General features: G+C 34.8%; 12 protein-coding genes and 1 long non-coding RNA gene across 19 annotated transcripts in view; 5 read left to right on the forward strand and 8 right to left on the reverse strand.

Annotated features, from left to right (window-relative positions):
- LOC121263227 overlaps positions 1-1792 on the forward strand; it is a 2356-nt gene extending 564 nt beyond the window's left edge. Inside the window, exon 3 of the long non-coding RNA XR_005940195.1 lies at positions 1617-1792. This is a non-coding gene — a long non-coding RNA (uncharacterized LOC121263227). The remainder of the gene's footprint in view (positions 1-1616) is intronic.
- Positions 1793-3882: 2090 nt separating this feature from the next.
- On the reverse strand, positions 3883-13243 carry LOC121262829 (putative inactive cadmium/zinc-transporting ATPase HMA3). 2 transcript variants are annotated; one of them, XM_041165462.1, is made up of 10 exons: positions 13083-13243; positions 12383-12732; positions 10587-10844; positions 8304-8401; positions 7910-8165; positions 7646-7783; positions 7200-7527; positions 6624-6829; positions 6233-6432; positions 3883-5422 (listed from the first exon to the last, which is right to left on the reverse strand). In XM_041165462.1, the coding sequence occupies exons 2-10, from the start codon at positions 12588-12590 to the stop codon at positions 4541-4543; spliced, it is 2574 nt and encodes an 857-aa protein (XP_041021396.1). In that variant the 5' UTR covers positions 12591-12732; positions 13083-13243; the 3' UTR covers positions 3883-4540. The 2 variants fall into 2 exon arrangements, with proteins under 2 accessions (XP_041021396.1, XP_041021395.1); XM_041165461.1 differs by having other exon boundaries at positions 12383-13243.
- An 11474-nt stretch (positions 13244-24717) lies between these two features.
- On the forward strand, positions 24718-29739 carry LOC121262850 (protein ALTERED PHOSPHATE STARVATION RESPONSE 1-like). The gene is made up of 5 exons (XM_041165506.1): positions 24718-24851; positions 26345-27576; positions 27993-28204; positions 28315-28538; positions 28936-29739. Exons 2-5 carry the CDS (start codon positions 26457-26459, stop codon positions 29660-29662), a joined length of 2283 nt encoding a protein of 760 aa, XP_041021440.1. The 5' UTR covers positions 24718-24851; positions 26345-26456; the 3' UTR covers positions 29663-29739.
- Positions 29740-30699: 960 nt separating this feature from the next.
- On the reverse strand, positions 30700-34784 carry LOC121263031 (mitochondrial outer membrane import complex protein METAXIN-like). Its single transcript, XM_041165803.1, is given in 7 exon segments — positions 30700-31220; positions 32539-32716; positions 33053-33113; positions 33239-33315; positions 33526-33794; positions 33797-33853; positions 34489-34784. Coding segments are annotated over 7 exon segments (990 nt in total). The 5' UTR covers positions 34655-34784; the 3' UTR covers positions 30700-31038.
- Positions 34785-37252: 2468 nt separating this feature from the next.
- Positions 37253-45981, forward strand: LOC121262820 (pumilio homolog 6, chloroplastic-like). Its single transcript, XM_041165442.1, is given in 11 exon segments — positions 37253-37502; positions 38341-39027; positions 39305-39920; positions 39923-40691; positions 40780-40921; positions 41064-41171; positions 41802-42014; positions 42111-42221; positions 42904-43098; positions 43705-43876; positions 45588-45981. Coding segments are annotated over 10 exon segments (2973 nt in total). The 5' UTR covers positions 37253-37502; positions 38341-38403; the 3' UTR covers positions 45611-45981.
- A 496-nt stretch (positions 45982-46477) lies between these two features.
- On the reverse strand, positions 46478-50284 carry LOC121263066 (18S rRNA (guanine-N(7))-methyltransferase RID2). The gene is given in 10 exon segments (XM_041165849.1): positions 46478-46893; positions 47025-47160; positions 48168-48320; positions 48511-48560; positions 48661-48717; positions 48955-49010; positions 49118-49201; positions 49670-49745; positions 50027-50097; positions 50100-50284. Coding segments are annotated over 10 exon segments (873 nt in total). The 5' UTR covers positions 50125-50284; the 3' UTR covers positions 46478-46728.
- A 3561-nt stretch (positions 50285-53845) lies between these two features.
- Positions 53846-55084, reverse strand: LOC121263190 (60S acidic ribosomal protein P3). 2 transcript variants are annotated; one of them, XM_041166017.1, is made up of 2 exons: positions 54736-55084; positions 53846-54210 (listed from the first exon to the last, which is right to left on the reverse strand). In XM_041166017.1, the coding sequence occupies exons 1-2, from the start codon at positions 54931-54933 to the stop codon at positions 54043-54045; spliced, it is 366 nt and encodes a 121-aa protein (XP_041021951.1). In that variant the 5' UTR covers positions 54934-55084; the 3' UTR covers positions 53846-54042. The 2 variants fall into 2 exon arrangements, with proteins under 2 accessions (XP_041021951.1, XP_041021952.1); XM_041166018.1 differs by having other exon boundaries at positions 54113-54210; positions 54608-55083.
- A 3674-nt stretch (positions 55085-58758) lies between these two features.
- LOC121263067 (2-methoxy-6-polyprenyl-1,4-benzoquinol methylase, mitochondrial) lies at positions 58759-70396 on the reverse strand. Of its 4 annotated transcripts, none has more exons than XM_041165851.1 (10): positions 70376-70396; positions 70119-70285; positions 69177-69269; positions 68856-68982; positions 68698-68759; positions 68195-68353; positions 67928-68072; positions 66597-66668; positions 59962-60070; positions 58759-59017 (listed from the first exon to the last, which is right to left on the reverse strand). In XM_041165851.1, exons 3-10 carry the CDS (start codon positions 69265-69267, stop codon positions 58916-58918), a joined length of 867 nt encoding a protein of 288 aa, XP_041021785.1. In that variant the 5' UTR covers positions 69268-69269; positions 70119-70285; positions 70376-70396; the 3' UTR covers positions 58759-58915. The 4 variants fall into 4 exon arrangements, with proteins under 4 accessions (XP_041021785.1, XP_041021784.1, XP_041021788.1 ...); XM_041165850.1 differs by lacking the exon at positions 70376-70396 and having other exon boundaries at positions 70119-70183; positions 70216-70301; XM_041165854.1 differs by lacking the exons at positions 68195-68353; positions 70376-70396 and having other exon boundaries at positions 70119-70183; positions 70216-70303.
- Positions 70397-71822: 1426 nt separating this feature from the next.
- Positions 71823-73427, forward strand: LOC121262938 (spermidine hydroxycinnamoyl transferase). Its single transcript, XM_041165646.1, has one exon. The coding sequence runs from the start codon at positions 71892-71894 to the stop codon at positions 73272-73274; it is 1383 nt and encodes a 460-aa protein (XP_041021580.1). The 5' UTR covers positions 71823-71891; the 3' UTR covers positions 73275-73427.
- A 6077-nt stretch (positions 73428-79504) lies between these two features.
- LOC121262998 (GDSL esterase/lipase At1g29670-like) lies at positions 79505-106161 on the reverse strand. 2 transcript variants are annotated; one of them, XM_041165754.1, is made up of 6 exons: positions 106099-106161; positions 83290-83591; positions 80882-81018; positions 80441-80683; positions 80020-80263; positions 79505-79894 (listed from the first exon to the last, which is right to left on the reverse strand). In XM_041165754.1, the coding sequence occupies exons 2-6, from the start codon at positions 83543-83545 to the stop codon at positions 79668-79670; spliced, it is 1107 nt and encodes a 368-aa protein (XP_041021688.1). In that variant the 5' UTR covers positions 83546-83591; positions 106099-106161; the 3' UTR covers positions 79505-79667. The 2 variants fall into 2 exon arrangements, with proteins under 2 accessions (XP_041021688.1, XP_041021687.1); XM_041165753.1 differs by lacking the exon at positions 106099-106161 and having other exon boundaries at positions 83290-83648.
- Positions 96833-98171, reverse strand: LOC121262716 (GDSL esterase/lipase At5g45670-like). The gene is made up of 4 exons (XM_041165308.1): positions 98112-98171; positions 97897-98068; positions 97244-97380; positions 96833-96976 (listed from the first exon to the last, which is right to left on the reverse strand). The coding sequence occupies exons 1-4, from the start codon at positions 98169-98171 to the stop codon at positions 96833-96835; spliced, it is 513 nt and encodes a 170-aa protein (XP_041021242.1).
- Positions 102363-106151, reverse strand: LOC121262994 (GDSL esterase/lipase At1g29670-like). The gene is made up of 5 exons (XM_041165748.1): positions 105752-106151; positions 103938-104074; positions 103435-103677; positions 102987-103230; positions 102363-102860 (listed from the first exon to the last, which is right to left on the reverse strand). The coding sequence occupies exons 1-5, from the start codon at positions 106020-106022 to the stop codon at positions 102637-102639; spliced, it is 1119 nt and encodes a 372-aa protein (XP_041021682.1). The 5' UTR covers positions 106023-106151; the 3' UTR covers positions 102363-102636.
- A 7848-nt stretch (positions 106162-114009) lies between the features above and the next one.
- Positions 114010-114432, forward strand: LOC121262717 (TVP38/TMEM64 family membrane protein slr0305-like). The gene has a single exon (XM_041165309.1). It carries the CDS (start codon positions 114010-114012, stop codon positions 114430-114432), a length of 423 nt encoding a protein of 140 aa, XP_041021243.1.
- The last annotated feature ends 15725 nt before the right edge of the window (positions 114433-130157 follow it).

The raw sequence follows: 130157 nt of genomic DNA on the forward strand, positions 1-130157 counted from the left end.
TTTTTTTTTGTGTTTTTAAAATACTTCAAAATCTATGTTCTGGTTGATGATATTATGTAATTGTTTTATTGGGATTTTTAATTTAAGATTTTTGTTATTGTGTCAGCATCTATTAGGGTTTTATAATTATTTATATGTTGTTAACTGGTGAAATCTGTATATATAGCCATTAATAGAAGAATATCCATGAACATACAAATACAGCAAAAGCAGCACGAATTTGTGTAATACCCTAACATTTAAAAATTGCACTTTGTAATTTTTTTCAAAACTTGGCAACAATTTGGTAGTTGTACAAATATAATAAAGTTCAGTAAACAATCTAGGTTGCTAAGTGAAGTGTATAAGAATTCATGATGCTGAGGAGAGACAACTACAAATTCAAAAATATATAAGCAGCAACTACCAAAAAATAAAATGAAAAAAAAAACTAATATATTTAAATAAATTGTTTATAAACTGCATGACAAATGAATTAAGTACAAAAAGAAAAGGCCTTATGAGAAGTCGCAAACTCACCTTTGCAGTACTGGCAGCTCACAATCTCCCTGCCAATATTAAAAACAAAAAATTCATAAGTAATAAATATTTTTTAAAATTAAAAAAAGACGTATCCCAAATATATAGAAAGAAATAAATAATACCATACACTTACTAAGATAAGAGCTACAAATGTGCAGTTGATCCTCACCCAAGAACACCTCACAGAACTGGGAAATCAGCTGAAAACAAATCATCACCAGTAAAAACCAGCAGTAAACATAAAAAAACAGTAAAAGGAAAAAATGGAAGAGAAGAGAAGACCAGAATCTGCTTGATCCTTATTCACCTATATGACAATTTGCTTGATCCTTAGTAAAGATCAGAATTTGTGTAGTTGGAAGTGAAGTTGTATGTTTTGCAAAGATCAAAATTTGGTTAGTTGGAAGTGAGGTTCCATATATGTGGTTGGGTTTGGTTTATATATAAACTGCAATGTCTCGCCTCCTCCCATACGACCACTCCAAGACCAAGTAAAAACTGCAAAACCAACCAAGCCAGACACAAGGAAAAAAAACTCTCAAACCATAAATGGAAAAAACTATCAAATATGGATGGATATTTTCTTTTGTTTTCAGCAAGAGTACAGTTTTTGTGTACATGTTTATTTTATCTTTCTCCTCAACTATTCTGCCTGATAACAACACAAAATCACAACGTGCAATTTTTTTCCTATTGGCAGTGTTGTTTTTGGCAGCTTTTGTTTGGCAGCTTCTTTCTTGTATGCGTACTTTTTCTTATCTTTTAATCCAGAGTATTAAGTTAATTTGTTTTCTTTGACAGCTTCTTTGGCAGCTTTTGTTTTCTTATCCACTGAGTATTAGGTTATTTTAAGTTTATTATTTTTCACCTTTATGTTTTTACAGTAATGTCAGTCCACCACTTTCATGTTTTTCATATCCTTTAGTCAATTTTGCAGTTCTCCTTTAGGTTTTGACAGTTATACCAGTTGACTATTTTCATGTTTTTTCGTTGTATGTTTTTTATTTGGGTTTACTGTTTTTATCCTTTATAATTTGGCAGATATGTCAGCACAACATTTTTATCTTTTTCTGTCTACTTTTTCTGATCAGCAGGTTGAACCTGCTTTCTCAGTAAACAGGCACCAGCAAATTGGATGACAGAAAAGCAGCAAATTTGACAAGTCCCTTTCAAATGCATAAACTGCAGTGCAGTTGGGTTCCATGCATTTTTATCAAAGGTAAAGCATGATCATGAGGACACGACCTCAATCATACTATATGTACATACTCATGATCATGATCATGCAAAGAAACTACTCATATACTCATATTAGCTAGAAAAAAGATTCCATATCAGTAGTGTATTTGAGGTGCCAATAAACTGACTTCAAATAAATTATTTTTTAGAAAGCATTGTTTATGATGGTTATTTGATTTAGTTAAGCTTAGTTTTGCAATTTCTCACATTATCCATTGAGTATTAGATTATTTTGAGTTTATTATTTTTTTGCTTTCAGTTATGCAGTGCAGCACTTTCATGTATTTTCGTTGCATGCTTTTTAATTGGGTTGAACAACTTTTTTTATGTTTTCCTGTTGGTTATTTGATTTAGATAAGCTTAGTAGTTTAAAATATGTTGATTATCTTGAAACTACTGTGACATATGAAAGTGGTGAAAGTGATTTACAAACTACTCATATACTCATGTTAGCTAGGAAAAAATTCCATATTATGCACAGACCAAACAAATTCTGCTTTTCTTTATTGGCGTGCCACACTGCCAACAAACAGACTTCAAAGATGTGAAAGCTCAATTTGGCAGTTTTCCACATTATCCATTGAGTATTAGATTATTTTGAGTTTATTATTTTCCTGCTTTCAGTTATGCAGTGCAGCACTTTCATGTATTTTCATTGCATGCTTTTTATGCAGGTGTTGCTCTGCAAATTCAATCAGTGGAATCAGCTGAGATGATTTAACAGAGCACCAACGATGATTTAACAGAGCACTAACGGAAAACAAGAATTTCCGTTAGGCTCTGTTAAATAGCCACTTATATATATAGAAGATATATATATATATGTATATATATATAATTAAGTACTACAAGTCTATATATATATATATATATACGCACAAAACCTATTGTTATTTTTTTTTTTTTATGGTGGTAATTAAGAGCAATGCTACCTACAATTTTTAAATAAAGATTGAATTATAAATCTAGTTAATTTTATCTTTAAATTTTTTTAAAATTATAATAATATCTTTATTAAAATTATACTTTTTTTTTATTTAATGAAAAGTTTACATAGACAATCCATACAATCTCAATAGACATTGCAAATAGAATTTTTCGATAATTAAACCCATAGTCATATTTACCAAAGAAAAATGCTAGAGAGCCGGGCTCCCGTTTGTACTTCCCGTCTGAGGTGTAAAGACCAAATGAACGTACTTTATATTTTTTTATTTTTGTTTTCCGCCCCTCCCCTCTTCTTTTCTTTCTTTTCTTTCTTTCTTCCCCTCACCTGTTGAATCCAGTGGAGCTGCATCAGCAACAGAAAATAAGGAAGTAGCCAGCAATACTGGTGAAACCAATAAACAAACTACTGTTAACAGTGGAAGTGGAAGAGAATATGAAAATCTTCAGTATCCGAAAGGAATTTTCACTGAGCATATTCCAAGCTCAAGAAAACAAACACTTTGACGAAAGTCAAAAAGTCTTCGCAAGAAGCTTCAACAAGCTTATTTCCAAGCTTGAACAAGGAAATACCTTCTACAGGATTTAACGCTGAAGAAAGGATTTATAAATATTAATTTGTTTTTAATGGTGTTGGATTTCTCCAAAGCTCTAAACTTGAACTTAGCTAGAAGTAGCTTCTGGCTAATTGTCTCAGCTTCTTCTTGTTTAATCCTGAGTTCAAACTCAAGAATTGCTATTTCCTCTTTGAGGGTTTCCATCAAGAGAGACTTGCAATTTAAACATTAGCAAGTTCTCTAGTTAGTGAATCAGCAGTATAGTTCTTTTTACCTTCTATATGCTGTACCTCAAAGTCGAAATAAATAAAGTATTTTTGTCGAACGGATTAATCTTCCTTGGTTATATCCTCCACCTGCAATGTTAGTTCAGAGGAAGAAACAATGTATGGGTGAGGGGAGGAAAGAAAGGAAAGGAAAGAAGAGGGGAGGGGAGGGGCAGGTGAGAGAAATAAAAAAGAAAAAAAATAAAAAAGACAAAAAGTGGAAGGGGAGGGGCCACGGGTGAGAGAGAAAACAAAAACAAAAAAAGATAAAGTAAGTTCATTTGTCTTTACACCTCATACGGGAAGGATAAACGGGAGCCCAGAACGGGCTCCCTAGCATTTCCCTCTACCAAATGCCAATACTTTTTCATCAAAACCCTGAATCTATTGAAAACGTGTAACAATCTACGTACGTACATACGTTATATATATGATCGAATCTAATTAGCCTAATTCAAAGCTGCATGGTTTATTCAGTGATGATTTCTGATAATCCACCAAAGTCGGTCAGGCCAATATGTCCATGCCTGCCATGACAACATTCCTTCATGTAACTCTTGCAACACCCACCAATTTCTCTATTCTCCAAACTGATGCAGGCCTGCATAGCCAATTCCATGCAATCCTTGCTATGGCCCAGCTTGCAACACCGGCCACCCATTTCTCTCTTCACCAAAGCATGCACAGTGTTCGATTCCACGGTATTGTCATTACATGCAAGCACAATCTCAACGGTGGTGTGAAGTGGTGCATTGTAATCTTTACCGCTCTTATCCAAGTGATCTAGATCATGAACGTCCCCTGGAATTTGGTGCTGATCATCATGGTTATAACTAGACACCACCAATATCTTTCCTTCTTCATTGGCAGTCTGGTTCTCAACATTAATATGGTTCTTTCCACAATTTTTTGAGTGGCAATGGTCATCATGATGATTTGTCACTTTTTGTGATCTTCCTTCTGAAGGGATGAAGTCGCTGCACAGTTTAGTCTCATGGAGCCCATCACCTTCTACAGAATCATCTTTCCTTCCATCGAATTTGAGCATTTATCTTCTGTACATGATCCCAAGTTGTGAGGGCGAGAACTACCTTCGTTGTGCATTTTCTGAGAGTCCAAACAATGAATGGCCGTATTATTGCTTCCATGATCGCAGTGTTTTTCCTCGAGAGTAAAGGCCTCACTGGTTTGACATCCATCAATATTCTGGCTGTTTAAATCCATTTGCTTCTTATTTCCACATGAATTTGAGTTTAAAGGGCGAGACTGACACTTCGCAGCACACATCTTGGAAGGAAGATTTTGAGCCTGAGAAACCATTTTAGCTTTGGTGTCAGTGCAGCAATGGTTGTTGGTATCTTGTTGATGATGGTCATGATGATGAGAAGAGTTGTCATTACTGGCATTGCCTCCATGTTTGTGCGTATGCTGTGCACGGTAACATTTGCTTGATGTCCCTGATCTGGGTTTCTGGGTACCTCGCAAAAGCAGCATACTATTGAGGATGACTAGCAAACATGTCCCAACATCGGCAAGAACTGCAGCCCAAACAAGTGGATGGCCAGCGAAGGCCAAAGCAAGGATGGCGGACTTCGTAGCGATTGACAAAAAAATGTTCACAATGACTTTCCTGTGAGCTTGTCTTGCCAATTGAATGGCTTCCGGTATCTTTCTAGTGTCGTTCGACATAAGAATCACTTGCCCAGTTTCAGTTGCTAGAGCTGATCCTGAAATCCCCATTGAGATACCGATATCAGCTGTGGCCAATGCAGGGGCGTCATTAACACCATCTCCAATCATTGCTGTTGGGCCGCCTTCTTTAAGTTCTCTGATTATTCTTGCCTTATCTTCAGGTAGAAGTTCTGCATGAACTATTTCTAGAGGATGATCCAGCTGCTCAAAAAAGCATGTTACATGCCATTATTTATAGCTCTTTTCCATCAAATTTTCAAAAAGCCTGATTAGCCTAGGCAGATGGCAAACGCATCTATTAGAGTAGGTAAGATAAATATTTGATGATCTCCTGAATGAAAAAACCGTACGTTCTGCTTTTCAAAGAATCTAAATTTAGTTCATTTTCATTTCTCGCAGCATTTGACTGTGTTTCAATTGGATACCATTGCTAAAATTTATAGGAAAAATTGAGAGGAAGAGGTTGAAAGCCCAAATCCATCAGGGTACTGACACTACAAGAAAAGTGCTTATTAGTTTGTGGCTAGCTATTTCATGTGAAAATTATTATTTTTTATTAAAATGATAATATTTTTATTACAAATAGTCATTTTCGTCGTAAATTATTTATCACAAATACTTTTTAAATCCATTTTAAATCCTAAGTTGTCTTCAAGGTACCTGCATGGCTAAGAAATGATTTGATCTTTGACCCGGGAATAAACTTGCCTTTTGGGGTTCCGTAAACCCAGAATGAGTCACTGAATTACTGTATTAAAACCTCAACAAATACGGCCAAACAGAAATGCCGGTCCAGATTGGACCAATTAGGGCGCTTTTTTTAACCCCCGGGATATATCATTCAATGACTGATGCTCGAATCATAATTAATAGATTAATCCATGCAATCAGAAAGAAAGCGTGGAGTTGTTTCTCTAAAAACAGTAGACCCTCTAAAACTTAGGCGGATGAAGTATATATGGCAACCAGAGAAAATATATGCAGATTTATAATTAGAGGTAGAAAGTGCACCTGTTCTTGTACATGCATGGCTGCTGCAAGCCTGTCTCCTGTAAGCATAGCAGTTTTAATGCCCAACAAATTCAGCTCCCTTATTGTCTCTGACACCCCAGATCGACAAGCATCGGAGAGGCAAAAAGTTCCAGCTAGGGTCGCGCCAGAGTATACGTACCCAATCGTCTTTCCTTCGTTCATACGGCCACCTTCAAGGGCTGGAACCAGAAAGTTGAATATCGGAGGATCAGAAATGAAATGAATGTTTGGAGACAGATAAGCACTGTCTATGTCTTTAAAAAGAATATGAGTGCAATTTTTGCTCAAAAGCTACGCAGACCGTCTAGCTTACACTAGTGTATATACATGAAACTTATAAGATGTCCCGGCATATAGTTTTGAAGATCACCTGCTGTTCCACACCCAGCTTTCAGAGCTATTTTTTTGTTTCCAATGTAAATATCATCCCCATCAATTTTTCCGTGGATGCCTTCTCCGGGAAAATTTTGAAACTCAACCACATTTTCAGGCAGTGGCAGAATCGCCAGTGACCTTGCATGGTCAACGAGTGCATTTGCCATTGGATGACTGGACTTGCTCTCAATACTCGAAACCCTTTAGGAAGTTGAAATAGTACCAAATTATGTTAATCTCTCACGAGGTAAACATTTCCATATCATAAAGTACTGCAGATTCTCAAAATGAAGAATTTGGGCCCAATAAAAATTGAATCAACACAGTGCATTCTGTAGCTAGTTCAGACATGATCAGTCTGGTATTTTAAAAAAGAAAGTTTAATTCCCTGGGGTTTCTCTAATAGAAACTTTAGATAGTGCTCTAAATCCATCGGGCTGCTGCCGCCTTTATATTGGATGGTACAAGAAAATTACTAATTCGCGCGACTTAAATATGATATCAAATAATAGTACTCTTGAAGGTTCTGAAAAAGATAAAGTGGGGAGGGAAAGAAAGCAGTCATAATTACCAGTAAAGCAATGTGTTCAAGCTAATATCATCACGAAGAGACTGAAAGTCAGTCACCACAAATTCTCCTCTTGTTATTGTGCCAGTTTTGTCAAATGCCACTATCTTCATTTTGGCAAGAGTTTCAAGATGGTCACCCCCTTTGATTAGAAGACCAGAGGTTGCAGCCTTGGTAAGCGCACAGAAAGTTGCAACTGGTGTAGACAGGATAAGTGCGCATGGACAGGCACTTACGAGAACAACCAATGCTAAATGAAACCAATGGTTACGATCTTTTACTTCTAATGCAGTTGGTACAACCGCAAAACATGTTGATATGATCAGAACCGCTGCAAAAAATCCATTACCAGGTGGTTTCAATTATGATAAACATGTTCTCTTCATCAAGTTGTTTCTATAATATGAAGTCGACATATATATGCCATATGGACCGGAAATTTAATTTACCTGGGGTATAAAACTTGGCACATTTGTCAATGATTCTCTGAGTTCTGGATTTACTATTCTGAGCCTCTTCTACAAGCTTTGCCATTTTGGCCACCGCACATTCTTCAGCTAGAGCAGACGTTTTGACGCTAATATAACCTGGAAAGAACCAAAAAAATTGATGATCATGACGATACAGATAAATATAATCATGCAACAGACAAAAGTATAATCATGCAAGAGATCGGGGGGGGGGGGGTGCTGGGGAGGAGAGGGGGGTGGTACCATTTATATTGATGGTACCAGCCCAGACTGTAGAGTCCTGTTGTTTGAAAACAGGGAATGACTCTCCAGTTAGAGCTTTTTCATCGACTTCGCATTGGCCTTCAACAACAATTCCATCAATGGGAATAACTTCACCGGCCTTAACCGCGAGAACAGTGTTCAACTTCACCTCATCAGCGTCCACCTCTTCTCCAGTTTCAGCTATAACTGCCTTCTGAGGGGCTAGGCTCATCAAGGACGACATTACTGCATTCGCCTGAGTACATACATACAGGAGATTATAAAAATAGAGTAGCAGAAGTTGTTTTAGATTGCTGGGAATCTTATGCAAGTTATTAATTATGATATTAGACTCTAAATAAGGACATGGCGGACAGAGATGGAAAAGGGTGACCTTGTGGCTTGCCCTTGACTCGAGCCATTCTGCGATGGTAAAAAGAAAGACAATAGTGGCGGCTTCCAAATAATCTTCCATAGCAAGTGTCCCTGTCACTGTCCAAAAATAAAACCTTTTTGAATTAGATAGCATCTTACAACAACAACAAGAAGAACAGCACCAATTAGCTAGAAAACTGTATCATATTATTTATCAAGATTAATCAGGCCAATGCATAATGCATGATTTCGCTAATTTCTTTGCATGATATTCTGTCGACTATGTCTCTTAATTCGACGTTGAAGCCCACAGCTTAATTCATCCTTTCAGTAATTAGTTGTCTCTCCGAGAATATCAGACCGGTTCCTTCAAGGCGCGCATTCTGCATTTTTCTTAGTTCTCTTTTGTTTTGTGATCTCCATTACCAAATAAGTATGTTCGGTTCTTCGGTCCACCGCCTTCGAGATGTTCCCATACATGCGCCGTACGTCTGATCTCGTGACAAACAGCAACCATTGTCTACATATCTGATTTTTTTGTCATCACTCACTTTTGGAGACTAGCACCGATGATAGCAAGCAATAACACTTGATGATATATATGTTGCTGACATGGATTAATGAAACTTCTCACCACCAATGAGCAGCATCCTTGCTTTATGCAATAATAATATCCAAGTACGGTTCGCATCGTTCTTTGTTCACATGCATCATGCATGATAATCACATGTTTGCAGTGCTCGGACTCCATGATGAAAAACCCTAATTTAAGATAATTTAGATCATTTATTTTACTGTTGATTGGTACTGAGATGCACTCTGCTGCAGGCTATACTAATTTAATTCCTTGTTAAGAGCAAGAAAGACTGATGGCCGTTTGAATGTTTGAATACTTAAATATTTAGAAGAATATCTCTAAATTAAGATATTTTATTAAATTTTAAAAAATTAGATAGAAAAAATTAAATAAAATTATTATAAAATTATAAAATTATTTAAATTTAAATTTTATTTCAAAACTTAAAAAAGTAATAATTTTTTTAACTGTTTGAAAGTTTAAAAAAATTATAATAATTAAATAAAAGAATAAAAATTTAAAATTTAAAATATGTTATATTCTGACAATAAAATATTTAAAAATAAGAAAATACTAGTATGTCGCTTGAGTTTACCTCTCATTTTGATCCCTCATATATTTATTTTTATTTTTTAATTAATAATTAAGAAAGTAAATATTACTATATTGATATATTTTTTTATTTTTTTAAAATATTAAAAAAAATAAAATAAAATAATTTTGTGCGCCACGCCCAGCGGTCAACAACGCTGGGCGGCACGCTAGTCTAAACCCCAGGGACAACAGTGCAAAAACTGTCGGTGTGCAAAGCATAGTTAATGCCTTGCCTTTTATATGTCGAGGAATCTTTACTTACGTGGCAAGGGAAACTAGGTAGAATATTGGCTTCCAAGTTCCATCCGTACGCAGAAACGCAAGTGTAATCGATCCAATCATCCAAGAATGGTGAGTCACCGATCAAAAATTTTAGTTCACAAATTTTATCGGACGGACAGTTAGTTATCGATCCAATTCACTTCATGAGTATTTTTTTTTATTGTATATATATAACTAAGAAAATTAAGTAATTTTTTTAATATTTTATATATGGCTAATAAATATTAAATAATTTAATTATATATATAGTCAATAGTGATCTATAATTAAATAAAAATTATATAATTAACTTATATAACTATTATTAAAAAAATATTTAAATGCATATATCTATATATACACATTCGGTCAGTCTTGATCCGGTTTAAAAAAATATATTTTGAGATTGACTAATAAGACTATTAGTCCAAACCGAAGTACCATTCAATCCGATCAATTTTTTCAGTCTAGTCTGGTACTCCTCTTACAACTCAAGTCTTATGGTTCCTAACGTTCATGTATTTTATTTATTTTTAATTCTTTTTACTTTGGTTAAAAAATGACTATCACAATCAAAGTAATTTACAATCTAATATAATGTACTCATCACTTGTAGATTTACATATTTTTGTGTGAGTTCTTTATGGTTAAAGCATTTATCTTTTACATTAATACGTCATCACTAGCACATTATATTCACGACTTCTCTTTATTTTTTATTTTATAAAGAAAAGAATAATTGTGAAGATTAATTATGCATGCCCTCAGAAATACACACATATATAGAAAGCAGTTCATTAATAATATCAAAAAAAAAAAAAAAACAGTCACTTATATATATATATATATATATATATATATATTACGTACCTGCGATCAAAACAAGAATGTTGATGTCAAGCCTAAGATTGCGGATGGCCACCACCCCTTTCAACAGAATTGGAAATATGCCAACAGCCACAGCTCCAACAGCCAGCCATTGGAGTGGTTGATAAACATATTTGAATAATGATAACAGAAGCAATGAACCACTGGCCACTGCATATGGACTTGGCCATTTTTTCTTGTAATTCTCCTCCCCATATACCCTGACGTTTGCTTCCAGCCTTGCTTGGTTTAGAGCTTTAACTGATATATATATATATATATATATATATATATATATATATATTAATTAATCATTCAATATTCTTAATTACAACAAACATGTCTAATAATTATATACAATCTGTTATAATATACATGCATGACGTAAAGAAATTAAAACCCAATAATTAAAATAGAATAAAATAGCTATATATGATTAATTAGTTCAAAAATTAAAAAGAATTATAGCTAGGCGCTGGTTGATCTAATTCTCTATATATCGAATTATTTAACGTGGAACATAAAGCGTGCCTTTCACTATATATCTTATTAATTAGTTAGTTCACTCTCCAAAGTTATATATTATTTTTAAATTTATCATGAGAACGGAAAGCCTTTGATTTAAAAAAAAAAAAAAGTACTCACTAAATATAATTTAGCCACAAATTCTGTCGGATTTGGAGGAAATTAATTAAGAAAATATTGTTAAAAGAATATACAGAGAGATATATAATCCCTAAATATCCATCAAAAAGTCATATATAAAAAAGATATTTTTTATTATATATGGCTTTTGTAAAGAATATATATCTTTGTTATGGCTAATTTAATTTGTAGTTTAAACTTAAAAAAAGGGTATATCAATGATCTAGAAGGCCGATAAGTTAAAGTAGCCCTTCTAGCTTTTTGCATATTAAAAAAATTGCACTATCTTTTCATTCAACAAAGTAAAAAGTACCGGACCAGGTGCGGAGGAGTCATAATTAGCTAGGTGGCCCAAGAAATGATTATAAAACTGATTATTTGTGTTTAGTTATATCTTACAAAAATAATTATTATTTTTATTAAAATTAACCTATTTTTGTTATAAATAGTCATTATGACTATAAATAACCTATCGTAAATATTTATTTTTCTAATAGTACATCAATTAACTCAAGTGGACCAAAACTTTCTCCTAAGAAAGTTAATTTTTCATTGTAGAGGAATTTGGAAGTTTGCATCTCTGGGAGGACATAGATTTAATTTATAACAAAATTGAAAGAATAATTATTCTAGAGTTTATGACTATGAAACCAATGGTTTTTTAATACTTTTAAATATTTTAAAAAAATAAAATAAATTTAGAACTTCATTAAAAAAACACTTCCTTAATCAGAAAGTAAAAAAAAAAAATTAAAAAATACTTCCTTAATCACGAAGTAAAATAAAAAATCATAAAAAAATATTTTTTTGATTTTTTATTTTACTTTGTGATTAAGAAAATATTTTTTAATAATATTATGATTTTTTTAAAATATTTAAAATTGTTAAAAAAATTTATATAAAAAAACTTAAAAAAATACATAAAAATACACTTACTATACCTCAGCGAGAGCTCCTAGCGGGAAATCTAACATTTTCCTTTTTATTATTATTTACTGAAGACTTTATTTGTAAGTCTATTTTTCAATACACTCAATATATAATTGAAATGCGTCCTATAATAATGTTGATTTTTTTTTTTTTTATAACTATAATAGATCTTAAAAAAAAAATGATATGTCGATACAATATATTAACTGCAAAAGTACTCTTACCAATTTGAAGCTGGGAAATGAGGAGATTGTCATGAACCACGATGACTGTTCTTGATGGCACGATGACCGATACCTCCATGACACCTTCAAGAGGCTTGAGTATGTTCTCAATTAAAGGCACCTCCGACGAGCAGCACAGACCCAACACCTCAAAGTAGCTTTTCTGCAGCCTTTTCTGATCTGTCATGTTTTTTTCCAGGGAAGCCATGGTTTTCTCTCTGAAGCTCTGCCAATGTACCGCGTACACAAAGAAAAGTCTCTTTAAACTAATTAATCCGCTACTTCAATAACAGAATATATCACGTATTTCTTCTCCTTCTTTCAGGGTTATGAATCCAAACTTGCCATCTCTGCGCCCGCGCGCGGGTGTGAGATATAATAGAGAGGTGCAAGTTAGCAAAGAAGCAGAGTACGAAAACAAATAAAGCTGGTAACCAAAATCAACAGGTAGGGAAAAGTAAGGGGAAAATTACTATGTAAAGAGCTACCTGTATATGCAAGTTCTAGGATTTAATTAATACAATCTAAAACATGATGACCCAGATCGAGAAGAGCTTTAGAGAAAAAGCTAGAAAATATTATGGAGATCAGATGCTTCTGGGAGTAGTAATAGAACTAAAGCGTGGATCGCATCATGAAGAAGATCAGTCTCCAGGCCGTTTTAAGTAGAAGAGAAGGCAGGGTTAAGAAAGGAATTTACATGATCATGCAAAGTGATTGAAAATGGACCGGAAACGAAAATATATATACTTTGAACTTTCAAGTACTATAAAGGATGATTTTCAGAGCACTAATTTTCATGGGGATATATAGATAGTGGGTGTCGACGAGGACGAGGCCGGGGCCGGGGCAGGCATAATGGAATCCATATCTGAGACCATATGGAAATCAGTAAATGCAGCTTGTTGTTTATTATAGAAAAGTCGAGCACTTTAGCAGGCATATGTTCCGTTCATGCTAAAGCGTATGGGAATATTATATTTACATTTTCTTTTATCTCCATTAGCATGCATGCACTTACTCTTCTTAATTAATCTCCATTTCTTTTTACTCCCTCTAGTTCTCTATCTGAATTCATTATTGTCCACATTTTTTCTTTCTCTTTTGTATTATTTTTTTTTCTCGTTTCATTGGCTTAATTTCACTCTCTACTCTCTTTTTTTTTTTTTTTTTATCAATATTATTATTTTAGTCATTTAGGAGTTAAAAAGAATATATATGCAATAAATTATCAAAATGGCTGTCAAAGAAAATACGGATTTTTGTATAGTGAGGCTAAACTATATATAAAAATTAACATAGAATTAGAATTAAGACTATACCATCAAGATTTAAAAAAAAAAAAAAAACTTAATAATATTAATAATACTAATTGAATTCGACGTGTGGGCTACCAATTAATCTATATATAAGAAAGTTATCTTCTATATCTTTATTGAACATGGTCATGAACATCATCTGCATTTGAACTAAATTATTGAACTTTGTGTAATATCAATATATATATATATATATACATATATATATATATATACACACAACAATTTTCGGTTATAATACTACGTACGTACTTAACCAAAATATATAGTTTCAGAAAAGAAAATTAAAAACTTCTATTGATTAAGTTACTAATTATTATTCATGTTTCGTTTGTAATTAAATCCCACGCATGAATGGTCATGATGATCATCAACTAGTTTTTTTCATTCTGAGTTGCGGCCACCACGTAATTATTTTACGCGAAGTTGTTATTGTAATAGCTAGCTAGTATTAATTGATCCTCATGAAATTGGCCATGACACTAGAAAAAAATTATTTATTTACGATTAGTTAATTCTAATAAAATAATTATTTGTAATTAAAATTAATTGTGAATAATTTTTTAATTATAATAAATAAATTACTAAAATCTATTTTTCTTGTAATGTGACTGTCGATCGGGACAGTTGATCTGGCATACATTTTAAAATGCTGATGAGTTTTGTGCCTTTATTGAATTAAACAATAATATTAGATGTAAAGACATCGATCTTTGTTGCCCATATGCATGCCATCTACTAATTATTATTTAGCAGAAAAGTTCATATTTGTTCCCCGGCCTGCCTTCGAGAAAAGCGACCGACCAGCTTGGCCAATTTCGGGAACATTACGTCAGCACTTATAATCTTGTTATTTTTTTATATTTTTTATATTTTTATGTAACGATAAAAGTAAACATACAAACTGACATGAGTCATGACTTCATATGATACATTAAATTTACTTTAGTATAGTTATATATTAGTATTAATTATAAACTATATATTAGTATTAATTATAAACTTTTAATGATTTAATATAATTATATTAATTATAAGTATAATTATAGTCTATATTAAACAATTAGTATTAGTTAAATAGTTGTAGACTTATATATTGGTATAGCTATATAATATATTAGACTATATAATAGTATTAATATTAGACTATTAGTGTAGTTATGTATTAGTATTAGTTATAAACTATATATTAGTATTAGTTATAAACTTTTAGTGATAAACCCGTTTGAACTGGAATTAACAAATTATGACACTCAAATTATATGATTCTAGAAGATTACTACTTTCTCAATTAGTCAGCATGACAGATGGAAGTTGTCAGGAATATTATCTACCCAGAAGATTATTATTCATATCAGATTATTGTTCAGAAAAATAACAAATGACTGGTGGTCGTGCGTGTGAAGATTTGGACTTTACTTTTGATTTTAAAGTTGACATGATTTTTCCTGTAAGAATTCTCGGGATAGAAAATCAGGAAGAGAATTAAATTCTCCTCTAATATGTTCAAAATCAAAACTAAAAATAATTAATATAGCTTGTCATCTAGCAAATATTTGCTTAGCAGCCAGGTTTTTCATATTTTTAATCAAAACTTTCTTGGCTGATTTACAATCTATTTTAAGTAAAAACTTTTAATTCAACAAATCATCTTGAAATTTAGAAATATATAATAGAATAGCTAAAATTTCTTTTTTAATAGTACTATAATTTTTTTGTAATACCTTATTTAAAAGTTTATAATTGATGACTATATTAGTATACCTTATATATTAGTATTAGTGATAGTGATTTAGTATAACTATTGTCTATATTAAACTATTAGTATTAGTTAAATAGTTGTAGACTTATATATTAGTATAGCTATATAATATATTAGACTAAATATAGTATTATTATTAGACTATTAGTGTAGTTATATATTAGTATTAGTTATAAACTATATATTAGTATTAGTTATAAACTTTTAGTGATTTAGTATAACTATATTAATTATAAGTATAACTATAGTTTATATTAGACAATTAGTATTAGTTCTAAGCTTATATATTAGTATAACTATATAATATATTAGACTATATAATAGTATTAATATTAGACTATTAGTGTAGTTATATATTAGTATTAGTTATAAACTTTTAGTGATTTATATAACTATATTAATTATAAGTATAGCTATAGTCTATATTAGACTATTAGTATTAGTTATAAACTTATATATTAGTATAGCTATATAAATTATTAGACTATATAATAATATTAATATTAGACTATTAGTATAGTTATATATTAGTATTAGTTATAAACTATATATTAGTATTAGTTATAAACTTTTGGTGATTTAGTATAACTATATTAGTTATAACTATAGTCTATATTAGACTATTAGTATTAGTTATAAACTTATATATTAGTATAGCTATATAAATTATTAGACTATATAATAGTATTAATATTAGATTATTAGCATAGTTATATATTAGTATTAGTTATAAACTTTTAGTGATTTAGTATAACTATATTAATTATTAGTATAACTATAGTCTATATTATATTTGCAATATATATATATAGACTATAAATATATATTGAATCATTGATATATATATATATATTTGTAATACATTTAATATACTATAGTCTAAAATATTAGATTATATAATAGTATTAATATTAGACTATTAGTATAGTTATATATTAGTATTAGTGATAGTGATTTAGTATAATTATAGTCTATATTAAACTATTAGTATTAGTTAAATAGTTGTAGACTTATATATTAGTGCGTGAGCTGGGTGCTCTTGCCCTTAGGGTTCGAGATGCCGATGCTTGCTGTAGGCATGACGTTTGGGGTCACACCAGTGCTTGTGGTTCTGTAGTTTAGTTGTTAGTTAGTAGTTGTTTAGTTGTTAATGTGTTTTATTTGTAGTTTTTTGTTTATTTTAGTTTTTAATAAAATAGAAATAGGCTATTGGGGTGTCCACAGCTATGTCCCATACTCTTCCTCCATGGGAGGACAGAGGTGGCCTTCAAGTTTTGTTTTATAGAGCGCTTTCTCTTTTATGAGAGAGTTTGTTGAGAAGTTCAGACAAAGTCTGCCATAAAGAAATTTGTGTGTGGGGAAGCCACAAAGTTGATGCGTAATTTGGCTTATATTCTGAATTTTTTCATGTATTGATAAGTCACATTTGTAACTTCGAATCATTAATGAAACGAGTATGTATTAGTGATAATGATTTAGTATAACTATAGTCTATATTAAATTATTAGTATTAGTTAAATAATTGTAAACTTATATATTAGTGCGTGAGCTTGGTGCTCCCGCCCTCAGGGCTCGAGATGCCAATGCTTGCGGTAGGCGTGACGTCTAGGGTCACACCAGTGCTTTTGGTTCTGTAGTTTAGTTGTTAGTTAGTAGTTGTTTAGTTGTTAATGGGTTTTATTTGTAGTTTTTTGTTTATTTTAGTTTTTAATAAAATAGAAATAGGCTATTGGATTTAGTGTCCATAACTATGACCCATACTCTTCCTCCGTGGGAGGACAGAGGTGGCATTCAAGTTCTGTTTTACAGAGCGCTTTCTCTTTTAGGAGAGAGTTTGTTAAGAAGTTAAGACAAAGTCAGCCACAAAGAAATTTGTATATGGGGAAGCCACAGAGCTGATGCGTAGTTTGGCTTATATTTTGGATTTTTCCATGTATTAATAAGTCACATTTGTAACTTCAGATCATTAATGAAATGAGTATGTTTCCTTCGAAAAAAAAATATATATATATATATATTAGTATAGCTACATAATATATTAGACTATATAATAGTATTAATATTAGACTATTAGTATAGTTATATATTAGTATTAGTTATAAACTATATATTAGTATTAGTTATAATTTTTTAGTGATTTAGTATAACTATATTAATTATAAGTATGACTATAGTCTATATTATATTTGTAATATATATATATATAGACTATATAATATATACATATTGAATCATTGATATATATATATATTTGTAATACATTTAATATACTATAGTCTATTAGACTATATAATAGTATTAATATTAGACTATTATTATACTTATATATTAGTATCAGTGATAGTGATTTAGTATAACTATAGTCTATATTAAACTATTAGTATTAGTTATAAACTATATATTAGTATTAGTTATAAACTTTTAGTGATTTAGTATAACTATATTAATTATAACTATAGACTATATTATATTTTAATATATATATATAGACTATATAATATATATATATTGAATCATTGATATATAAATATATATTTGTAATACATTTAATATACTATAGTCTAAAATATTAGACTATATAATAGTATTAATATTAGACTATTAGTATAGTTATATATTAGTATTAGTGATAGTGATTTAGTATAACTATAATCTATATTAAACTGTTAGTATTAGTTAAATGGTTGTAGACTTATATATTAGTGTGTGAGCTGGCTGCTCTTGCCCTTAGGGCTAGAGATGTCGATGCATGCGATAGGCATGACGTCTGGGATCACACCGGTGCTTGTGGTTCTGTAGTTTAGTTGTTAGTTAGTAGTTGTTTAGTTGTTAATGGGTTTTATTTGTAGTTTTTTGTTTATTTTAGTTTTTAATAAAATAGAAATAGGCTATTGGATTTAGTGTCCATAATTGTGTCCCATACTCTTCCTCCTATTAAACTATTAATATTAGTTAAATAGTTGTAAACTTATATATTAGTACGTAAGCTGGGTGCTCTTGCCCTCAAGGCTAGAGATGCCGATACTTGCGGTAGGCATGACGTCTGGGGTCACACCAGTACTTTTGGTTCTGTAGTTTAGTTGTTAGTTAGTAGTTGTTTAGTTGTTAATGAGTTTTATTTGTAGTTTTTTGTTTATTTTAGTTTTTAATAGAATAGAAATAGGCTATTAGATTTAGTGTTCATAGCTGTGTCTCATACTCTTCCTCTGTGGGAGGACAGATGAGGCCTTCAAGTTCTGTTTTACAGAACGCTTTCTCTTTTAGGAGAGAGTTTGTTGAAAAGTTAAGACAAAGTCTGTCACAAAGAAATTTGTGTGTGGGGAAGCCTCAGAGCTGATGAGTAGTTTGGTTTATATTCTGAATTTTTTCATGTATTGATAAGTCACATTTGTAACTTCGGATCATTAATGAATCGAGCATGTTTCCTTCAAAATATATATACATATATATATTAGTATAGCTATATAATATATTAGACTATATAATAGTATTAATATTAGACTATTAGTGTAGTTATATATTCGTATTATTTATAAACTATATATTAGTATTAGTTATACATGTCATCCAGCATAGCATATAATTATGTCATTGCGTATCATATTCAAATTCAGAAATTATAATTATGTATATAATATGACATGCATCTTATGTATAAGACACATAAGCTATCTTAAGTTCAAGTACAAGATAAGATCATCAGTTAATTAGATGGTTATTCAGATGCATGGTACCAATACAGTTCAGTTTCAGGGTGGATGTACAAGCTACGGGCTCAAGCGTGGTCCACCATAATATGTCAGAATACTATTAGCGACTCCCCTCGCGGTTGCGGGACGTGGAGCTGGTGCATAACCTCGCACACAGGGTTAAGTATGTTGACTAGTCAGATAAATAAGTTAAATAAGATAAATCAGTCATGTATAGCATAAGAATCAGTATGGACAGTCATAAATTTAAACTCTCAGCATGAAAACTTTTATGAAAACTTTATGTTTATTATGTTCACGTTGTGATAGATTTCTAGCTGAATCTTTGATTCATTTTAGTTTGTTTTCATGTTTTTAACCACCCAGGTGAGGATGATGAATACAAGCAGGCAGGTCAAGATTAGAAGGAGCAGTTGATTTAATTTCAGACTTTCTAGAATAAAATTTATTTTTATGATATAAATTTATTCAATTTATTCATTTAATATTTTTGGAAGACATTTTATTAAACTTTTTTTCTACAAAATAAATTTTAATTTTATTTATAAAATTTAAAATTTTTTATCAGATTTATTTTATTAAAAATACGTGACATTCCTATCCGATCGAGGGGGAGTGTTACATTGAACTAGCTAGCTGCCCAGTTGCCCGGCACGCAGCTTTTGGCAATTCATGATGCATTAATTCTCTCATTCATAGTCACATTATCATTCTCAGATACGCATCAAATGGTGGTCGAATCGACAATGATTGTTGCAAATTAAATATGGATTTGGTGCATGTTGTCGTTTTCGTGCAAAGATGGGTAGGATTGCTTCTTAAAAGTAGATTGTTTGGGGATTTTTCTTTAGTTTTTTAGGCTGGAAAGGTGCACGCATTGTCGTACTTGTCATGCAAGATTGGTAGCTAGGAGTGCTATTTTGAGAACGAATTAATTAATTCATTCTGAAATTAATGACATAATCATCCTCTCTTGTTATTTTCCTTTAGTCATGAGATGTGTAATTATTGGAAGTGATAACGAGCTAGCCGCTAATTTTTTTTTTCTTCCTCGGCAAGCAGTAATATATTAATAATGAAATTGAGAAGAGTACATGAGCAGAGTATTAATTATACAATACAATAATTATACAATAGAAGGTGGGTCCTTTCCGTTGTGAAGGTTAAGTAGGATAGGTAGGATCCAGTTTTGGAGTATGCTTTCATATGCTAGTTTGGAAGCTGACTATTGCGCAAAGTTATACACGCACCAATTCTGAAAACGGTGTATTTTCTACACCCTCCATTCTTCAAGTGTCTGAGTAAGTACTTGATGTTTCTAATGGTGGGTTGCATGGTCCAATCCGTAGATGGATATTGCTTGTATAGCTTACTTTAAGTCTCCTTCTATGATAACTTTTGGAATCTTCTTTTTGACTGCCTCTTATATTGCCATCAGAGCTTCTATTGCTTCCCCTACATTTGGGTTTGTGCTGTTGATGAAGTCTGTTTGTATGAAGATAGATTCCCCCTGACTGTTTCTACATAATGATGCAATTGGACTTTCATTTGGTCTAACTGTTACATCAAAAGAGAGAGAGAGAATGTTCCTTGGGGTGGTGGCTATTTTTTTTGTTCTTGTTAAATTGTTTTTTGTGGTCCAGGCTTTGTTATGTTCATTGAATAACTGTGTGACCTTGGAGACAAACCATACTGGAGATGGGGGTTAATTCTTTGGAGATGACTAGATTTCTTGCATACCATAAGCTATCCATAGTTATTGTAGTAAACAGTTGAAAAGTTGTGCTTCTTCCTCAAGAATGTTCAGTCCATTACAAGTATTTAGAATGATTGATATCCCGTTGGAAATGAGCTGGTTTGTGAATTGGGAAATGTTGATTGGCCATTTAGATTGTTTCCATGGAATCCTAGAGAAAGGATAGTTTAGAAAAAGATGAGGAAGGGTTTCTTCCTCCATGGTGCAAAGAGGACAGTTAGCATGGCTTTCATCTAGGTGAAGTGTGCTTTTAAGGAGAGATCTTGTGGGAAGAATGTTGTGCATTACATTCCAAAGAAAAAAATTCAGTCTGTCTAGAAGCTTAAGTTTCCAAAGTTTTTTTTCCAGATTGTGCATGTTTGTTAAGTTTGAGTGGTCTCATTTGGTCTTTGAAGGGCTGCATATACTGATTTAACAGGGAAGTTGCCAGAAGAGTAGTGGATCCACTTAGCTAGCTGCTAATTAAATTTTAGAAAAATTCCTTATCACAATAATATTTTACAAAATCAAATTCATAAATTAGTGTGATTTGATATAGTACATTTGATTATAAAATTATTTTTATTTTAAAGTGATCTAATATATAAATTATATCAATTTATAAATTATTTTTATGTGATATTTTTGTGACTATTGAACTCTCATTTTACCAAAATAACGATATTTGGCATGCCCCAAGGCTAAAAGTCACTCGAAGCATGCGCCAAGCTGATCAGATAGAAAACTAATGTCTACAAATAAATAAATATATAGAAAACCTTCGGCTTATAATATTTTCTGATGATTTTCAACTTTCGTAATAAATTAAATTATAGCCTTAATTTATAATAAGATAAGAGAAATGATACTTGTAATTTTAAAATGTGCAAACTCTGCATATTTCTTTTAAAAAAAAATAAATTAAATATAGGACTCAAATGAAACAATTTTTTTAATAATAGATCCCATTTCTTTTTAAAATGAGTGCGTAATAATTGCACCCTTTAAAACTATATCCAGCATTACTTATAAGATAAATCATAAGCATGAAATTTAAAGCTGCAAATAATACTTTAAATGCCACGAAACCTGAACTCCTGCTGCAAATATTCACTTGAGATGTTTTAAAAAAGAGTAACGCTAACATTATACTCTCGTCTCATTTTCATGATCTCATTATGTAAAATGTGACATATTTATAATTATTGAATGATAAATAATCATTCAATAAAAGATTATGTAATAGTGATAAATGTGTCATATCTTATATAATAGGATGAAAGTAAGATGATAGTGTGATAAATAGAATTTTCTTTAAAAAAAATAAAAACTCTATGTTGAGTTAGTTTTGCGTACTCCTTATTAAGGGTGAAAGTTGGTCAGTCCGGACCGAGCTGAGACTGAGACCAGTCGGTCCATAAAACCCAAGACCAAAAAGTTTCGGTCTAGTCCCACTCCGGGGTGGGAATAGGTCCAGGATTTTCCCACCCCTGACTGGACCGAATTCAAAAAATGAAGAAAAAAATATTTTTTACATATATTATTTATATAATAATTGTATAATTAATTATGTAATTTTCATCTAACTTATCACTATTAACAATATAAAATTTTAAATATGTTATTAACAAACTAATATTCTATCAATTAACTAATTATATAGTAATTATATAAGTTAATAATGTAATTTTCATCTAATTTATCATCATTGACCTTATAAAATATTTTTTTTATTGAGTCAGTTACATAATTCACATTAATAATTCACATAATTTTAATTTAGTATTTTACATAAATTTTTTTATTAATTAATTTCAAAAAAAGAGATAAAAAATAAAAAAATAATTGGATCGAACTGACTAGACCAATAGCTACCGGTCTGGTCCGATCCCTAACAATGTTCAGTCCAGTCCGATCAAGGGAAAATGATGGACTGAAAATACCCCCAGATCAGATCAGACAGATTTACACCTCTGCTCCTTGCGTACTCTACTGATGTGATTTGGTTCATTACTTTTTTTTAATATAAAATAATTATTTTGGCTAATCACATCAGTAGATTGTACAAAGAGTAATCAAAAGTAACTGTATACAGCAAAATTCTTAAAAACATGCATGGGGCTTTACAGAAAAAATTTCCCAATTAATTTTTAATTATATATATATATGTATATGCATATTTAATTGTTTCGTGTATTTTTGGTTTTCTGAACAGACATTATAAGTTCCACCCATAAAAGAAATAAAAATCGTTGGAGTTTATAAATTATGGGGTTGGACAGTCGACCCAGAACATCCTTAGAATAGAGCGAATAAAGATCGGCCCACTAAGAATGTTGCCTCTTGCCAACAGACACATAAACTTTATGGGTCCACAGATGCTCAATCTGATCCAACTGAATGTAGCCTCTGGGCTCGCATTTACAGCCTAAAACCACTCAACCCAAATAACTAGTCCACAATGCTAATAATCTGGCCCAACTTGCCTATCAACAAAATAAACTTTCTTTGGATGGGTACGGTACCGTGTAATCGATATTTATGAATAAATAAATAATGCAGGGGGCATCGTGCCGCTTTAGTGGGTGTGGGTCCAGGTTCCCCCCTCTTCCTCTACTTTACACCCGACTTTCTTTTGCTTTTTAAAAATTCTTTTCTTGATTTTTTACCCTTTCAGATTAGAAACGCAATTACCAACATCGCCTTTTGAAAAAAAAATAAAAATAAAAAAATAAATGTTTAATGGGCAAAAAAATCTTACAAGAATTATGATTATGAAGTAATGTTTTGAATATCGTATTAGATGTCGTATCGGTCAAGGTATTGAAACGAAATATTTCGATATCGGTACCCTTTCAAGATAGTCGATATATGAATAAATTATATATATAAATATATGTATATAAATTATATTTCAAAATAATAGTCTATATATGAATAAATTATATATAAATACATATATATAAATTATAAATAGCCTAGTCTAAATTGGGGGTCAAAAAATGAGTTTGTAGTGTGAAAAAAAAAAATTAAGACCGAAATATCGACCGGTACACAGGCCGGTACAAGCTGAAATATTGATCGATACGGTCGGTATTTAGACCGGTACGAAATATATATAGTACCTGTACCGGCCTAATGGCCGGTATGGCAAATACTGACCGTACAGACCGGTACAGTACGATACGATATTAATAACAGTGTTATGAAGTAAAAGGAATGGGATAAGATTGAAGGTTTTGATATATTTAATTAGATTAATTGAGTGTATGATTACTCGATTTGATATATTATTCAAATTGATATTTAGATTACGGAAAATTTTATATATCGTATTATCATTCTATTTTAATTTTATTAAGTAAGATGTGATATATTTATCATTATTAAATGACTATTTATTACATATTTTTTTAATATTTAATAATGATAAATATATTATATATTATTTAATATGATCAAAATAAGATGAAAATATAACGTATAGTTCGATCAAATGCACTTATTGTTACGTAAATTAGGATATAAAACATAAAACATTTTATAATAATTTAGCCTTGTATATAAAAGGGACTGACTAATGGGTAGTTGGGTAACGGACTAAAACAGACCAACTAAACTGAGCAGAGATCATAACGAGAATATCTCACAACTCAAGTACGAAATCAATGATGGGCATCATGGTCATTTGCGTGGAAACGGATGGTTGTGGCAGTGGCATTCATGAAATTATGGGGATCATGAAGGGCAAAAACCACGACCAGTCATATTTATTATTCTCTGTTCCCCCATCCTTTGCTTTATTAGCTCTCCAACCTTCCAACTTTAAATTTTGTTCCTTAATTTTGACCGTTGCTTTTCTCAACGTCTCTCTCTGTTCTGTCTCTCCGTGTCTCTGTGATCAAACTTCCATCGTCTTATTCTCGCCCGCAATAATTAGCAGGTATGCTTCTCCACTAAAGTCCATTCACAAGCTTTATGTTTTCCGATTTCCTGTACAATTTCTTAATCATTCCCTCCAAAACGTCCTTTTCTTTCGTTGCTTAATTCGTTTGGCTGTTGTATGAAGCTCTTCTTCCTCTTCAATTTCTTCATTTTCCAGCAAGATTATAGTATTTTCCAAATGGATTGTCCTTTTTTAAATATCTCCTCCTCCTTTCTTCTTCTTCATCGTCTTCGTCTCTTATTACTTGTTCATACGAGGCCAACTATGGGCAGAGTTGTTTGATTTTTGACAAGGGTCCAGTTTTTTTTTATGCTAATCGAGTCTAATTTTCATCTTCTTGGAATATTATCGTATATTAATTCAAACAGTTTCTCTAATTCTAATATGGGTGTGTAGTCGTTCATTATAAATTTGAAATTTGTCTTATTTTCGTTTTCCCCTGACATTTAAGTTTCTCTGGCTTTCGAAATAGCATTTAGTCAAAAAAAAAAAAATCATTTTGAAACTGGCTTTCTGCTATGGTGTCTTTCATTTTTTTTTTTTCTTTAAAGATCATTTTCATCGACAATTTTATTTATTTTAATTACATCAATGCCAAATTTTAATTAAAATTTCCTCTATTTTTAAGTTCTGGATTAAGGCAGTTGCAGAGCTCAGCCCATTAGTATCCCTTTCTTTTTGTGCATTTATTTTTCTCTCCACTTTAAACCTTTATCTTCTTTTGGTGTGACCTGACCTCTTGCGTTGGTAACTGGTTGTCATCATACTACCGAAAGAACATTTTTTTTCTTTCTAACTTTCTTCTTTCTTATACAGATATTATTTTCGCAATTATCTACTTCTTGTTTATCTGCATTAATATTCAGGTTATATATATATATATATATATATATATATATATATTTCTTGGTTTTTTGGGCTTGTCTAATGAGTAACAAAGCCTGTAATTTTGATGATTTTCCATCACATTTTTTTGTCAATTCAACCGAAAGTCTTTTTGAAAAAAAAAAGACTTTAAAGAAAAACGTTAACCTATAGTTAATTTACCTAAACCCAAACATTGCTGAACAAATTTATTCACCGCTTTGAGCTTTAGCTGGTTGTTTTGCAAATGACTTCTTGGTCAAAAGTTACGTCATTTCTTTCATTCCTTCTACAAATTAAATTTCTTTCTTTATTTTCTAAAAAGATCTCGTGGCTGGTATATCGGAAAAAAAAAGCTAGTTGGGTTCTTGGGTTTGTGGAGAATTCATAGAGAAGGCCCAAAAGAATCCCCTTTCTTCCTTCTATTGTCTAACTTTGGATTGTTCTCAACCTATTTGTGACTTAATAAGAAAGAAAAGCATCAAGGCTTTTGAAGTTGTTGGATGTGAAAAATTCTTCAAACTAGCTGCTTTGAGATTGACTCTCGGGTCATCCTCTCCTCTTCTGCTTCTGTTTCTTGCTCTCTAAGGTTTTAGAGTTACTAAACTTTCTTTCCCTTCAAACAGCCCGGGAAATCCTTATGAATCTGAAGAGAACTACACAAGGATACCACTTTGATTTCCATTTCAGTTCGAGCCTAAAGAATTCCTGAGTGAAGAGGGAAATCAAAAGTGGGAGATGGGATGTTCCACATCAAAGCTGGATGATGAAGAGGCAGTTCAGCTTTGTAAAGATCGGAAGAGATTGATAAAAGAGGCTGTTGAGCAGAGAAGTCGATTTGCCTCTGGACACATAGCCTATATTCAGTCCTTAAAAAGAGTTTCAGCTGCTCTTCATGATTATATCGAAGGGGATGAGCCTCGTGAGTTCTTATTAGATTCATTCATAACCCCACCTGTAAAGAAATCCAGTCCTGGTTTCATCACTATATCATCCAAAACCTTATCATCAACACCAATTCAGTCTCAGCCTAATTCATGTTTGAAAATAAATTACCTAAGACCGGGTGGGGAGCCAGCTGTATTTGTTGAGGAGAGACCTCAATCACCAGAGACTGTCCGAGTTGAAACTTACTCGCCAATGCACCCTTATGGCATTGATGGCTTTTTTGGGACACAATCCATGAGTTCTTCATTCTTCTCTTATTCCCCTAACAATGGACCCAATATTCCTCCATCTTCACCTCAAACATCCCAATGGGATTTCTTTTGGAATCCATTTTCATCATTGGACTACTATGGCTACCACACACGTAGTAATCTTGATCATACAGTCATGTATGATGATATTAGAGGTCTTAGGCAGGTCCGAGAAGAAGAAGGGATTCCAGAATTAGAAGAAGAAACTGAACAAGAAGAATCTGATTATAAGGTAAACCTGACCGATGAAAGAACTAAACCTGATATAAATTTCCCAAGGGAAGGAATTGTTGAAGATATCGATGAGGATGAGGATGAAGATGAAGACGAAGATGATGAGGAAGAAATAGATGGTGAAACTGAAACTGAGCATCAGGAGGCAGGCTTACAATCGCATCGTGCAACCATGGATGTATCAAAAGCTCAAACCACGGGAAAAGTTGAAATTAACAATAAAGAAATGGCAATCGGAGATCAAGAATCCAAGGAAGAAACACCAGGTTTTACTGTTTATGTTAACCGCAGGCCAACAAGCATGACAGAAGTTGTCAAGGATCTTGAAACTCAATTCATGATTGTTTGCAATTCAGCCAATGAGGTTTCGGCATTGTTGGAGGCTAGCAGAGCTCATTATGCATCAACCAACAATGAACTCACACGTATGAAATAGTTGCACAAACTATTCTTCTTTTCTCTGCCTTCTGCCTTTTATTCTGCATCTATGCACTTTTTTTTTTTTCATTTGCAATCTGGTTTTTAGAAAGTTATATGTTATTACATTCAAGTGATGTTTGCAATTGGACAACAATGAAGTATTGTGGACCTAGTTCACGTTTGCACCAACCGACTGAAGCTATGGGTTTTGAAGATATAGGTGAATCTCCATTAGATATTAAACTTAATTACGGTTTGGCTTTATAGATATTAGTCTCAATTACTTTCTTGTATGCCAAATTGACTTGGAGTTGCGGAATCTTCATCCAAGGATATACTTCTCTCTTGTTTTGCTTTATATCTACTTAAATTTTCAGGAAACCAATTTAGGGTATTTACTTTTATTTTGTAATTTTTGCAGCCTTGAAAATGTTGAACCCAATAGCTTTATTCCGCTCAGCTTCATCTCGTTCGTCCTCATCAAGATTTTTAGTTAATTCTTCTAGTTCTAGAGACGAAGGAGATGAAAGCAGTAGTGACTATTCGGAGGAATCTTGCTTGTGTTCAGGTAGTCACCAATCAACATTGGACAGATTATATGCTTGGGAGAAGAAACTCTATGACGAAGTCAAGGTAATACTTCTAAACTCCCACCCTCAAATACTCTAGTTCACCAGGTTAATCATTGGGTTCTTGGAGTAGCAAGGGAATCTGACAGATGTCTATGCCATTTTCATGAACAGTCTGGCGAAAAGGTTCGAATTGCTTATGACAAGAAATGTATGCAACTCAGGAACCAAGACATCAGAGGAGACGACCCCACTGCAGTTGATAAAACAAGGGTAGCCATCAGAGATCTGCATACCCAAATAAAGGTTTCGATGCACTCAGTTGAAGCTATTTCGAAGAGGATCGAAGCTCTAAGGGATGAAGAATTGCAGCCTCAACTTCTTGAATTAGCACAAGTGTAATCTCATCGTCGTTTTATTATGTACCATATGAAATCATTCCCTGCTATGCAAAGCTACTGTTTACCATCTATGGAGATTCCACTAATTGCTCCTCATGCTGTCACTTTTTAGCAAATACTTTCTTATCATGAATGGAGTCATCATCATATTTGACATATAATTTTTAACAGTTATGATAATGATCCACATTTTCACCCTTAAAAGAGTCTGATACTTGCGCTTTTTCTTACCCACAGTCAATTTCAATTTCTGTTTCTCTTCCCTTTGGATTCATATTGACATTTTTAAAACGTTCATACTGACATTTAACTCAAATATAGATATGGTTACTAAATCTGGCAGGACATGTTTCCTTTTTCACTTTTCTGATGGGTGTATCTCGGTTAATTTCAGGTTGGCAAGGATGTGGAAAGTAATGGCAGAATGTCATCAGTCACAGAAGCGGACATTAGACGAAGCCAAGCTATTACTAGCAGGAATGCCTTCAAAAATATATGCGAAAAAACACTATTACATGTCATTAACTGAGCCTCACAGGCTGGCCCGTTCAGCTGCCAATCTTGAGACAGAACTCAGGAATTGGCAAGTCTGTTTTGAGTCATGGATCACTTCTCAACGATCCTATGTGCATGCTCTAACTGGCTGGATACTCCGGTGTGTCCGGTCTGATCCTGACACTTCAAAAGCACCTTTCTCTCCTAGCCGGTCCAGCGGAACCCTTCCAATATTTGGACTTTGCATCCAATGGTTGAAAATCTTCAATGAGATTCTAGAAACACCAGTGCTTGATGGACTTGACTTTTTTGCAGCTGGGATGGGGTCTCTCTATGCTCAGCAGCAAAGGGAGGATTCTCGTCGTACACCATTTGGATCAAAGAGAAATGGTTTGGAGGAATTTGAAGGGAATATGAAAATGGTGGAGGTTGGTCAGGTTGAAGAAGAAGGAATGACAGCCGAGAAAATGGCTGAAGTTGCAATAAGGGTGCTTTGTGCTGGAATGTCAGCTGCTATGACCTCACTGACAGAATTCTCAATCACTTCTGCTGAGAGATACGAAGAACTCGTTAAGCAATGGGAAAATACCAAGAGGCTACACAGTTCGAGTGGCACTGAAATGTAACATGGAATTTTGTTGCGTATTTCAATAATTGTGTATCCATGTAATATGGCAAATTTAACTTCTTAATTTTGCCGTAAGGTATCATATCTCCTATTTATTTTCTTCAAGAAAATAAAGAAAAATGTTATTCTTTTATCTTAAATTTTATCAGTCTTCTTGGTCACAATAACTAATGTGACATTTTGAATTACTTAAATAAATCAATCACTTACTGAAAAGTACCTAAAAAGAGAGATGTTATTTATCATCTTATACCACATACCAACATATGATTTATTATTCTTGTTATTCAATTTACACACATATTTATACATCAATATGTGTTTATTTGAACAAAAAGATAGAAATGACAAATCAAATATTAGTATGTGATGTAAAGAATGATAAGTAGAATTTTTCTTTTCGAGTCACCGGGAGTGTTGAGAACATCCTTATTATCCTAGAGATCCCAATGCTGGATGATTAAAATAGTCGTTATTTTAAAACCTGACTATAAGCTTAGGTATAAGTTTAAAATAGACAAGTCACAAGTCCTTTGTAAAAAAGTATATCTCACTAATAAAGAATAATTTTTTTTTATACTTTTTTAGATGTGGTTTACTTTTTTACAATAACTTGTATGAAATTTAACTATTTGAGGCTTTCACAAATCATTTCTCTTTTTCAAAAGCTCTACTTCTGCAGCATTCAGTCAAATGATCAGATAGCAGTGCAGAAAAACCTTTCATGTTGCACTCATTTTTAAACATGACTTCAAGAGTGCCAAGTAAAACTGGAAAACGACCAATGCCGTAATGTGGGTTTGTAGACCGTGTATTCAATACTGTATCAGCATTTCTTTCGTGTATGAACAGATGAACGTTATTCTAGAATCTGGAGAGAATTTGAGGTAATTCAGGGCAATTACTGTACAAAATTCACGTTATTCGAGCCTCTTAATCTAGTCTCTCTTGGAGAAATACGTCCCAAGTCTCCAAACCATCCTTTTACCAAGGTTCATCATTCATTCCCTCTAAAAGAATTCCCTCTAAAAGAAATTAACAAAACCAAAAAGGAAAGCATCCAGGTTCATTACTTTTTCTGGGACAGATACAAAAATTCTGACAAATTAGAATACAAAATGTGTGCTACAAAAATCAAATGTGAACCCAGCAACATGAAGAAGATTTATTCTGAACCGCACAAGATACAGCTCAATCAAATGCACGTCATATCCTTAAAAATGTATGGCTATATATTTCCAAAATTTCCATAAAAAAATTATAACAAAAGAAAAACAAGGAAAACTCATCCTTATCCAGTTGCTAACCTTGGATGGGGATCAAGGGGAAAATACGTAGTACTGAGAATGGAACTATGTCACACGTGAATGCTTTTCAGTCATCATAACCATACCCTTCATCTTCGTCAATCTCCACTTCCTCATCAGATTTACTTATGAAAGAGAAGAAAAGTAGAACTGCAACGAGCTGTGTTGCCAAAAAATATTTGGCCCTTCTTCTAAAAGTTTTATCCTCCTCAGTCTTTTGCCTTTTGGGTTTGCTCCTGGGCTTTGAACCTAAAATTAGAACATCATATGTTAAGAAGGTTCAAAACTGTCTGTAAAAAGATATTATCAGCTAAGATACCCTTCACCGGAAACAAAAACTCCACAAGACAATACATGCAAGTGGCGCATAAAATTATGTGTGCACATCAGCGATGGAACTTATCAATAGAATTTATGCAAGGCAGAAATACTATTTTAACAAAATTAATCGCTCACATATAACCAGGACTTTTGAGGGACTAATAGTATAACAATAGCTCATGCAGCTGGATGGACAATCATACTCCAAAAGCAACTACCGTGCCCATTGATATAACAAAAAAAAGAAGAATATTTTACATAATTGACTCGTGGAACAGAGATGTTGAAGTATCCATGCAGTTATGGTGACCACCACAACCAGGTAGACATACATCTAGTCATATATTTAGAACAGCTTCATCCATTCATACAATTAGGTTGAACATGAGTGACGAAATTGTAAACTGAAGTTTTCAATTCTATATGAATCCCCCCCCCCCCCCCCCCCCCCCCCCCCCCCCCAAAAGAAGCCAAAAAAAAGGACCTTTTAATTCCAAATACAATTGTAGTAGAACCTATCCAAATTCTCCTCTTATATTCGCTCAGGATGATGTATACACTATGTTTATAATAGTGTACAAAATGTACTGGTGAGATTATCATAAGGAAGAGAGTCTTCTGTGAGAGTGAACTGGCAAGATTGAATCCATTGCACTAAGGCTGCGTTTAGATGTTGAGTTGAGCTCAACTGAGTTGAGTTCTTTATGAATAATAGTGAGTTGAGTAGTGGATGGAATTATGTAGAGCCCATCTAAACTGAGTTTAAAGTGTGTTTGAATGTTAAGTTGAGTTTAGTACTTTTTATGGAAAATTGAAAAAGGTTGTGGGTTCCACATATAAAGATGTTTTAAGTTGAAAAAGGTTGTGGGTCCCACGTGTAAGAAGATTTTGAGTTGGGATGAGTTTAGTAATTTGAGAGTTGGGTGTTTAGATGTTAAAATTAACTTAAAATTAGACTGAACCCAGTTGAGCACAGCTGAGTTTGGAAACCAAACGCAGCCTAAATAAACAAAAAATGAACCAAAAATAAAAGGAAGCAAAATAAAAGGTCAAAATTGAACATTATTTATAACAGTAAACCCCAACCATTATTTTATTTGAGTCATCTGCGAACCAATATCAAACATAATATACTATAAATTTAGAGAAATCTAGATATGTTAAAGGCAATCAGCCAATAAAAGAAAAATCAATTAAAACATTTTAAATGAAAAAAAAAAAAGCCTAAAAGTGAAAAGCATCTTACTCCAGTTTGGAGGACCCCTTCTTGAAGATGATGTTGAAGATGATGTTGGTGGGTCTGACTGAAAGGATGGGACCGAAGAAGATGAAGAACCAGCCTCTATCAACTCTAACTCGAGCTTTTCAGCATACTTTACAAGATTACCATGCTCTAAGAGTTTGGTCCGCAGCAATGATGTTTCCTGATAGCACATAATTGCAGGAAACAAGCTTAATTTTTTTTTCCCCCTTAATAAAAAGACTGGAAATATTTTTCTTAATAAGAAATATTAATTACACCCTTATGTTGATATAGAATTCTGAGACTAATACTGGTAGGGAGAGATTGTTCATAATTTTTAACCAATTCCTTACAGCATACTTCAGTTGTTGCCGAAAAAGATCCAATCTAATGTTTCACATTAAACTTTGATAAATGCTTATCTTGGGAAGTTTATGAGAGTTAAAAGACCTTCATTCAAGCAAAGCTCAGATACTGGAAGTGTCACAACAACATTACAATCTGTAAGATGACTCACAGGTAATGCTTGAAGAGTCAAAAGTGCATGTGCAAGGAAAATTGCATCCACACTAGATGGCCTGCATGAAAGAAATAACAGCAGCATATTATAGTTAATTGCACTTGATAAAGAAGAAACAATCTCAAAAGCTCTACACTTGTTAAAGGAAATGAATATCAGAGACTGGTTATCTACAAGAGTCACCTGTTCTCAAAGAAAAAGTTCTGCTCCCCTAACCTAGTTGACAAAGCTCCATACGCAATGTTTGCTCTCTTGTAAATCTGTCCTCCAGCAGGACAGAATTTCAAACAAAGGAAAATATTATTGATGAAATAAGCTAAGAGAAAACAAGAAAAAAAAAATACCACCAACATTTAGTTTGGGACCTTTACAACAAGTGCAGATATAATTTCCAAAACATTTGTGCATGTGTGAGTGAGAAAGAGAACATATCGAATCTGACACAAGGAAGAAGTATGAGAATATGGGACCTCTTCTTCCTTTTGCTCGGCATTGTCCTTAGTTATTCCAAGGCACTGCTTTACAGAGTGGACTTGCTTCAAGAACAGAACCTTTCCTATCGGCCATGGAAGATCATTATAATAGATCTTCTGGGCAGAAGTCCCATCCACCCAAAGTTCATACATAAGCGCATCTTCAAGCCAAGAACTAACCATTGCTTTTGTTGATATCCATTCTGGTAATGAGCAGAACTCGGAGTCCAAATCAACAATACCATCCTTTTTTAAACTTTCAATCACCCGCCGTTCTCATTATTATAGGCCACATAATCACCAGACTCAATGTAAGGAATTTGATCTAACAAAGAAAGCAACAAACAGTTCATGCAATATCAACCAAATAGATTGTAACAGTTACACATATATGCCTGCAAAATTACATGCACAAAACGTTTATATGCATGAACAGTAAATTTCAAGTATATCCAAGATTCCATAGAGACAGACCGAGAAGTCATGCAATATCAACCAAATGGAATATATAATCAACCAATGAGCGGGCAAAAGGATAGCAATCATGAATGGCATTTCCAGCTCAAACATGCACCAAATCAATACAACTTGCAGAAGAACAGTGGTACTTTAAGATTTACAAGACAGAATTTTTTTAAGAAGTAAAACTTTCAAATCAACATAAAGCACCCCACCTTTTAATTTCAAAATTTTAAAAAACCCTTCATTATAAGTAAGCCAGACAGCAACTCCGGAACCCAGAAATACACGCAGTGATTTAATTTATTACAAAATAATGGAATTCTACAGGAAAAGGAAAATTAATGATACTTAATCTCCATGGGGCTGAAACACAGAGCCAGCGAAACGAAGAGGCAAAAACTCTCATTTAACTTCCAGTTTCCAGACAAAGAAAGAGAGAAACATATGCATACGTGCAGCGAGAGAAAGAGAGTTGGGGGGGGGGGGGGGGGATTTTACCAGAGTCGGGGTAGGTACAGTTGAAATCCAAAAGGAAGGGGAGCTGAGCAAATTTGAGGTAGATGTAAACAGGTAGGCAAGAAGGGCATGCGGTAGGGAGACCAAAACCGGGCTTCCTTGCGACCAGAGTGTACTCGTCTCTCTCGCTATTCACTCCCTCCTCCATAATTATTCCCAAAATCAAAAGCAAGAACCTGCAACTGTCGGAAGGAAGGAGAGTTGAAACTCTCTAGGAGGTTTTGCAAGGGTTTTGGAATTGGGGGTGGGTCAAAGCAGCATGGGTTTGGGTCAGCGAAGGGGCTTTTGCGTTTTGCTCGGCCAATTTGAATTTGGGTCTCTGTCTATCTTTATGGGGCCCGTTTATCATTTTGGGCTGCTTTGGAATGGACTCCTCTTAACACAATCCATAATTTTAGAGATGGACACGTTATTATTGTTTTCTAAAGGGTCGTTCTACAGCAACTCGCTTGACGTGGCATGCCCTTTTTTTATTTTTGTAGAAGGAATAAAACAACGGAGAATTGCAGCTTCTTAAATTAATTCTCCTATTCAGAATCTGAAAACCCCCAACCCCGACAAGCCTGCCCGCTCAATTCCTTCGACTCCTCCATTGAGACCTCTGTCCGGTACCGGCATCCAGTCCGTGCAACAGAAGAGATTCATTTTTGGAGTCTTCTTCCGTAAATTAACCAAATTATGCAGATCAAGCAAGTGCTTGATGTTGATATGAAGATCAATTTATGACAATAAAGAAGTCTTGATTGCTAACAAAAACGAGCCATAGCTTGAGTATTTAAAGCTCTTTCTAGTTGAGAGCAACTAAAAGCTAAATTGACAACCACATTTTTAAATATTGATAGCTGAAAAGTACATACAAAACTTAACTAATAGTTCAAATGTGACTTTTTTAATGGATATTTTTTCAGGGACCATTAGAAGAGAAATACCAAAAGATTCGTGATTTTTTTTTTCTCTTGATTTTTCATGGGAGTCAGAGCCCTCTAGCCCAACGGTGAAGAGAGTCTGAGAAACTAATAAAGATGAGAGAAAAAAACATAGAATAAAGGGAAGAGAGAGAAAATAAAATGTCATTTCCTCTGTCAACGTGACAAAGGTGAATGGCAACGACGAATGGCGAGTGACTAGAGTTGAGCTTGTTTCTACACTGGACTCAATGGTGAGGGGCTTCGAGTTCAGGCCTTCAGATGGAGGCGACAAAATGGTGAGAGACTTCAATTTCAGGCCTTTGGATGGAGGAGTTGGAATGGTAAGGGGCTTCAGTGGTCTTAGGGTTTGGCATTGGGACGAAAGCAACAAAATGGTTTGGCATTGTTGATAGATGCTTGAAGCTTGAGGCAACGAAATGGTATGGGTGGAGTGCGGGAGTTGAAGCTTGGGAGAGGGTGGAGCATATCTATTTTTTCCCTCTTGAAGAAGACAAACTTTTTTAACATTAAGGCATGCCACATGGCCCATGCCACGTCAAGCGGGATGTTTATGCGGTGGGTGTAGCTTTTTCCTTTTCTAAATACGCCAAACTTATATAATATCATTTTTATCTCAAACTTAATCATTTTTAATCATAATAGTTGATCAATTAGCTGATGAGTTATATCTTATGTAATTTTCATAAGCAATTATTTTTTTAATTGAGAAGTGCTATCTATTACAGTCACAAAAAAATAAACCTATAAATTGACATGACTTAATATGATACGTTAAATCTATTTTATAATAAAAATAATTTATAATCTAATGTATCACATGAAGCACGTTAGTTTGTAGATTTATTTTTTTGAATCTTTTTGTGACTAAAAAACTTCTATTTTTAAATAAGTTAAAATGTGTCATTTGAGTGGATATAATTAAAAATAACCACATTCCAATAAAAAAGTGATTTTTACCAATCTTCAAAAAATATATAATACTCTGATAGACAAGATTAAGGTCTCATTTGGATAGGGAGATGAAATGAAATGGTTTTAGATGAAAATTAAAAGTTGAAAGTTGAAAATTAAATAAAATATTGTTAGAATATTATTTTTTAATATTATTATTGTTTTGGAATTTAAAAAAGTTGAATTGTTTATTATATTTTGTGTGAAAATTTAAGAAAGTTGCAATAATGAAATGTGATAAGATGAAACCGTATATGTATTCAAATGGGCCTAAAATAGTTCACTCCAACCTAATTTTGAAGGAATATCACATCTCAAAAAAAATTGATGAACTAAATCTTAAACGAGATTAGAGTCGACTCTGCTTAACTCAATGTATCTCTAATTCCATTTTCAATTCAAGTGATCTATAAATCACTTTGTATCTAACTCAAAATGTCTAAATATTGCTTGAAATAAAGTGAAAAAATATTGAGAGGTCAGAAAATCATATAACCATGTTTTCTATTATCCATTTAAACTAAAACATATCTATTTTCTTGGGATCAAGCTTCTTGACATCAGTGTTATTTTATTTTTGATATCGGAGGAGGAGGCTCCAACTTGAGTCTCCCATTTACCCGGTGTTATCTACTTAAAAGACCTTGACTTCTTGGCATCGATGTTGGGATACATGCAAGAACAGCTAATTCATTTATATGCTTTTAACATGATATGAACAAAGATGAAAAAGGTGCTTTTCACACGTGTCATTGATACCGTCTTATTATGCATCTCAATGCTAGATTCATACGTATACCTTTTGCCACTTTCCTAGATTTTGTTGTGTCCCTCTCCTGCCCGATGCCCGTAAAAGATCAACAACTCCCCAACAGACAAAAGTCGCAAAACCGAAACATAACTGGGACATAGCAAACTCTTTTCTGGAACTAGCCGTTCTCTTTCTCCTTTAGTCCTTTTAGCAAGCTTCAACCTTCTTCCCAAATATACCCCTGTTGGGCCAAATATATATATTCAGAGCAACCCATATCTCTGTCTGTCTCTGTCTCTCTCTATAGAAAGAATCTAGGGTTTGAAACAGTGAGAAACAGTGAATCTTGCCCCATCGGTTTCTTGGTTAGAGAATCTTCACCATTTGCTCATATCTGTTTTGTCAAATAGTGTAGTTGGGGGGTTTCAAAGTTGCAACCTTTTTTCTCTGTCTGTTCTGCAACTATATCTTGGAGGGTTTTTGACCTTTTTTATGTATATGCTTGCTTGAATTTTAGTGGGTTTCCCCCAGTGTTTGCATATGCTTGAATTGGCCTGTTGAAATTTACGTTTAGGTTGGAATGCTTGTTTTGAGGGGGGCTGCACTCGATTATGATTGTGTGTCTGTGTGAGACTCTGGGTGACTATGGATTTGATTAAGTCTTTTCTCTTGCCTCTTGTTTGGGTTTTTGAGGAAGCTGAGATAAATAGAAGGAAGTTTTGAATTTTATGTTATTCGTTGTTTGGGATTACCGGAATAATGAGGAGGTCGTATTGCCTAGACCGAGTTAAGTGTTTGTTTTGCACGGATTTTTCTTGGATTTTTCTAGCAACCAACCAGAGGGCTGAAGTTCATAATTCACCAGAGGGTTAAAGCTTATGTATTTAGCAGTGCGCACATACGAAAGTTCTGCGGATATTGGGATTGAGAACATGTTGTTTTATTGGTCCCGACCCCTTTCAATAAACGCACTCCTGATATTTAATGAGTTTATTGGATGTAACTATTTTATTATTTCTCAATTGAAGTCTACTAAAGTATGCTTTGTTCTAGTTTTTTAAGCTATAAACCTACATATTTTTCCTTTGAACACAGTGCACCTATTTGCGATGTAATTGAAGCATATAATATAATGTGTTTTCTCTCATAATTATGCTTGATTTGTTCTCCTCATTTGATGTGCAATCAATGGTGGGTTTTCAGGAGACCATGTGAGAGTTCCTGATACTAGTAGGAAAGAAAGGAGCATATCAATCTTCCTGTAGTATGGCAACGGAAAGTCCGATCAGAATTTCAGAAACTAGCGGGAAATGGCCCTCCCATCAGGAGGCTGCTACCTTTGCGGCGTCATCTGCTAGCATGGCAGCAGAGGATTTGGGGTTGCTTCTGAAGGGCCATAGGTTTCATGGCAGGGGGAGGGATGTGGTCCCGAATCGAAGTGGAAGTGCACCGCCAAGCATGGAAGGTTCATTTTTGTCCATTAATAACCTTTTTTCCCTGCAGACTTTTAACTCGAATGCAAGCTTGGCAAGTCTAAACAGTGCTATTCAAAACCATGAGTCTAAGGAAGAACTGCGTGCTGATCCAGCTTATTTGGCTAACCTAAACCCTAGGCTTCCCCCTCCACTCATCTCATCAGAGAATCACGGCACCATACGCCACAACGGTAGTTTTGGCAATCACTGGCCATTGACTTCTGTTGATGATAGTGGCAATGGTTCTCTGCATATGTCTCACGGAACCCTTTCTACCCAATATGAAGAGTGTGAAGATGATCAGTCACCCCAAAAACCTTCTGATGATTGGGTAGATGAGACAAGTGGGTTTTGGTCTGTGCAGGAGGTGGGTTCCTTGGCAAGTCGACACAGAAATGTAGTGGATTTAATACAGGTAAATCTTTGGTATTTGAATATGTCATTCCCGGAAATTGGACCAATTCTAACCGGCTCCCCCCCCCCCCCCCCCCCCCCCCACCCCCCACCCACACACACACACACACACACTCTCTCTCTCTCTCTCTCTCTGATGAATTACACATCTACCGCACTGAAAACCTTGATTTTTCTTCCCGTGGGTGTAAGTCTCTGAGTTGTTTGGAAGTGATGAAAATCTGCTTCAAGTCTTATCCCATCATTTTTAATGTGTAATCATTGCCTCAAAATTGCAGGAAGATTTTCCCCGTACTCCATCTCCTGTATATAGTCAGCCTAATTTGTTAAGCCATGGAGTGGTAGAGGAAGCTGTTGACCACAATGTTGATTCCAGTTCCTTGTATGATCCCATTATCAGCACATCAAAAGGTGTCACATCTACTCTTGTTGCCGACGATAGAAGAGCACCATCAAATTCTGATCATTTGGATGGCACCGTTCCAAGTTCAGCATCTCCTGATCATTCAGGAAGTGGCGATGTAAATGATTTTGACATCACTAGTATTGAATCTGAAATAAAGGCTCTTAATATATCTAACCTTCCAATTCCAGAAAGTCGAAAGAATCAAGAACAATGGCAACATAGCAGCCAGAATAGTTTGTCGCAACACCAGGTACACGAACAACAAAGCAATTTATCTCAATTTCCGAAGGGCAAGTCTCAGGTGATATCTCAAGGTCTAAACTGCACATACATTGGTATGAATCAGTTTCCCCAAAATCCCAGTAAGTTTATGGCAGAGGTACAACCAGTACTACAGTCATCTGGGTTCACTCCTCCACTGTATGCAACTGCAGCGGCCTACATGACTTCAGCAAATCCTTTCTACACTAATTTGCAGGCCCAGGCTTATATTCCCCGCAATATGTAGGTGGATATCCTTTGAGTCCCTCAGTTGTTCCTCCGTATGTTGCTGGGTACCCTCCTCATGGCGCTGTTCCTCTTGTTGTTGATGGAACTGCTGGTCCAAGCTATACTGCTCAAACTTCCGGGGTTTCAGCTGGGGGAAACATGGCACATGGAGCTGATATGCAAAATTTAAGTAAGTTCTATGGACAGTTTGGTTTTCCACTACAACCTTCTTTTGGTGATCCTATGTATATGCAATACCATCAACAGCCTTATGGTGAGGCATATAGTGGTATTTCTGGGCAGTTTGATCCGCTGGTATCTAGAGGTAGTGTTGATCTTGGGAGCCGTGTTAGGGCTCTTGATTCGCAGAAAGGATCCAACATTGCTAGTTATTTAGATGACCACAAATTCCATCAGATAAATGGAGGCCTGAGTAATATAAACCCAAGGAGAGGGGGGATGATGAGTTCTAATTATTATGGAAGCCAACCAAACATGGGTTTTCTGATGCAGTACCCAAACTCGCCCCTTGCTAGTCCAGTTTTACCCGGATCGCCTGTTGGTGGAATTGGTGTTCCTGGGGGCAGAAATGAAATGAGATTTACTCCAGGTTCCAGTAGAAATGCTGGCATATATCCCGGATGGCATGGTCCAAGGGGCTTTGAGAGTTTTGATGACCCTAAAATATATAATTTTCTTGAAGAGTTGAAATCAGGCAAAGGTCGCAGATTTGAGCTGTCTGATATCGTGGGACATATTGTTGAATTCAGGCAAGTTTCACTTTATTCAATTTTCTTTTCATGTGATACTTCATTTCTTTGCATTGTAAAGTAAGTCATCATGAATTTCTTACTCCAGTGCTGATCAACATGGGAGTCGATTTATTCAGCAGAAGTTGGAAAATTGTAGTGTTGAAGATAAGGCATCTGTATTTAAAGAAGTTCTCCCACATGCTTCCAAACTAATGACTGATGTTTTTGGTAACTATGTTATTCAGAAGGTAAGTTCCTGATATGCACCTATAAAAAAAAAAGTTTCTGATACACAAAACAATGCAAAAAATTTTCTGTAAACTTATTTCTAATACGCTTATTCCCTTAATGTTTTTATTTCCTGTTTACTTGTTCTTTTGTGTGCTTCAGTTTTTTGAGTATGGAAGCCCTGATCAGAGGAAGGAACTTGCAAATCAACTTACAGGGAAGGTGTTACCTTTAAGTCTGCAGATGTATGGCTGTCGTGTAATTCAAAAGGTATGTCTGCATTTGTATTCACTTATGTTATCCTGCAGCATTAATATGGATCTGTGCTTATTCATGTGCTGTTTCCATACACTTTAATACCCTTTTTTGCTGTAAAAATAATCTTTGGTAAGCAGAGTTGGCTCTTACTTCATTGAGTGGTGGTGTTGTGTGTGTAAGCAAAATTGGGAAAGCATTGGCTATCTTATGCTTCATAGCGAGGTGCCTAGGGATTTATGGGTTTTGATATTCAGCACCCGTGGGATCGTGTAGGCCATGCCCCAACAGGTGGTGGAGTCCTTCCAGAGTCATAGAAATATAGAAGTTTGGAGGACAGTTTCTTTGTGATTAATTTGGTGTTTTTGCAATGTATGTAATATATTTGAAGACCTTGAGAGGATGGTGACAGAGTTAAAAGCCTTAATATTTAACACCCTTTATATTTGGATGGCTGCACAAAACTGCTCCCAGGTTTCTAGCCTTCTAGATACCTAGGATTTTTCCTATATTTCTTCTCATCACTAGTTGGCCGCATAGTTTTGTACACTTCTTGTGTACTTTGGTCGCGTCCTTTTATGCTTTGAATAAGATTACATTATTTATTAAAAATAAATTAATTAATTTGATTCTATACCGCTCTAGGCACTTGAAGTTATTGAGCTTGAACAGAAAGTACAGCTTGTTCGAGAGCTGGATGGACACGTTATAAGATGTGTTCGTGATCAAAATGGTAATCACGTGATACAAAAGTGCATTGAGAGCATTCCAACAGAGAAAATCGGGTTTATCATATCTGCTTTTGGGGGCCAAGTTGCGGAACTTTCTATGCATCCTTATGGTTGCCGTGTCATACAGGTAATGTTAAACTTGAATAGTGGAAGCACTTCCTCTGTCCTTTCCTTTGGCCCTCTGCATAACACTAAGAAGCTGTTTCATGATGATTTGTTGTAGAGAGTTCTAGAGCATTGTACTGATGACCTGCAATGTCAGTTTATTGTGGATGAGATCTTGGAGTCTGTTTGCACTCTTGCTCAGGACCAGTATGGAAATTATGTAACCCAGGTTAGTTTATTTTGTTAGTGCCGCGACACTTGTAAGTTTCTTCTCTGCCTCTCTCTTTAAATCCCTCCTTGACACTTGTAAGCTGCCTTTTATGGCTTTATATACTTGCTGGGGATTAATCTAGTTCTTGGGGGCAATTTTGTGCTGCTGTAATTGGATTGGTGTTAATCTTTCATAGAATGACACAAAGGGATGGTATTTTTCTATATAGTCAAAGAATGTCTTTTTTTTTTTTTTTTTTTTTTTTTTTTTTTTTTAAGTATATAGTCAAAGAATGTCATTCATGGTTTTTGGGAGTTTTAAAGATTACTAGTTCTTGGTCTTTGAAAAATGATTTACTCCATTGATTGATATTTTCCTTTTGGCCGGGAAGCTCTTTGCATAGAAATAGTAAGGAAAATCATGTGGTCATTAAACATTAGCCAAAAACGAAGTAAAAGGGAAAAGAACCCTTTGGTTTTTGGTCCTTGTCACTTTCAAAGAATCAATGTGATTTTAGATGTGGTAGCTTTTAGATGCTTTTGCAGATGTATGTGATTTTATATTTGTTTGTGTTATTTGTCTTTGTGGAATTTATTTTACATTTTGAACTGTGTACCTGAAGTTATTTTCCTCCATTTCTTCTGGTGTATTCGAGTCAATTGGTGGATGGTAATGCAATGCTTTTGTTGATTATTTTCAGCATGTATTGGAGAGGGGAAAGCCTCAAGAAAGAAGTCAAATTATGAGCAAGCTCTCAGGGCATATTCTTCAACTGAGCCAGCATAAATTTGCTTCAAATGTCATTGAGAAATGTTTGGAGTATGGTGGCCCCGCTGAACGGGAACTGTTAATTGGAGAAATCTTTGGGCATGATGATGGAACTGATAATTTATTGGTAAGTCAAACTAGATTTTGTATTTTTATTGGGCTTATATACGTTAATACATGCATGTGTTTTACTACTCTCTGGAAAATATGATATAAATTGAAATGAATTTAGTCATGGAAGTGATAATGTGTTGTATCCTTTAGCTTAAAAATTTTATGCTTGAGCTTTTTTTGTTTTTTTAACTCTTGTATACATCCTATATACTCGGGCTTTGCCTGATCTTTTATTCTCATTAATAAAATTTCTTACTTATAAAAAACTTTGTGCTTTTTTAATCATTTGTAATTGTGTTCTTTGGCTTAAAATGTGAGTCCTCTTGGACCAATCATGTTTTAGTTCAGTATTTAGTTACTGTACGTCTATTGAGGTTTATATACATGTTCATTTATAAATACTGGGCCTGTGCATGATGATAATTCTGCCTCTCCTTCTCATTACCTTGAAGTTTTGTTGCATAATCAGCAATAAGGCTTTCCATGGTGTTATTAGGAGAGTTGTTGAACAGCTCTTGATGTGATGTAGTCTACATGAATTATAAAGTCAAATCTGCTTTTGAATTGCTTTGCTGTAGGACAATTTCTTTTCTGCTTGCTTATATTTGACATCTTGTAGACAATGATGAAGGACCAATTTGCAAATTACGTGGTTCAGAAGATTCTTGAAATATGTTCTGATAATCAGCGGGCCATATTGCTTAGTCATGTAAGAGTTCATGCTCAGGCTTTGAAGAAATACACTTATGGGAAACACATTGTTGCTCGATTTGAACAGCTATTCGGAGAAGGTATGTACATATAGGGATAAAATAAACAAGAATGCACTTATTTTGTGTTGGTGGGAGAGTTTTTTGATAATCCATCCCTTATGTATGTGTTAGCCCACTAGTCAAAAAACTTGTCCACCTTTCAGTTGTATTTTCTTAGTTGTCATTTACACCCTGTCAACTCTGCTCCCCCTCATAATTTTTTAGCGCCATTTTCTTGAACATGATATCCTTTTGCTAACTGCTTTCAACTTTGGATATGAAAAACTTCTGAAACATTTGAGGCACATGAATAGCTATCTGAAAAGGCTACAAAGATTATATATGTGGTGGTAGATTAGTATGTTTATGCACTGCAATCAAATTTAATATGAGTGAAATAGGGGTTTTGAGTGCAGTGCGGAAGCTGTTCTGCTCTGAATAAATGTGTAGTTTTATGAAAAGTTACAAGGACACTCTTTATAAGAACCAAAAGGATTGGAAACTTGATAGGAAACTAGGAAGGATTCTCTTTAGTCTTTTCTCATGTTCTTGTCATGGGGAATTATTCTTCTTTGAATAGATGTGGCACTTCCCAATGAATTAATGAAAAGACTTATTTAAGTAGCAAGAACATGAGGAACGTAAATGAGCAACCTTAAAATGGTCCTGGCCTGAAGAGACTTATTGGAAAGAGAGAAAAATACGACTTTATATTACTTTTTTTGTTTTTGTTTATTTTCCTTTTAATTGTTCTTAAGGTAATATGTAACGTTCTAATAGAAGGCCCAAACCACATGGTCTATACTCCAAAAGAACTAGTCAATAATACAATTGGAGCCTCATTGGAACTTTATAAAGAGCAAGAACTTCTCATTCTCAAGCAATGTGGGATCTCATTCACTACCTACCCTTATCCTTATCATATGGAGTATCACAATCTCCCCCTTTAAATTTTCAACGTCCTCGTTGGGCTTGTCCGTTGTAGGTGGCACTGCTCAAGTCCCACATTTCTGGTTGGGGTAGGTTCTGATACCATTTGTAACGCTCCAATAGAAGGTCCAAACTATATGGCCTATACTTCAAAAAGATTTGTCAATGATACAATCTCATTGGAACCTTATAAAGAGCAAGAACTTCTCATTCCCAAGCAATATGAGATCTCATTCATCACATACCATTATCCTTCTCATATGGGGTATCGCATAATATGGTAATTAGACTTTGAGTCTTTAGGATTTGGCTGATTTTGTGGGCAGTTTTACCAAGACACCGTACTTCTTTAATGTGGTTGGAATGTCTCGAACCCCATTAATTTAAGTATAGGGGTTGATTAACTTTGGGCCTAGAAATTATGTCCAGGAGTTTACTTGAAGATTGCTTGTATGTATGACTCTGGTTATGCAGGTTTTGGAGGGAATAAAGTTTCAAAATTGAAATCTTTAGTTTCTTTTTCTTATTCATCCTTCTGTATATTCAATCTTGAGCCCCATGGCTGGCGTGATTACCATTTATAGACAGAAATCAAATCTGCAAATCTTCTTAGCTTATGAGGGTACTATAAGTTTCATAGGTCATGTTTGCAGGTTCTTCTGTATTCTTCTTGTGTGCTTGGGCTATTTCTTATGAAATTTTTATAAAATCTTTGATTACTTATTAGATTACTTATTAAGAAACATAAGTCCACCAAGCGCTAGATCACTCTCTCAAAGGAGCTTCATCTCAAATTGTCTTTGTTCCTTTCCTCATGCAGAAAATCCTACATCTGGATCCTGATGCGAAAACTGGGGAATCAGCCAGGGCTCTTGCCTGTGCTGCTTTGGCATGTATTTCTCGCTTCAGTGGAAAGAAAGGAATGGCATGAGAATTGTAGTTGCTTCTCGAGAGGGCCTTCCAATTGTCTCATTTATGGAAATTCGGTAAGCTTCCACCTAAGGAAGCTTCAACCAGTTTAATTATTACTGAAACAGGTCGATGTTGTAAAGTGACTGAATATATGTACATGTTAAAAGGTGTGGTTTTATATCTTTACTGTAGGGTGATTGGTTTAGATTGCAATGCAAGGGTAATTATTTGGAAGGAAATCCTTCCTGGGTTGTAGAAATTATTTACTGGTGTGTGGTTTTTAAAAGAAACTTACTTGTGTAGTCAGTACTTTACATTTGCAACTATAGAAAAGTGGCAACCCAGGTTTACTCTCTTATAGTCTTCATGGGTGGAATGCAATTAAGGTCACCTTTTGGGTATGAGCCGTATTTGGGTTTCTTCTCAAATTAGATGAGAATTAGGTTGGAGCAACTGCATCTAGCTAAATACAGGAGATCAAGTCTGGTGTTAATCCTGCTGCGAAGTCGTCATTATCATATCTTTATTTTAACTTTTAATGAAGGTAGGATTTGTTAGATCTTTGTTCATTCTTATTTCTTACGGATGTTTTAGCAATAGTAGCCTATTCAGATGGCTAATTGCTCAGCTTCAGCCCTCAACCCTGTACTCACACCTCAGCATTTTTGGAAATAAACTTTGAAATCTTGTCTATACTGAATTGTTTGGATTCCACAAATCAATAACCGTGCACGATGGAATCAAATACCTTTTTTTGCAAGTATAAACAATGCTTTGAGGAATCAAATACTCAAAAGGTTTTTAACAAACCACAGAAAACATTTCAGTTTTCTATTGGATAAACAAAAATGCCAAAACCATTTTATCTACGATGTTCCTCGGCATCCCTCATATAGCAGGGCAGATTAAAACAGTAATGTTTAACATCACATCTCATGCTTGCAATGGACCCCTAGATGCCCCTGATGAGAACAAATGCCTCGGTAAACACAATATCTAAGCACCAAAGAGAACACCCTTTTAACACAATATAGGCCTGGTGTAACTAATCAGAAGCGAGGCTTTCGTTTTCGAGCTGTGTATTTTGTATCCAGAGGTACCTCATCCCCCCTTCTCCTCTTTTGTTCTTTCTTCCTCAGTATCCATTCTCTCCCTTTCCCTTTCTTGGTTAATTTTTGTTTTTTCCTGGGTCTGTGCCTGTCTGAGATGCAGACCTACATGACAAAAATAAATAGATTATATGTGTATTAAAAAATTATCAGCACAAACAAAAATAAAATGAAAAAATTAGTCACGTTTGGGTATCTACAGGGAGGGAGGGCGAGAGAAATTCAGAAAAACTCACCGTCTGTTCTGCTTCATCATCACTGCTCTCATCCTCCGAGCAACTCTCCCCATCTTCACCTTTTCCCTTCGGAACAGATGTGCTTATAGATGGTGGACCGCAAGTGAGGACAAGGTATTCTTTTCTTCTCTTAGTACTGTTATAACGAACCATGCTCAAGTCAGTGAACCATAGAAGATTCCAGGAACAAAATGCAATTAGGCTGAACTTGAGATGTTTTACTTCAAATTTTCTATTAAAATTTATCACCTGAACATTCATATCCCAAATGAATGCTAGTCATAGTATAATATATTCTCAGAAAATCCACTAAAGCAAATTTGAGCTAGTCATTCAATTTTACACCCACCTCTATTAGGAAACAATATGTTACTGGTTAAGAAGAAAAGGGGCTGGTGAAAAGCTACACACAGGGTATTATGTGAGAATATGAGTTGTAAACTGCTATAATCTTTGCAGTAGACAATAATACCATGACACGGATAACACATATCAAAGTTTAAAAAGATGGCAAACTCCTGTCACGTCACATAACCAATAAGTCAACAATTAATTGGTTCAGAAGTTTCTATCTTTCGATATACCATACACTTTGAGTTAGTTCCATAAAATGAAACAGAACAAACTTGATGATTATAATTTCTTTAGGCTATATACGTGTGTGCGCGCGCATGTATACAGAAACCTCATTGAGCTTCATGATATTCTCTTCATTTCTTTTCTCAGCCAGGGCAGGTCATGTTTTAACAAGAAAGGTGTCCAGCGAAACATAAAAGAAATTATCCAGATCATTAGGATTTCTGGGAGTAAACAAGATTACACTGGTAATCTTGATAGAAACTTCCACAGCAAGACTGTGGAGAAGCTTGCATACACATTACTTATTACTTCAAACAAAATGAGGAATACCTAAATCTAACGCGTAAAGTGAGAGTAGATACTTTGTGTCATGAGTCTGTTTGCGTGCAACTTAGCATAATGGGTAACTTTATGACAAGAATAGAGGAGCATAACAAGGGAATTAAAAAATAAAACCTTGAACTTGTGTCTGCTCCAAATGCTTTTATCATATGAACAGCAACCATTTTCACATGCAAGAAGACTAGTTTATTATAAGATTGACCAAATAGATCATTTGCATACCTGTGTGGAAAATCCACAACCATACCACCAGCAAATCCAGCACGCATTGCAAAGCTCAAAATCAATTCACGCTGGGCTAGATTTTCAGGATATAATTGAAACACTGCTCTGGCCCCCCTGGCTAAGCATCTGTATAATGATCCAAAGAAAGCCCTAACAAAAGATTGAGCCAAACACATCAATAGATTCAATACTACAGTAAAAGAAGCATAACAGCATGGATCATGCTTATCTCCAAGGTAGAGCAAGAAAAGAAAAACCAAAAGATAAATACGTGCATATTTCATTGTAATTACAGCACATCATTTTACCACAACAGTGATATATAAGAATGGGAACATACTTCAATCTTAGTCGTGGATCGTGAGAGGTCTTGTCAGCATTGCATAACCACTGCATTGCCAACTCAAAACACGGAAACAATGAGCAAAATACTTCAGGTGGATTTTTAAATTACATTTGTTTCTTTTCAAAACCAAAACAGAAGGCAAACCTGAACAGCAGAGATACTGATGGCCCCATCCATTACCCCAGGACGAAGTCCCAGGCCCTGCAAAACCATTTAAAGCACATACCATGATAAATTTCAGTTGAGTTAAACCAATTGCTCATGAAGTTCAGGGCAAAAGTTTCCTACATTTTCCTTATTGCATAAAATCACTTTTTAAAATTCAGGTATTGGAAAAAAAATTCTAAGGTGAACTGAATCAACAAATGTGCTAATTGAACCATGTCACTACCCCAGCATTAATTGATATGAATGGAAAGCTCAAACTTAGGTGAATACCTGTCCCATGTCACCAAGTAGAAGGTCACCCTCTACCTCCCGCTCCAATGCAACATCTAAATTCATGAAAAAAACTAAAATAAATAGAAAAGAAAATGGAATGAAGAACTGAGAAAGAGAGAGAGAGTATTTGCAATTTAGATCAAAACCAAATTTTGCATACCAAGCATCGACTGTGAAATATCTAGACCAAACCATTGGTGCCCATTCTCAGAGAGAGTCTCCCCACTAAGTCCTGATCCGCAACCTACAGAAAACCACAGACGTCAAAGCTAGCTTCCTCATGTTTAATTAGTCTCTTCTTGAATTTTAAATACAATATGGCAAGGCTCAAAAGCTATCTGCAACTTTGATGAAATCAAACAATATCAGAACTCTATAATTTGAAAGCTCAACTTCCTAACTCCTAATATATGATCCAAGAAGGCCTTTTCTTTTCAATATTTATATTTAGATGAAACAGAATAAGACGAGTCATTATTCTTCATTTTTTGATAGGTGAGAAAAACGAAATATCCAAACATTCAAATGCCTGAACCTAATGAAACAGTCTACCCACTTGATTCGCATTCTTTTCGAAGTACCACCAAAACAAATGAACACGCGTTTCAGTACCCATTTTTTCCCAATTTAAGCAGTCTATCATTAACCCCTGAAAACCACTTGTATTTAAAACACATTCTTGTACGGACAGAGATAGAGAAAGAGAGTTTACCAATGTCAAGGAGCAATCTGGGCACTCCATCATCAGGCAAAGCAAGAAGCTCCAATGCTCTCTCTGACAACTTTGCCTTTTTATCATCACCCACAACAACATCATCATAGATAAAAAAAAAAACCCCCAACTTGCCAATTCAGAAAAACACATGCACCCTCCATTTGATTACAAGGAAAAGCATAGCATAAAAAAAAAAAAAAAAAAAAAAAAAAAAAAAAAAAAAAAAAGAAGAAGAAGCCCTAGTTCCCAGAAATTATTTCAAGTAATTTCGGTGCCAGGGAAACAAGAATTTCCACTCTTCATCACAATTTTTTCTAGGGAACCAAACACAGAGTGGGATGGGGAATGTGGTACCTGAATTTCCATTATGCGAGAAGAGGAGGTGTACTTCCGAGCCTCAACATCGTTATAGAATATCTCAGGGGCGCTTGAACCTCAGGCCTCGACGACATGACCACCGACAGAAGTTGAAAGCCGAAGATTAAACCCTAGATAGTGAGCAGAAGAGCTGCAAGTTAGGATTAAACTGGAACGCTAAAGAAACCCTTAAGGACTAAAAAGTAAAACCCTACAGGGCTACTATGAGTTCGGGTCGGGCTAAGAGATTGGGACCGGTTTAAAAGTCCAAATGAAATACGAAACTTAAGAAAATATCGTTAAAATATTATTTTTTAATATTATTATTATTTTAAAATTTAAAAAAATTAAATTATTTTTTAAAAAAGATAAATTATTTATTATATTTTATATAAAAATTTAAAAAAATTATAATAATAATATGAAATAAGATGAAATAATAAACACTCTCATAATTCAAACGATACTTGATTTTTTTGACACGTGAGGTGCCGTAATTGACTCTAGAAGGAGTGGGACTTAGCCAAACCGGATCAAATCCGAATCGCATTTTTTTTTCTTTTTTAAAAAAGGCAGCTAATTAGATTTATTTGGAATGAAAACAAATATATGGATTATTATTGAGATTACCAAATTCTAAATTCCAAGATTAATGTTATATGAAATACTACTATTTCCCTGGGTTTTATTATATTCTAAATTGTACCATAATTTGAGTTAGATATATATTACCCTTAGATGCACAATCACCTTTAGATAAAAAAAAGACAGTTAGATACTTGATGACAGTTAGATCAAAATATGGTTAAGTAAAAATAAACATTAGATAAAATTACTTTTACATAAAAAAATAAACTCTTTAGAGAAAATGCTAGTTACATAAAAATATGTTAAGATAAAATAATAAATATTACTTTGGGATTTCAAAATTATGACAGTTGGATATGTTGAATAAGAGAATAAATAAAATATTAAAAACATTATTTTAATGTTTAGCCAAACGTATTGATTATTCAATGTGTAACGTATAAGAAGTACGTCAACATAAAATAACTAAAATGGCTTTTGGAGCTAAGTTTTAACTATAACCTTAAACAAACCCAATGAGGTTTGGTTAAATATTTTTGTAATTAAATAAAGAGATTTCTTCTTTATCACAAGATCAACTATATGCTAGTTCTTATTTCAGTTGAGTGAAAAAGAGCATCGAGATGAATTGCTCAAGTATTCTCCAGTTTTCATTGTTCATGTGATGTCTCATTTCATCTCATATAATTATTATAATTTTTTTAAATTTTCATACAAAATATAATAAATAATTTAATTTTTTTAAATTTTAGAATAATAATTATATTAAAAAATTATATTCAACAATATTTTATTTAATTTTTAACTTTTATCTCATTTCATCTGTATAACCAAACAAGATTATGCTGTTTATTGTACTACTACGTTACTTCCATCGTACTGTGTTAGTGTGTATTGTTGATCGACTATTAGATCAATTATTGTTTTTTCACAATAATAAATTTAAGAATTGATGGAATATATTTCACCCGCGTAGTAAAAATAGGAGTGAAATTAAATATATATTATTTTCCTTTTCATATTATAATGACATCTTTATCTCTCAGGAGTCAATGAAAATACTTCATTGAAAATTGTAGCTCGTGGCTTTTATCCCTTTTTCGTTTTGTTCATGGATTTGTGTGCTAATTGCTAAATGGCTGGTTAGCGACAACGGGGAAAAACACCATAATGTTACATCAATGCCTCTTTGAATTTCTTTTAAGCTGCTCATTAATAATCCTATCTTATATTGTTATTTGTACAGTAAGAACTATTGGGTACCTAAATCTGTTAAATTAACACGACTCTAGAAAAAAATGTTTCTCTTAATTATTCGTGTATGTGAGTACACATATTGGATATTAGGTCTTGAATTTACAATGTAAAAATAACCTATAAAAAATGATATTCAAGAGTGGAAAACAATTTTTTTTCTCGTTATGTATGACGGCTTAGAGATTATGTGTATTTAGATATGGATCTTGACATTTGTTAGTGTTGTAAATTGGCATAACATTCCATTACGTTTTTTAATCTATTATATTATTATTTGGCCGATCTCAGTTGTTCTTTTATTGCATGATGACAATTAGGCCTGCAACCCAACCAATGAAGTTTGGGTTTGGGCCCAATCCGGACAACACAATTTAATCCGAGTCAAGTCAACCCATTATTATTAAATGATGAATCTGAAAGGATGACCTGGCCTCCCAAAACTTCGAAAAACCAAAGAAATCTCTAGGTAATAAGTTTTTATCGGTGGTTTGATCTCCCAAAAATCTCTTCAATCTCAAATAAATGAGTTGACATTTGATCTTTCGCTATGAAGTCTCCTTCCTACTTCGTTTGTTCTCTCTCACAATTCGGTGCATGAACTCGATCTTCCTTTCCTTCAGCTCTTGTTGCATTGTTGAAAACTTGAAATGGAGGGGCTGCCTCTTCTATCCCCTTCTGCCATTCCCTTGCCAATTTATTCACAATGTTTTTGATACATTACTTAGAATTTGCATCTTTCTCTTCCTTCTCACCCATCTATTCGCTTAGTTCTTACATAATTTGAGATTTTCTATCTGCAAAAGCTCGAAGTATCATGGCAAAGTTCAAATTATTATTTTATTATTATTTATTTACAGTTGGGTTAAATAATGTAATTCTTAGTTTTTGTAAAAAATTATATTTGCAGAGAAATAAAGCGGAAAATGATTCTAAAACAAGGAAGAATCTTTTGGGTTTATGCACCTTGAATCGTTGGGGGGTTGTTGATAAAGAAAAATGTGTGCTTTATTATTATTACCACTCAAGCTCAGCTACTAGCTGCTCTTTCTGGGTTTGCTTTTGCGCCTAGCTCTGCTTCTTAGGCTACTTTCACTTGGCACCTCCATCTTCTCGAATTGTTTCCCTACTTTCTTTATTCCTCTCATGGAGGCAGATGAACCTTCTCCCTTCTCCCTTCAGCTTTTGCTGTTCTTGCTGATGTTGCTCATGTTGCTGTTCTTCCTTGTCCATTTTCACTTTCTTCGATTGACTCTCTCTCGCAGCCACTTGGGCTTCATTTGATATAGGTTCTTTTTTTTTTTTTTTTTAGGTCTCTCAACGATCTTTCGAGGCCTACCTCTCTTTCTAGAGTTTGAGATTTGGGGAGCTGTTAAAACGTATAAGTCAGATCGAAACCAACATTTAACAAGTTCGACCCGCAAGTTAGTTCTAACCGTTTTTATCGGTTGGGTCAAGTCGGGTGGCACAGACGGACCGGGCCAACAACTTTTCTGCATAGGCCAAATGACAATGCAAAAGAGAAGGCCACCATCTGGAATCATGGGCAAAGAGTAGGCGGTCTAAACATCCCCCGTCTCGACAACCCTCCATCAGAAGTGGAGCACCTAGCCCTCTGCCTCATGTTGGGTCAAGGTGGAGCGACTACGGCCACAACCACCATCAACCAACCACACCCCTTGCCATGATCACCAGCTTTCCATTACAAGATCCTTAGTAGCTCTTAATTTTTAGTTCACACTTGAAAGGCAAACACATCTATCTACCTGATGCACTTCACATATAAACCTTCTCCTGGAAAATAAGTCTCCATCTTTAAAACTCGAAAAGGAACACAATTGCTCTTATGACTACGAATATGTTTTGGGTATGCACTAAATCAAATTGCCAGCATTCCCCAAAAGGCATGTAAAAACTTATCGTGCCATCAGCAAAAGAAAACAAGTGATTTTGAACCTTTTCAATCAGAGAAACTTAAAAGGAAACAGACAATTATATTTCCCAACAAAGAAATCTCAGCACAAAATTTTATCATGTCACTAGATAGGATAACCCCACGCTCTAACATAATCCAATTAACAAAGGTTTAAAACTATTAATAAGTAACAAGGACCCAACAAAAAAGATGGAAGTAAAACCAGGACATAGTAGACAAGTTATCGTGAAATTCACTAATCAAAGAGTGATAATCCCAAGTCATCATCACTCTCTTCCTCCTTCTCTTCTTTCTTCTCTTCCTTCTTCTCTGCTTCAGCAGCTGGAGCTGCACCTCCTGCAGAAGCTGCAGCTGCTCCGCCACCTCCAATGAAAGCACCACCGGAAGCACCACCAATAATCACCTATTCCGAAAAATATTTAGATCTTACCCGGAAAAAGTAATATATTTCAATGTCAAATATATCTGTAGCTACTACTGTGACCTAAACTCCACATTTAAGAGCCAAACATGGCATATCCAAATTCAACCAAGACAAGTGAATCCATACAGTCATATTATAGAATATTGACAATCAAAATTACAAGGGTCTTGACCAGCAACTTTGTGTTTCTCATCACAGATACATTTGCAACACAAATTCGATCTCACACTTTTTAACCATCATAGAGTTCTACATAGAATTTAAAACCCAGTATATCACAAAATATCTCACCCCTCAAATGCTATGACAATCATCTAAGAAACAGGATTTTAACGAAAGGCAATCCTAAGGAAAAATAAGGCAAACAAGATCGCACCTTTAAGCAAGAAACTAGTAAGCCAACAGAACCGCAAGAAGTTTAGAAATACCATCCAATCTACCAATATAACAACCCACAAGTAAAAAACAACCAAAGGAGAGAGAGAGAGAGAGGGAGGGAGAAACCTGGAATACGGCGGAGGTAGGGGTAACGAGGGAGAAGGAGGACTGGACCCCACCAGAGGAGTCAGCGGAGAGAGCGGTATGGACGAGCTTCCTCTGGAGGTCGAAGGTGGAGGGAGCCGAGGCCTCGAGCTCCCCAGAGAGAGATTTACCGGTCCACTCATCGCCGGAGCTCCTGCACACGAACGTGAAAACTCCCATTGCGAACAGAAAAATCCAACAAAATCCCAAACTAGAGAGACTGACAGATGAGGAGGAGGAGTGCGACGGCTTCTTCAGAGAGGGTTGAGTTCTGAAAATGGGTAGCTATATAGCTTGGAGAAGCATAACCCTAGTAGGATTCTGACGAAGGCCGCTGCTCAAAATGACTTTTGTGTCCATTTTTATCTAAGGCCGCTCGACGCTTCGGTGCCCCTATGGGCCGGGCCGGGCTAGTGCTAAAACCTTTTTAATCATGTGATTTCAATAATCTTTCTACACTTTATTTTGTAACAAGTAACTGATAGGTCAAGGTGCTTTCTACATTTAAGAGAAATGTTACAAAGAAATCTATAAAAATAAATCTATAAATTTATAAAACTTCATATCATATTTAGATATATAATAAAATTATATTTATAACTTAATATATTATATCAAATCATGTTAATTTTTAAATTTACTTTTATAAAATTTATTTGTTACTAAAACATTTCTCTACATTTAAATTTTAGCCTGCATGTTTTATTACCATTCTTGCCATCTTAGTTTGTTAGTTTTTTTTTTTCGAGTTTTAATTAGAATTTTAGGTTCCGTTTGGATGCTAATAGTATATTATATGATCTTAGTTTATTTGTAAATAATAGTAAGTTAAGATGTTTGTATGAATTTTGTGAATCTCATTGAGATACGTGGATGCGTTTGGATGTATGAAGTAAGTTGAGATATGTTTAATTTTTTTATTTTATAAAAAGTTGAAAAAATAGTGAGTTTCACGATGATTGATTTGTTGTTGGAATGATGGAATACTAATAAAAGTCCTATCAATGAACAATATTGAGTAAAGACAAAAAAGTAAAGTTATTTCAAATGAAATAAGTTGTGTACTTAGATAGAGAGTATATTTATCTGTGCGAAACCATCTCAGATGATTTGAGACCACATTAAAATTTCGAGTTCGAGTAACTATAAATATTGTAAATCTCACTTTAAATTAGTAGAAACTCTAAAAAATTCGAATCAAGTTGCTTTTATCCCTCGTTTAGTCGTAAACCATTATAGTTTAATTATACATCTAAATTCTTTTAAGAATGAAAAGAGTTACAAATCACAAAAAGAAAAAAGAAAAAAAATCTAGCTTGTATATAACCTGCTGCAATCTTAGATTCCCGACCATCAGACCTAGGAAATGGCTTCGTAGTTCATATGATATCCCAATTTGCTCGTTAACGGTGTAAAGTTCGAATCCTAGTGAAAAAGAGAAGAAACCCTAGCAGAGAAAGGATACGGAAGATTGGAAAAAAATAAACCACAGTTTATTCAAAGTGAAGTCTCGTAAGTGAGTTATAAAAATAAAATAAAAAATAGTATTTATAGTATGTACAAAATAATTAAATAAAGACACGTGAATTTAAAAACAATTCATGATAAACGACTAGTTTGAAACTTTGATATGCATAATACAACTCTTGAATTGAAGGACAATAAAAATGAAAGAAGTTTTCCAAAAAATAAAAAAAAACGTACTGAATGATGCCACCACCAATGAGCCACCCTAGGCGCTCATTCAATGGTTAAGACTTCTATTATACGGTAAGACATTAACTTCAAACCGAACTAGGTGAATAAGGGATTTTTATACCCTCTAATAAAATTTTGACACATAAATATTTTAAAAGACTAATAATAGAACTACACACAGGCAAGCAAATCCACTTTCTCTCTCTCATTTTTCTCTCAATTTCTCTTTTTCTCCCCCTCTCTCCACTCTCTTTCTCTATTTTTTCATGTGTCGAGTTAATTTTTGACATACGCACCCAAATTTGTGTGCTTTTTCTTTAGGAATTTGCCAATGTTTATGGACAAGCAAGAAACATCCAAAAAGATTGAAGCACCAAAAATTCATATTCGCAATAGCAAGTCCTCTTCTAGTATACAACCTCTTCGTAAACCCTCCAAATTTGGATAAGAAGGGAAGAGTGAGAAAATTATATTCCTCTTTCTATTTTTTATTTTATTTTTAAAACCCTTTTCTTGATTTGTATTTCAGACTTTTTTGTAATTTCTTGTTTAAATTTAGAGATTTTAGGCCAACAATGACAGAGCGAGGAGAGAGAGCGCACTGCCTAGTACAGAGAGAAAGGGGGAGAAAGAGAGAGCGTGCGACGGGAAATATAATACCCCGACCCCGAGGGTCCGGAGAGTTAACTCATATAATCTAATAATCAACTCCAACAATACTAATATATTTTCAAATCCAAGAATATATATACTTTCAAAACTCCAAAACAAACGTAAATACTTCAAATTAATAAACCACGCATATTCACATACCAGATTCTTAGTACAACAATCCAAATAAAATATTAACTTCTCTTCATATTTCAATTAACAAATTAAAATAAAAAAGAATTGACATAAGTCTCCATAAACCGTCTAAACATATTGAAATCAACCTACTAAATAAAATAAGATCCAATAGCAGTACTAATACCACAAGATACCCAAACTATCCACAGCTAATATTGTCCACAAATTTCGATGTCATCTGAGAAATATTATGAAGATTAAGGGGTGAGTGGGATAAAGAGATTTCCGGAAGATAGAGAACTAGGAAGAAAACCGTCGAAGGAGAGGGAGAACCAATGTTTTGAATACCGTACCGGACACCGTACCGGTCAAGGCACTGGAACGAAATATTTCGGTACCGGTACCGTTTCGGGATAACGTTTCGGGATAGTCGATTTATAAATAAATTATATATATAAATATATATAAAAAATATATTCTAAAATAATAGTCTATATATAAATAAATTATATACAAATACATATATATATATAAATTATAAATAGTCTAGTCTGAATTGAGGGTTAAAAAATAAGTTTGTAGTTTGAAAAAACGAAAAAAAAAAAAAAAAAACACAGGCCGAAATATCGGCCGGTACCGGCCGAAATATAGGCCGGTACAGGCCGAAATTTAGGTATCGGCCGGTATTTTGGCCGGTACGAAACAGGTATAGTACCTGTACCGGCCGGACGGCCGAAACGAAAAATTTCAGCCGTACCAGCCGGTACGGTACGAAATTTAAAACTGTGGGGAGAACTCAAAATGGGAGGAGAAATTGAATTGAAAGGAAAAGAAAACTCACCAAAAAAAGTCAACATCTTGGGGTCTTCCGAAACTGAAACACACAAATATTTTTAAAAGGCTTGGGCCTTGGGCCCGGGTATGACAGGAAAAGAGAGGGAGAGAAGGAAGAAAAGAAAATATAAGTTTTACTTGCATGTTGTGCGGTTTTATTATTTTTCTTTTAGAATGCTTATGTGTCAAAATTCTATTAGAGAAAAGTCCCTAATTCTCCCGTCCGGCCCCTAGCCTCTCCCAGTAAGAAATCCATTTTACATGAAAGTTTGCATCTTTTAAGGGATTTATTTTTTTCCCTTATCTGGTTTTATAAAATAAAATAATAATAATTAATTTATTATTTATTATTTTTTCAAAGAGTTTAAAATTATGAAAAATAATATTTACAGTCATGGAGTGCACAAGCATCGCACAATCCTTTTAAAAAAAATGAGTGAATATAAGACCTACATGAAAAAATAATAATTTTTTAATAATAGACCCCTCTATTTTTCAAAACAATTACGCAGTGCTTACACACTACACACTATATGTAACATTACTCTAAAACTATATACTATATATATTCCTATCTTACTTTCATTCTATTATGGCGATGCAGCATTATCTACAACATATGAGCAATGCCACATTAACACATTACACAGGAGAGTAAAAGTGGGATGATACTGTGTTATATCATTTTCGATAATCCGTCTGTCCTTTTTTATTTCATAAATTAACAAACTTTATGCAAGATTTCAATTAGCATAAGGCCAAAACTTAAATGCCAAAAATTCTGCAAGTCATACAACATGTATGGGTCAATGAAATATAGGACATCAGAACGATAATACAGTCAAAGCTTCAACCCTGAATGGATGGAAACCACTCCTCCTACAAGATTTTCGTACTCAACTTTCTGAAATCCTGCATCAGCAATCATTGAAGCAAATGTTTCCTGCATCCCTCAACAACAACAAATCAGTTCTATGGTACAAGAATTACAGTGCCATGCATCCAACTGGAAAAATCTGCAAGTCTTCTCAAGTAATAAACTTTTGCCAATAAAGCTCCAAGAAATTATGTTTCTTGAGGGCCCTTGGCAACATGGGTTTTCCCTAATGACATACGATTTTCATAATTATACACTGTTTTCCACACAAGTTCAAAAACACAAATTTAAGTACATCTATTGCTAGTGTCGTATAAAAATTTTCAGTTCACTGATAAAGCATAGATTGAATAACATTAACAAGCCGGGTTACTGAAAGCATGCAATTGGTCTAAGCAAGTCCTAAAGTAATCATCAAGCTGCATACAGCTCCCCAAATGTCATCAAATTACATTGGTGGATCAAGATTTCTTCATCTATTACATAGAGTGGAAGCTTCCATTAATGAAAAAAGTGCGTATTTCACTTTCCAATAATGGAAAGGAGTCAAGCGGGTATAAAGGAATATGGATTTAGATGCAGCAGGAATGAATGACACGTAAAGACAGACAACATAAACTAAAACCAGAAGTTCTAAGAGACCTGCATCAATTTAAATGTAATTAACATGACTTCAAAGAATGTTCTATAATTTCCACATTTGTTGTCTTCGTGATATTGAAGTACTCTTCTTTTCTTGGAGGATATAAAAAAGAACATAACAATGCAAGCAATCCACTTTATTCAGTTAGTTCTGACTCCTCTTTGATTTTTATGCATGGTATTAGTGACATGCAAATGCACATAGATGTGACTTTGTTTAGGCTTATAGTTGCTAACTTGCTATTTAGCACCCGGCATTGCATTAATGCAATTTTCCATCAGACAGCATATTTGTCTTGGTACCACTAAACTTCAATCAAACTTCAATGGATGCTGAAATGTACTTGAGAAGACAGAAGAAAAATAACCTGAGGGGGGAAACGGCGAACACTCTCAACTAAGTATTGATATGAATCACGATCACCTGCAACAAGCTCTCCTAGGGCTGGAATGATGGAGAATGAATAATAATCATAGCTGCAAGAGAAAACAAGCAGCACTAAATTCGTAGAAAATAGCAAAGGGAAATGTATGAGATAGAGAGAGAGAGAGAGAGAGGGAGAGAGATTCTAGTATAGCCTGTACAATCCATCATCTAAAAACTGTTTTTTTTTTTTTTTGATCGATAAAAGATAGATGATATATATATGAATGAAATAGGCATAACCTTTGTACACAGGAAGTATACCTAAGAACTCATAATTACATTCTAAGAATGATAAATTAAAGACAAGAAATCCTGAACACTATCCCCATGTAAAACAATAGTGGAAAACCAACACATTAGAGTGTGGAGAAAAAAATTCTTCAGCTCGAGCGATGTACGTTCCTTATCTTCGAAGCAACGCGCATTCCTTTCCGTCCAAGTGCACCACATAATACACAACGGAATCATCTTTTACACTGCTGCCACTTGATGGCAGCCTTACATCTTTGACCAACAACCCAACAAATCCACCACCCTCATAGGCATAACCTAAGCAACATCAACCCTTAGAAAGATCTCATCCCATAACACTCTTGTTACCTCACAGTGTAATAAGAGATGGTCCACAAATTCTCCATTCTTCTTGCACATGTAGCACCAATCCAACAATACACATCCTCTCTTTCTCAAGTTGTCCGTGGTCAATATCTTCCCTAGAGCGGCACTCCAAACAAAAAAAGCTACTTTCGAAGGCACACGAGACCTCCAAATAGTCTTCCAGGGGAACAACGTAAAATCAAGTTATGTTGTCAAGATGCCATAATACGCCTTAACTGTACATAACTTATGGTTATTAGACCTCCACTTCAAACTATCTCCCTGTGCCATAGGAAACTCCGTGGAATATAGTACGTTGTAAAATTATGAAACAATAGGTAATTCCCAATCATGCAAATCCCTATTAAAAAAATGTTCCACTGGTGCGCACTATGAGAAAATAAACGCATGTCCGCCACTGAAGTCTCCCTATTCACTGCAATACGGTATAAGGCCGGAAAAGCCCTTTCCAAAGCGTGGTCTCCACACCACACGTCTCTCCAAAATCTGATACGAATGCCCTCACCAACTACAAAGCGAATTTGATTTGCAAAACATGGCCATCCTTTCCTTATATACTTCCATAAACCCACACCATACCCCCCTCTCACTTCTTTAGAGCACCAACCACCCCAATCGACACCATATCTAGCATCAATAATATCCTTCCACAATGAACCCCCCTCCAAATGATATCTCCAAAGCCATTTTCCCAATAATGCTTTATTAAAAATTCTCAAGTTACACACTCCCAACCCCCTGTTCACAACTGAGGCACAAACAGTCTTCCATCTAACCAAATGAAATTTCTTCTCCTCCCCATACCTCCCCATAAGAACACCCTAAAAAGTTTCTCCGTTCTGTTCACCACCCCTACAGGCATAAGAAACAAAGATAAAAAATAAGTGGGGAGGTTAGTGAGAGTATTCTTGATTAGAGTGAGACGACCCCCTTTTGATAGATACATTTGTTTCCAGCCAACCTTTTCTCTATCTTCTCCACTACTCCATCCCATATAGCTCTATTCTTGAAAGTTGCTCCCAGCGGAAGGCCCAGATATTTCATAGGGAAAGAGGACACCTTACAATCTAGAAGTCTTGCTAAACTGAGGATATTTGAGACCGCCCCCACAGGAACCATCTCAGACTTGCCCAAATTCACCTTTAACCCTGGCACTGCTTCAAAACAGAGTAACAATGCTCGTAAAGATTGGATCTGGCTCCTATTTGCTTCACAAAAAACTAAACGTATCATCTGCAAAAAGAATGTGTGAAATGATAATAGAGCCACCAGCAACATTGCCCACCTGAAAACCCGATAAGAACCCTCCCCCAACAGCAGCCTGCACCATCCTACTTAAAGCCTCCATAACTATAACAAATAGAAGAGGAGATAAAGGATCTCCCTGCCGCAATCCCTGCGAGCTATCAAAAAAACCAGCAGGTGTGCCATTAACCAAAACTGAGAAACGGGCAGTTGAAATACAATGACGCATCCATGCAATCCACCGATCCCCAAAACCACATCTCTCAAGCATGCATAGGAGAAATTCCCAATTCACATGATCATATGCCTTCTCCATGTCAAGTTTGCACAGAACACCTGAACCTCCCTCCCCTATTATGTAATCCAAACACTCATTTGCAATGAGTACTGAATCCAGAATTTGTCTCCCACGAATAAAAGCATTCTGGGACTTGGAGATAATATGATCCAACATTGGCCTAAGCCGGTTAGCAAGAACCTTCGATATAATCTCATAAATGCTCCTCGCCGGACTTATAGGCCGAAAGTCTTCAATAGTCACAGCCCTGTGTTTCTTGGGAATGAGCGCAATAAAGGTCGCATTAAGGGATTTTTCAAACTTTTGAAAAGAGTGAAATTCACTGAAAACCTGCATAACATCCCTTTTCACAGTGTCCCAACAAATTTGAAAAAAACCCCTCGAAAAACCATCCGGCCCAGGCGCTTTATCTTTAGCCATGCCCGATATGACCTTGTAAATCTCTTCTTCGTCAAAAGGTCTCTCCAGAACACTCACACTCTGCGAGTTAATTGCCTCAAAGTGCAAAGCATCAAGCTTCGGCCTCCAAGGAACCGATTCTGTGAGAAGGGTCTCGTAATACTGTACTACATGGTTTTCTAGCTCGGGAGGAGAAGATATCACCTGAGAATCAGATTGAAGTGATTCGATAGCATTGTTGCGTCGATGAGAGTTAGCCACTTTGTGAAAGAACTTCGTACACCTATCACCTTCTTTCAACCAAAGAGCCCTAGATTTTTGACGCCATAAAATCTCTTCTGACAACAAAACCCTCTCCAAATTTGCCATAACCATGCCCTTCCTCAACAACATCTCCTCCGAATTATCTCCTAGTAACTCTTTATCCTTTAAATCTTGCAATTCTTCCAACAATGTAGTCTTCTGGTTGTCAATATGATCAAAAACCTCCAAATTCCACTTCTTCAAGTCTTGTTTCAGTGCCTTCAACTTGCCTGCCAGAATATAACTTGGAGTACCAATAAACTGATATGAAGACCACCAAGCACGCACCTTCTCTACAAACCCATCCGCTGAAAGCCACATGTTTTCAAACTTGAAATATTGGCATCTCTTGTGCATACTCCCACAATCCAAAATGATAGGAAAATGATCTGAACTGACTTGAGCTAGTCATTTCTGACTTACTTCCGGATATTTAGCTTCCCATGAAGGAGATACAAGGAATCTATCCAATCTCGACCAAACCCGCCCATTTGACCAAGTGTACTCGCCTCCTACCAGAGGGAAATCCATGAGGTCCAGATCAAAGATGAACTTGTTGAATTCTTCCATAGCCATAGAATGTCGACAGTGCATTGATCGCTCACTAGGAAAGCGAATAATATTAAAATCACCCCCCATGCACCACGGGACATCCCATAAGGAGTATAGACCCGCCAACTCCATCCACAACCTTCTCCTATCCCTATCCATGTTAGGACCATAGGATCCTGCAAAAGCTCATTCCCATCCATCAACCACATTTTTAAATCGGGTCGCAACCGAGAACTATCCAATACACTCCTCAATCATTTCAACCACTCTTTTATCCCACATAAGTAGCACTCCACCTGAGGCTCCCAAGGAGGCCAAATAGGTCCAATCCACATACTTCGCACCACCATAAACTTTGCACAATTTTCCTATCAATGAATCGCAACTTTGTTTCTTGAACACACACCACATCCCCCTTCCACATCCGCAGTAATTGTTTGATACGAAGGCGTTTATTGCGATCATTGAGCCCCCGTACATTCCAAGAAAAAATCTTAGGATTCATTTAAGCAGCATATTGCCCCTCCCTTTCGATCTGTCCCTTCCGCCACTCCCTTCCTTTACATCGTAATTGATGGAACAAGTTAGCTTTTTAAGTTCCCTATCCCTCTTAGTGGCTGACTTTGAATGGCTATCTTCAAGTGCCACAAGAAGGGTCTTGAATTGTTCTTCATAACCTCCAAAAGAGATCTCAATAATAGCTTGTAACTCCTCTACCTTCTTAAGAACCCAATTTGACGGACCACTCCCATATTTAGAACTGGGAGGAAGTGTTCACAGAGGGGTTACAACAGCCCCCTCCCCAACAACACTATTATTATCAAACAGTGCCAATTGCAAATTTGGCTCTGAACTTGAAACACAAGTTGCATTAGATTCACTACTAGGTGTCACAAAGGTTTCAGAAAGCCTCATCCCATTATCAAAATCACCTCCACCGCAATCTCCCAGCTTGTTTCCATTGAAAACCCCCATCTCTAGAGGAAAAGAGCTTCTCGGAGACCCCAAAACCCTCGCTAGGCTCGAAATCTCACATTCCGGCGTGACAGACGGCACAAAAAGGTTAGTGGGACCTCCAACCACCATGCATGACTGCTTCTGTGCAGACTCCGGCGCCAACAAGTTATTCTCGGCACTATACCTCCATTTCTCAGAAATCTATCGGCTCGAAACTGTTACTCTGGAAGCTGCCGGTTCACTCTCCAACACCTCAGACCTCTCCGGCAAGCCTACCACCATCGACGTCAACCCCTGCTCACACGCCGGCTTCTGTGCACACTCCGACAAAGAAATGGGTCTCTCGGTATCATTAAAGGCTGATTCCTGCAACTCTGCCGTCGACCCCTACTCACATTCCGACACCCCAGACCTCGCCGGCGAATCCATTACCACTGACATCAGCCTCTGAGCCACCACCGACGATGAGGGTTGTGGCACATTCGACGACGACGGATTAACCTTGTTGAACACCCTGCGATTCCGAGCGGGAAGCATCACCTGGGCCTGACCTAGTGGAAACTGCTGGGTCTGGGCCTGTGGAATCACCTGGGCCTGTTGCCCCATACTACCACTCGTATGGGCTTGGAACCCAACCCGCTGAACCTCTTTATTGGCCCTTGGTTGAGGCCCACCTGAGACTAAACCCTTCCCCTTATACCCATGTAGCCCATCAGTAGCATGCAGCCCCTCCTCTTGGCCTTTTTCCTGGCCCAATTCCAACTCCCACTTCAGCCCCTCCTTCACGCACCGTTTCACTTGAACTAGGCTGAGTTGCAAAGTACCCACTTGTTTCTCCATTTCAACCAAAGTGTGCAGCAGAGTTTCCATTTCCAGCCCTGACATGCGTCTACCATCTCCATTACAGTGTTGCGCCTTCACCACTACTGTCCTCTCTATAGTTTTTGGCGCTTGAGACAAAGCCTCCCTGTACGTAACGAGGTGCCCCTGCCCCTGCCCCTGCCCTTGCAACGAAGGAGAAGGCATCCATGGATAACTTCCTCTGTTATTCCCCCCCAAAACAGAGGATGTATCAGCAAGTTCCTTCAACATACCACCAAAATTCCTCCACCCTACCCCCATCCTCCCTTCCGGAATCACTACTAAACCACGCCTCTTCTCCTGACTAAACTCCGCTAAGGAGAAAAAATTCCCATACGTGTTACTCTGTCTCTGCACCACCAAGACCTGAGACCCACATCTTCTCGATCTAAGGAAGACAGAGGAGCCCACAGAGGCTATACCTTCCTGCACCATGATAGCCAACCATCCCAAGGACTCTTGATCAATGATAATGTATTTCACAATGTGACAACTACTATCCGTGATTCTCCACCATCTTTCATTAACCTTCTTGAACTCAAAGCACTTTTGATCAATGATAACATTCCTACTCAACCCCATCACAGCACAACAAATAAAAAAAAAAAAGCAAAAGAAGAACTAAACACCATTGATTATTTCCACCATTAGCAGACAAATACCAACGGCAAACAGAAACTAAACACCACTGAATATTTCCACCATAAGCAGAAAATTATCAACGGCAAGCAGAAACCACATTTTTTCTCAAAAGTACGGAGAGAAAAAAGTTAGAGAGATTCAACACTGAAAATTGTGGGTCAGCTGAAAACTGTACATGCAGTAATGGCACAAATACTTTGATCTTCATATGGAATAAACATAATGTTCTCCAATGTGAACATCTACATATGAATACGTTGTGCACGATATATCTGGAAACTGCAGATGCAGGAATGAGACAAATAAATTGTTCCTCATGCGAAATGGGCAAAATTCATGAAAAAATTTCGAGGATCCAGGATTGTCAAATAAGTTGAGAATAATAGTGATTTCAAGCTTGTCAGTATTTCGTGAGAGCATGATAATGCTCAGGAAAAATTTGTTACTGAACCACTGAATTTAAGATGGAGACTGATGCAGCAGACTACAAGACAATTACGATATAACTTTACACAATAAAGGTGATTGCAAATAACTTTCCTCAAAATTAAGGGGTGCGGTGCTAATGATACTAACGAGAATTGAGAAAGTACTGACATAACGTTGTTAATAGCTACAAATTTAGTTTTTCTTTCGATAAGTACTGCAAATACAGTTTTTCAGACATAGCTTTTGTCCAAAGTAGACATACAGATACTCACAATTCCTTAAAAATAGGAACTTCCACATGGCTCAGTTCAAGGCAAAGGAATCTTCCTCCTCGTTTTAGCACCCTGATAAACAAAGTCATATAAGCCAGCATGATAGACAAGTATCTGAAGAACAAAATTCCTTCAAGGCAAAAGAAAGGTACTAAATACTTTCTTCTGTACTTCATGTAGTTTCTTTACAGATAAGCACCACATGAATCAAGTCTGGGATGAAAGGGGTGGCAAAACCCTCAGGAGCAGAAGAATTGTATTTTGAAAAATAAATTCTTCTCCAATATAATCTTTTGAAAGCTGCCATTTCAGCTTTGAAAACCGCACAACTTGGATTTTCATATGCTTCCACCACCTGATTCAAAATTCACTTGAATCCTTCCAACCCAGTCCATTTTTTACCGTGTAATCTCCATTTCAATGCTCAATAATCTTGTATGGATACTTATAAAAAAAAAAAAAAATCTTGTATGGATTGAACTTACATCCTTTAATACATGGAAAAATATTTACAGTGGTAGATAGTTGCATAAAAAGTCACATTTTTCAAATGGACGACTGAATTAGATGATATCTTAACGGTGGATAATACTATTAAATGGAAATTTATTTCTCTAAATTGGTGTTGCACGTATAAAGATACCAATGAATCTGTGGGTCACTTGTTTCTCAATGTCAGAAGAGTTATGGTCCTTTTCCGATACGAATGAATCTGTGGATCACTTGTTGCTCCATGTCAAAAGAGTTATGGTCCTTTACCTTTTTTGTTTTGGTGTTCAATACGGAATACCAAAGAAGGTGTTAGATGTGAAGTCTAGCTGGCAAGGGTTGCTACTTGTTGAGTAAGCATAAAAAGACCTTCACTTGGAAGCTACTAAATTATTTAGTCTTAAATGTTCTTCCTTGCTTTCTTTGTATCTATGGCCTGTCACCATTAAAGGGTTCCCGTTCCTTCTTTTGTTGATTTTGTAGATGTCATAAACTTAAGAGTGTAATTCTTTAGGGGATTGTCTTGTATTACACCATATGCACTCGAGTTTCTTCTCATTTAACAAAAAATATTTTTAGAGCAAAAAGACTAAGGAATGTAAAAAAAAAATGTAATAATCAAATGATTAACACATTTCAAAGTCAAGAACCTAATTGATCCCTTTGAGATAATTTAGGTCATGATGAAGGCAAAACACGAAAACACCATCCACCTGCAGGGGATCATAACCAATTCAACAAGACTCTTAACCTGTTTGACATGAAAGTATTTTGTGCTGCATCCACACATGTTTTACCGGCTTTAAAGGAAAAAAGAAAACCATACCAAGGTGTGAGCTTACCTAAAGGCTTCAGCAAGAACTTTCTCTATATGTGTAACATTTCTAATCCCAAATGCAATTGTGTAACCATCCATTGAATTATCTTCGAAAGTTAAGGCTTCTGCATTGCCCTCCACCCATATCAGGGATTTTTCTTCCCCAGAACCTAAAAATGTCAGTAAAATATGTTTAAATAATAGTAAGACTCTGACATTAATTTCACATGTGATCCTCCAGTGAGAACATATAAGTCCTCTAATGTCAGTCTAATAGCTCCTTTTATTTTACCTCTCTCCAAGGCCCGCTTTTTACCAACATTTAGCATGTTAGGGTTGATGTCACATACAAATATCCGAGTTTCTTCATGCAAATTATCTTCAAGAACATCTTTCATTGCTCTATGTTTGACACTGTTTATGGTTTCCAGGATCCGGAAAGCTACATCCCCTGCAAGAATTTTAACTTGAGATGAGGATTGCAGTATGGTACACTAAATCATTTTCATACCAGATAAGGGTTTTCATGTGGAAGGCATTTTCATGTTAAAAATTTCCTACATGAAAATAAATAACATTTCTCTTCATTTTAACAATTTATTTTTTACCTCTCCGTCTACCTCCTTCCATCCCCCCCCCCCTCTCTCCCTCTCTCTCTCTCTCTCTCTCTCAATGTTTCCCTCCTGCTTTTTACTTGTTGACTAATTTAATAGCACACCTAGAGTATTCTCAAGTTTTTCCAGACAACAAACATCAATATATTTAAGACACAATCATTGTCGGTGGAATGCCAACCTGTCCCACCAGCCACATCCAGATGCTTCATTCCAGGAAATGGATTCAGTTTGGAAACCAGCCTGACAAGTTGGCAAGACAGTACGCAACATTGTGAAGGCAATAGCAATACATTTCAAATAAAAAATAAAATAACATTCCGCGAACAAGAAATTTACCTATCCTTCCATAATCTGTGTAATCCAGCACTCATCAAGTCATTCATGAGATCGTAGTTTGAAGCAACATTGCTAAAGACATTACCGACCATGCGACTTTTTTCTTCTTCATGTACTTCTTTAAATCCTGAAATGAGAACGTAATAAATGATTGCTCAAAATAATTCAAAAGAGCATTATATATATGTATTAGCATTGCAAGTAGTTATTCAAGAATCAGGACAATATATTCACTTTCCTAGAGGGAAAAGAGAATAAGGGATGAATAGGTGTTCTGAGTAGAAGAAATATGGAGAGAGAGAGAGAAAGAGTAGGACAAACCAAAACTGGTGGCATGCGAATGCAGTAGAGAAGAAGAGAACATGGGAAACAGTTTGCTTCTGAACTTTCCAGTCACCATTCTCAAGGCCATGACTAAAATAAATAATTAAAAGAGGAGGGTCAGATTGAAGTCGGAGTGGACATTCAGATGATAATTCATAAGGACCTTTTCACTTGGAGAGATGATAATGTCGGTTTGCATTATGTAAAGTAAAGAACACAATCTAGCGAAAAGTTGAAGGGAAGTGCACATATATGTCAAAACAAAGGCAATGGTTCCCATAAAATGAATTTATTGGAAACAGATGGCGTTTCAAGATTTTGTTTGGGTACTGCCAAACACATTATGTTTAGACGTGCGTTTAACCACAAAGCACTTGGCATCTGTATTCTACCAAGTCAGAATTCAAGGACTCAGAATCCACAAATTTATATATTCACTTTGGATCGCACCAGTCAAAACGAAGCACAGACTCAAGATGACAAATTTAACGAAACGCAGTCTCTCCCAGACAATTCATCAAACACTTCGCGGCGGGAAATTAAATCCCCCACCGCATTACCATAATCCATTGATCCATTCATAACAAGTGGGTCTTTAAGTTTATAAGATATATATCCATATCTGAGGTAATTATTATCTTCTGCAACGACTCTAAAACATCTTCTGTAACAAGTGGGTATTTGCGTTTATGCGATAATTAACATTTCCATATCTGAGCATGATATCGAAAGACAATATCATCTCGTATACTCATATCTAAACACGGTACCGAGAGACAATATTATCTTGTGTACTCATAGCTGAGCAAGATACTGAAAGAATTCGAGCGTTTAAAAGGAAAAAGATCGACGTCCAAAGCATGAAAAAACAAAACCCAAAAAGAATAAGAAGAAAAAAGTTCAGTTTTTCATTGAAAAGTCGGATAGTATTAAGCGTACCTGAGACAGAGGCTGACAATTATTGTTTCACGTTTCAACTTTCAAACGGTTCTGGAAGTGGAAACCAAAGAGTTGAAACGGTTCTGGAAGTGGAAACCAAAGAACCAACCCGGCCAACGTCAAGCGAGTTCCGTATTGGTTTTTAATTACTGCCCACAAAGCTAGAGCTGTGTATGAAATGTAATTAAATTAGAAAAATTGCATTCAAATTTCAACAACCTCCTAAAGCATTCACTTTGGAATAGTCAAATTTTAACCATATTTTTAGCTGAAGCATGCACCTCCTAAAGCTGCATTCAAGTAGATCTTCTTCCAGATTCAAAAAAAAAAAAAAAAAAAAAAAAAGTAGATCTTCTTCCTTTTATAGAAATAAAATATTACTATTTACTATTTTTTTAACTCATTTTATAATTAATTAATATAATTATGTTATACCATTAAATATAATTTAATTTATAAAACTATCATTCATTTTATAAAGAATTATAAAATAATTATAAAAAATTATAAATTTGCCATTTTCCAAATATTATTTCTTCATCTTATTTTTATATATTTTTGCAATGATCATCTTTTTTAAATCTAACTGTTATATTTTGTAATGATTTTTTTAAGAGGGATGTTACTCTTCATCCCATACCACACATTTTACATATTTTTAAATTATTTTTTTATTTTATTTTATTATTGTTAAATAATTAAATTATTCTACTTATTATCCATACACCACATACTTGTTATAGGAAGAACGAAAAAATAAAATAAAATAAGAGTGGTGTGTGAAAATGACAAGTAGACTTATTCTTTTTTTAGTTTCATATTTTTATTGAGGGATGCTACTCATCATCACACACTACACACTTTACATATTTTAATTTTTTTTTTAATTTTATCATTGTTAAACTAATTGAGTTGTTCTATTCATCATCCATACACCACATACTTATTATGAAAAAATAAATAAAAGAGGTATGATATGTGGGGATGATAAGTAAAATTATTCTAAAAGAAATTAATTAGTTTAGGAAAAATAAAACAAAAAAACAAAATAAAATAAGTATAGTGTATGTAAGAATGATAAGTAACAAAACTCTATAATTTATTAAATAATATATTGAGTCTGGACAATAATACTATATATAAATTTAAAGTGTGCAAGTTTTTCACAAATTTTTTTTTGGTAAAAGAGTAGATCAAATTTAAAAAGAATAGATTTTTCGATACCTTTTTAAGTGAAGTCCACTTTTTTATATAAGAAAATACATATCGTACGAGACTTATATATTTAGGATTAGTATCATTATTCATGTATTAATGTTAGGGAAATACTAAAGTTACAAAGTAATTATACAAAAATAATCTCATAAACTTATGTGATTTAATGTGATTCGTCAGAATGTAAAGGTAATTATTTTTATTATAAAATAAATCTAGCTAACAGATGAGAGGAAATCACATAATTAATTTATGAGATTGTTTTGTATAATTGTTTTGTGTATTTAGCAGTATTCATTATCCTCTGTATGTTGATAGTGCTAAAATTAGGAACAACCGCACTCATGAAACACTCGTTTTCCCGAACTGCATACACCATTTGCGGGAAATGAATGAAACGTTGTGTATATATTTGGCTTTAAATTAAAAAACCAACAGCGACAATACAAAACGACCATTATATATATATATATATAGGTGTGTGTGTGTTTCAATTTTCATCGATCTCATAATTTAGATTCCAAGTACTACCGATCGATCATCTTCAAAAAGGAAATAATGGTACTAATTAATGTAAGCTTCAAGGATTGCCACACAGTGAAGCCAGCGGAGCCAACAAGGAATGGACCCCTGCCCTTATCAGAATTGGATCAAATCGGCACCATAACTCATGTTCCCACAATCTATTTCTACCGCCCACCTCTATACTGGCTTTCACCACCCGACTCCATTGCCAATACTCTCAGAGACTCTTTGAGCAAGGCATTAGTGCCTTTCTATCCACTCGCAGGCCGTTTGCGCTGGATAGGTTGTGGCCGTCTCGAGCTTGACTGCAATGCCAAAGGGGTTTCATTATATGTAGCCGAATCTGAAGCCAAACTAGATGATATTGGCTACTTATCTCCCTCTCCTGGATATGATCAGTACCTTATCCCATCTGTAGACTATGGCTCAGTTCCAATACATGAACTGCCATTGTTGTTGGTTCAACTCACTAAATTCAAGTGTGGGGGCATTAGCCTCGGCCTAAGGATATCACATGCTGTTGTTGACGGAACAAGCGCCCTGCACTTCATTTCCGAGTGGGCTAGGCTTGCCAGGGGCGAGCCATTAGGTGCAGAACCATTTCTTGATCGAAAAGTAGCGTTCCAAGCTGGGGATCCCCCGATTGCTGCTCCAATATGCCTCGACCATTCGGAATATAGTCATCCGGTACTACCGCTCTTGCTCGGGCAGTCTGATGATGTAGAGGAGCGAAAGAAGAAAACCACTTTGGCCAGACTAAAGCTTTCCAAAACCCAACTTGAAAAGCTCAAGAACATGGGAAATCAGGATCGAGTAATCGGTAGCACTGATGCTGCTGGCCGTGCTTACACCCGATACGAGATCGTGACAGGACACATATGGCGATGTGCATGCAAAGCACGTCGACACAAAGACGAACAGCCTACGGCATTAGGTATTTGTGTCGATTCACGGAGCCGCATGCATCCGCCATTGCCTCGAGAGTATTTTGGCAATGCAGCGCTGGATATTCCAGCTACGAGTCATGCGGGGGAGTTGATGTCCAAACCATTAGGCTACGCTTCGAGCAGGATAAGAGCAGCGATTGAGAGAGTGACGGATACGTACGTGAAGTCGGCTCTGGAATTTCTGAAGAATGAACCGGACTTGACGCGGTTCCAAGACATTCGTGCCGAAGAGGCGCCTTTCTATGGGAACCCAAATCTCGGGGTCGTGAACTGGATGACGCTGCCGATCTACGGGCTTGATTTTGGGTGGGGGAAGGAAATTTACATGGGGCCGGGAACGCACGATTTAGACGGGGACTCGCTCGTCCTCCATAGCCCTGATGGAGATGGATCTTTGATTGTGATGTTGTGCCTGCAAAGAGCTCATATGGATGCTTTTACGAAGCATTTCTACGAAGATATCATATAAATTTTATAGAATCGAAACTAGCATATATATGCTCCTGAAATAAATAAGCTAGCTCTAGCTAGCTAGGATCGATCGATCGAAGAGCTCCAATACGTACTGCACGCTTTCAGACTGAAAGTAATAAGGAGATCATGAGCAAGTAGAAAAATAAAATAGATTAGAATATCTGACGCGCGTTGCATGCATGGGATCAATTTTATATATATATAGGAAGAAATCAAGTTGCTTTGCCAATTATTATATCCATTTTCCCCGATATTATATATATATATATATATATATATATATTATCTTCCTCTCTAATTTATACGTACGTTCGTTGCAGTTGATCTTCAAAGTAGGGCGAGGGTACCTAAATATTGTCTAAACCTCGATTGGAGACTGATCAGCAGTAGTAAAACTGTATATATGCTCTTCCCGCAAGCAATGCATAAACGGATTAGACAAGGTTTAATTTGAACATATTAACTTCTCCTGTTCATTACACTTGTTGATGTCGTATTTCGCAGCTCGAACACTTCCGCAATAACCAAGCTCCTGCTACCTGCAACTGAGAAGAAAGGGCTTCAGCGACATCCAAGTCACTCCGATGCCAAAGTCAATGAACAATTTTCTAGTGATAAGAACAACTCTGAAGAATAATAAGAACAATCGAAATTAAGAGAGAGCCCTCCCATAGAAGGGATGACCATTATTTATACATGATCCGGGTTCTGCTGCCGAAGGAGATCGTGTCATGTCAGACGTTAGACCTGCTACCATTCATTTCCTACTATCGCAATGTGTCAGTCAACGACTTAGGCAGTTGAGAGAGATCGTGACGTGTTAGTCGTGCTAGGCCAATCCTACTACCATCTTTCTGCCAAGGTTGGGTATCAGGTCGTGGGTGAGCCGTCTTTCGTATGTGGGGTGCACCATTGCGTGTTGGGTCTCTTGACACATGCATTGAATGCAGCATGCCTTGAGTCTAACAAGTCTATGACTGGGCACGTTCAACCGTCCGCATGCAGTTGGGCGTCTTGTCCGGCTCTCTGCGGTAGGGCTCAATAGGCTGCCGAGCCTCGAGACGATCCCATTGGTATTCTGAGCTCGGCGCTAAAAGGCCTTCCCAAGTAGGTTTGTGGTCACGGGCTCGCCACGTGGTCCTCCGATCCGGACTCTTAGCCCACGGGAGGGTTTCGTCTTTGGGCTTGGAGTTCCATGACTTGACCTCTTCGGGCCTAGGCCCTTCTGGGATGGGCCCCTCCCTCACAACACTAGTTATTAGCCTGAACAATTCAGCACTTACGATAGTTTTTTTTTTTGCCAAGAGCCACACACATAGCGGCCTCGTCTCAAGTTTATTTAAAAAAATTCTCACTTGTGACAGAGGAAAACCGTGGTAATATCATTACATTTGGGGGTTTACAAAGTAAAATAAAACATCCAAAAATATACCTAATATCAAGTGTCAAGACAAGCCAGAAACCAAAATAAATTCTACCAAACCTAAGCCAAAAACCCAAAAAGACTACAAACAACGTGCTCGACGAAAGAGTAAAACAACGGTAGTTATCTCCTTGGAATTCTGATTTGTAACACCCCGTATTTTAGTGTATTTTTACTGAATGATTATTTTTGATTGTTCAAAAATTTATCCTCTTATTTTAAAATTGGTTGGATTTTTAGTAAGTTTATTTCTATGATTTTAATTTGGTGAAAATTATTTTTATGTGCTTTCCAAATATTTATTTATTGTTATGCATTTAAATTGCTTTTAATATTTAAATTAATTACTGTGGGATTTAATTATTTCAATTTGACTTTACCATTACGTTTAAATTATTTTATTTAACTTGTGGTTTTAAAATCATCTCCGTTGGATCATTTTTGTGACCCAAGTTATGAGGATTGGACCTCATTTCTTTTCCCTCCATTTTTCTTTCCTTCCTTTTTCTTTTCTTTCTTTTCTTTTTTCTTCTTTATTTTTCTCCTTCCCGCGCGCAACTCCCTCTCCCTCCCTCTCTCTCCGTCCGTCCTTCCTCTCCCCCAGCCCGCCGCCGACGTGCCGCCGTGCGCGACACCGCCCGGCCGACCAGCTCCCCCTCCCTCCGGCGACCTCACCCCCCAAATCTCAGCCCCTACCTCGCCGCCGGTAGCCCACACGCACCCCACGAAGCCGCGGGCCACTTTCACGCCAGCGCCGCCGTGAGCCGGCGGTGACCTTCACCGCCCAGCCCGCTAGCTTCCCCAGCCGCCGGCGACCTCACCCCACCAATATCACCTCCGTTCGTGCCGCCGTTAGCCCCCACGAAGCCCACGAAGCCCATGAAGCCGCGGCACTCTTTCCGCCGTTGCGCCGCCGTCGCACCGCTATTGGCCACCATCTTCCTACCACTTCATCCCCGACCTCTTGGCAACCCATTGGACCCAACCCCAATTCCGATCCGTCACCGGTGAAGCCCCCCCAAGCCCATTTCCGATTTGGGCATTTTGGTCTTCTACCGCCCATTCCGCCGCCACCCACGGCAAACCACCACCACCATTGGCTTCACCGACCTCTCTAGGCCCTACCCTACCATTTTTGGGTCTTCGTTTGTCCTCGTTGAAAAGTGGGTATCTGTGACCCACGGCCACAGTGTATTTTACACTGTGGTGTTGCTCAGACATCGCCACTCGCAACTTCGTGATCCTTCAAAAATTGTTATATTGCACTGTAAGTATTTTCCTTAAAGAACTTTCGTGATTTAAATATATTTTTGCACTAACACATATTATCTGTGAATTGGTTTGTTTTGCCTGACTGAGTCCGAGGAGTTTCGGGGGTCGGATGGATTGTGGACGGAGTTGTGTGTTTGTTTGCATTGTGAATTGTGGTTGTTGGTTGTTGGTTATGGCTTGTTCATGTACATAGCATATTGCATGCATGACCATGTTTGTAAAGAAAACTGAGTTTTCGCATGATTGCATACATGTTCATGTGTTTATTGGAATTGAATTTTCATGTGAGTAAAAGGAAAAGAGACTGTAGGGATGGTGGTAAGCAGGGATGGTGGTTGTGTCCCGCCTGTGATTCCCGCCTACAGTACTCTGTTAAGTATTCATTGTGTGTAAAGGAACTGTAGGGATGGTGGTAAGCAGGGATGGTGGTAGAGTCCCGCCTGCGATTCCCGCCTACGGTGCACGCGATAGGGATGGTGGTAAGCAGGGATGGTGGTTGTGTCCCGCCTGTGATTCCCGCCTACGGTGCACGCGGTAGGGATGGTGGTAAGCAGGGACGGTGGTAGAGTCCTGCCTGTGATTCCCGCCTACAGTGTCCGATAAATGGGTTGTTTGTGTGAATCATTTTATGGGAAAATGTTTTACGGATATTTTGGGCCAAAATGAGATTTTTGGCGTGTGTTGGAAATAATCATTTTTCTGGGAAAAAATGGTATTTTATGGCTAAATGTATTTTGTTATATTGTTGGTTGCATTAATGTATTTTTATCCCGAGAGTTGTTTGGTTTATACTTACCTGTGGTACCATTTTATGGTATCGCAGATTTTGATGCAGATGATGATGACGAGCCTTAGCTTGGCTCCGTTGGAGGAGTGATCTGGGATTGCTCCTGTTTAGTGAGTTATGTTTTTATCAATTTATGTATTTACCTTTTGTATTATATTTGGGATGATTGTATATTTTTAAAGATAAATTGTGTTGAATATTTGTATTTAAATTTCTGGTACTTAGTTAACTTATTTATATTATCCGCTGCGACTTTTATTGTGCACCTTTGCATGTTGCACACACACTTGAGCACATTTCGTTGGGATGCGTGACCGTGTTGTTACCATCCTGACGTCTCGATTCCCTTATTTTTGTACGTGGGAGTCGGGGCGTCACATGATTAATTATTTACGGCGAGTATTACAGGCAATTTTCTGATAAGGCCGATCGATGCAACATGATGCATGGTTAAGATATAATTTTTTGAAATTCGAGGCATGAATAAATATTTTAGAAGTGCATAAACCGTACCATACCTTGGATTAGAATCTCTTAATTAAAATTTTATTACTCAAAACACTTTTTACAATTTGGTGATATATATATATATATAATATGAGAATTTCATTATATTTAATGTTGAAATCTATATTGTTGCCCATAGGCAGCATTTAATGCAGCTACGCTGAGGGCTGGGAGAGTCACGCCCCCTCCCAAAATTTCAAAATCCTTTTGACATCACTATAAAGACAATTTGCACCCCAAAAGTTTTTCAAAAATCTCACTTGATATTTAGTTTTCCACGTTTCTTTTATTTTCTCAACATTTTTTTTTTATATTTGCACCTATTTTTTGTCATTAATAAAATCTTATATATGTTCTCACATTGATTTTTTTTTTTTTTATTATCTTTTTCATATCTCATAGGAGGCAAGCTAGAAAATATCTTAACATGCAATTAGGAGTAAAGGCAACAAATCTCACATATCTATTCCTATCTACAATATAGATCAGGCTTTACAACATTCAATCTTAAATTCAACAAAAAGTTTATTTTTTTTCTTAATTTCTATCCTTATGCTTCTGCTTTTATAATGTATTTGTACAACAATGTTGACTTTTTATATATTTGATTTTTTACTTGATCAAGTCTTAAAACAAATCTTTGATAATGCACGCGAACTCATATAGAGGGAGCTAGACTACTAGAACTTACATGTTTTTATATTTATGTTGGTTGGCCTCCCAACAAAAAGTTCTAGGTTCCACCCAACTTGTTAATTTAACGCTGTGAGATTCATATAATGTGTTTATTTCTTACCGAATTGTAGAAATTATCTAGTGTACATATTGGGTTAAAAAAATTAAAAGAAATCTCAATTTAAAATATAAAAGTCCATCGAAGCATTAATGATTAGTATTAGATTGATATAGATTTTCAACTGATCATTTTAGAGCTCAAGTAAGAGACTTTCATTAAAATCAAAACTAGGATAAGCATCGGTCAGGTGCTGAGCTAATCTGTATGCACGTGCTAGCTCTTGTGGCAATAGTACTTGTTGAGTATTGTGGAGTCTGGTCCACACTGCCCAAGCAGAGTCTCTAGCCGCTCTAGCGAAGATAAGTCAGAGAGTTCACTCGAGATAGCTTGACAGACCGCTGGAGCAAAAGCAAGTTAGAGAGTTCGCTTGACACCGCTCGATAGACAACTCGAGCGGAGGGAAGTTAGAAAGTTCGCTTGAAGAGCTGCTCGACACATGGCTCGAGCTATTGCGGGAAACAGATTCGCTCGATACGGGCTCGACATGCCATTCGAGCGAATATCACTATTTTAAAAATTATTAGGGTTTCCGCCGCATGAAGTATATATATGTATTTGTTTTGACTTGTGACTGTACAAAGTGAATAGTAGCTGCCCCACACTATTGTGTTGTGATTCCTCATGAAATAAAAATCTTCTGCAGCTTCTGTGGATGTAGGTAATTTGCTGAATCACGTAAATTACTGTATCATGTGTGATTGCTTATTTTTTTGTGTTTACTTTTATTTTATTGTCATCGTTTTTTACAACGGTACTCTCTGTAGACGCATATGAGGATTCAGAAGGATATTGTATTTCGTCCAAAAATGCATGCGCATAATCGCTGGCCTGTTGTCACAATAATTTCCAAAAGGTATATTGCATTCTTCCAAGACCCCCACCACTTCACAGCAGGAAGAGTTTTTAACTGTAGAACGATCTCAATCTAATGAATATTATATGTAGAATCACAAAAAGATAAAAATCCACAGCAATCAAAGCGCGTGGAGTTGACACAGAAATTATATCATTTAGTTGTTGACGTAATAGATTAATTAAATCCCTTTCAGTTTCTTGTCTGAACTTGAGGCCATGTCTCAAATGGGAGAAAGATATACACATAAATTATACCGGCTGACAACATATATATATATAGTGTTTGCACTCACTTTATATATTTATCTCTTTCCATCTTGAAGATTTATATTTTCCGATCAAATGCAACATATATATAGACCTGGAGAGGAGAGCCGGGTAACGAGATTAATTCCAGGAGTGTTTATGAAGATAAATGTAGCATTGGTACTTAGACTGGGATTGAGTTCGACTACCAATTATGATTTAAGCCTAATAAGAGTTATGGGCAGGCAGTACTACTACAATTTTCTGAAAAATGATCCATGCATGCATGAATGCAGGTATGTACGTAGCCGGACTAATATTTTCATGATCTGTGTTAGCTATTAATTTAGAACAAACTTTATTGAATATTATATATAGATCAAACGTACCCATCAGCAATTTAAGCATTATTATTAATGCATGGTTATTACATCAATATATAATTATTAATTTATTTTCACCAGAGAATGTTTTCTCTTCCCATGCATATTAGTTAATTTAATTAGAGCTGGGCGAGGCGTTGAATATCAAATGGATAAGAATCAGTTGGAAGCAGAGCTCTGTATGCTCTTGCCGCAATAGCCGAAAATGTGGTTTCAGTTGGATGCACTTCATCCCAGAAAGCATATTGGGTCCTGTTGCTGCATGTCTTTCCAAAAGGTATGCATTGTGGCGCCGAGACCAGCTCCGACACTTGACAGCAGGCCGCATTTGAAACTGTAATGGAACCTGCATGCAGACATAAATGTATTATATATATATATATATATATATATATATATACACACATATATATAGAGAGAGAGAGAGATCTAGAGTTAGGTGTTGAGGTAATATTAATATTAATATTGTACCTTGAATATTGCTGTCTAACGAAATTCCAGTACTGTTTATGAAGATAAAAGTAGCATTGGTTAGATTATTGTTGAGGTCGGACACCAGTGACTTAAGCCTACTATCGAAAAGCATGACTGCCTCGTTGATTTTGTCGACACATCCAGAAATGTTAGCTCCGTACATTCTCACTTCATATGGAATACAACCGAGCAGACCCAGTCCATAAACGACTACTTTCCTTGCTTCACGCTTGTGCAAAGTCTAACACATGAACATATATATATATATATATATATAAAAGATCATGAACACATGGACGTCAGATTTAAAAATGAGCCACAGTACGTCAGATTTAAAATTATAATTTTATGACATCTCTTTGTAAACCAAGCATTTTTTTTTGATCGTGTACGTATATAATATAAACGAATTACGTACCCTTAATTGCTGAGAGTGTTTCCGAAGGAGAATTTCAGCGTATTGAGAAGGGGTATAAATGCGACTAGTAGGGTAGAACTGCGGCAAGAAGTAGTTATTGATGTAGTCATTAGTGCCGATTGCAACCGAGTATATGCATTTGTTTAAGAGTTGAGTGGCGTTCTTATTTCCCAACTTATTGATAATGCGCGACACCGTTTTTTGGTGATTTATCAACTGCTCATCCATGGGTATCAGATCACCCTGCAAATATTAATGATCGATATATGAACCAATTAATTACATATAGAATATATATATATATATATATATATATATATATATATAGCAATACTCTATATATATAGCAACGTGCGGACATATTTATATTTATGCGTATGCATGCATGCAGTTGAATAGTATGGATGCAATATGCCACTTTCTGTGTACCTAATTAATTACCAGTGTTTTTCCAGATTCAGTCAGAATTCCCGATCCGCCAGATGCATAATTGACACCCTCAAGTATTTTCTCCACCGATCCGACGGCAGCATTAGCGTAGGGTGGGATGGAATTTTGAGGGAAACCCAGTTTTTCCGCTGCATGTAATGAAAAAGGGTGTTCAAAAGCTTGATGTGTATAATATATATATATGAGTCCCGCTACGGATACGAAGGATCCCCAAACTGACATGGCAATGTACCCGACAGTTTTTTTTTTTTTGCCCGAGAGTTGTCCCGTTCCTTAATTTCCCACTTTCTCAGTCTCCCCAAACCCAGCCTGTTGCCGTCTGTAGTGTTTTTCCCGTTCCTTTCCACTTGATCATCGTCCCCTTCCGTCGGTCGGTAAGTTTTTTTTTTTTTTTTTCCTTTCCAAGTAGGTCATTCCAATACCACTTTTCCGGCAACCAAACAGATTATCATCACTTTCTCTTTTCCTTGGTCAAAATGGTATATGCTTTCTACCAAGCCAGCCGTTCCAAGGTCAGAGACAAGAACAATGATAAGATAGTTTTAAGATTACAAGTAAAGATGATTATACTAATTGGTAAAAAACTAGAAATAACTTACAAATTAATTAGGTTTAATCTTAAGAGATAATCCAACAAGACATCTAAAAAATCATACACAAATTAATAATTGACGTTTTTCAAATAAATTGCTGCCCATTCGTTGGAAGCGCTAAGATTTCCATCTTCTCCGATACAAAAAGCAGCAATTTTTTTTTCCAGTTTTGGAGGGTGAGATGAAAATTTTGTGTTTTGGAGGGTGAAATGAGAATTTTGTGTGTTATTTGAAAGTTTAAAGTATTATGTTTTAATATTATTATTGTTTTGGAATTTGAAAAAGTTGAATTGTTTATTATATTTTGTATGCGAATTTGAAAAAGATGTAATGATGAAATGAGAGGAGATAATAATTTTATGTTCTGTCTTGTACCCCAAACCAGCCCTAAAAGAGAGAAGCACAAAACTGAGATTTGGATCTCTTCCTCCCCATCAACCATTTACAATGTACAGAATGACAGAATCAACATGATATTTACAAAATCGAAAGAATGAGGGCAACCGATTTCCAAGAACCACAAGTGCAAAAAAAAAAAAAAAAAAAAAAAAAAACAAAAACAAATCAACCCATTACATATAACAATGGTCATGGAAGCCAAATTAACCTAGTAATCATTTCACTTGGATAGCTTCGAAACCCACCCTATATTAGGGGGCCGGCGGACACGCAAAGGCACCCAGGTCGGAGAGTCAACCAATGCAATGATCAAAACCCAGGTCTCATTTGAACTCCCATGTATGGCGGAGGGTTGTCGGACTGTCGATGAGGGTTGTGGCAACAAGAGTGGGTGATGGGAGACACGACTCTAAGGCTTCATTTGGATGTTGAGCTTAGTTAAGATAAATTGAGTTCTTTATAAATAATAGTGAATTGAGATGGTGGAGTGAGTTTATGAGACCCACCTAAGATGAGTTTAGATGTGTTTGATGTTAAGATGAATTTAAATGTATTTATGGAAAGTTGAAAAAGGTTGTGGGTCCTGCGTGTAAAGAGGTGTTGAGTTGAAAAAAGTTGTGGGTCTCGCGTGTAAAGAGGTCTTGAGTTGAGTGATGTTTAATAATTTGTAAATTGTGTATTTGGATGTTTGGCTAGACTTAAATTTGAACTCAACTCAGATGAGTTGAGATGAGTCCATATTCCAAACGAGAGTACCTAAGTCTATGTTGGGGGGGCTTTAGGAAGGGAAAAGTGGAGGGATGTCGAGAACCGGGAAAAAAAAATTAACCGCGTTGTACAAAGTCACGATAGTTTATGGATCCTTTTTAGAATCCCTTTCATCTGTCCCTAGTATTTTCCTCTCTCTGATCTCTCTCTCTCTCTCTCCATATATATATATGAATAAATATAGATAGAAGTCACTATTGAGAACATCCATTTTGCATACATGATGTGGCATTATGTAGACCACACATCTCCCCAAGTGAGTGTTGGGAACAATCAATTAGAAGCAGCCACGCAGTGAGTGTAAAATGTGCACTGCTATAGTGGCTTCTCTCTAGCATTACTCTATATATATATATGGGTAATGATAGACTTATAATTCTTTTACCACCACTTTACTAATCTCAGTGTATTTATTTATTTATTTATTCTTTTAAGTATTTTTTAATATCTTTATATAATCATCAAGAAAAAATTTAAAAAATATACAATTTCACTAATAGTCACTTTTTTAACCATTAAGTAAAAGAAAATTTTTTAAAAAAAATTAAAAAACTAAAAAGAATAGTAGAAGAGTGGTAAGGCTATCATTATTCTATATATATATATATATAAACTTAGGTAGAAAAAGAAAATGCATACCGATGAAATCCGGCAGATTACGACCGTTGGTAAACCTCCCCGTCGTCCCTTTGGGGAAATCAATCCCATATGGTCGATAATTAGCTTTTGCCAACGTTGCACGGTTATTATTGTTCCCGTTATCGGAAAACGAGTCCCCAAATATGAATAAACAAGGTACTTGGGGCTCACCATTAGCAAAATGTTGCTGCAGGAAGTTTGACACCAGCAAGAAGGTAAGCAGCTTCCCTAGTAGTATCATAAGCCAATATGCCATTAATGACAACGATCGAAAACAACTAATTAGGGGACCTTCGGAATTATGAGAAAGGAAATCAGGAGTTGAAGGTGAAATACTTGAAACTCTCTACAAAATTGTACAAGGCCGGGGAGAACTATATATATATATATATATATTTATGGCCAGATTTCTAGCCACGATCGATGATCTAAAATGGGAGTAAATGCTCTTGAATAAAGAATAGATTAGTTAGCCCGATGCATGCATTTTTAAGAACCGCGACAAATTAATGATCTTGACTTGCCCGCAGAGAATTAGGAATAGCTTATAAGTTAATTATTTTGGCTCCTATATATATATATACAATGGAGTAAGGAGTAAGTAATACAAATATTTCACAATCCTCGAGCTAGCTCGAATCGTAAGTATATAGTCGTTCGATCATGCATAAGGCTACGGCCTACCTTTTATGAGAAATTCAAAATATACCTATCTAGCTAGAAAGGCTTGTACAACCCAAAAAAATGCTACGTCCAGTTACGTACCATGCATGAAGTACGTACTGATCAAATGGTCCCATATTCATTGCTAGTAATTGAAGTTTTGAATTAACTCATTAGGAATTAATACAGCATCGATCTTAGCTAGACTGATCTGTTTGTTTATGGAATGTTTGTCACTGCATGCATGCAGGAAACGTACGCGTACTTTCCGATTAATATAATTTAGCTATATTGGTTCTCGATAATAGTTTTGTCATTTGTGAATTATATGCATCTGACTGTCACCCGAACTATTTTACATGAACTGAACAAAGATTGTCATTAATCGAGAACTGATCGAGGTGATCTCTCTGCAAGTTGGAATATTACCAACTAACGCTATAATTAAATTAATTAATTAATTAAGCATTGTGAGCTAGTTCCTATATATACGATATCAGACCCTTGGCCCTAGAAATGCATCATGTGCTATTTATTGATCTAGTTTGCAATTTAAGTTGAAGAACAAATTTCATCGATCCTAGACACTACGCCCTAGCAATGCACTAATTACAGAAGACTAATGAACAGATTGATCCTTTGATCTGATCGGTTATATCAGCGAAAGAGAGGAATTAATTTGAATCTCATTTGTACCTCATCATCGTTGCAAATATTAGCCACGCCACTAGAAGTTTCCAGAGACGCCAGCTTATAGATCATAGCCCCTCCACGTTTTCTGCAAGATATAACCCACGGAGGAAATTCTTGGCAAAAGACTGGTTTCCCCTGGGGAAAAACTTTTACCTACCAAATCTGTCCGTGGGAGTCTCGTGGCATATACTTCGCCGCAAAAAGTATTATTATCCACGATAACTATAACTTGTGGATAATACCTGTATTTTAACACGGCATATTCCGTGGGAAAAAACCTCAATTTTCGTCGCAAAAGGAAATTTAAGTTCTATTAAGCTCGTGGTAAAAGGAGCAAGTCCCACAAGTAAAATCGGTGGGTAAAACTATTACCCACCCTTACCGTTTGTGGGAAATAAGGATGTGTTAAATATGCATGATAGTTTACCCATGAAATGTGATGGTGGGTAAAAGGATCACGTCACACGAGTACAATCGGTGGGTAAAACTATTACCCACCCTTACCGTTTGTGGGGAATAAGGACGTCTAAAAAATATGCATGATAGCTTATTACCCATGAAATGTGATGGTAGGAAAACCTACTTTCCATGAAGGGATAATGTGAAAAATACTTTTGCAGTAATGATGATATACTTTTCCCCACCAAAACTCTCTCATAGGGAATGTAGAATTTCCATGAGGAAAATCTGTAGGAAATGCATTTTACATTAAACTAATTTAGTCTATAAATCCCACAACCATGGTCGTGGAAAATGGGTTATTTGCCATGGAGGTATCCTATCGCAAATAACATCCTTAGCTAATATGGTATCAGTTTTTTGCCACGATTGTTACCTCCTGGGGAAAAACAAGCAAGCTGGGACCGTAGAAAAAACATTAAAATTTGTCTAAATTTTTTCCTCAATCTTGGAAATTAAGAAGTGAATAAATTAGTTGATACCTAGTTGAGATACATGGCAAAATTAGTCCAAAATACACTCACAGCCATATAAAATAATTGGTACTGTTCATTTATATATAAGTTAATTCACCACTTGACACTGTTCATCTAAGGAAAAGCATGGAAATACATCAATGTTCACTGTGTGGGAGGGACAAGAGAGGGTCATCAGCTTGACTGTTACAACTACTGTATATATAGCCCATAAAACAACTATATGAACTTGTCTACGTATATCCATCTGATGAACTTTGCTCCAAATTAAATCTTCCCATATCTCCATTGCACTCATCCGCATGTACCAATGCAGCCTCTATATCAAGATCAGATTCCCGTATGCTAAATGAAGAAGACCTGTCCAGCAGATAGCATACATGATGATATCATCACATCAAACTCTTGCCTCAACCAAAAAAGCATTACACTACAACAAATTAGTTCCTGACAGTGATCTGAGTAAGAATTCCTCACATACCATCTCCCTTAATATACTTGGACATTTACAATATTAAACCCACGGACAAACCATAATAAAATCCTCCAGCAAGCTGGCAAATGCATATATACTTGCTGCAAGATATAGCCCACATCTACATATTAGTGGAGATCAGCTTACATATATAGGTGTGCAGGGATGGAGGGGGTTGAGAGAGAAAGAGGAAGTTGTGAGCGTAATCGTCGATTTCAAAAACCTCTATGTTATGATCCTGATGGTTAAAAACTTAATAAAATTTCTAGAGTTTTTGGATCAATGGTTTAGTTTTTAACAATTGTAATCAGAGCATGGATCATGTCACGAGTTCAAGTTATAGAGGGGGTGACCTGTGGGCTGGATTAAAATGCCTTGATACTATACGTGAGCAAAGTACTGTTAAGTCATTGAATACCGATAGATTATAGTGAAGCCACCAAAATGGAAATGGCTACACTAAAAGAAAAAGGGCCTTTTGCAACAATTTTGTATTTGACGGAAATGAAATCACTGCAAAAAGCTTTTAATTCTAGTGATTTTGATTTTGTAGCAGACTTTTAACATCAAGTTTCGAAACTAGTCTTTTGCAACGATTTTTTCACTTTTTGCGATGGAAAAATTCATCACAATATTAAAAAACTTGTTGCGATGGAAGTGGTCCGATGAAATTGGTATTTTAATAGCATCAAGTTTCGAAACTGGTCTTTTGCAACAATTTTTTAACTTTTTGCGAAGGAAAAACTCGCCGCAATATTAAAAAACTTGTTGCGACGAAAGTGGTCCGATGGAACTGCGAAACTAACCTTTTGCATTGATTTTTTAACTTTTTAGTAACGAAGAAATTCACCACAATTTTAAAAAAACTTGTGAATTTTTACTCGGGAGCCAAATGTTAGAAAAGAGGAAGATGTATGAAAAGAGTAACTTGGACAATGTAATCAATTTTGATTTGGTGTAATGTGGCAATTTTTTGACTTCTTATCATGGTATAGTGTAACTTGGATGAGAAAATCTGTATAGATTTTATTATAGAATAAGATTTTGTTTCAGTTTAACAAGGGAAATTCTCTGACTTTTTATTGTATAATGCAACTTGGATAATGGAATAAGATTTTTTTATTTTTTTTAGTGTAACTTGTACAATTGGCACTATTATTATTTTTTCAGATTGTTTCTAACTTTCCTTCATTTTTGGCTTGGTTCCTAAATAAATAAATAAGCCAAAATAAAAAAAGGGGCAAGACAAAGAAGAGTGAGTGCTCTCTAAAAGAATGAATTGTGGGTTATTCTCTTATCATCTTTTTCTACTTTTAAAAGAAAATACTGAGAAGGTAACTTAATAGCTTGAAAAGGTGGAAGCAAAAAACAGATTGTGGAAATAGCTAAGTAAGCCATGGTACAAATTTGTTTAATTTGGCACATGATAATGTGAGTAGCATTTGTCTGAGAGAAGTTAATACAAGGATAAAGAAGAGGCAAAAAATCAATTGTACTAATGAAAATAAGCAAAAAATCAAGGCTAAAAAAAAATTTAAACTTCAACAAAGAATGAGCATCGGTCTGCATTCACATTGAATGACAATCAAGCAAAACATGTTCCATCATGAATACTTTGTATTCGTTAGTACTAATTTGGAATTCATAGGCATCGGTCTGCATCATTAATTTGGAATATGCCAAAGCATGAGCATCAGGCTGCATCATCAGGACCATTTTACAAAACATAACAACTTGCCAAAAGGCTATCAAGCAATTTACATGTTCCATCAATACCTCAAAATCAACTAATATGTCAAACATTACATCAAAATCCAACCAATGATGAAGTGATACATTTAAACCATCCCATAATCGCTGCAATGCATAATTTCTCAATGTCTTCAATTTCCAGGACTTCCTTGATTTGTGCATCTGCCATATTGAACGATATATATATATATATATATATTGTTAAATAACACAATAACAAGTAAAATGTAAAATGTTTGGTTGTGAGTATAAGCCTCAATTATGACATTGTGTTGTGTAGTTAGCTACATCAAAAATCAAGTATTCGTCCATTCCACATCTTTCTGTTGTTTCACGTGGTTGTGTTTGAATAAATATATACACAAATGAATACTTCATAATAACTGCTATCAATAATCATCGCTTAATACAAATTTCTTTATAAATGAATAACCGACTATTACAAATAAGTAATCAAGTATAATGTGCTTTTTTTCCCCTTTTATTTACGCCACTAGTGTCCCTTACCTTTTTGTTTCCCGTAGTTGACATCTTGGAAATCTTTTCTATTGTAAGCACTCTCTGCATCGATGGTGGTTTGCCTTTGCCTCACACAACGTGAGGATTGAGCACTTTTGTTGAGCTCACTCTTGTGGGGTCAATGGGATCATTACCTCTAGGAGGTGTGGTCAAAAGTCTCGAGAAAAGATAATCGACATTTATGACATCTAACCGCTATAGCACATTAATCCAATGTTCCTCCATTGTAGAAGCATTTTTTGATACTTCACAACATCTCCTCATTATCCGATCATATCTTTGTGCCTCGGAATCTTCACTCAAGCCATCGTAACTACTCTTAATAAGGGTATACCTTCGTTTTATATCATTCCTCCATCATTCCAAAATATAATTTTCAGACAAAGTTTGAACAAGTATAGCTAAAACGGAAAGAGCATGTCGACACATGATGCCTTTCATTTCAAACAGTCCACAATTACACTTTACCTCAAACTCATTTAGTAAATTGAAAATGCAACTAATTTGACAAAAACAACAGTATTAATTTTGTCATCCACCTGATACATTGAAATTGCACCTTCGGTTTTGTAAAGATGAGCATTGCATCAAATTATTTCCATTATTTCCTGTTGCACTTCCTTAAACTTGGCATTTGTGTGCACATGTTGAAATATCCTCTCAAATGGTAACAGAGATATGCACATGATTGTGCAATTAAAATAGTGGAAGTCTGTTGTATTCTCGTTCTCAACCTTCTTCCTCAAGACATTGTCAAATTGATCGACAAACTTTTTTAGCGTAATACCTGAATGAACAAAACCATCAAAAAAGACATTTATGCTTTCACTACGTTGTGTGGCGCTCATTCCTGTCCAAAATGCATCTTTTAAATACACTGGTACTCAATGCATCCACTCACTATATAGACTTTGCAGCCATGCATGATCATGCAAGTTGTAGGTGTCAAGAAATAAATCCCAATGCTTCTCGAACTCCTTTGTAGTTTGACAGTCATACACATAATGCTAAAGTGTATTTTTGAGCTGCCCACTATTGTATTGAGCATTGGAAGCCAACTTCTCTGGCGATTTTCTCATAATGTGTCACAAGTAGTATCTATGACATGTTTGGGGAAAACAATTAAAATTGCATTTTTCATTACCCTTTCTTGGGCTGTTATTATAGTTTTTGGATCTTTATTTTCATGAACTTGTTTAGCTAAATTTTCAACTAAAGTTAGAGATGAAACCTTATTGAAGATTAGTAATATTATTTATGAGATTAATTTTTTCTCAATTATTTATGTGTTTAACAATATAGTGGTATTGATTCATATCAATTAAAAGTACAAGTAAGATTTCACAACATTTATGACAGTTAGAGGTGTAAATTACTTCAATAAAGCTAACTCCTGTTAACTTCAACAAAGTAGCGTGGAAAGAGTAGCTAGGTAGCCCGTCTAAATACCCATGGTGAATAAAAAAAAGGCACAATGAAAAGGTTGTAAAAGAAAAAGACGTATTATGTCCCATGTTTCTTACCATGCATTGTCCTTTCATCATCTTCTATTAATGTATATGGTAGATAGATTCTTCTAGTGGATGTGATAATTGGCTACATTGAGTAAACTCTCGAGACATGTGTTGTGAAAACGATGCAAGAAAAGTAAAGTAAAACAAGAAATCAATCACACAACATAAAAATTTAGGTAGATCGGCAATGTGCCTACATCCACGGAGCTGTAGAGAATTTTATTATCCTAAAGAATGACAAAACTCATTGTGGAGCGAAATATACCATTCCAAACCAGCCATATCGTTCATAATAAACATATATATACGATTATACAATGGAAATCCTAATTTCACAATTACTGTGTTATTCGCTCGAGCGAATTCTCTGTATAATGTTCGCTAGAGCAACATGTCGAGTGAACTCTCTGTTTGAGCTTCGTTCGAGTGACCTATTGGGTGAACGTTGAGCAAAGTTTCTATATGGCAATTCTCGAGTCACAATTAAACAGTGTCAAAAAAAATTTCCCAACCCAAGCCTCATTGAAAATCTACAAAATAAAAATAAATAAATAAACTTGACGAATCCTTGTCCGATCGTGTCATCAAATTGAACCACCACAATAATAAACCAAACTTCTCAAACCCAACAACATATCTCATGAATCAAGACATAGGACATGCCTTTCACAAATGCAGAAATGAGGGGGAAAAGTAGAAAATGGGTATAATGACAACTGGAAAAGAATGAAATAAGAGTTCTAATTTTATCAATGGGCAAGAAAGAAATAAAAAAAAAGGCAAGGCCTGATCGACAATGCCAAATCCTGTGTAAAAAAGGATAAAAATTAAGATTGGAATCTTGCATTAATATGATTGATTGGTTCAAGGGATGACTACTGCATCAGATTAATATATTAATGTGAGTAGTGTCAAAAAGGTGTTTGTACGTCACGATTGTCCACGTTTATTACCTGGGAAAGAAAAAAAAAAAAACATGAATTCTTGAGACAATTCTTCGTCAATGATATATTGAGAATAATTTGAGATTCAATTTGGGAAAAAGAAAAAAAAAATCTAGATCAAACTACGCCATTGATTATTTATGGGCAGTAGTAGTACCACTACAATTTTCTGAAAAAATGATCCATATAACATATAAAAATGGTCTGTAGCCAAAATAATATTGTACCACGATGATCTGTGCTGGATATTTTAGAACTTTAATTATTGAATATTATATACAGATCAAACGTACGTACCCATCAGCAATTTAAGCATTATTAATGGTTATTACATCAATATATAATTATTAATTTATTTTCACTAGAGAATATTTTCTCTTCCGATATTAGTTAATTTAATTACATTTGGGCGAGGCGTTGAATATCAAATGGATGAGAATCAGTTGGAAGCAAAGCTCTGTATGCTCTTGCCGCAGTAGCCGAATATGTGGTTTCAGTTGGATGTGCTTCATCCCAGAAAGCATATTGGGTCCTGTTGCTGCATGTCTTTCCAAAACGTATGCATTGCGGCACTGAGGCCTCCGACACTTGACAGCAGGCCGCATTTGAAACTGTAATGGAACCTGCTCACAAAGACATGCACACAGGATTCAAATTTCATTCCATCTCAGTCACATACATGCAGTACGTAACCTCCAAATTAAAGATCAAGAAGAAGAAAGAATAAGATAAAAAGTAAGTAGGTGTACCTGGAGAGCTGGTTAACGAAATTCCAATAGAGTTTATGAAGATAAAAGTGGCATTAATGGTTAGATTGTTATTGAGGTCGCACATATTAACATATATACATCTAGTACAAATAATGTTACACAGCATAACAGTACACACAGCACAACAACTACTGCAAAGCCACAACGGATTGTAAATCATGCATTGCAAAACAGATTCCCTCGCACTGCAGAGTAGATGGTTGGCCTCTATTGTGATGTAACAAACTTTATTCTTTGATTCTCTTGTAAAAGTCTATATATAGACCACTGTGTACTGTTATTAAATACCAAGGAAAGTGTTTCCTACATTCTGTTGCTGTGTTTATTTTTCCTTTTATTCTGCTTCTCAACATAGTATTGAGAGCCACTCAACTCAGCTAGTCTTCCCGATTCATGGCCAATCCATCTCCCTCTCCCTCTCCTTCTCCTTCTCCCTCTCCCTTTCCCCTCCCTCTTCTCCATCCATCCCTTCCTCCTTCTCTCACATCATTTCAACAAAACTCACCATAGAGAATTACCTCCTTTGGAAAGTCCAAACCTCAGCTTATCTGCGTGGTCAAGACTTATACTGCTACATTGATGGCACCTTACCCAAACCTCTAGAATTTCTAACCAATGACCTTAATCAACCCTACAAACCCAACCGTGCTTTCTCTCTTTGGAGACGCATAGACCAAATGGTCCTTAGTGTGCTATTCTCCTCCCTTTCAGACTCTATCTTGGGTCACGTTCTTTCCTCCACTATTGTCGGAGATCTTTGAAACTCACTGGCCTCAATGTTCTCTTCCCAGTCTCAAGCCAAAAAATTCCAAATCAGGTTCCAACTTACAAATCTATCCAGAGGTGACCGATCAATTACGGATTATTTTTGCAAAGTACGCTTACTTGCTAACTCCCTTGCTACTACTGTTAATGCCATATCTGAGAAGGAGTTTGTTTTCTCTTAATCCATGAAATTCGACTCTCTCGTAATGCCAAACACAACACAACTTCACTTTATTTTTCTACCAACTTCAGCTCAGCAAATTCCTACCGTGGTCGTGGTCACTTCAGAAATGGTAGGCAAGGTCGTGGATGTGGCAGAATCTCAAACAATAATCGTGATGGACGTACCTTTCAAACCAACAATGGCATCCAATAGCACAACATGCGGAGGCCTACCTGTCAAGTCTGCAACAAGTATGGACATTTGCTCTCCAATGCCAAAACAGGTTTAATCATTCCTATCAGTATGATTCTCCAAACAATTTCTTTACTCATTCATCTGCTCAAAATGATTTTTCTACTAAGTACACTGCTCCAAGTTTGACGTTAGACAACATTTGGTATCCTGATTCCGCGGCTATGCACCATATCACCAACGATCTGGCCAACTTAAACATGTCCTCGGAATCGTACACTAGTGGTGAAACAATTTGGGTTAGAAATGACACTGGTCTTCCTATTCACAACCACGGTGACACCTCTCTTTCCACTGACTCTTCTCCATTTCTTCTTCGTAATCTACTTCACGTACCTTCCATTACCAGAAACCTCATATCTGTTCTTTGCCTTTGTATTGACAATCATTATTTTTTCGAATTTCACTCATCCCATTTTTCTGTGAAGAACTCAAAGACCAAGAAAACTCTCCTCACCGGTCCAACCCGTGACGGTCTCTACGTGTTTCCAGCCACCAGCACTTCCTCTCTCACCATCTATGTCAGCGAAAAAACCTCCATTGCTCAATGGCACCGACGGATGGGTCACTCTTCCTTAGTTTTTGTCACTCGCATCCTGCGCAACCAATGCTTGTATGTTTGTCCCACTGAAGACATCTTCAAATGTCCAGTTTGTCCGTTGGCCAAATCTCATAAGCTACCATTTTCTTCTAGTCAGGCCATTTACAATAGGCCCTTAGCTTTACTTTGTTCTAACCTATGGGGCCTAACCCTTTATGTATCTCAGTTGGGCTTCAAATACTACATATCTTTTGCAGACCATTTTACTAGATACACGTGGTTATTTCCCATTAAATTCAAATAAGATGCAGTTCATATATTCTCTAAATTTTTACCATTTGTTGAAAGATTATTTAATACCAAATTACCTAATCTTCAAATGGATGGAGGTGGTGAATTCAAACCCGTCACCTCTTTGTGTCAAAAACTTAGAATTAATCATCGTATTTCATGTCCTCACACTCATCAATAAAATGGACTTGTCGAAAGAAAGCACCATGATATAATTGAAACTGGGCTTGCCCTACTAGCCCAAGCATCACTTCCCTTCACATATTGGGCCGATGCCTTTGAAACTGTCGTTTACCTTATAAACAGGCTTCCCACTCCAACTCTTCAAAATTAGTTTCCATTTTTCAAAGTTTACAAAAGTGACACTAATTATAATTCCTTAAAAGTTTTTGGTTGCCAATGCTGGCCCAATCTAAGGCCATATCTCTCTCACAAACTCAATTTTCGTTCCACACCCTGTTTATTTTTGGGCTATAGTGCAACACACAAAGGCTACAAATGTTTAGACCTTGCCAACAATAGAATGTACATCTCACAAGACGTTGCATTTCATGAGTCTTCATTTTCCTTTCCTCATATAAAGCCCACCAACCCATCTCTCACCTCCTCTCAATCTCATACTCTGTTTCCGCTTTTTTAACACATCTATTTTAGGCCCACACCCAAATTCCTCCCAACCCAATCCAACATCCTCTCAATCCACACCTTCCTCTTAGGCCCTGGTCCATCTAATCTCTCCCAAACCACTTCTTCAACATCTTCGTCCACCTCCCACACCCCAGATTCATCAAACACCTTACCTACATCCAGTCCACCCGCATCGTCACCAATTCTCATCCCACCCAAGTCCATCATCACTAGAGCTCAAACTCATTCTTGCCGTCCCAAAATTTTCACCGATGGAATCGTGCCCTACTCTTCTCGATAGTGTCTCAATATCAGTGCCTCGATTCCGGATGACCCATCAAGCTATTCAGTAGCTTCCAAGTTCTCAGATTGGCATCAAGCAATGGAAAAAGAGTATGCCGCCTTACTTAAAAATAATACCTTGATTTTGGTTCCTCCCTCGCCAAATTCCAACATTCTTGATTGTCAATGGGTTTTTAGAACCAAAACAAATGCCGATGGCTCTTTTCAAAGGAGGAAAGCCAGATTAGTTGCCAAAGGCTTTCATCAATAATCTGGCATAGACTATCACGAGACCTTCAGCCCAGTAGGTAAGCCAACAACAATTCGGCTTATCCTTTCCATTGTTGTCACGGCTGGTCACTACGTCAACTAGATATTGAAAATGCTTTCCTACATAGTACACTCACTGATGAAGTTTTCATGCAGCAGTCTCAAGGATTTGTAAATTCAACTTATCCCAACTATGTGTGCAAACTCACAAAGGCTATCTACAGACTCAAACAAGCACCAAGGACTTGGTTTGCTCAGCTCAGCTCATGGTTAACTGAGTATGGTTTCTTGGCCTCTAAAGTCGATCCCTCTCTCTTTATTTTCAATCATGGTGCTATCTATATTTTTCTACTTGTGTACGTAGATGACATAGTCATCACTGCCTCATAGTCCTCTGTCATCAATACATTGATCCATGATATGAGCCTTGTTTTTCCAATCCGTGACCTAGGCAAACTCTCATTTTTTCTTGGCCTCGAAATTGACTATACTCCTGGTGATCTCTTACTTTCTCAAAGGAAATATATCAAACAACTTCTCACACGTAGAAACATGCTACAGTCCAAGCCCGTGACCTCTCCAATGGTTTCTTCTATCAAACTCTCAAAGTTTGACTCTCCTGATTTTGATGACGCGACCTTATATCGTAGCCTAGTTGGTGGTCTTCAATATCTATCACTAACCAGACCTGATATAGCCTTTGCAGTGAATAAAATTTATCAGTTCATGCACACACCCAAACTCACTCACTGGACTGCTCTGAAAAGAATCCTGAGGTATCTCAAAGGTACCTTAAATCAAAATCTCCTTTTTGCATCTCCCTCCAGTTTTACACTTCACGCCTACTCAAATACGGATTGGGGAGGTTGCCCTGACGATAAGAGATCCACTGGAGGTTTCTATATTTTTCTTAGCAAGCATCTCATATCCTGGAGCTCCAAGAAACAAAAGACTGTTGCAAGGTCTTCCACTGAAGCTGAGTACAAGTCCTTAGCATCCACAGTAGCAGAGTTACTTTGGCTTCATACCCTTATTCGAGAACTTGGGTTAACCTTGCATCAAGCACCAACACTTTGGTGTGATAACCTTGGAGCTACCTATTTATGTACTAATCATATTTATCATTCCAAATCAAAGCACATGGATATAGATTATCACTTTGTTTATGATAGAGTTGCAGCCAACACTCTCAAGATTGACTTTTGCAACTCAAAAGAGCAAATAGTTGATGTCTTGACCAGGCCAATTGTAGCAGACATATTCAACAGCTTCAAATCTCGTCTCAATTTGGTTAACACCCCCTTGGACTCGAGGGGGCATATTAACATATTTACATCCAGTACGAATAATGTTATACAACATAACAGTACACACAGCACATCAGCTACTGTAGAGCCACAACGGATTGTAAATCATGCACTGCAAAACATATTCCCTCGCACTGCAGAGTATATGGTTGGTCTCTGCTATGATGTAACAAACTTTATTCTTTGATTCTCTTGTAAAATTCTATTTATAGACCACTGTGTACTGTTATTAAATACCAAGGAAAGTTTTTCCTACATTCTGTTGTTGTGTTTATTTTTCCTTTTATTCTGCTCCTCAACAGCAAACCAGTGATTTAATTAAGCCCATTATTGAAAAGCATGACTGCCTCGTTGATTTTGTCGACACATCCAGAAATGTTAGCTCCGTACATTCTCACTTCATATGGAATACAACCGAGCAGACCCAGTCCATAAACGAGTACTACTCTCCTTGCTTACGCCTGTGCAAAGTCTAACGCATCAACGTATATAATTAATTAGATCGGATTCAAGACTCATCAGGATCAAATTTATATAAATGTTACGTTTACAAAAAATTCTTATAAAATTAATAAAAATAAAAATTCACAATTTTATGACCTCGATCTCTTTGTAAACCCAAGCATTTTTTTAATCGTGTAGATATATATATATATATATATATTAATATATATACCAACCCTTAATTGCAGAGAGAGTTTTCGAAGGAGATCAATTTCAGCGTATTGAGAAGGGGTATATATGCGACTATGAGGGTAGAACTGCGGCAAGAAGTAGTCATTAGTGCCGGCCGATTGCAACCGAGTATATGCATTTGTTTAGGAGTTGAGTGGCGTTCTTCTTTCCCAACTTGTTGATAATGCGCGACACCGTTTTTTGGTGATTTGTCAACTGCTGATCATCCATGGCCGGTATCCGATCACCCTGCAAATTAAATGATATATAAACCAATTAACTACGGACGTACATATAATATATATATATATATATATATATATATATATATACACACACACACTAACTTCAACAACGACGTCATACGTTTTTAAATTTATTTTTTTGATGCGTTTTTTAATTAGCTATATATATATATATATATCGTGCACTGTTCATGCAATTTTGTTTATGCGTACGTAGTTGACTCATGTGGATGCATGCCATTTTTTGTGTAACTAAATAATTTATAATTACCCGTGTTCTTCCAGATTCATTCAGAATCCCCGCTGCGCCAGATGCATAATTCACACCCTTAAGAACTTTCTCATCCGATCCGACGGTAGCTTTAGCGTAGGGAAGGATGGAATCCTCATGAAAACCCAGTTCTTCCGCTGTAATGAAAAGAAGTGTTCAAAAGTTAGCATGATCTGTGTCTATATATATCTGAACAAATTCATTCTGTAATTTGGAAGACTGCACAAATTAATTATAGTACTATATTAAGAAATTAAATAAATTTTATCTATAGTACTGTACATTTCTAAGTTTAAAAGTGCTTAATATGTTTTAGGAAAATATTGCATCTAAACATATTTTTGTCAAACTATTTTAACTAGCTAGTGATGTATTTGATTTTCTATTGAAAAGGGATATTTAGTATTTTAGTGATCTCTCGCACTCCCTTTGAAAAAGGTATATAAATATGAATTAATCTACATTAACCTAGAAAATATTGAAAGAAGATGAATATTTTCTAGGTTCCCAAACGAAATAGTACTTCAACTACATATATATTGGACTAAGAAAAAAGATGCATGGAATTCCATGTATTTCAAGAAATAATAAGTGTATTCATATATATATAAACTTATGTAGAAATTAAGATCAGAAAATGCATATATATGTACCATTGAAATCCAGCAGATTACGACCGTTGGTAAACCTCCCAGTCGGCTGGCCTTTGGGAAAATCAATCCCATATGGTTGATAATTGGATTTTGCTGTCGTCGCAAGGTTGTTATTATTCCCATTATAGGAAAGGGAGTCCCCAAATATGAGCAAACAAGGTACTTGCAGGGGCTGACCATTAGCAAATTAAATGTTGCTGCAGGAAACTTGACACCAGCAAGATCAAAGCTGCAAGCTGCAGCTTCCCTAGTATTACAAGCTGCCAATATGCCATTAATGACAACGATCGAAAACAACTAATTAATCAAGGAGATCACTTCGATCGGAAATATTATATATGAGACGGTAGTAGTACGTAGTAGTTATGAGAAAGAAAATCAGAAGTTGAAGGCCGTGAAATACTTGAAACTCGATCTCATGTTACAAAACTTTACAAGGCCGGGGATAAGTACTATTTATAATGGCCAGATTTCGACCAGTCACAAGCTGGCCGGAGTAAATTAGTGCTTTTGAATAAAGAATATTAGATTATAGCCCCCTGCATGCAAGCATGCATTTTTATCACGATCCGCCACAAATCTTGACTTGAATAATGCAGAGGATTATATATATAGTAAGAGAAATAATTTATACAATTCTCAAATAGACAAGCCCAGCTCATACAAATCCTTGTAAAAAAGTAGACTCTACCTTAAAAAAGTGGAAAAAAACTATTCTTTATTAGTGGGATTCACTTTTTTACAAAAAAATTTATATGAGACTTGTCTATTTGAGACTTGTATCTAGTAATATTACACCAGTTAGTTAATTATTTTTCATCGGTACTGATCAAAAAGAAAATCATAAAGGCTACCACATTTTCTCATAAACTTCAATAAATATATATATATATATATATATATATATATATATATATATATATATATATATACAAACTTATCTAGAAAGTCTTTTGTACAACCCAAAAAAATGGTACATCCAGTTACCATGCACGAAGTACTCGTCAACTCGGCCTATATTGATCAATTAGACTGCAAACCACTTTATTTAGCGGTACTCTCTAGCTTCTTATAAATTCGATTCAGCCAAAGAAGAAAATGGCCGGTTTGGATCACTTTTATATATGTTTTATGCTTACATTTGTATATATCGATTAATGTACTTGAAAATTCGTGGTTGCCGATTATACGTGTACTACTAATTAAAGTTAAAGTCGTTAATTTATTGTATCGATCGATCGATCGATCGAATACCATTTTTTTCATAGAAAATTAATGGCTACAATTCATTTATAATATGAGATGGAAACCCACAACTTTCAATGCAAGTACGTCCTCTAGTGCGTAAGAGAGAAGGAAATGCGTGCCGCCGTTAGCCTAATTAAAAAGCATGATAACCGTCTATATATGTCTGATACTTCATATTGCATGCACAACTAGCATATACTTAGAAAGTTCACACCTAGCCGCAAGCGTAACTATGTTCAACATGTCAAGCGGAATGTGCGGCTAACCGATACAAAGAAATTATTAAAATAAAAAAATTGGTGTAACAGAAACCCAAGAATCATGGCCAATATCGATCTGAAGATCCTGCAGTAATATTATCAAAGACATTGTATCATGTGTAGTCGTATTTGGTTTGTCTAGCAATATTTTTCTTGTCGAGTGCTATACAAGTACAAAAAAAAAAAAAAAATGATATAAAAATTATTTTATAAATTGACGTAATTTCATGCCATCTGTCATATATATTTTATAATAAAAATAAATTTGTAATCTGACAAATTACATTCCATGCACATCAATTTATAAAATTAATTTTATGTAATCACTTTGTAATTATATTATTTCTCGTCTTAATTGCCATAGCCCCTAAGACACGTACAGGGAAAGAATCTGCCCCCAACTTTGACTCCACCTCCTTCATACCACCAAATTTAGGAAAAGGGATCAGAAAGCTAGCTAGCAATGCTAATTACGTACGTGGATATTAGAGCATTTTAATTGTCTTTAATTTGTCAAATTTTAGTCAAATGTAAATCTTAACTAAAATTTGACTAATAATTCTTTAAAATGGTCTATATTAGAAGAGACAAAAGATAAATATATTGGTTGCTAGCTACATACAGTAACTTTATGTTTATATGATTACTGTTCACCCTCTATTAAATAATTTATATTAATTTCTCTCTCATTTTGTTGCTACATAACAATTGCACCACTAATTATTATTATTATTATTATTATTATTATTATTATTATTATTATTATTATTATTATTATTATATATAGGTGCTTGTATTCATACAATTTACAATGAATTAATGAATTACAAATATGAGAAAAAATAAATTAGATAAAAATTATAAAAATTATAAAAATATTAAATTAATAATATTTTATTATTATGTTGACTAATAGATGAATAATTCAATGTGAGAATCTCTCTTGAATGAAATAAATAAAAATTAAAATATGTGATTTTAGCTTTGTCTTTGTGATCTAAGCCATCGAGAATGCTCTTAGGAGGAACGGGACGATTTTTAATTAATAGGAAAGAAAGATTAGTTTATACAAAAAAAATATATGGTGCAGTCTTATTTTTCGATCTTAATTCTATCATTTTTATACAAAAAAGAGTAATGCTTTCTAATTAGTAATTTTTATGTCAGTTAATTAAGTCAAAAGCCACATAATTAATGAAATGAACAGCGACATTTCTTATACACAAATGAAAAGTACTAAGATGCCATATATACTCAGAAATCTCTAAAACCCACAACCGTGGAAACTGGAAAGACACTACAAGAAAAATAGATTTTTGTGACCATTTAATTACGGCGAAAAGACTATTTATGATCAAAACAGACTCATTTTGACTGTAAATAGTCATATCGCTGGAATTAACTGGCCACAAATAAGTAATTTTCTTGTAGTGAGAGTAGCTAGGTAAATATATAGACTGCTCAAAGAGAAAGCGTGTACAAGTGCTGCATAATTCTTTTAAAAAAAATAAATAACTACGGTATTCATATGAAAAAAATTTAATTTTTTAATAGTAAACTATACTATTTTTCAAAACGATTGTGCGGCACTTGCGCACTTGACAGCTATATCTAGCAATATTACTCTACCCAAATACCCATGATGATTAAAAAAAAAAAACAAACGGGTCGCCCTCGTTTTTGCACACTCAACAACTGTATCCGCTGATAAAAGAAAGAGAAGCTTTTGCCATGATCATCGTTTCATCATAATTTCTAACGTAGATAATGGATATATTTTTTTAGTCGATGTGATTGGCTACGTTGAGTAAACTCTCGAGACATGCTTTAAGAATAAGAGCGGCAATATGTGATACGATCCATGAATCTAATATGAATATGATAAAAATTAACTGGTTTGGATTTGATATTAACGGGTTGACCTGTTAAAACACAATTTATATACAGGTTAATAACAGTTTAACTCACTTAAGTACTCAAAATCAACCCATTTAGATTTTGTTTCAAAATTATAATTTTATTTTTATTGAGTTGTAATATTGATATTTTTCAGTATGCTTATATTGTTATTATTGGGATTGTAATTCTGGATCTATACTCATATTTGTTTTTGTAGGGTTTGTAATGTTGGTTTTATTATACGTTAAAATTTGAAAAATAATGATATTTTTTATTAGTAGTTAGTCTTATTTTTTAAAGATATTGTGATTACTGATAAATATAGATTTTAATTTTTATTTAAAATTATGTTAATCATGTCAAATGAGTTATATATGCGTGTTAGTTTAACCCATTTACATGAAAATGGTTTAAATGAATCGTGTCATGTTGACCTATTTCTAATTAATTATTAAATGAGTCAAAACAGATAATATGACACGACCTATTATCTAAATGAGTTTGGTTAAGGTTTAAAAGTTTGATACATTTAACTTAACGAGTTTGGTTCGGATTAAACCATATAGTCAAATGTTCATAATTTGACATTATGAGCGACTTAAAAACACAAATTGCCACCCTACTCAAGAATCAAGGCATGCATAAGATCCGTGTGTTTCACAAATGCCAGAAATGAGGAGGAAAAGTAGAGAATGGGTACGACAAATATTGGCAAATATTGAAATAAGAGTTCTAATTTTATTAATGGGCAGGAAAGAAATAAAAGATTAAAAAACAAAAGGCAAGGCCGGATCGACAATGCCAAATCCTATGTAAAAAAGGACAAAAATTAAGTTTGGAATCTTGCATTAATCTGATTGTTTGGTTCAAGGGATGACTACGGCATCAAATTAATATATTAATGCGAGTAGTGGCAAAAAGGTATCCGTCACGATTGTCCACGTTTACTACCTGAGAAAGAAAAAAAATAAACATGAATTCTCGAGACAATTCTTCGCCACGATATATTGAGAATAATTTGAGATGAAAAAAAAGATTCTAGATTGAAGTTATTGAACTGCGCCATTGATTATTTATGGGCAGTAATACTACTACTACAATTTTCTGAAAAATGATCCATATAACATATAAAAATGGTCTGTAGCCAAAATAATATTGTCACGCGATGATCTGTGTTGGATATTTTAGAACTTTAATTATTGAATATTATATATAGATCAAACGTACGTACCCATCAGCAATTTAAGCATTATTAATGGTTATTACATCAATATATAATTATTAATTTATTTTCACCAGAGAATATTTTCTCTTCCGATATTAGTTAATTTAATTAGAGTTGGGCGAGGCGTTGAATATCAAATGGATAAGAATCAGTTGGAAGCAGAGCTCTGTATGCTCTTGCCGCAGTAGCCGAATATGCGGTTTCAGTTGGATGCGCTTCATCCCAGAAAGTATATTGGGTCCTGTTGCTGCATGTCTTTCCAGAACGTATGCATTGCGGCGCCGAGGCCTCCGACACTTGACAGCAGGCCGCATTTGAGACTGTAATGGAACCTGCGCGCAGAGACATGCACACAGGATTCAAATTTCATTCCATCTCAGTCATCTGCATGCAGTACGTAACCTCCAAATTAAAGATCAAGAAAAAGAAAGAAGAAGATAAAAAGTAAGTAGGTGTACCTCGAGAACTGGTTAACGAAATTCCGGTAGAGTTTATGAAGATAAAAGTGGCATTAATGGTTAGATTGTTATTGAGGTCGGACACCAGTGATTTAAGCCCATTATCGAAAGGCATGACTGCCTCGTTGATTTTGTCGACACATCCAGAAATGTTAGCTCCGTACATTTTCACTTCATACGGAATACAACCGAGCAGACCCAGTCCATAAACGACTACTTTCCTTGCTTTACGCCTGTGCAAAGTCTAACACATCAACGTATATAATTAATTAGATCGGATTCAAGACTCATCAGGATCAAATTTATATAAATATTACGTTTGCAAAAGATTCGTATAAAATTAATAAAAATAAAAATTTACAATTTTATGACATCGATCTCTTTGTAAACCAAGCATTTTTTTTAATCGTGTAGATATATATATATATATATTAATACATATACCAACCCTTAAATGCTGAGAGAGTTTTCGAAGGAGAATTTCAGCGTAATGAGAAGGGGTATATATGCGACTAGTAGGGTAGAACTGCGGCAAGAAGTAGTTATTGATGTAGTCATTAGTGCCGATTGCAACCGAGTATATGCATTTGTTTAGGAGTTGGGTGGCATTCTTCCTTCCCAACTTGTTGATAATGCGCGACACCGTTTTTTGGTGATTTGTCAACTGCTCATCTATGGGTACCCGATCACCCTGCAAATGATATATAAACCAATATTTAACTACGTACGTCCATATAATATATATATATTTATATATATATATATATATTAACTTCAACAACGACGTCATACGTTTCTAAATTTATTTTTCTGATGCGTTTTTGAATTAGCTATATATATATATATATATTTCGTACACTGTTCATGAAATATCGATTATGCGTGCGTACGTAGTTGACTCATGTGGATGCATGCCATTTTTTGTAAACTAAATATATAATTTATAATTACCCGTGTTCTTCCAGATTCATTCAGAATCCCCGCTGCACCAGATGCATAATTCACACCCTTAAGAACTTTCTCCACCGGTCCGACGGTAGCTTTAGCGTAGGGTGGGATGGAATCCTCCGGAAAACCCAGTTCTTCCGCTGTAATGAAAAGAAGTGTTCAAAAGTTAGCATGATCTGTGTCTATATATATTTGAACAAATTGTTGGACTTCATTCTGAAATATGGAATACTACACAAATTAATTATAGTAGTATTATTAAAAAAGAAATTTTATTTATAAATGCTATTTCAAAGTAATTTATTAGATCATAAATCATTATTACCAATTGATTGTAAAGATACTAAATATATATGTTTTAAAAAAAAATGTTAAAAATATTGCATTTAAATATATTTTTGTAAGAAGATAAGCTATTTTAACTAATGTATCTGATTTTGTATAAAAAAACGATATTTAGAATTTTAGGGTATACATTTCTGTCGCACTTTTTTTGAAAAGAAAATATAAATATGAATTAATCCATATAAAAAATAATTTTTTAATAATAAATTCTATTTTTTTTTGAAGGAATGCACGAATTTACACAATATTGTGTAACTAGCATTATAATTTCGTGTAAATATATAAACTAATAATATACACGTGCATGAATTATATATACGTAGTACAAGTGCATGCAGTACCAATTCAACCTTCGAATTATGTTACAGCCGTACCCTGCCCAACACGATAACTAGAGGCCGGTGACTGTTAAAGCAGAGTCTTGCAATTTATAATAAGTTTGTAGCCAGCCCACGCCGCCACCCTGCATCGATCTGGTTGGGCAAGTTTGGTGCCATTTTAATTTTTTTAATTACCACGTAACAAATATTAATTAATTATCTTGCTTAGTCGGGTTAGGTAGATATTCAGGTTAATTTCCTATTCGACTTGGGCGAGAGATGTAATCGATTCAGTTTGATCTTATTTTAGATAAAATTTGAAATCGAATCGGTATTCATTAATTTTACATTTTCAAAAACCGATTTCGTACCGATTACTTCTATAAACCAATACTTTCGATTTTACCGATTTCAGTTTGATTCGATCCGATTTTTAAGTTTTAATATACTATATACTATATTATATAATATATATATATATATATATAATAGTATATTGATAATATAGTCTAGTATATTATAATAGTATTATAAACTATAATGATCATATAAGATTTTAAATTTTAAAATTTTATTAATTAGTAATTTATCATATAATACAAAACTATTTTATATATATAAAAATCATATACAATATAAAAAATTATAATATATATATGAACCAGTCCGGTTTGGTCCGGTACGATTTTAGAAAAAGAAAAACTGGAATTGAACTGATTTTGACCAGTTTTAAGAAAAATAAAATAGGTACTGGACCAAACCCACCAGTTCGATCCGGTCTGGTCTGATTTACTGGTTCACTGGTTTTTTTTTTACACCCTTAGACTTTGCAAATCTAGCCATAATTCGATTACAACTATTTCATAACCATTTCCCAATTTTACAATGAAACATTTTAATACGTTAATGTTTTGAATTTAAACATGATCAATTTTCCAGCTTGATCATATTGAAAGATCAATTTTTTCTAGGTTCCCAAACGAAATGGGAACCGAAATGGTACTTCAACTATATATTGGACTAAGAAAAAAGATGGAAGAATTAATTATGGATCATATATATCATCTTATAATAAGTGTATGCATATATATATATATATATATATAAACTTATGTAGAAATATTTAAGATCAGAAAATGCATATATATGTACCAATGAAATCCAGCAGATTACGACCGTTGGTAAACCTCCCAGTCGGCCGGCCTGTGGGAAAATCAATCCCATATGGTTGATAATTGGATTTTGCCGTCGTCGCAAGGTTGTTATTATTCCCATTATCGGAAAGGGAGTCCCCAAATATGAAGAAACAAGGTACTTGCAGGGGCTGACCATTGGCAAAATGTTGCTGCAGGAAACTTGACACCAGCAAGCTGATCAAAGCAGCAAGCCGCAGCTTCCCTAGTATTACAAGCCAATATGCCATTAATGACAACGATCGAAAACAACTAATTAAGGAGATCACTTCGATCGGAATTATATATGATGAGACAGTAGTTGTACTACGTTGTAGTTCTGAGAAAGGAAATCAGAAGTTGAAGGCCGTGAAATACATCATGAAACTCGATCTCATGTACAACACTTTACAAGGCCGGGGATAACTATTTATGGCCAGATTTCGACTACTCACAAGCTGGATCTAATTTAATGGGAGTAAATTAATGCTTTTGAATAAAGAATATTAGATTATAGCTAGCCCGCTCATGCATGCATACATTTTTATGATCCGCCACAAATCTTGACTTGAATAATGCAGAGAAATAGGAATAAGTTAGTTAATTATTTTTCATGACTACTGAGAAAGAAAATCATAAAGGCTACCACATTTTCTGAGAAACTTCAATATATATATATATATAGGAAAATTCTATACACGTATCTAAAAAGTCTTATACAACCCAAAAAAATGGTACGTACTACATCCAGTTACCATGAAGTACTCCTCATCTCGGCCTATATTGATCAATTAGAGTACTGCAAACCACTTTATTTAGTGGATTCTTAATTCGATTCAGCCAAAGAAGAAAAGGGTTTGGATCACTTTTATATATGCTTTATGCTAGGAAGCTCTGGGATAGGCGCTGCAAAGCTAGGTATGAACACAAGGGTGCCACGGTTGAATCGGTTTGGCATGTTATTAAATTATGGCTTCGTAAAATTATGCACCTGATCATGAAAGTTTCTAGGATCTCCAAGTAGGATGTGCCTATTTTAAATCGTCTGGATATTCTGGTTTTACCAATAAAATCTAAAAAGGTTCATGTGGTGAGATGATCTCGACCTCAGCAGGGTTGGGTAAAGCTTAATACTGATGGTAATAGTTTGGGTAATCCTGGGCCGACGAGAGCAGGGGTTTTATTCGTGATGCCTGTGGTAATTTACATGCGGCTTATTCTATATTTCTAGGGCAAGGTTCCAATAATTTTACTAAAATGAGAAGTTTTGGTAGAAGGGGTTGTTGATGTTATCAGCTTGGTTTTTATCAGATAGAGATTGAGATTGACTCTCAACTTCTTGTTAATTGGATCACTAAAGGAAATTGTAATATCTGGTATTTAGAAGATTTCTGAAATGAATCACATGTCTATTTATCTTGCATAGAGTATAGAGTGAGTCATGTTTTTCGTGAAGAAAATGTTGTGACTGACTTGCTTGCCAAGCAGGGAGCTGAGGGTTCAAATTTAGATTGGTCAGGTGATAGTGATATGTTACCTAGCCAATTAAGAGGTTTTATTCGTATGGACAGAGTTGATCTTCCTTATTTGCGGATCTCGTAGTACTATCCTAGGTATGGTGCTTTGGTTTATTTGTTTTTTATCCTTTTTGAATGTGCCTTTTCTTGCGGGTTTTCTGTTTTGCCGGTTGTTTTTGGTTTGGTCTTGGAATTTGTGGTTTACTATGTACTTTATAGGGATTTGGTATTTTGGGTGGATATTTTTAGTTTTTGATGCATGGATTTTGGCTTTTTTATTTATCAGTATCTTCTAAATGTCTGGTTGTAATAATTATTATTTTCCTCCGCCACAAGTGAGAGCTATCAATAAAATTAGGAGTACCGTCCTCTTCTAAGTGTATATATATATTCTTTATGCTTACATTGTATATACCGATTGTACTTGAATTTAATTTGTTGATTAATAAAAACAAACAAATTTCTTCCTATGAAATTCGTGGTTTCCGATTACGTACTACTAATTAAAGTTAAAGTCGTTAATTTATTGCATCGATCGATCGAATGCCATTTTTTTCATAGAAAATTATAAATGGCTACAATTCATTTATGATATGAGATGGAAACCCATAACTTTCAACGTCCTCTAGTGCGTAAGAGAGAAGGAAATGCATGCCGTTAGCCTAGTTAAAAAGCATGATAACCCTCTATATGTCTGATGAATGCACAACTAGCATATACGTAGAAAGTTCACACCTATAAGCTGCTAGCGTAACTATGTTCAACATGTCAAACGGAATGTGCGGCTAACCGATACAAAGAATTTATTAAAATAAAAAATTTGTGTAACAGAAACACAAGAATCATGAGCAATATCTGTTATAGGTACAAGCACCAGAATTCTCTGCTCACGGTGCAGAGAGACCTTCTCTCAATTCACGGTATTGAGATGACCAAGATTTTATAGATAACTGATTGCATGAAAGCTTCCAACAAGTTCCATGGTTTGTTATAAACCGTTTACATCAAAGGAAATAATGGTTGAATAAAGAAAGAATACTAGCAAGGAAATAAAATGATCTAGCGTAAGGAAAGAGCAGCTAACAAGGAAATAAAATAGCAACCAAACATGAAAATAAAATATTGGAGATTCAGCTTGACAATTCAAGCTACATAGTCGGTCGGCTGTACATTCGGTCTGGTAGCCCTCATGCTCCTCCGTGGCGTTGCTTCATGTGTAATCGTATCAATCTGAAGATCCTGCAGTAATATTACCAAAGACAATATTCATGTATGTCATGTAGTACTTGGTTTGTCTCGCTCGCAATTTTCTTATCGATACGTGCTATACACAGTTATAAAAAAATTTTTAGAAATTAACGTAATTTCATGTCATCCGTCGTATATATTTTATAATAAAAATAAATTTGTACATCCCACATGAGACACATTAGATTATTTCTTGTCTTAATTGCCATAGCCCCCAAGACACGTACAGGGAAAAAATCTGCCCCCATGCATTAATTTAATGTTATTCCGACTTTGAGGACTCCACCTCTTTAGTACCACACCAATATAGGAAAACGGAGAAAGCTAGCTAGCAATATAATGCTAATTACCAGGATATTAGAGCATTTTGATTGTCTTAGTCAAATGTGAATGTAAACTAAAATTTGACTAATAATTCTTAAAAATGGTCTATATTGGAAGAGACAAAAGATAAATATATTGCTTGCTAGCTACAGTAACTATTTATGTTTATATGGTAATTACTGTTCATGACTCTCAATTGAATAATTTATATTAATTTCTCTCTCATTTTGTTGCTACATAACAATTGCACCACTAATTATTATTATTATTATTATTATTATTATATAGGTGCTTGTGTTCATATATACAATTTACAATGAATTGAATTATAAAATATGAGAAAAATAAATTAGATAAAAATTATAAAAAATATTAAAATAATAATATTTTAATATTATTTTGACTAATAGATAGATAATCCAATACGAGAATCTCTCTTGAATGAAATAAGTAAAGAGTAAAATATGTGATTTTAGCTTTCCCTTTGTCTAAGCCAACGAGATCATGCTCTTAGGAGGAACTTCCAAGGACGATTTTTAATTAATAGGAAAGAAAGATTAGTTTATACAAAAAGAATATGGGGCAGTCTTATTTTTCGATCTTAATTTTATAATCTTTATACATATTAAAAGAGTAATGCTTTCTAATTAGTGATTTTTATGTCAATTAATTAAGTCAAAAGCCACTTAATAAAATGAACAGCGACATTTCTCATACATAAATGAAAAGTAATAAGATGCCATTTTATACTCGGAAATCTCTAAAACCCACAACCCTCTTAATAAATCCTTTAAGATTTTCATTGAAGCTGTGCATGCAGTGATACGTAGTACTGGTGGGTTTATGACAGTTGGAGGTGTAAATTACTTCAATAAATTAAGGTGGTTCCCGTACGTTAACTTCAACAAAGTAGCGTGGAAACTGGAAAGAGTAGCTAGGTATATGTATGGTATGCTCAAAGAGAAAGTAGTTAGGAGTGCGTAAGTGTTGCACAATTCTTTTGAAAAAAATAAATAACTATAGGATTTACGTGAAAAAATTTTAATTTTTTAATAGTGAACTTCACTCTTTTTTAAAATAATTGCGCAACATGACTTACACACTTAACAACTGTATCTAGTATTACTCTATCCAAATACCCATGATGATTAAAAAAATGCCCATAGGATAAAAGGAAGAGAAGTTTTTGCCATGATCATCGTTTCATCATTTCTAATTTAGATATTGAATAGATTTTTTTAGTTGATGTGATTGGCTTCGTTGAGTAAACTCTCGAGATATGCTTTAAGAATAGTAGTGGCAATATGTGATACAATCCGTGAATTTAACATAAATACGATACGAAATTAATTAGTTTGGGTTTGATATAATTAACAGGTTCGGATCAAAACGGTTGACTCATTAAGACACGATTTATAAATGGGTCAATAACGATTTAACTTGCTTAAGTACTCAAAATCAACCCGTTTAGATTTTATTTCAAAATTATAATTTTGTTTTAGTTGAGTTGTAACATTGATATTTCTCAATATGCTTATATTTTTATTGTCGGTGTTGTAATTCTATATCTATGCTCATATTTGTTATTGCAGGGTTTGTAATATTAGTTTTATTATACGTTAAAATTTGAAAAATAAAGATATTTTATTTAGCAGTTAGTCTTATTCTTTTTAAGATATTGTAGCTACTAATAAATATAGATTTTGATTTTTGTGTGAAATTGTGTTAATCATGTCAAATGGGTTATATATGTTTGTTAGTTCAACTCATTTACATAAAACGAGTTTAAATGAGTTGTGTTGTGTTAACTTATTTCTAATTAATTATTAAACGAGTCAAAACAGGTGACATGATATGACCTGTTATCTAAATGAGTCGGGTTAATGTTTGAAAGTTTGATACATTTAACTTAATGGGTCAGGTTCTAATTGACCTATATAATCTAATGTTCACGATTTGATATGATACAATCACAACCTGAAAACACAAATTGCCACCCTACTCAAGAATTAAGGGATGCATAAGATCCGTGTATTTCACAAATGCCACAAATGAGGAGGAAAAGTAGAGAATGGGTACGACAAATATTGGCAAGTAGTGAATAAGGGTGCAAATCAGTCAATCCGGTCCGATCGGGTCATTTTCGGTCCATCATTTTGGTCCAATCCGGTCATTTTCGGTCCATCATTTTCTCGGACCGGTCCGGACCGAACACCCATAGGGACCGGACCGGACTGGTAGCTATTGGTCTAGTCGAGTTTGTTCGGTCCGACCTAATTATTATTTCATTTATTTATTTTTTATTTTTAAAAATTAATTAATAAAAATAATTTATTTAAAATACTAAATTCAAATTAAGTAACTTATTAATGTGGATTATGTAACTAACTCAATAAAAATATATTTTATATGGTCAATGATAATAAATTAGATGAAAATGATATTATTAATTTATATAATTACTATATAATTAGCTAATTGATATTATATATTAGTTAATTGATAGAATATTAACAAGTGTTAATAACATATTTAAAATTTTATATTGTTAATGGTGATAGGTTAGATGAAAATTACATAATAAATTGTACAATTATTATATAAATAATATATATAATGTTTTTTAATTTTTCATTTGGTCCAGTCCTGTCCGGGGTGGGAAAACCCTAGATTGAGACTAGACTGAAACTTCTCGGTCCTCTAAAACATAGACCGAGACCAACGTCTCAGTCTGGTCCAGTCGATTTTTCCAATCCGAAACGACCATTTATCACTCCTAGTAGTGAAATAAGTTTTCTAATTTTATTAATGGGAAAGAAAAAGAAAAAGACAAAAAAGGCAAGGGATCGACATGATGCCAAATCCTATGTAAAAGTGGGCAAAAATTAAGATTTGAATCTTGCATTAATCTAATCGATTGGTTCAATGGATGACTACTGCATCAAATATATTAATGTGTCACACTTGTAATTACAATGACAGTAGGGGCTGAAGTCATAACCGGCTTCGGTAGTTGCTGGACTTGGCCCATAGTATTGAGTGTTAATGCATGGGTAAGTGGGGTTAGGGTATGGCCCAATTCTTACTTTATTAGGCCTGTTGTGCTTATGTTATTTCATTTTATTTTATTGTACTAGCCTTTAGTCCACTAGTTAGTTAATGATTGGGTCAATATAAATAGACGAATGTGACTTTTGTAAGGGCATGCAAAATCTGAATGAAAACTTTATTTCTCTTTTCCGTCTTCTCTCTTTTTCTCCTGGAGGTGCTCCCCTCAAAGTAAACAGGTCTTTGAGTACTTTTTACCAAATATCTGGGGTGTGTTACAAGTGGTATCTAGAACCAGGTTTTTCTTGGCAGTTTCATCAATCTATGAAAATGGAAGAAATTATCTCATCGTTACTCAAAATCAAAGAGTTGATCGAGCAGTCACAAAAACGTTATGAAGTAATTCTGTAGACATTCAAAGATGTCAAGAACATCTTTGAAGGCTTCAAGAACAACTTCAATGAAGAGTTCACCTATCTGGAACAAGAGTTCCTTGAGTTGCAGGAAAGGGAAGAACGAACCAAGGGTCGTTCTGTCAAAATTCCTTTTCCCAGAAATTCTGTCACAAATCCGATATTAATTTTTCAACACTCAAATCTCCTCCTCCAACTTCCATTTCCATCACTTTCCAGAAATTATCTCCTCTTTCATTTTCCTCTGTTAGACATCCCAAGCAAGACCTATACAATGATCGGAAAAGTAAAAACCATCGGGATAGTTCTCAATACCAGATGGAAGTTTGATCCTAGTGGATCCGAAATAACCCCCAAAAGCCTTTGTCCCCATTATAATCTCTCAACAAAGTTCTAAGACAGAGAGGAAGATGGAGCTTCTGCCAGCGAGAATGAGGACACTGATGCTCAGATTGCCCCAGTCAGCAAGCTTGAGGATGTTGCAGTCTCCACCAAAGAGGAGGACAGAGATTCCATCCTAGATCTGAGAGCACCTACCTCCATGGAGCTCGATAATGGACGGTTCAAGTGCGTGGAAACTGGCCATAAGTGCTCGCCAAAGACAGGGAACTCTACTCTCATTCCAAACGCTGTAGTTTGGTTCTCATCAGCTTCGCTTGGTCCCAAAACAAACCTCCTTTCAATATGTTCAAGCAAGACCCTCTCTCCCGTTCGAAGTTGATATGTAAGCTGACAGGAGACACCATATATAAGTCTGAGGAACATATATGGAAGCACATCAATGGCAAACGATTCCTCAACAAATTAGAGGTAAAGGAAGTAGAAAAGTTGTTCTTGGATGGAATAATAGAAGAGCAGGGTGAGCGGAAGCTACAAAAATCAGGCTTCTCGGTTCGACTCGTTTCTCTTTATGGAAAATCAAGCATGTTCGAGCATGCCCAAAAAGTGTTTGACAAAATGCCGGAGAGGAATTGCAAGCGCACGGTTTTATCACTCAATGCGCTTTTGGGAGCTTGCGTGAACTCTAAGAGGGTTGATTTGGTTGATGGGATTATCAGGGAATTGGCAGTGTCCCATCTTGTAACCATCTTCAATGGGGATTCATCATCGAATGGGAGCTATAGTCCCTACTTAGCGGCTTTTGTAGCACTTGGAGTAATGGGATATTGTTACATGTGGTGGAAGGGTTGGTCGCTTTCTGATATAATGTATGTAACTAAGCACAATATGGCAAATGTTGCAATTGTGTCCAAACAATTAGAGCATGTCCATGAAGCATTGGGTGCAACTAAGAGACATCTAACCAAGAAACTGGAGAACTTGGACTGGAAGGTGGAGAAGCATAAGGAAACAACCAAGCTTATTGCAAATGATTGAATGAGGTGAAATCAAACCTTTGTCAAATCGGGTTTGATATGATATCAATCTATCAAATGCTATCCAGGTTGGAAGGGAAGGTTGAACTTCTTGAAAACAAACAAGACATGACTAAGTTGCAAGTTTCAGTAGATAAGAACATTACTCCTCAACTGTTTGATTTTTACCACTTAAAGTTGTTTTCAAACTCTTTGACAGAGGAAGAGAAAAAAAAATGGCCATAAGATTCTCTCCTCATCTTCTGCCCATCGTGCTCTACTTTTTCTTTCGTAATCGTCGCTCACAAGGATAAAGACCCAACAACCAAAACCATGGGGGATTTCTCTATCTCTGTCATTCCCACTACCCACAGAAGGATAAAAAGCAAGATCGCGATTATTATGGGTTCTAAAGGATTTCCCTATTCAACCACTTGCTTCACTCTCCCTGTCGACAAGATTTTGAAGGAATTGTTATTATGGATTGATCAGGATCTTGGACCTTGGGGTCCTGTTGTGCTGGTTGTTGCGTACATTCCTCTAACAATGTTGAATGTTCCAGCATCAGTGTTAACGCTTGGTGGTCATGGTTATGTTTTTGGACTACTTGTGGGCTTTGTAGCCCACTCTATCGGTGCCATTATTGGTGTATGGGTTGCATTCCTTCTCGGCGAAATGGTTAAGAAATCAGTCGTTGTTTCTAAGTTAAAGGATTATCCTCAATTTCAATCTGTTGCAATTGTAATTCACAAATGAAGTGAGCAGGTCTTTGAGTATTTTTATCAGACATCTGGGGTGTGTTACATAATGCAATAATTAGTGTTAAAAAGGCGGATAACAGGTTTGGATTTGATGTTAATTGATTAATTGTGATGAGTTATTTTTTATTAAAATGACTATTTTCTGCCAAAATGAGTCTATACTCGTCATAATTATTCATTTTCGTTACAAATAATTCGTCATAAATACTCATTTTTCTTGTAGTGACATTGTGTTATTTGATATGTTTGAGCAACTAATACATCAATTATTTGCTGCAATGATAGTTATTGACATGTTAGCATTAGCATTGGTCTATGGCATATGCAAAATTACCTCTTTTGCATATCCACTTTGCCATTCAAGCAAATTTTTCACATTGGCTTATGCATATTTGAGATAAAATAATAATAAAATATTATTATTTTATTATTATTAATTTTTTGCTGAAATCAATTTTTTTTTATATATTTTGCAATTAGCATCCACTACATACAAATGCAATAATAAAAAATATAATTTTTTTATATATTATATTAAAAATATAATAAAATGAAAAATATATATAATATATTATAATAATAAAATGAATTTGCAAGTGAAGGTTTGTTGTGTTGTTGAAGGAGAGAGAAAAGGAAAGGATTGTGAAAGAGAGAGAGTGGGAGAAGAGAGAAATAATGATTAAAATATGATTTGTAGGGTGAATAGTGGTTATCCAAATTTGGATAAGCATTATTCATAGGTAGCTAAATATTTGGATATGCATAAGCCAATGTGGAGGATTTTAGGGTCATATTATACAAATATGAGTTTGCATATGCATATACAAAATCACCTCTTTTTCATATCCACATTGCCATTCAAGCAAAATTCTCACATTGGCTTATGCATATTTGAGACAAAATAATAATAAAATATTATTATTTTATTATTATTAATTTTTTGCTAAAATCAATTTTTTTATATATATTTTTCAATTAGTATCCACTACATACATTTGACATTAATAATACAAATGCAATAATAAAAAATATAATTTTTTTATATATTATATTAAAAATATAATAAAATGAAAAAATATATATATAATATATTATAATAATAAAATGAATATGCAAGTGAATGTTTGTTGTGTTGTTGAATGAGGGAGAAAAGGAAAAGATTGTGAGAGAGAGAGCGGGAGGAGAGATAAATAATGATTAAATATGATTTGTAGGGTGAATAATGGTTATCCAAATTTAGATAAACACTCTTCATAGGTAGTTAAATATTTGGATATACATAAGCCAATGTGGAGGATTTTAGGGTCATATTATACAAATATGACTTTGCATATGCATATGCATAGACCAATGCTAATTTAGATGGCGGATAATAAATTTCTCGACTTTTTTGTTCATTAACACACAAATGGCTAGTTTTGATTCAGAGATGAAATGATATGGCTTTAGATGAAAGATGAAAGTCGAAAAAAATATTAATAACATTATTTTTTAATATTATTATTGTTTTTAGTTTGAAAAAATTGAATTGTTCATTATATTTTATATGAAAATTTAGAAAAGTTGTAATGATGAGATGTGATGAAATGAAAGTCTTTCCTAATCCAAACGGAGCCGTCACTTTGTATATTTCTTTTTATGCATTAATTTTATTGGGAGATATCTTGTTAAGAATGCAACAAGAGGCAAGCCACGTCTCAAATATTCGAGTTTTCATGGATATGATCATACCTTGTCTTTAATCGAGTGGAAGTCTATTTATCATTCAGTCTGTTTTGAGTTAGCATTTACAAAATTGTATACCTCATGGCTACCAAAGTTCCCAATGAAAATAAATAAATATAAATTTTTAGAATTTTACTACATATAAATTAGTGTGTTAATACACAAATTATATTAAGATCTATCATAATTTTAAAAAAATAAAAATACCAATTATTTGTTTAGCATAATTGATAGCTAGCTTCCGCAACAACGATATATTTATTTTATTGTATAAAAGTGTGTGTGTGTGTGTGTGTGTGTATATATATATATATATATATCAGCATGGCCGGTTGTATTGAGATTGTGTGTGTATATATAAATATATATATATATATATATACATATATATAACAGCTCTGCTAGGTACAACTGGCCATGCGGAATTGCTATGCAACCGGCTGACACGTTAGCATTTCACAATCTCAATACAACTGCAATTTCCTTCCCCTCCACCTTCATTCCACGCTAACACAGTTCATCGGGGGTATTACAATCTTTCACGCCGACGAAGACGCCCAACATCTAGCATTCTCTCTAGAACTTCCTCTGTAAGTATCTACCCTCTCTCTCTGAATCCAAATCTTAGGGCTTTGGAGAAGAACGAGAGTGAGCTAGTAAACCCCCTTTCGTCTGTAGTCTACGCTCCTCTTGACTGTCATGCATTGATCACTCTCTTTCTGATTTTCGTTCTTGGTACCAAAGAGCAGAGAAGAGTGACATCGAAGTAGGAGGGAAATGGTGCTGGCCGTCGACAAGTCTAGCAGGCCCTTCATGGCAATAAAAGAGCAGGAGCAGAAGACCGAATTGGGAGGCTTGGATGCTCAGAAGGCCAAAACTTCCTCAGACAAGGCCGTCACTTGCCTCTTCCATAACTCACTGAAACTCAACTCTATTGTTTTTGGATTGTGCTTATGAACATGCTCTGGGTTTTTTACTTTTGGAAGATTAAGGAATTTTGAAGTTTGATCTGTCTACGAATTTTAATTTATACTTGTCAAAACAATTGTCTACAAATTTTAATTTTTAAGTATGGAATACTTTATCTAAGATTCTAAGTATTGGTTGCCCGGGCAAGGTAAAGGTAAATGACCCGAATTTGTTATTTTGAATTGAACACATGACTTACTATTGTTGATTCTCCACCAAAGTCAGAGGGTAAGGAAACAGAGGATCTTAATAAGTCAACAGATAAGCTGCATATTGAGGGGTAAGTTATCTGGGCAAGTTGGAAGTGGGTGTTTTTCCCTTTTTGTATATTATCTACGTTTACTTTTTATTTACTTTACGAGTTTATATACTTACACTTTCAACTTTTGATGGTCAGCTCCCAAGCAGTGGGAGAAGCCTAGCCTGGTGCTCTGATCGCGTACCTATTGAAAAATCAATATATGGTAAATTATTGAGCTTGCTCACTAATTGAGGGGAAAAGAAAAAGAAAAGCAGTGGGAGGAGCCCAGCCTAGTGCTCTGGCTGTCGACAAGTCGCCAACAAGCTAACCACTGAATCTCATAGCTATAGATATTGAGAAAGCATAAAGAGAGGGGGGAGGAGAAAATGAGTGAAATTGAGAGGGAGAATGAGAGGAAGAAGATGGTAGGAAAAAATTGATAGAGAGAGAGGAAACGAAATGAAGAGAGAGGTGGAAAAAATAAAATTTTTTATCCACCCGATTACGTGAGGGTTCCCCAGCAGGTTGCAAGTAGAGTTTTTCTATATCTCTTCTATTATATAAGTGGCTATTTAACGCCATCAAACGGAAATTCTTGTTTTCCGCTAGTTCTCTGTTAAATCATCGTTAAGTCATCACGGCAGCTTTGGGAGCAGTTATTTTGGGTTTATTATTTTTCTCTTTTTAAGTTTTGACAGTTACGTTTCACCACTTTCATGCTTTTTTGCTATATACTTTTTCTGCTTAATTCAGAAGCTTTTAGTCGGTCAGGTAGTACGTATACTTTTTCTTATCCTTTTGTCAGTTTTGCAGTTTTTCACATCTTTATCCATTGAGTATTAGGTTATTTTGAATTTATTATTTTCTCCTTTTAAGTTTTGGCAGTTATGTCAGTTCCTTTTTCGTTGTATACTTTTTCTCAGGGTTTATTATTTTTATCCTTTATATTTTGCCAGATGTGTCAGTACAACATTTTTATATTTTCTGTCTACTTTTTCTGCTTTGCAGGTTGAATCAGTGCAGCATATAGGCAATTGTGCCTGTTTAAAAACAAAACTCACGGGAAAAAAAAAGAAAAAAAAACGTTCTCACTGAAGAAGAAGAAGGAATAAAAAACACAGAAAATAAAAAAAAGACATAAAACATTAAAAAAATGTAAAAACACATAAAATTAGTGCATGTTTAGTCAGTTTTGCAGTTTTTCACATCTTTATCCATTGAGTATTAGGTTATTTTGGATTTATTATTTTTCTCCTTTTAAGTTTTGACAGTTATGTCAATTCCTTTTTCGTTGTATACTTTTTATTAGGGTTTATTATTTTTATCCTTTATATTTTGCCAGATGTGTCAGTACAACATTTTTATGTTTTCTGTTTATTTTTTCTGCTCTGCAGGTTGAATCAGTGCTACTCTGTAGGTTGAATCAGTGCAGCATATAGGCAATTGTGCCTGTTTAAAAACAAAACTCACGGAAAAAAAAAAAAAAAAAAAAAAAACGTCCTCACTGAAGAAGAAGGAATAAAAAACATAGAAAATAAAAAAAGAAGTAAAACATCAAAAAAATGTAAAAACACAGAAAATCATGCATGCATGCGGTTGTCAGGCAACGCTCCAATATTAGTTTGCATCGTCCTGTTATTGCACTTTCTACAAAAATAAAAATAAAATTCATGTCAGGAAGATTTTTAAGGAGAATACATCTAAGTAGATAAAAAAAAACTGTACAAAAAAAACTGTACCCCTCACTAAACACAAAAAAAAACACATGCATGCATATTTGACGAGTTTTTTTCCATATCTGATTTGAGAGTTTTTCTTTTTTCATGTCTAGCTTGGTTGGTTTTGCAATTTTTACTTAGTTTTGCAGTGGTCGCTTGAGAGGAGAGGGGACATTACACTTTATAAACATAATGTGTTTTGAGAGGCCAAACCTAACCAAACCAAACCACATCTATGCAGCCTCACTTCTAACTAACAAATTCTGGTCTTTGCTCCTCATACAACTTCACTTCCAACTAAACAAATTCTGGTCTTTGCTAAGAATCAAGCAAATTGTCATAGGTGAATAAGCAAATTCGGTGTTCATCTTTTACTGGTTGGGTGTTCATCTTGAGCAAAACTCTTCTCTTCTTTTCTATTTTTTTGTTTTACTAGTTTTTTATGTTTACTGCTGGTTTTTACTGGTTATTTGTTTTCAACTGATTTCCCAGTTCTGTAAAGTGTTCTTGGGTGAGGATCAACTGGACATTTCTGGCTCTTATCTTTGTAAGTATATGGTATTATTTATTTTTTCCCGATATTTGTTATATAATTTATTTTTTTATAATATCTACTGCTGATTTTTCCAGCTTCTTTTCAGGTTCTTCTAAAGTGTTCTTAGCCAGAGATTTAAAAAGCTGGAACTTTCCGCTGTTTAACCACTATAAATGCATGATTGTTTAGTGTAATATTTTCTGATGGTTATTTAGTATAGTGCTTTCTGACTTACTTTTTTTTTTATTCATTGATTATTGCTTAGTATTATCTGTGAGTTATTTTTAGTGGTTTGTTTTCAGATCTTGTTAGTTGAGAACTTTTAGAACTGGACGTTTCTGCTTCTTATCTTTGTAAGTATATGTTTATTTCATCACGTCGTTTGTTATAACATTTTTTTTTTCAATTTTTTATACTATTTGTTATTCTATTTTATATTATTTTTCTAGCTTAGTTGATATTGTGTTTAAGAACACTAATGTATTCAAATAAAATATACAATATATACGAAATTCTAAATGGAAAGTGTTCTGCAAGTATTTAAAAGAATCTTATGTTGTTATAAATGCCTGTTCTTAGAGTAGTAGTTTGCCAGTTAGATAGAGACAAAGAAAAGGCATCTATAAGAACACAAGATGATCAAATCAACAATAAACATTAAAAACCACTAAACAACCAGTAGTAAATCAACGAAAAAAGAAATAGCAATATTCAACCAACAGCCCAAACTCATCTATATGCTTATATTGATAAAGATACCATGACTTGAAGTGTCTTTTATTCACGGTTCTTAACCAATCTTTTGATATTAAACATGCTTTTGACATTGGGAAATATTTTTAATGCTACTTGAGAACTCATAAATGATCTGCGCATCCAAAGAGATATAATAGTGGGCATTGGAATCATTGTTAATTGATTTAAGCATAAAACCTACAAAACAATGAATTGGTTGCTGTATTATGAAACAAAACATAAGGACAGCACCTACATACAACTTTGAGACTTGCTACAAGTAGCTTAAATTAGCAGTGTATATGAACTCAGACCTATAAGTATTAATTTCCCAATCAAGTTTTCAACAAACTTTCCGTAAGAAAGCAAATCATTCAAATTATGACTCTTAATCTTACAGAGGGAGAGCAATCAAAGCAATCAGTGCAATACACACAATATTCAACCAACAGCCAGCACAAATATATTACAGATGAAAAACATACATGGTATAGTAGTTCTTTGGCAGAAAAACATCTTTCACCAAACCATATCGCTGATTGCTCAGATGGAATCCTAAGATCTTTTGTCCTACACATCGCAGTCCAAAAAGAATAAACCTCAACAGATAAAAGGCAACAATAGATAAATATAATGTTATTTATATTGAGACAACGAATAGCCAAAAAACAAGGCAACACAAAAAATCTCTTCACATATTTGAGAAAAATAAAAGGCAAGATACAGCAAACAAAAAAATAGAGAAACAAAGAAGAATAAACCTCAACAGATGTTTATATCTATGAAGATATTGTCTCCAGATTTATTATTTTATTATTTTTATTTTTTCTGTTTGATCTTTACTTTGTTTTTTCTATTGTGAATCTGTAGATAAATTAATGGACGTTGTTCAGATCTGTTCGTTTTTTTCCTGTTTGTAAATCTTCACATATTTGAGATTTGAGATTTCAAAGTAATTTTAACAGCACAAGGCTAAACACAAAACCTAATAACACAAACACAACCACAAAAATCCTAAATTTCGGATTCAAAAACCCTAATTAAACAATTACATAATATCATCAAGTAGATTTGAGATTTCAAAGTAATTTTAAAAACACAAAAAAAAACTTACCATGAGGAATCGAAGACAGAGGGTGAGGTGAGGCCGACGGTCCATGCGTGGTATCACTGGTAGGTTGCAGCTAGGTTGTGTGCGACAGAGAGTGGGGCTGAGGGACGACAGAGTAAGACTGAGGAAGAGAGACGAGAGAGTGAGGTAGAGACGAGATAGTGAGGCGGCAGAGACGGGAGAGTGATGCGAGAGAGTTGAAGACAAGCAGGGAGAGGACGTGGTGGTGGGAGAAATAGAGAGACATGGAAACGAGGGTGGGTGAGTTCGGGGAGATGGGTATGGCGGCACAAGGTTCAGCAAGAAGAAGAAGAAGAAGAAGAAGAAAGAAGAAAGAAGAAGAGGAAGAGATGGGAGAAGGGAGGGGAGGGTTCGTGCGGCGCATCAGAGAGCGAAAGAAAAAAAAATATAAAACCCTTAGGGTTTCAGCAAGAAGAAGAAGAAGAAGAAAGAAGAAAGGAGAAGAAATGGGAGAGGGGGACGGTTCGTGCGGCGCAATAGAATGGGAAAGACAAAAGCATGAAACCCTTAGGGTTTCATTTCAGCAGCGCCAAAACGGCGCCGTTTCTGAAGGGCTGGGCTTCCCTTTTCTCTCATACGGGCTGGGCCTGAAGTCACCCACACAAAGCCCAACCGAAATAGATCACTATAAAACCACTACAAAAAGCCCAAACTCAGAGAAAAAGAATAGAGATGAAAAAGATTAGAACATAATTACTTAAAATAAGATAAAACAACCATCCACTTAAAAAACAATGCCAACAACAAGTGTTAGAAATAATTTCCACTGAGTTTTAGATGTGAGAATTTGGGTCTTTTTGTTTTTTTTTTTTTTTTTTTGCTTTAGATTTGACAAATACATAAGTGTTAGAAATAATTTCCAACCTAACTATTTAAAATGTTAAATAGTTATTCATTACTCTATTTAAATGTTGTTCCTGTTATTTAAAATGTTATTCATGTTATTGTACTATTTTATAATAGTAAAATAAAATAATGAAATATTATTAGAAATTTGAAGTTTATATCATATATTTTTGTAACACAAGAAGCTCAATCTTAAAAATAAAAATAATATATAAGAAAACACATTAATACAAAATACACAACAACTTTTACAATAGTAAAATAAAATAATGAATACAATCATAATAATAATAAAAAATTGAAATTAAAGAGACAATAATAATATAAAATATTATTAGAAAATTGAAGTTTATCTAATATATTATTGTGACACACACGGCCCAATCCAAAGAAAACACCTTATTACAAAATACACAATAATTTTTACAATAGTAAAATAAAATAATGAAGACGCTCATAATAATAATAATAATAAATTTAAATTAAAGAGCCAATAATAATATAAAATATTATTAGAAAATTGAAGTTTATCTAATATATTATTGTGATAGAAAAGGCCCAATCCAAAAAATAAAAATAATATATAAGAAAACACCTTAACACAAAATACACAACAACTTTTGCAATAGTAAAATAAAATAATAAAGACAATCATAATAATTAAAAAAATTGAAATTAAAGAGCCAATAATAAAATAATGAAGACGCTCATAATAATAATAATAATAATAATAATAATAATAAATTGAAATTAAAGAGCCAATAATAATATAAAATATTATTAGAAAATTGAAATTTATGTAATATATTATTGTGAAACACCTTAACACAAAATATACAACAATTTTTGCAATAGTAAAATAAAATAATGAAGACCATCATAATAAAAAAAAAAATTGAAATTAAAGAGCCAATAATAATATAAAATATTATTAAAAAATTGAAGTTTATATAATATATTATTGTGACAAAACAGGAAAAGTGTATAAATAATTCTCGTGTCCTCATTGGGTTTGGGATTAATGAGAAAGTTTTGAATAAAATACTAAAAACAAGTTTTAAAAATTGTTTAAATTTTTTTGCATTGTTCCAAAATATTTGCAAAAGACATATCTGAACAATCTTTTTATGCTTATATGTGTGTGTATGTGTACAATACAATCAAAACTTACAATATCTTTTATGTCTAGACAGGAATTATCCTCCTTATCAAAAGATCTAAATATATAAAAGACTATCCACTATTCGTTATAAAACCTGTAAGTGCCTTTTTATATAATATATATATTTCTTTTTTTGCTGGACCCTGCTTTTAATTTTTAGTGGGTACTTACTAATAGCAAATTAATTATTTATAGCATTTAAAATGCACCATGGAGGTATGCATTTCGCATTAAGTAGTTATTAATTATTTATTTAGTTTTGGTTGTGTGGAACAGTCTCCAACGTTTGAAAGAATTGTTTGCTTCATTAACATAATGACAAGTGGTAAGATTGTGTTAATGAGTTATGTAACATTTATTTTTAAATAGTAATATTAATTTTGTAAAAGTTAAGCTTGAAAACTATTTTTTGAAGATCATGGAAAACAACCAACAAAGAAAATCACGTATAAAGATTTACCAGAAGAGAAAAATGAAGAAGTCCGTAGAAAATAGAGAGAAAGATATGCTAAAAAAAAGCGTTTAGAAGCAATTTCATCCAGTTAAAAAATTCAGCTTCATTTGGGAATGATCAAATGACTACATCAATTGATGAACCTTCAAATAATGAAGTCCAACATATAAACATCATTCAGAATTTCACTGTTCTACAAAAAGTGTCAAAGAGACAATGAATTTTCTGCGCTAATGTTGACATCCATAAATTGGCTTCATCTCATGAAGTATGTGTTCCTCCTGATGTTAATGTTTGTGTGGTTGATTCAGAGGCAACTTCATCATTAAACAATGTGACGAATCGTTCTGATTGTCCGACTGATTCTATGGATTTTCTGACATGCAAATCGGGAAACACATACATAGATAAAACAACGGTCTCTAATCAGCTTTTAATTGAACAGGTTTTCCTGAAAATATTTTTTTATCTTTTTTATTCAAGCAGCCTTATATTCTTTTTCATTGAAATTTGAGAACATCCTATTCAAATAGGCTCCATGTGTTGTTCGGGAAGAGTCAACCTTTGAAACAAGTATACCGCCACCTTGTAGGGGTAAGAAACAAATATAATTATATTATTCATTCTTCTGATTTTATTGTCAACTCTTGCCACTCTCCCAATAGTGTCCTTAGTCAAATCATTCAAAGAATTCGATGGGTTTATGTCTATTATCTTGTATTCATTTTTTAACTCAATAGGTGGGGGTATTGCCGCTCTGTTGGATTCAGACAATTATTACAAGTCATGCCATCTGAAGCATATTCTTTGTCATATGTGTCTTGTTGCAAACATTGTAAAACAAAGCTATTTTATCACGAAACAAACGGATTTTGTTGTGCTGATAAGACAATTTCTTTGGCTACAAATGATGTCTCTGATTAGTTTTATGATCTTTTTACCTCTGACATAGATGAAGCCGCGCATTTTAAGACCTATGTTCAGACTTATAATAACAAGTTTACATTTACATCTTTTGGAGTTAAATTCGAAAGAGATCTTTACAGACGGAATAGGGGATTTATACATTCCGAACTCAGGGACAGATCTATCATTATATCAATGATTTAGTGCCTTTAAATGGCCGTCCTTCTCATCTCCAATTGTATTTCTATGATACTGAGTATGAATTGAAAAATCGCATTCCTGATTCAGGCAGAATGAATCCATCAATTATAGCTCAACTCATCGATATTCTTCGCATCAATCCATACTCTGTGTTTTTCCGGTCTCTTGGTGATTTGCCAATTTTGGAAAATCAAGTAATCCATATAAGATCAGATACATGCCTAGATCAGCGTGTATTCAATGCCCCGACATTCACAAGTTGTAGTAATATGGATTGAAAATGAAGATGCAGATTAGTTGGGAGGACGGGACATTTGTGTCTTCAGTCATTCTGTGGAAGTCATATAGTTCAGTATTATTTTGGCTGCTATGATCCACTTCAGTATCCGCTGTTATTTCCTTTTGGGGATATTGGTTGGCATCAAGGCATTTGAAGGGTCAATAGAGGAAGCATATTAATACGTGATGAAACAATCCAATCAATAGATCCTCACAAATCAACGTCAACAGAAGAGTTACTTAGAAGAGAACAACAAGGTGAGAGTGTAGTCTTAATCTTCCCATTTTGTACTTAGTTTGTAGACATCCAATTTTGTAATGTATCGTTCTTCTTCAACTTTTGTAGCATTAAATAGAAAAATGAAGGATCCCATTGTTTCGTGCCATGAATATTATTCCTATAAATTGCAAATCAGAGAGAATGTCAGATCAATTTTGTTGCTATATGGTCGTCTATTGCAACAATTTGTTGTTGATATGTTTGTTAAGATCGAGACGTCAAGATTAGAATATTTTCGTACCAAACAACAACATATTCGATCTGAGTTTCTCCATTACGCTTGGGGAAACTAATGCTTCGAATGTTGGAAAACGAATCATTCTACCTTCGTCATTTATTGGAGATTCAAGAGACATGCGAAAAAGATATATGGAAGCAATGGCTTTAGTTCAACGTTATTTACACCAGACATTTTTTTAACAATGACATGCAATCCAAACTGGTAAGAAATTTTAAATGAATTATGCCTCCATGAAGAGAGTCAAAATCGGTTTGATTTGGTTGCTCGGGCCTTTCGTGCAAAATTAGAATAATTAAAAAATCAATTATTCAAACGGCAGATATTTGGAAAAGTCTCAGCATATGTTTATGTTATTGAGCACCAAAGAAGAGGGCTTCCACATGCTCATTTTTTAATTATATTACAGAGGGATTAGAAATTCTATGCACCTGAATCTTTTGATGAGATTGTATCGGCAGAAATAGCTGATAAAAATATGAATTTGCATTTACATAACGCTGTTGTCAAGCATATGATGCATGAACCATGTGGGGTGTTAAATCCAACAAATGTTTGCATGAAAAAAAATGGTTATTGCAAAAACCATTATCCAAAAAATTTTGCATCGCGTACGACTGTTGGAAATAACTGCTTCCCAATATATAGGTGTTCTGACAATGGAATAACTGTCAATGTGAGAGGTCATAATTTGGATAATCGTTGGGTCGTTCCATATAATTCGTATTTGCTTGCAACATTTGACTGTCACATTAACGTCAAGATTTGTTCTACGGTAAAAACAATCAAATATCTATATAAGTACATTTACAAAGGGCATGATCGTGTTGCTTTCAATTTGGTTTCTGAACAAAACAATCAACAAATTGATGAAATCTAACAATTCCAATCGGCCCGATGGATTGCTCCGCCTGAAGCTATGTGGAGAATATATGGCTTCATTGTTAATGAAATGTATCCAGCAGTGTATAGCTTACATTTACATCTTGAGTATCAACATCAAGTTGCTTTTCGAGTAAATGAAGACTTAATCAATGTTCTCAACTCTGATCAGTCTGCAAAATCGATGTTAACAGAATTCTTTGCATTAAACCGAGTGGATGAGAATGACAGGACGTTGTTGTACAAAGAATTTTCAGAATTCTATGTTTGAAACTAACAATACAAAGAGTGGACTTGTCGAAAAAATAAAACTGTTATAGGTCGAATTGTTACAGCAAATCCATTTGAAGGTGAGAGGTATTATCTACGAATATTACTAAATCATATAAGAGAACCTTTGTCATTTGAAGATCTTAGGACAGTTGATGGTGTTGTGGCTCCAACATTTCGTGAGGCAGCAACTATGCTTGGTTTGCTACAGAGAGAGTGGCTTAGAAGATTGTTTACATGAAGCAGCTTTATATCAAATGCCATCCAGTTTGAGACGGCTTTTTGCAACTATATTGATTTATTGTAATCCAGCCAATCCGAGAAAGCTTTGGGAATGTTTTGAGCAAAATATGTCGGTTGATTTTAGGTCAACTGAAGATTCTATGTTCAATGTAAGAATGCAAGTTTAGCGCTCAATCTCTTTTACATTTGAATCAATGGGAAAAGACATTAATTCATTTCATCTTCTTGATGACAATATTTGTTTCAATGAAGACCAGTTCGAATCTAGGGAAATTGATGATGAATTGGCTGTTGAAATTCCAGAAGAAGATATTGCTGCATTAAAATCCCTTAATAGTGAACAACGACATGTTTATAATAAAGTTTTGGGAAATGCTTTTTCAAATAGAGCTGCTACATTCTTTATTGATGGCCCTGATGGGACAGGGAAGACATTCATGTACAAGGCACTTCTCCCAGCAATAAGATCAAGAAAATTAGTAGCTCTTGCAACTGCTTCATCTGGTATTGCTGCATCTATCATTCCTAGAGGTCGAACAGCACACTCATGCTTTAAGATTCCATTGGATACTGATGAACATAGCATGTGTTGTGTCTGTAAACAAAGTGCCCTTGCAAAACTATTGTGTGTAGCAAAGTTAATTATATGGGATGAGGCCCCTATGTCAAGAAAACAACACATCGAAGTATTAGATAAAATATTACGAGACATTAATGATTCAGAGTTAATATTCGTTGGAAAAGTTGTCTTTTTTGTGGAGATTTTCGACAGGTTTTACCTGTGGTTTGTAAAGGAACAAGACAAGAACAAATCGACGCCAGTTTGGTTTCTTCCTATTTGTGGCCTATATTCATCAAGTTTCATTTAACCGAAAATATGCGAGTAAGATTGGATCCAAATTTTCTTGATGGCATGCTTGTTTCGTATGAAGATGACTGCACTTCTTTGGATCATTTAATAGATGTTGTTTTTCATGATATTCATGAATATTCAATAAATATTTCAGCTATGATGAATCGGGCCATATTAACACAAAGAACAGTTATGTTGATGAAATAAATGCCTCGCTAATTCATAGATTTCCTGGTGAGCTTAGGCGATACTATAGCTTTGATGAAACAATAGATGCATCTGAACAATCAATCATGGAGGATTTTTTGAATACTCTAACTCCAAATAGACTTCCTCCTCATAAATTGTTACTGAAAATAAACTGTCTCATCATGCTGCTTAGAAACATTAATCCTTTAGAAGGACTATGCAACAAAATACGCCTAATTTGTCGAGCTTTTGATCGAAATGTCATTGATGTAGAAATTGCAGTTGGACACCATAGCGGAAAAATAGTCTTTATTCCAAGGATCCCATTCTTACCAAATGTTGATGAAAATAGTGATTTTCCATTCAAACGAATCAAGTTCCCTATCAAATTAAGTTTTGCAATGACTATAAATAAGTCACAAGGGCAAACGTTGGATTTTGTTGGGATATATTTACCTCAGCCTATTTTCTCACATGTTCAATTATATGTGACTTTATCAAATGCTAAGACTGCATCTACAGTAAGGGTTTTAATACGGCCAGTGTCAACTGAACGACCAGAAAAGAACTGCACAAAAAATATTGTGTATATGGAATTATTAAGATTGGCATGTTCAGATTAATATTATATGAGTAATGATTCAATTGCATAATTTGAGTTTAACTACTTAAACAAAATTATACATTTAATAGAATTCTCTTTTCTGTATGTTTTATATTGTGTTCTTGAAATATTTATTGTATTCTTTAATTTTCTTTGAAATTTTCTTTTTAAATTTAGTATTGAGTTTATTATACTTACACATTTAATATATTTGTATATGAACAACTTTAAAGATGAGGACGGTTTATATATCGATAAAAGATATCACTCTAAATACAAGTAATTGGAAAATAAAAATGATCGTGGCAGACAAGTCACCCAAACGAACAGGGCAATGCTCGCCAGTAAAGTACCAAAATCTAACATTGATTGATCCAGAGGTATAGTATTTATTTCTATCTATTGTCTTTTATTTTTTTTTTCGTATACTAAAAACTTGTAAATGATTTTGTTATTCTTGCATCTTATTTATTAAACTTTGTTTATTTATTTTTTTACCACTGATTTGTTGGGTTTTTTTATGTTTCATTTTTTAAATCTTTTCATATTATATAAATGTTGATGATGTTCCGTTCATTTAGTTCTCTTCTTGTAACACATTTAAAAAAATATTATTTTTTTAAAACCCAAAAACAATTTAAAATTAAACAAAATTATTATGCTCAATTATTCATAACAATTTTTTATTCGTTTCAATTTCTTATATTGTACAGGAAAATCGAGTGCAAGCCACAATGTTTGATAAAGATATTGACTCACGAGATGATATTTTACATATTTTCCTGTCATATTACATCAGTAATGCATATGTGAAGCCACTGGATCCAAAGTATAAAATTGAAAAGCATGAATATCAATGGATCCTAAATTCTAGAACGATAATTGAGGAAGTTTCGAAAGATGAAGAACAATTGGACCCACCGAAGTACCAACTCATTCCGTTCAACGAACTAGACGCTTACAAAAACTCAATTGCATAAATAGGTAATTGACTCTTTATTTTAGAATATTTGATTGTCAATATATTAAAAATTTAAATCTTATTTCTTAGATGTTTTGGCTGTTGCAATCCATATCAAGCCATGTAGAGGGATTTCAGCGCATAGACTGACAACTATTCAAGAAATTTATGTCATTGATCAAAGGTAAAATTATTTTTTTGGGTAGGTCACTCTTTTAGAATTATGTTTCATTCTTTATTTCTTACATATTTTGTTAATTCTTTTTTTATTTCAAGTTTGTAGCTTAAACCCCATAT

Source organism: Juglans microcarpa x Juglans regia, chromosome 4S (genome assembly GCF_004785595.1).
Source record: "Juglans microcarpa x Juglans regia isolate MS1-56 chromosome 4S, Jm3101_v1.0, whole genome shotgun sequence".
Taxonomy (NCBI): domain Eukaryota; kingdom Viridiplantae; phylum Streptophyta; class Magnoliopsida; order Fagales; family Juglandaceae; genus Juglans; species Juglans microcarpa x Juglans regia.

Bases quoted from the DNA above. Each gene is read 5' to 3' on its own strand.
- LOC121262829 (XM_041165462.1), bottom strand. From the start codon at position 12,590: ATGGCTTCCCTGGAAAAAAACATGACAGATCAGAAAAGGCTGCAGAAA. The intron at 6,433-6,623 runs GTGATCTTCAAA...TTCTGGTTCCAG, and splicing joins AGCTGGGTGTGGAACAGCAG to CCCTTGAAGGTGGCCGTATG. The intron at 5,423-6,232 runs GTGCACTTTCTA...TTTTTTGAGCAG, and splicing joins CCATGCATGTACAAGAACAG to CTGGATCATCCTCTAGAAAT.
- LOC121262850 (XM_041165506.1), top strand. From the start codon at position 26,457: ATGGGATGTTCCACATCAAAGCTGGATGATGAAGAGGCAGTTCAGCTT. The intron at 28,205-28,314 runs GTAATACTTCTA...TTTCATGAACAG, and splicing joins AACTCTATGACGAAGTCAAG to TCTGGCGAAAAGGTTCGAAT. The intron at 28,539-28,935 runs GTAATCTCATCG...GGTTAATTTCAG, and splicing joins CTTCTTGAATTAGCACAAGT to GTTGGCAAGGATGTGGAAAG.
- LOC121263190 (XM_041166017.1), bottom strand. From the start codon at position 54,933: ATGGGAGTTTTCACGTTCGTGTGCAGGAGCTCCGGCGATGAGTGGACC. The intron at 54,211-54,735 runs GTTTCTCCCTCC...TTTTCGGAATAG, and splicing joins CTACCTCCGCCGTATTCCAG to GTGATTATTGGTGGTGCTTC.
- LOC121263067 (XM_041165851.1), bottom strand. From the start codon at position 69,267: ATGGCCTTGAGAATGGTGACTGGAAAGTTCAGAAGCAAACTGTTTCCC. The intron at 68,983-69,176 runs GTTTGTCCTACT...TTCTCATTTCAG, and splicing joins TTCGCATGCCACCAGTTTTG to GATTTAAAGAAGTACATGAA. The intron at 60,071-66,596 runs GTGAGTATCTGT...TTTCTCTTGCAG, and splicing joins GTTCCTATTTTTAAGGAATT to CTATGATTATTATTCATTCT.
- LOC121262938 (XM_041165646.1), top strand. From the start codon at position 71,892: ATGGTACTAATTAATGTAAGCTTCAAGGATTGCCACACAGTGAAGCCA.
- LOC121262998 (XM_041165754.1), bottom strand. From the start codon at position 83,545: ATGGCATATTGGCTTATGATACTACTAGGGAAGCTGCTTACCTTCTTG. The intron at 81,019-83,289 runs GTATGCATTTTC...CATTACATGCAG, and splicing joins TAATCTGCCGGATTTCATCG to CGGAAAAACTGGGTTTCCCT. The intron at 79,895-80,019 runs GTACAATATTAA...GTCTGCATGCAG, and splicing joins GTTAGACAGCAATATTCAAG to GTTCCATTACAGTTTCAAAT.
- LOC121262716 (XM_041165308.1), bottom strand. From the start codon at position 98,171: ATGGCATATTGGCAGCTTGTAATACTAGGGAAGCTGCAGCTTGCAGCT. The intron at 98,069-98,111 runs GTGTCAAGTTTC...GCTAATGGTCAG, and splicing joins TTGCAGCTTTGATCTTGCTG to CCCCTGCAAGTACCTTGTTT. The intron at 96,977-97,243 runs GTAATTATAAAT...TTTAATTTGCAG, and splicing joins ATGAATCTGGAAGAACACGG to GGTGATCGGATACCGGCCAT.
- LOC121262994 (XM_041165748.1), bottom strand. From the start codon at position 106,022: ATGGCATATTGGCTTGTAATACTAGGGAAGCTGCGGCTTGCTGCTTTG. The intron at 103,678-103,937 runs GTAATTATAAAT...TATCATTTGCAG, and splicing joins ATGAATCTGGAAGAACACGG to GGTGATCGGGTACCCATAGA. The intron at 102,861-102,986 runs GTACACCTACTT...CTCTGCGCGCAG, and splicing joins TTCGTTAACCAGTTCTCGAG to GTTCCATTACAGTCTCAAAT.
- LOC121262717 (XM_041165309.1), top strand. From the start codon at position 114,010: ATGGGGGATTTCTCTATCTCTGTCATTCCCACTACCCACAGAAGGATA.